This window comes from Oncorhynchus keta, chromosome 24 (genome assembly GCF_023373465.1).
Source record: "Oncorhynchus keta strain PuntledgeMale-10-30-2019 chromosome 24, Oket_V2, whole genome shotgun sequence".
NCBI classification, from domain to species: Eukaryota; Metazoa; Chordata; class Actinopteri; order Salmoniformes; family Salmonidae; genus Oncorhynchus; species Oncorhynchus keta.
The window spans coordinates 10,740,784-10,884,962 of record NC_068444.1 but is presented as its reverse complement, the minus strand read 5'-3'; the positions used below and the strand labels follow the sequence as shown (position 1 = coordinate 10,884,962).

Here is a 144,179-nt window from a genome sequence, read left to right as displayed (position 1 = left end):
GTAGCGCAGAAGAAGGTAACCCAGGGGTTGAGGAGGTTGTTGTCAGCAGAGGGGGGCAGGTACATGGCCTCAGAGAAACAAGTCAACAGCAGCTTCAGCAGCTCCGTCCTGACCAAGACAGTGGAGAGAAAAATATTAAATATACCGTAATTGCTGGACTATTAAGCGCACCCGAATATAAACCGCACCCACTGAATTATTAACAAATATGTATTTTGTACATAAATAAGCCGCACATGTCTATAAGCCGCAGGTGCCTACCGGTACATTGAAACATGTCTATAAGCCGCAGGTGCCTACCGGTACATTGAAACATGTCTATAAGCCGCAGGTGCCTACCGGTACATTGAAACATGTCTATAAGCCGCAGGTGCCTGCCGGTACATTGAAACATGTCTATAAGCCGCAGGTGCCTACCGGTACATTGAAACATGTCTATAAGCCGCAGGTGCCTACCGGTACATTGAAACATGTCTATAAGCCACAGGTGCCTACCGGTACATTGAAACATGTCTATAAGCCACAGGTGCCTACCGGTACATTGAAACATGTCTATAAGCCACAGGTGCCTACCGGTACATTGAAACATGTCTATAAGCCACAGGTGCCTACCGGTACATTGAAACATGTCTATAAGCCGCAGGTGCCTACCGGTACATTGAAACATGTCTATAAGCCGCAGGTGCCTACCGATACATTGAAACATGTCTATAAGCCACAGGTGCCTACCGGTACATTGAAACATGTCTATAAGCCGCAGGTGCCTACCGGTACATTGAAACATGTCTATAAGCCACAGGTGCCTACCGGTACATTGAAACATGTCTATAAGCCACAGGTGCCTACCGGTACATTGAAACATGTCTATAAGCCACAGGTGCCTACCGGTACATTGAAACATGTCTATAAGCCACAGGTGCCTACCGGTACATTGAAACATGTCTATAAGCCACAGGTGCCTACCGGTACATTGAAACATGTCTATAAGCCACAGGTGCCTACCGGTACATTGAAACATGTCTATAAGCCACAGGTGCCTACCGGTACATTGAAACAAATTAACTTTACACAGCCTTTAAACGAATCACGGCTTGTAACAAAAATTAAACAGTAGCCTACCAGTAAAGTCATTGGTCACTATCTTCCTCCTCCTGTGCACTGAAACCACTGAAGTCATCTCCTTCGGTGTCGGAGTTGAATAGCCTCAGAATTGCTTCATCCGATGTTGGATCGTTTTCATTGTCGCTCTCGTCACTTTCATCCGGAGGCAAATACCCCGCTGAGCTCATGCTGCCCCTTCAACACGCAGCAGTCCAGCCTTTCCAAACCCGTTGATGATAGTGGATTTTTTGACAATGCTCCACGCTGTCAGGACCCACTGACCATTAGTTGCTCTTCGCATGCGGCCCGTTTTAGTGAAGGATTTCTCCCCACTTGTCATCCAAGCCTCCCACTGAACACTGAGCGCCACCTTAAATGCACAATTTACACTGATGTCGAGTGGCTACAAATACTTTGGGCCATCTGCTTTTCTTCCCTCTGAAAGGTTTGTTGTCTTTTTGCACTGAGTCAGTTCCTCACGCTGCTGTTTCCAACGTCTTATCATCGACTCATTAAGGCCAAGCTCCCGTGCAGCAGCTCTATTTCCTTTTCCAACAGCCAGATCGATCGCCTTCAACTTGAAAGCGGCATCATATGCATTTCTCCGTGTCTTTGCCATGATGAGGGTGACAAAATGACTACCCGTAATCAGAATGATGGGAAGTTTGAGCGCGCTCGATTTACGGTGCTCAGTTTTTTTGGAGGCATGAATCTTGTGAAACCGGGAAAAATCCATAAATTAGCCGCGTCATTGTATAAACCGCGAGGTTCAAAGTGTGGGAATAAAGTAGTGGTTTATAGTCCGGAAATTACGGTAATCTCTAAAATCAACTCCGAGCCACCTCTAGGCACTTGTGTAGATCTCAGAGGGCTGGATAGGTTTGGGTAACATGGTGAGAGTTTCATCTTGCCCCCGATGAACCAAGTGGAATTGTCGCCATATTGATTATACCTATCCTACACAAGTAGATCTAGTAATTCAGGGATGCCTCCCCCTTCCCCATCTTCCCTGGGGTCTCACCTGTTGAGGTCGTGGGTGTAGTTGAGTGGGGGGGACTGAGCGAACCCCACTCCTGCCTCCCAGATGTACTCACAGCTGTCTATGGACTGTATGTCCTCCGCTGTGTCCTGGGGAAGAGAAGAACACCGAAGTGACCTTCAAGCATAGTCTAGCAGCAATTCCATTTTACTGTTATTGATACACTCCATAAAACGTAGAACAATGACTGTTTGGTTAACTAAACATGGTACAAACCATAGTTCACTGCACAACGGGTCATGTGAAGAATTCATGATTGTCAAAATGGGACAGTGCTGAGGTCACAAAGGAGACAGTGGGCCATGTTTTATTCATATCAGCAGAGGGTAGAGAGCTGTGACAGAGAGCCGTGACAGAGAGAGCCGTGACAGAGAGAGCCGTGACAGAGAGAGCCGTGACAGAGAGAGCCGTGACAGAGAGAGCCGTGACAGAGAGAGCCGTGACAGAGAGAGCCGTGACAGAGAGCTATGACTGTGAAAGAGAGAGCCGTGACAGAGAGCTGTGACTGTGAAAGAGAGAGCTGTGACTGTGAAAGAGAGAGCTGTGACTGTGAAAGAGAGAGCTGTGACTGCGAAAGAGAGCTGTGACTGCGACAGAGAGCTGTGACTGTGACAGAGAGCTGTGACTGTGACAGAGAGCTGTGACTGTGACAGAGAGCTGTGACTGTGAAAGAGAGAGCTGTGACTGTGAAAGAGAGAGCTGTGACTGTGAAAGAGAGAGCTGTGACTGTGAAAGAGAGAGCTGTGACTGTGAAAGAGAGAGCTGTGACTGTGAAAGAGAGAGCTGTGACTGTGAAAGAGAGAGCTGTGACTGTGAAAGAGAGAGCTGTGACTGTGACAGAGAGCTGTGACTGTGACAGAGAGCTGTGACTGTGACAGAGAGCTGTGACTGTGACAGAGAGCCGTGACTGTGAAAGAGAGCTGTGACAGAGAGCTGTGACTGTGACAGAGAGCTGTGACTGTGACAGAGAGCTGTGACTGACAGAGAGCTGTGACTGTGACAGAGAGCTGTGACTGTGACAGAGAGCTGTGACTGTGACAGAGAGCTGTGACTGTGACAGAGAGCTGTGACTGTGACAGAGAGCTGCGACTGTGACAGAGAGCTGCGACTGACAGAGAGCTGCGACTGACAGAGAGCTGCGACTGACAGAGAGCTGCGACTGACAGAGAGCTGCGACTGACAGAGAGCTGCGACTGACAGAGAGCTGCGACTGACAGAGAGCTGCGACTGACAGAGAGCTGCGACTGACAGAGAGCTGCGACTGACAGAGAGCTGCGACAGAGAGAGCTGCGACAGAGAGAGCTGCGACTGACAGAGAGCTGCGACTGACAGAGAGCTGTGACAGAGAGCTGTGACTGTGACAGAGATTTGTGACAGAGAGCTGTGACTGTGACAGAGATTTGTGACAGAGAGCTGTGACTGTGACAGAGAGCTGTGACTGTGACAGAGAGCTGTGACTGTGAAAGAGAGAGCTGTGACTGTGAAAGAGAGAGCTGTGACTGTGAAAGAGAGAGCTGTGACTGTGAAAGAGAGAGCTGTGACTGTGACAGAGAGCTGTGACTGTGACAGAGAGCTGTGACTGTGAAAGAGAGAGCCGTGACAGAGAGCTGTGACTGTGACAGAGAGCTGTGACTGTGACAGAGAGCTGCGACTGTGACAGAGAGCTGCGACTGTGACAGAGAGCTGCGACTGTGACAGAGAGCTGCGACTGTGACAGAGAGCTGCGACTGTGACAGAGAGCTGCGACTGTGACAGAGAGCTGCGACTGACAGAGAGCTGTGACTGACAGAGAGCTGCGACTGACAGAGAGCTGCGACTGACAGAGAGCTGCGACTGACAGAGAGCTGCGACTGACAGAGAGCTGCGACTGACAGAGAGCTGCGACTGACAGAGAGCTGCGACTGACAGAGAGCTGCGACTGACAGAGAGCTGCGACTGACAGAGAGCTGCGACTGACAGAGAGCTGTGACTGACAGAGAGCTGTGACTGACAGAGAGCTGCGACAGAGAGCTGTGACAGAGAGCTGTGACAGAGAGCTGTGACTGTGACAGAGAGCTGCGACTGACAGAGAGCTGTGACTGACAGAGAGCTGCGACTGACAGAGAGCTGTGACTGACAGAGAGCTGCGACTGACAGAGAGCTGCGACTGACAGAGAGCTGTGACAGAGAGCTGTGACTGTGACAGAGAGTTGTGACTGACAGAGAGCTGCGACTGACAGAGAGCTGCGACTGACAGAGAGCTGCGACTGACAGAGAGCTGCGACTGACAGAGAGCTGCGACTGACAGAGAGCTGCGACTGTGAGAGAGCTGCGACTGAGAGAGAGCTGCGACTGACAGAGAGCTGCGACTGACAGAGAGCTGCGACTGACAGAGAGCTGCGACTGACAGAGAGCTGCGACTGACAGAGAGCTGCGACTGACAGAGAGCTGTGACAGAGAGCTGTGACAGAGAGCTGTGACTGTGACAGAGAGCTGCGACTGACAGAGCTGTGACAGAGAGCTGTGACTGACAGAGAGCTGCGAATGACAGAGAGCTGTGACAGAGAGCTGTGACTGACAGAGAGCTGAGACTGACAGAGAGCTGCGACTGACAGAGCTGTGACAGAGAGCTGTGACTGACAGAGAGCTGCGACTGACAGAGAGCTGTGACAGAGAGCTGTGACTGTGACAGAGAGTTGTGACTGACAGAGAGCTGCGACTGACAGAGAGCTGCGACTGACAGAGAGCTGCGACTGACAGAGAGCTGCGACTGACAGAGAAATGTGACAGAGAGCTGTGACTGACAGAGAGCTGCGACTGACAGAGAGCTGTGACAGAGAGCTGTGACTGTGACAGAGAGTTGCGACTGACAGAGAGCTGCGACTGACAGAGAGCTGCGACTGACAGAGAGCTGCGACTGACAGAGAGCTGCGACTGACAGAGAGCTGCGACTGACAGAGAGCTGCGACTGTGAGAGAGCTGTGACAGAGAGCTGTGACTGTGACAGAGAGCTGTGACTGACAGAGAGCTGTGACTGACAGAGAGCTGTGACAGACAGAGAGCTGTGACTGACAGAGAGCTGTGACTGACAGAGAGCTGTGACTGACAGAGAGCTGTGACAGACAGAGAGCTGCGACAGACAGAGAGCTGCGACTGACAGAGAGCTGCGACTGACAGAGAGCTGCGACTGACAGAGAGCTGCGACTGACAGAGAGCTGCGACTGACAGAGAGCTGCGACTGACAGAGAGCTGCGACTGACAGAGAGCTGCGACAGACAGAGAGCTGCGACTGACAGAGAGCTGCGACTGACAGAGAGCTGCGACTGACAGAGAGCTGCGACTGACAGAGAGCTGCGACTGACAGAGAGCTGTGACTGTGACAGAGAGCTGCGACAGAGAGCTGTGACTGTGAGAGAGCTGTGACAGAGAGCTGTGACTGACAGAGAGCTGTGACTGACAGAGAGCTGCGACTGACAGAGAGCTGCGACTGACAGAGAGCTGCGACTGACAGAGAGCTGCGACTGACAGAGAGCTGCGACTGACAGAGAGCTGTGACTGACAGAGAGCTGCGACTGACAGAGAGCTGCGACTGACAGAGAGCTGCGACTGACAGAGAGCTGTGACTGACAGAGAGCTGCGACTGACAGAGAGCTGCGACAGAGAGCTGTGACTGTGACAGAGAGCTGCGACTGACAGAGAGCTGTGACTGACAGAGAGCTGCGACTGACAGAGAGCTGTGACAGAGAGCTGTGACTGACAGAGAGCTGCGATTGACAGAGAGCTGCGACTGACAGAGAGCTGCGACTGACAGAGAGCTGCGACTGACAGAGAGCTGCGACTGACAGAGAGCTGTGACTGACAGAGAGCTGTGACTGACAGAGAGCTGTGACAGACAGAGAGCTGTGACAGAGAGCTGTGACTGTGACAGAGAGTTGTGACTGACAGAGAGCTGCGACTGACACAGAGCTGCGACTGTGAGAGAGCTGTGACAGAGAGCTGTGACTGTGACAGAGAGCTGTGACTGACAGAGAGCTGTGACTGACAGAGAGCTGCGACTGACAGAGAGCTGCGACTGACAGAGAGCTGCGACTGACAGAGAGCTGCGACTGACAGAGAGCTGCGACTGACAGAGAGCTGCGACTGAGAGAGAGCTGCGACTGAGAGAGAGCTGCGACTGAGAGAGAGCTGCGACTGAGAGAGAGCTGCGACTGAGAGAGAGCTGCGACAGAGAGCTGCGACTGTGAGAGAGCTGCGACTGACAGAGAGCTGCGACTGACAGAGAGCTGCGACTGACAGAGAGCTGCGACTGACAGAGAGCTGCGACTGACAGAGAGCTGCGACTGACAGAGAGCTGCGACTGACAGAGAGCTGCGACTGACAGAGAGCTGCGACTGACAGAGAGCTGCGACTGTGAGAGAGCTGCGACTGACAGAGAGCTGCGACTGACAGAGAGCTGCGACTGACAGAGAGCTGCGACTGACAGAGAGCTGCGACTGACACAGAGCTGCGACTGACACAGAGCTGCGACTGACACAGAGCTGCGACTGACACAGAGCTGCGACTGACAGAGCTGCGACTGACAGAGAGCTGCGACTGACAGAGAGCTGCGACTGACAGAGAGCTGCGACTGACAGAGAGCTGCGACAGAGAGCTGTGACTGTGAGAGAGCTGTGACAGAGAGCTGTGACTGTGACAGAGATTTGTGACAGAGAGCTGTGACAGAGAGCTGTGACTGTGACAGAGATTTGTGACAGAGAGCTGTGACTGTGACAGAGATTTGTGACAGAGAGCTGTGACTGTGACAGAGAGCTGTGACTGTGACAGAGAGCTGTGACTGTGACAGAGAGCTGTGACTGTGACTGACAGAGAGCTGTGACTGACAGAGAGCTGTGACTGACAGAGAGCTGTGACTGTGACAGAGAGCTGTGACAGAGAGCTGTGACTGTGACAGAGATTTGTGACAGAGAGCTGTGACTGTGACAGAGAGCTGTGACTGTGACAGAGAGCTGTGACAGAGAGCTGAATCATGAACTAAGATGCAACGGGGCCCGTCGGTCATGAACGGGTGACTGATATAATAATAATAATAATAATAATATATGCCATTTAGCAGACGCTTTTATCCAAAGCGACTTACAGTCATGTGTGCATACATTCTACGTATGGGTGGTCCCGGGAATCGAACCCACTACCCTGGCGTTACAAGCGCCATGCTCTACCAACTGAGCTACAGAAGGACCACTGACGGAGCTCCATTTAGGTAATACACTAGTGGATTAACAGAGACAAACAGCCTGATGGACCAGCCAGTGGGATGGATGCAGGTTCAACCTGTGAGCCTACATTAGTCTATCTAAATGATTTGAAAAGCTAACGATCCAATGGTGAAACTACTCCACTTCATTCAGAGTGTGAATCAAAATCTAAAAATCTTTTCAATTTTTTTTAAAAGGCAATGTATTGGAGGTTGTTTTATATTGGAAGTGCACTCACAATCTAATTGTTATTTGTCCAATGATAAATTCTTTCTTTCAGTTATTTTTTTAAGGAGTGGCTCGGTCCCACTCCTAGTGTCTCGGTCCCACTCCTAGTATCTCGGTCCCACTCCTAGTGGCTCGGCCCCACTCCTAGTGGCTCGGCCCCACTCCTAGTGGCTCGGCCCCACTCCTAGTGGCTAGTGGCTCGGTCCCACTCCTAGTGGCTCGGCCCCACTCCTAGTGGCTAGTGGCTCGGCCCCACTCCTAGTGGCTCGGCCCCACTCCTAGTGGCTAGTGGCTCGGCCCCACTCCTAGTGGCTCGGCCCACTCCGAGTGGCTCGGCCCCACTCCTAGTGGCTCGGCTCCCCTAGTGGCTCGGCCCCACTCCTAGTGGCTAGTGGCTCGGTCCCACTCCTAGTGGCTCGGTCCCACTCCTAGTGGCTAGTGGCTCGGCCCCACTCCTAGTGGCTCGGCCCCACTCCTAGTGGCTCGGCCCCACTCCTAGTGGCTCGGCCCCACTCCTAGTGGCTCGGCCCCACTCCTAGTGGCTCGGCCCCACTCCTAGTGGCTAGTGGCTCGGCCCCACTCCTAGTGGCTAGTGGCTCGGCCCCACTCCTAGTGGCTAGTGGCTCGGCCCCACTCCTAGTGGCTCGTGGCTCGGCCCCACTCCTAGTGGCTCGTGGCTCGGCCCCACTCCTAGTGGCTCGTGGCTCGGCCCCACTCCTAGTGGCTCGTGGCTCGGCCCCACTCCTAGTGGCTCGTGGCTCGGCCCCACTCCTAGTGGCTCGTGGCTCGGCTCCACTCCTAGTGGCTCGGCCCACTCCGAGTGGCTCGGCCCCACTCCTAGTGGCTCGGCCCCACTCCTAGTGGCTCGGCCCCACTCCTAGTGGCTAGTGGCTCGGCCCCACTCCTAGTGGCTAGTGGCTCGGCCCCACTCCTAGTGGCTAGTGGCTCGGCCCCACTCCTAGTGGCTCGGTCCCACTCCTAGTGGCTCGGTCCCACTCCTAGTGGCTCGGTCCCACTCCTAGTGGCTCGGTCCCACTCCTAGTGGCTCGGTCCCACTCCTAGTGGCTCGGTCCCCCTCCTAGTGGCTCAGTCCCACTCCTAGTGGCTCGGTCCCACTCCTAGTGGCTCGGTCCCACTCCTAGTGGCTCGGTCCCACTCCTAGTGGCTCGGTCCCACTCCTAGTGGCTCGGTCCCACTCCTAGTGGCTCGGTCCCACTCCTAGTGGCTCAGTCCCACTCCTAGTGGCTCAGTCCCACTCCTAGTGGCTCAGTCCCACTCCTAGTGGCTCAGTCCCACTCCTAGTGGCTCAGTCCCACTCCTAGTGGCTCAGTCCCACTCCTATTGTGGTTCATTTTTCATAAAGCTTTTATTGAAAAGAGAGATCAGTGTTGAAAAGACGGAGAAGATAGGAGGAGGGTGGGTCGGATTCTAACCCATGCCAACTCTGGCACGTGTGCCGGGGGTCAGCGGTTGTAAGCAACAGACACTGAGGTCACCAATAATGTATTTGTCCTATTGGTTGCCTTGAACATGTAATAAAACAATGACATTTCCCCGAACAAAAAAATGCATCTACCTCCTACAAATATATCCATATATTATAATCCACATAAGAATTCCCAAGAGACGCGCTGTAGCCTGAACGTAGTTTACATAGGTTACTTGAACCGTCTCAGGTCAAATGTAGGTATGGTACTGCATTGTATACAAACACTGCTTCCAGCTGCCCCCCTTTGGCTCCGGTTCTAAAGATTTATTCAGACATTAAAACCCAGGTCAAATTAAGATCCTACATCTGTATATAGTGCACTAATATTGATCAGGGCCCATTTTGATCAGGGCTTTGGTTAAAAGTAGAGCACTTACATAGAGAATAGCGTGCCATTTGGGATGTAACTTTTGTTCACACTTCCTTCCACCTGAGTGGAGCACTCACCTGACTTTACCAATCTACAACACCAGAGAGAGAGAGAGAAAACTGGCAGTCAGGCAGACATTTGAATGCATTGTACTGGAACCTAGCTGCCAGCAGCAGCCTCATTGTTAATCTTCATAGATTACTATATTAAGATAGTGTTCAGTTCACAATGTTGTTCAGTCAGTCTTGCAGGATAGTATTCACTCTCAATAGTTGACTCTAACCATGGAAGTGAGAGACGTTCTGTGTGTGTGTGTGTATCTGTGAGTGAGTGATCAACTGGGGGGGGATTAGAAAGGTCTCCACTTTATTTCACAGCCTGCCTAACACCATTGGGCCCTGTCCAGCCAACAACACCATAGAGGTGTTTGCTCAGTGGATAAGGAGTGTCTAACACCCTCCTCCTTTCTCAGCCCAGTTAACAAACATGGCTGAGGGCCACACCTCACCTCACACGGCTCCCGCTGTGCACTGGAGTCACTCATTAACTCTGAACCACTGCCTGTACAGAGGAGACATTCTGGGACATTGTGTTCACTTACGGACCAATCCTAACTTGGGTTCCGTGCTAATGTGTCCCACATAAACGTCCTTTATGTGCACAGATCTTGAATTACAATTTGGCCCCTCAAAAAAAAAATACAGAACGATAAACTACTTGTCCAGTTGGTATTATCCGTTTCTTCCTCGCTGGTCAAGACAAATTCCTCTCAAGAGTGTTTGTCCGTAGTGGAGGGGGTTACTCACCGAACCTGTCCTCTTGTGGCTCTGGACGGTGAAGTCTGGACAGAAAAGCAGGTCAGATACAGCCAGGAGGAGAGACTCAGCCAGGGGCCTCGCTCCATCATCATCATCACCTTCATCCTGCTGGGAGATAAGACATCATCATCATCATCCTCCTCTTCCTAAGACACAATCCAATTATTTTTCTCCTCCTCTGCACCCCCACCTTCATCCTCGGCCCGTGGTTCCCATGGCACTGTGAGTTCACCTAGGCAGAGAGCTTTCTAAATATCCTCTAGATCTGTGTGGGGGGGGTCTGGCTTGACCTTTTTCAGATGAACTTGTGGACATTTTTTTTTGTCTCGGCGTGCAGTTTGAAGTAAGTTGCTAACTAGCATTTGCGCAGACACTGAACCTATGGGTACCTGCTAGCATGCTAACAGTTACCCATATAACAAAAAAAATTGGGGCTCCCGAGTGGCGCAGCGGTCTAAGGCACTGCATCTCAGCGCAAGAGGTGTCACTACAGTACCTGGTTTGAATCTAGGCTTCATCACATCCGGGCTGTAATTGGGAGTCCCAAAGGGCGGCGCACAATTGGCCCAGCGTCGTCCGGTTTTGGCCGGGGTAGGCCGTCATTGTAAAATAAGATTTTGTTCTTAACGGACTTGCCGAGTTAAATAAATAAATAAATATAATTCCATTCATTGTGCTAACAGAAGTTAGCATTGGCTCACGAAAATACCTTTTAACTTACTTCTTCAGAGACCTAACAGCGGTATCCACGAGTTTATCTGCCTCTGGGGAAAGTAGATAAAGGGCCTCATTGCCAAAATCCCAAAGTATCCCTTCAACCACGTGTTTCTTTCTTTTACTCAATGTACTTTAGGAACCACAACGGAAATACTGTAAGTCTGACTGTGTGTTATCCCCGTCACATGTAAAAAAAACATGTGTTTTCTTTAACTGGCAAATCATCAATCCTGCTAGGAGACAGAGAAAGAGCTCGGTCACAGGGTCACAGGGTCACAGGAAACATGTCATTGAGATACTAATAGTACATGTATATATTATTACTGTAGTATATGATGGGCTCAGTAGAAGTGCATAAAGAATGTGGCAGAAATATATCAACCAGTCCAAATCACAGTGTACTACAGAATGCCTCCTCGTTGATTGCTACAGCAAATTCTGCATTCCCTCCCATTCCCATAATAGTTCACCATTCACCCATCCAGCCTCTCACTTTAATTAAAAGGTTATCCAATACCTCTTCAATTCAACCATTGTCCAGGAGGGATGCATGGGAGGCAAGATGGAGGGGGGCACAATATGAGCACTGTTCAGGCAGGCTGAGGTGCTCGTCAGGCCAGGTAACAGGAGACCCAGCTGGCTCAACAATTAGCAGACATTAAGGGAGAAGGAAATCCCCCACTCAAAGAGCTCTCTCAACCTCAGGATAGTGTTCATTAGGCATGAAAACAGACTGAAACGGGGAGGCACAACATAATCTTGTCCAAAAATCAACAAACATGTTTTTGTGTGTGTGTGTGTTATCAAGATGTTTGAAAAACTGTGTAAGGTGTGCCCTAATGAACACAACCCTGCATGGTCAGATTTTACAACACTGGCAGGTCACAGCTTTGAAAACCTGAATAGACACAGTTCCCACCAGACAACACAGCAGTAGCTGCAGTAGTGGGGTCCAGACAGTACCAGAGTGGAGAACTCACAGATCCAAGTAGAAGATCTGATCCATACAAAGCTGAAAAGGGTGAAAGATCAAACCCGGAGCTGGGAAAGAATAGTATTTCTGTGTCTGTCTGCTCTCCAACCCACGACACAGTGAATCTTGGGTGCTAATTTCCCAGCATGCTTTTCACCATGAGAAAAACAATCCTCTATCCAATGATCTGTAAACAAGTACATCTATCTGTACATAAAGTAATTCAACCAGAATTTAAATTATTTGTTGAGTCAGTGACAGTGCTGGGTAAGGACTATGGTGAATCAGTCATGAACTCACTAGTCTGATCCAATCACATCTCTCGCTCTCTCTGTAGAGACATAGCAGGCATGCTGATGTAAGTTCATAGGGAGAAGAAAACACACACTGATTCTGAGAGACTGAGTTAATTTAATGGATTACATAACAGGCTATCTTTTCAACTCAAGCTGCCAGAAAGCTCGAGAAAGAGGCTAGCAAGTGGAGACAGAGACTAGCATCCTTGGCAGTGTGCATCCCTCTTAATTTGCCAAGGGGAGACGAAAATCAAGGGAACCGAAAAGTGAGTCTCAAACAAACTAATAATAATTAATATGACCTCTGATAAACTGATACACAAATTGCATACATGATGAAATCACAGCCTCAAAAGGTTCAAATGTCCAATGGGCTATAGGGTAACACAGAACACATCTGCACAGCGTTTCTTCTCTCTATTGGAAGGGCACCGTTCTGGTCAACCTCAGCCAAGATGAGGAGACCAGTACACTTACCCCAGCTCTCCCGGCACCAGGCACGGTGGACCAGAAGAAGCCTCTCCAGTCTGCGTCCTCAAAGATATACGGTAGGATACGTGTGAGCAGACGGATGCAGTTCAGGACGATCTGTCTCTCCTTCTCCGAGGGACAACCAGAGTCAGCCCCCTGGACAAGCTTCTCCACTGCCTGGAATGGACACATTACCATGTATAGTTAGCACAACACAACACACAAACTGCTTCATTTCCTGCTTTTATACAAGTGTTTCCATTTGAGGTCTTATTCAGTGGACCCTTGAGGCGCGATACAGGCAGAACATTCAACAACAGTTCAGTCCATCTGCTGCAGTAATAAAGCCTTTACATTCAACTGAACAACAAACACTAGCATTCCTTTCACACCAACTGTATCCAAGGTAACCAATGGACTCTGTTTAAATACAGAAAAGGCTCAAACACACACACACACACACACACACACAGAGTCCCTCTTTCTATTGAAAACCCACAAGAGACATATTCGAAGCAAACCCAGATGGAACACCTGACCTGTACAGCACCACTAAACACACTCAGAATACGCCTGTTACAGTACAGCACCACTAAACACACTCAGAATACGCCTGTTACAGCACCACTAAACACACTCAGAATACGCCTGTTACAGCACCACTAAACACACTCAGAATACGCCTGTTACAGCACCACTAAACACACTCAGAATACGCCTGGTACAGCACCACTAAAAACACTCAGAATACGCCTGTTACAGCACCACTAAACACACTCAGAATACGCCTGTTACAGCACCACTAAACACACTCAGAATACGCCTGTTACAGCACCACTAAAAACACTCAGAATACGCCTGTTACAGCACCACTAAAAACACTCAGAATACGCCTGTTACAGCACCACTAAAAACACTCAGAATACACCTGTTACAGCACCACTAAACACACTCAGAATACGCCTGGTACAGCACCACTAAAAACACTCAGAATACGCCTGTTACAGCACCACTAAACACACTCAGAATACGCCTGTTACAGCACCACTAAACACACTCAGAATACGCCTGTTACAGCACCACTAAACACACTCAGAATACGCCTGTTACAGCACCACTAAAAACACTCAGAATACGCCTGTTACAGCACCACTAAAAACACTCAGAATACACCTGTTACAGCACCACTAAACACACTCAGAATACGCCTGTTACAGCACCACTAAAAACACTCAGAATACGCCTGTTACAGCACCACTAAACACACTCAGAATACGCCTGTTACAGCACCACTAAACACACTCAGAATACGCCTGTTACAGCACCACTAAAAACACTCAGAATACGCCTGTTACAGCACCACTAAACACACTCAGAATACGCCTGTTACAGCACCACTAAAAACACTCAGAATACGCCTGTTACAGCACCACTAAACACACTCAGAATACGCATGGTACAGCACCACTAAAAACACTCAGAATACGCCTGTTACAGTACAGCACCACTAAACACACTCAGAATACACCTGTTACAGCACAGCACCACTAAACACACTCAGAATACGCCTGTTACAGCACAGCACCACTAAACACACTCAGAATACGCCTGTTACAGCACAGCACCACTAAACACACTCAGAATACGCCTGTTACAGCACCACTAAACACACTCAGAATACACCTGTTACAGCACCACTAAACACACTCAGAATACGCCTGTTACAGTACAGCACCACTAAACACACTCAGAATACGCCTGTTACAGTACAGCACCACTAAACACACTCAGAATACGCCTGTTACAGTACAGCACCACTAAACACACTCAGAATACGCCTGTTACAGTACAGCACCACTAAACACACTCAGAATACGCCTGTTACAGTACAGCACCACTAAACACACTCAGAATACGCCTGTTACAGTACAGCACCACTAAACACACTCAGAATACATGCACTGTAATGTTACTGTACAACTTGCATTGTGCTACTTTCTCAACTGTATCCAAGGTAGACAAAAAAAAAGGTTAACTAACCCCTTACATATCCTAGGAAGTAGCCTATATGGTTAAGGCTACATTGAACGTTTTTTTTTTTTTTAAACTTAATTTACTTTTTCTCCCTAATTTTGTGGTATTGAATTGGTAGTTTCAGTCTTGTCCCATCGCTGTAACTCCCGTACGGACTCGGGAGAGACAAAGGTCGAGAGCCGTGCGTCCTCCGAAACACAACCCAGCCACGCCGCACTGCTTCGTGATAAAATACCCACTTCCCCCCTGGAAGCCAACCACACCAATGTGTCGGAGGAAGCACCGTACACCTGGCAACGGTCTCAGCATGCATTGCGCCCGGTCCCCCACAGGAGTTGCTAGTGCGCGATGGGACAAGAACATCCCTGCCGGCCAAACCCCACCCCTAACCCGGACGACGCTGGGCCAATTGTGCGCTGACCCATGGGAATCTGGACTTGAACCAGGATCTCTAGTGGCACTGCGATGCAATGCCTCAGACCACTGCCCCACTCTGAAAGGTTTCTTACAGAAGAAATATGGACCACATATGTATAACCGTGGTAACTATCAAAAGGGAAAGATTATGGGGATAAGTATTAGACTAAAAGGTGAGGACACGACATTTCACCTGACTCAAGACTGAGTCCGAAACATTACACTATTGATTTTATGTGCATTTGACATTTACTGTGCTTCTCGACCACATTTGTTGATAACGAAATCTGAAAATACTCAGAATACTTTCAGGAACATTATAAGAAAATATTCTTGGAAAATGTGGGGTAGGTGCGACGTAAGACGAAAACAATGACAAGGGTTTGAGTAGAGGACTAACTGGTGTTTCCAAGTGGCCACACACACACACACACACACACACACACACACACACCTCTCCAAAAGTGTCCACAGTTCCGAAGTCATTTCAAAGCACTTTTATGACTCATAGAAAGAGTCTTCAACTATAAGGTGATTTTTTTTGAGCTGGCCTAGCTGTGCTGTTGAGGAACTAGAGCGAGCACACTTGTAGCTGTTAAGTTAGGAACATAACCCTGCATCCCCGCTGCAATCCAAAAACGGTCCATTATAAATCGCAATCTGGGTCAGGTGGGCATCATCTGAACGTTTGTTCCATTACAACATGATAAAATACAATCTGACAATGTTAGGCTTTCAGTAGAGAATTCAGAGATGCAGATCGTACTTTAGGTCCGCAAAGAACGGAGTCATTTGTGCATTCAGATGCATGGTCCGTGGCAAATTTTCTTCACAGTAGGACAAAACATTGGCTCATTCTGTTCAGGACAACCCAGGGTATAACACCATGTCATCATGTAACTGTGCATCAAAACACAGAGATCATAAACGTTGACTCTGTACATCACATGAGTTTTATGACGTAGAAATGTGAAGTGCACGTTTGGACTCACAGGTGTTTTTGCTTACTTGTACGACATCAAAGCAGTAATTATTATAATCTTTAACATCTCATCTTTCAAAATACATGAAGATCTAATCAAATCCTCTTAAATGTACAGTATTTCCCTCACTCAGACAACCAAAAAAGGTGCAAGAGTTGTCCAATTAGAGGAAGGGATGGGTCAACTTGTCACGCGAGGTGCTCAATTTCGGAACGTCTGTCAGTCAAAACCCATTCAGAGCTGTGAAGCGGAGACCCTGAGCTCTGACGTCATGTATAGCATGTTACTGTACAGCCACTGAGCTCTGACGTCATGTATAGCATGTTACTGAACAGCCACTGAGCTCTGATGTCATGTATAGCATGTTACTGTACAGCCACTGAGCTCTGACGTCATGTATAGCATGTTACTGTACAGCCACTGAGCTCTGATGTCATGTATAGCATGTTACTGTACAGCCACTGAGCTCTGACGTCATGTATAGCATGTTACTGTACAGCCACTGAGCTCTGACGTCATGTATAGCATGTTACTGAACAGCCACTGAGCTCTGACGTCATGTATAGCATGTTACTGAACAGCCACTGAGCTCTGACGTCATGTATAGCATGTTACTGAACAGCCACTGAGCTCTGACATCATGTATAGCATGTTACTGAACAGCCACTGAGCTCTGACATCATGTATAGCATGTTACTGAACAGCCACTGAGCTCTGACATCATGTATAGCATGTTACTGTACAGCCACTGAGTTTATATTTAGGCGCTTGTCAATGTCCAAAATATGCCATTTTCAACCCGTATATGGGTGTGAGTGTTAAGGGACACACACACACACACACACACACACACACACACACACAAAATTCAAAATCCTATTTTCCCTAACCCATAAACCTATACTAGCTCCTAATCCAAAACTAAATTCTAACCAAAACCCTAAACCCCCTAGAAACAGCATTTGACCTTGTGGGGACTAAAAAAAATGTCCCCAGTTGGTCAAATTTGAGTTTGTTTAGTATTCTTGTGCGATCTTCTGGTCCCCACAAGTATAGTTAAACACATCCACACACACAGGCACACACTCACAGCCTAGATTACCTTGTAACAGAGGGTTGCCAGATTGGAGGGAGATTCTTCTCTGACAGCTCGTATCTCCGCTGCCGGTACCAGAGCAAACACATCCTGGACGGTAGTGGCAGTATCCGCCCAGAACTGGTCCCAGAAGGCATGGTCCGTAGCCTCCACGGGCTGGGGGAGATGAACAGACAGGGATTAGGTACATCCGCCAACAGGAGAGAGCTGCTTGGCTGTAGCCTACAGGAGGAGAGAGAGACCCGCTTGGCTGTAGCCTACAGGAGGAGAGAGAGACCTGCTTGGCTGTAGCCTACAGGAGGAGAGAGAGACCTGCTTGGCTGTAGCCTACAGGAGAGGGAGCTGCTTGGCTGTAGCCTACAGAAGGACAGAGACCTGCTTGGCTGTAGCCTACAGAAGGACAGAGACCTGCTTGGCTGTAGCCTACAGGAGGAGAGAGACGTGCTTGGCTGTAGCCTACAGAAGGACAGAGACCCGCTTGGCTGTAGCCTACAGGAGGAGAGAGAGACCCGCTTGGCTGTAGCCTACAGGAGGAGAGAGAGACCCGCTTGGCTGTAGCCTACAGGAGGAGAGAGAGACCCGCTTGGCTGTAGCCTACAGGAGGAGAGAGAGACCCGCTTGGCTGTAGCCTACAGGAGGAGAGAGCTGCTTGGCTGTAGCCTACAGGAGGAGAGAGAGACCCGCTTGGCTGTAGCCTACAGGAGGAGAGAGCTGCTTGGCTGTAGCCTACAGGAGGAGAGAGCTGCTTGGCTGTAGCCTACAGGAGGAGAGAGCTGCTTGGCTGTAGCCTACAGAAGGAGAGGGCTGCTTGGCTGTAGCCTACAGAAGGAGAGGGCTGCTTGGCTGTAGCCTACAGGAGAGAGAACTGCTTGGCTTTTGCCTACAGAAGGACAGAGACCCGCTTGGCTGTAGCCTACAGAAGGAGAGAGAGACCCGCTTGGCTGTAGCCTACAGGAGGAGAGAGAGACCCGCTTGGCTGTAGCCTACAGAAGGACAGAGACCTGCTTGACTGTAGCCTACAGGAGGATAGAACTGCTTGGCTGTAGCCTACAGGAGGAGAGAGCTGCTTGGCTGTAGCCTACAGAAGGAGAGGGCTGCTTGGCTGTAGCCTACAGAAGGAGAGGGCTGCTTGGCTGTAGCCTACAGGAGAGAGAACTGCTTGGCTTTTGCCTACAGGAGAGAGAGCTGCTTGGCTGTAGCCTACAGGAGGAGAGAGCTGCTTGGCTGTAGACTACAGGAGGAGAGACCTGCTTGGCTGTAGCCTACAGAAGGAGAGGGCTGCTTGGCTGTAGCCTACAGGAGAGAGAACTGCTTGGCTGTAGCCTACAGGAGGAGAGAGAGACCTGCTTGGCTGTAGCCTACAGGAGGAGAGAGAGACCTGCTTGGCTGTAACCTACAGGAGGAGAGAGAGACCTGCTTGGCTGTAGCCTACAGGAGGAGAGAGAGACCTGCTTGGCTGTAGACTACAGGAGGAGAGACCTGCTTGGCTGTAGCCTACAGGAGGAGAGAGAGACCTGCTTGGCTGTAACCTACAGGAGGAGAGAGAGAGCTGCTTGGCTGTAGCCTACAGGAGGAGAGAGAGACCTGCTTGGCTGTAACCTACAGGAGGAGAGAGAGACCTGCTTGGCTGTAACCTACAGGAGGAGAGAGAGACCTGCTTGGCTGTAGCCTACAGGAGGAGAGAGAGACCTGCTTGGCTGTAGCCTACAGGAGGAGAGAGAGACCTGCTTGGCTGTAGCCTACAGGAGGAGAGAGAGACCTGCTTGGCTGTAGCCTACAGGAGGAAAACAGTTAAATATAGACAGAAAGAAACGTCAGGGGCCGGTTCCCCGTATACATAATACTTAACAACTTTTGATGGAGATTCTTTATTGCCTTTTAGTCCAGGATGGATGGATGGTTGGATAGATGGATGGATGGATGGATAGATGGGTGAGTGGGTGGGTGTATGGATGGATGGGTGGGTGTATGGATGGATGGATGGATGGATGGATGGGTGGATGGATGGATGAGTGGGAGGGTGAGTGGGTGGGTGGGTGGATGGTTGGATGGATGCGTGAGTGGGTGGGTGTATGGATGGATGGGTGAATGGATGGATGGATGGATGCGTGAGTGGGTGGGTGTCCGGGAAACCAGCCAAAGAAATAGACATATGATGGAACACATGTTTGTCAGACAATATATGCAGCTACTGGCCTACTTCACATGCTCTTGTCAGACAATATATGCAGCTACTGGCCTACTTCACATGCTCTTGTCAGACAATATATGCAGCTACTGGCCTACTTCACATGTTCTTGTCAGACAATATATTCAGCTACTGGCCTACTTCACATGTTCTTGTCAGACAATATATTCAGCTACTGGCCTACTTCACATGTTCTTGTCAGACAATATATGCAGCTACTGGCCTACTTCACATGCTCTTGTCAGACAATATATTCAGCTACTGGCCTACTTCACATGCTCTTGATTTGCATATTCTATTAGAATACCAGTTGTTCTAAGATCTTTCCAGAACATCCTTGATGACAGAGTAAATATAACCTATACACTGCAGTTCAGACTGATGCTTATTTGCCTAACTTTAATGTATTTCAGCCCACATTAAAATCAGCCACATTGTCTGAATGTTATGATTTATTCAACAACCACATCATCAGAAATGTAGCTGGTAATGTTATCTAGACTACCCTGTTTTTTTTTTGTTTTTTTTCCAACAGCTGAATTGTCGGGTAAACTGTGCAACTGATCAATTCAAGTGCCAGCCACAACAGCAGGCACTGAATGAACTGTAATTCAGACCTGCATCTCATTGTAGCTCTGCATCAGATCTACCTCAGCCTCTTGGTGGGGTTTATATTGGAACTACAGAAGTACGATTGTAATGCAACATTCGATTACAAAATAGAAACATTGTTGCCAAGTTATGAGTCTACAATTCTATAACACAAATTTGCAGTATTTATAACAGTACCCTGCAATTAATCTAATTGTCAGTTCATATAGCCAATTATATATATATATATATATCTTATGTCTATATTTGAATTAAAAGTTCACATTTAGACAAACCAGTAAACCGTGTTTTTAGACAGATGGTAGCTCTTTCCATATTTATCCAGCCTCTCATCCATGTGTCAAATACAAGGCTACCATCTGGCGCACTGGAATTGCTATTTGTATCTTGAAAAACAGAAGTGTTCATAAATATTTAAACTCTGCATTAGCCTACCCAAAAGAGAGTTATTATTTCAACAAACCTGTGTTTTGGTTGTCAGTTGTATCACAGCTTTTCTGAAGTTGAGTTTGGAGTCAACGTTGCCCATTTTCTCCTAGCCACCAACCTGTTCGCTCCGTCTGAATCGCCTGTGTACCGTAACCACCGGTAGGTTGCTCTTGCGTAGTCGTGGATAATCTCACTCATCTGCCACTTCCTTCTCCAGCTACACTTGCGACGCACAGTCAGAAGGCTTTGAGTTGAACAGGATTCAGGCAAGGCGACTTCCGGGATCCAAATGTACATATTTGTTTAATTTACGTCTTAATGGGATTTCACTGATGCAATTCCTTGACTATTTACCTGGACACCTGATGAATCAGTTCAACTAAAACTTGCTATTTGCAACCTGTAACTGTAACAACATGTACTAGGCCTAATAATTGATCATCACCATCTTAATTATAAGACAAGACAATAGTGAGAAATGTCCAGCCATGAATGTTATAATTTATGAAATATGTAGTTTATTTTGTAGTATTTTTTTTTTTCAAATGTATTTACCTTTTCCTATAAAACCGCACAGTGTAGAATAAATATTTAGCAATAGATTTTGATGGACTGATACTTCAAAATACAATCATATTAAATATGATGCAGTAGCCTCCGTTTTTTGATGCCTTGTCATTCATTATCCGTTGGTCATTAGAATTACAACAGTGCCTCTCAGTGTTACACTGGTGCAGTTGTAGCAGGGTGGTGGTGCCTCTCTATTCAGGGAATTATGGTAACCATTTTATTATGAAGCAGAGGCACAACAGCCTAAATCAACCCTGTCCTATCCTAGAACCTGTGCACGCTATTTGGGGAGAATCTCAATTGCAATACCTTGATTATACGTCCTCTCTCCTCGCCTCCTTCTCCAAAAGAGATCTAGACTATTTGCGTTGCCACCCCCATCCCTAACTACCCAATGTTTATTGACTTGATTATTCCTGTCATTCTTAGTTTAGATAAATGGTATAGTCCGTGTGCGTTCTCAATGGACATTCGGGTATTTTCATAAATTATCTCCGGTTTCAGAGCACTCTCGTCTGAGTGGAGAATAATGTATTTACGAGCGCTCAACCCGGTTGAATATTGCCGGTGTCAGTAATCGGCAAAAAAACGTAATTAAATTGTTGCCAGCAGCACAGTTACAGTCATCAACGCTCTGGATAACATGAAAACTGCCTAATCGGCTTTGCTAGGGCGAGTAAAATGGTCAGAATGGTCTCATTTGTGTCTGGAAGTAGCTAGCAAGCTAGCCAACGTTAGTTTAGGTGCTTGACTGCAATTGTTAGGAGCCGAGGACAATCTGACAACCTCTGAATTTCCCTTGCACTCTGGCTCTGAAAGGATACTGTTCATTTACAGTATACTAAAATGAACAAATAGTATATAGTTATAGTATGTAGTATATACTCATTAAGTATGTCATATACAGTATGTTAGAATGGGTATTTGAACACATATTCTGTTTATTATCTAAGCATAGTCACTTTAACTCTACCTACATGTACATATTACCTCAATTACCTTGACTAACCGGTGTCCCCCTACATTGACTTTGTACCAGTCCCCCTGTATATAGCCTCGCTATTGTTATTTAACTGCTGCTGTTTAATTATTTGTAACTTTTATGAAAAATGTTTTACTAATCTATTTCTGAACACTTATTTTTCTTAAAACCGAACTGTTGGTTAAGGGCTTGTAAGAAAGCATGTCACTCACTGTAAGGTCAGATAACACTTAGCTACTACAGAACTAGCTAGCGAGGCAACCAGCCAGTCAATCTACCCAATCACTGTATAGGTAAGGGTAAGTAATCCTTCTCCCCAAAAAAAAAAAAAAGATTTAGATGCAAGTGGCTGTTCCACTGGATGTCATAAGGTGTATGCACCAATTTGTAAGTCGCTCTGGATAAGAGCGTCTGCTAAATGACTTAAATGTAAATGTAAATGTAATGTTTTCAGTGCATGTGACAGATGCAATTTGATTGGATTTGATTTGAAAAGCCAACCAGGGAGTTTGATTAAGTAGAACCGTAGCGTATCGGGTTATGGCCCGTGAACAAGATGGCGCCGACAGACACGGTCGCCCTTTTTCTAGCTCTTAGCCAACTTTGCAGTAACATAAACGCAGATGAAGGAGAAGAGGAAGAAGAAGTGGTCAGACTCAGACGGTGTGCATACCGTCCACCACTTCCGAGTACACTATTCACTAATGCTCAGTCCCTGGGCATAAAGTAGACAAGCTAAGGGCGAGGATCTCCTTCTAGAGAGACATCGGGAACTGTTACATACTCTGTTTTAAGGAATCATGGCTCTCTCCGGATATACTGTCCCCGTCCATTTAGCCAGCATGGTTCTCCGTCCATCGGGCGAACAGGGAAAAAAACTACTCCCCAGGAAAAAGAAAGGCGAAGGGGTTAACAACTCATGGTGTGATTGTGATGAAGTACAGGAACTAAAGTTCCTTTTGTTCTCCCGATCTGGAATACCTCACCATCAAATGCCGATCGCATTTCCTCCCCGGGAGAATATTCTTGCGTCATTGTCACTGCTGTGCATATTCACCCCTAAGCCGACGCTGTAACGGCCCTCAAGGAACTACACTGGACATTAATAAAGAAACTATAATAAAAGCAATCTTAATAAGTAAACGCTACCGAAATGATGTCTACACATCTCATGTGCTACACACGCATCGAACACTCTTGATCATTGTTGATGTCCCTTCCAGGATGGCGACAAGGCCTTCCCCCGCCCTCCCTTTGGCAAATCAGATGACACCTCCGTTCTGCTCCTCCCCACCTATAGACAGAAACGTAAACAGGAAGCACCCGTGGTAAGGACTCTGCAACATTGGTACGATCGATTGGAGTCCATGTGTCAAGATTCTTTATTTTTTCTCATTTTGATCAAGCGACAGGGAAATGTGTAGTAACACTTACTTCTGTCATCATGAAGTGATATGAGTGGCTCGATCAAGGACCCTCATGAACTGCACCACCGAGAGCTGTCGGGCTGTATCCCCTTCTGCCTTTATAGAAAAAAAAACATGATTTCACATGATATTTCCACAAATCATGTGTTTTTTGGAACACTTCACATGTGGATTTTCATGTGATTACAGAACTTTTCACGTGTGGATTCAAATGTTCACATTTCATTTCACAGGTGATTCCCTGCAAACAAAAATGAGTTGGTACACACACAACTCTTTTAATATGCAGATTTCAACTTAAATATTTGATTATTAATTAACTGCGATTTGAACTCACAACCTTGGTTCACAGCACTATGACCTTCCTGCTATGCCATATCTGTGTCAGTTACTGGCATCACCTGCATTCCTACAATTTGGACTTCAAAGTAAATCTCAGCTTTGTTAAAAATACACTCATGAAACACTTATATTTATCATAGTGATTGAGGAGTACCATTAAAACGGAATAATATGCCCCACCAACATTAGAGAACGATACAGAAAAAAACTAAAATTGATTAAATAATTTAAATAAATCAATGATGAGAGAATAGTCAGAGGTCAGCATGTGGGACAAATCGGAGCTCATGGATGATAGCCACGTTTCCCACCAGTAATTACCAGTTGGAGGGCTGTTCGCATCGTTTTTTTCCAGTCGTATGTGGTAAATTCCCAAATTCCCACTTGGCTACGAATGCAGCATTAGGTGCAATCGTTACTGTACTTTGAAATGTGTGTGGTGGTAATGTGGTAGGGGTTTATTAGTATATTTGGGGAGCATGGTCTAAAATATGTTATATTTGTGTCAACCCTCAGTGGAAATGTTATACCAGTTTAAGTTATTTTATTGTTATGTTGATGAAGGTTGAGCACCTGTTTTTGACATTGTCAGTTCTGCAATCTTTTGTGACAATCAAGAACTGCAGTGTTACGAGGTTACTGTATGTTTTCCAGTACCTTAATGACAGCTGGTTTGCTCATTAACTTACTGTCACCTAGTTAGAAGTGGGCTGTTATTAAATTGACAGTAACTTACTGTAGCTGATCCATCGCACTCACTGCCCTGATAGTGTGGTAGGTGTAGATGCCACCATGCTTCTACAGCTGTTTGGGGTTTTAGGCTGGGTTTCTGTACAGCACTTTGAGATATCAGCTGATCTACGAAGGGCTATATAAATACATTTGATTTAGATTTTTTTTTTTGGGGGGGGGGGAATTGAGTATTACAATGACACGGTGACTACCTTTCATTGAAATATTGTCCTTTGATATCACATGTACTTTCGTCAGACTTAATCAAGGCTGCAGAACTGACAGTAAAGAAGTAGAAGATTTATGAACAGACCGCATTAATTGGGATGACATTCCCTTTTTCGGGAGACCAAACAGACCCAGCTGAAAGCCATGCCTCGAATAAGCCACGCCTGCAATCTTCTGATAGGCCGCCTCTGTTACAGTATGCTGCCAATCAGCAAGTGATATGCATGTTGTCAACAGAAGAGTCAGTGAAAGCATAGTAGTTCCACGGGCAAGATTGCTAGTGGTAGCAAGTGTCCTGTAGGTTACTGGAAACATTTTGCCAGAAAGTTATTGTGACCTTTATCTGTCTGATTAGGATGAATAATATCCGACAATACCTTTTTAATTCTATGCGCTATGCATTTTGGTAGAGTCAGAACACTGAAGTGTAAGGAGCCTTTAATGTTTTAAGTGGACTGGATCTTTATAATTACCACCTGGGTCCTATTTCAGTAATAGTGAAATCAGACCTTCTAGTTGGAGTTTTCCCGGATTTAAAGGCTTTAATTACATCAATAAGTTCTTCTTCTGTAATTTGGCGTTCACACGAGTCTTTCTTTACATTGTTAATAGAACAAAAAGTCCTTACAATACATTCTGGTTAGTGGAAATGGAAGAAACTGAAAACGAAAACATATGCTTAAAGTACTTTGCTTCCTCTTTCAAAGTATTGTTTGGTGAATGATGGGTAACTCCATCATCTGTAACAAGTTTCAGTCTTTCTTTTTGGTAGTATTTCTATATTTCCTTTGTTAGTATGAACTATTTCTATAATGAAGATTCTTTCTGTACTGTCAGTCCCTCTATTTCCTTTGTTAGTATGAACTATTTCTATAATGAAGATTCTTTCTGTACTGTCAGTCCCTCTATTTCCTTTGTTAGTATGAACTATTTCTATAATGAAGATTCTTTCTGTACTGTCAGTCCCTCTATTTCCTTTGTTAGTATGAACTATTTCTATCATGAAGATTCTTTCTGTACTGTCAGTCCCTCTATTTCCTTTGTTAGTATGAACTATTTCTATAATGAAGATTCTTTCTGTACTGTCAGTCCCTCTATTTCCTTTGTTAGTATGAACTATTTTGACCTAAATTGCTTTTTGTTTTAAAGATGAGTATTGAACTACTACTTCAAGGTCTCAGAGCAAGTGACGTCACCACCGATTGACAACGCCCCATGGTACGCAAATGAGCCTCAACCAGTACATTGCCCCCACCTATCAAAGTGCAGTGATGATCGTACCTTATATTCAAAATATTTGGTAGAAAAAGTTCCCATTATAGCTACCAAACTGTACCATGTGAGTTCATATGTGTACCCTTGAAGTGTACTTTTGACCTTTGTGTACCCCAGGGAACAACACTAGTCTACCCTAACCACACCTTTATATGTCTGTTAATATATGTTCCAAGCAATTAGTATGAACCTGGTGGCACTGCATGAAAATGGATTCACCGCCCCACCAAGAGGTTCAAAGAATAGCTTAGCAACCAAAAGGTTGTGAGTGTCACGCCCTGACCATAGAGAGCTGTTTATTCTCTATGGTGGTTGGGGTATGACAATGACTAGGGTGGGTTATCTAGGTGTTTAATTTTTCTATGTTGGCCTGGTATGATTCCCAATCAGAGGCAGCTGTTTATCGTTGTCTCTAATTGGGGGGGGGATCATATTTAGGCAGCCATTTCCCCATTGTGTTTGTGGGATCTTGTGTTTGTGTAGCTTCCTGTGAGTAGCACGTTTGGTTTGTGTTGGTGAGTTTTGATTTATTAAAATATGTGGAACTCTATGCAAACGCTGCGCCTTGGTCTATTCATTATGACGATCGTGACAGTGAGTTCAAATCTCAAGGGAGGTTGAATCCCAAATAATCAATACACTGCTGTATATCATCCTTTAACATCTAAGTTTAGCTGTAAAAATACAGTAACTATTTGTAGATGTACCTTATTCTTACCACAACAAGAGAAATCTCCAGGGGACCAAGACACATTCTAATAATGTCCCTGGACCAAACCGGGAACTATACGAAGCCTACAGGGGACCAAGACACATTCTAATAATGTCCCTGGACCAAACCGGGAACTATAAGAAGCCTACAGGGGACCAAGACACATTCTAATAATGTCCCTGGACCAAACCGGGAACTATACGAAGCCTACAGGGGACCAAGACACATTCTAATAATGTCCCTGGACCAAACCGGGAACTATACGAAGCCTACAGGGGACCAAGACACATTCTAATAATGTCCCTGGACCAAACCGGGAACTATAAGAAGCCTACAGGGGACCAAGACACATTATAATAATGTCCCTGGACCAAACCGGGAACTATACGAAGCCTACAGGGGACCAAGACACATTCTAATAATGTCCCTGGACCAAACCGGGAACTATAAGAAGCCTACAGGGGACCAAGACACATTCTAATAATGTCCCTGGACCAAACCGGGAACTATACGAAGCCTACAGGGGACCATGACTGTTTAAATTGAAGTAATGTTCAAAGTAAAATATTCTAAATTAAATTTAAGACCTGGGTTTTCATGTTTAACGGTCGTCGTATGAAGGAGAGGACCAAAGCGCAGCGTGGTAAGTGTTCATCTTGATTTGTAATACGAATAGTGAACACTGAAACAAAAAAACAACAAACGAACAGTCCTGAACGGTGAAATAAAACACCGAAAATAAACACCCACGAAACACAAGTGGGAAAAGGCTACCTAAGTATGATTCTCAATCAGAGACAACTAACGACACCTGCCTCTAACTGAGAACCATACCAGGCCAAACGCAAACACAACATAGAAAACGGAAACATAGACAACCCACCCAACTCACGCCCTGACGATACTAAAACAAAGACATAAATAAAATAACTAAGGTCAGAACGTGACATGTTCAAATCTTGTCACGTGTAGTTTCATGTGTAGTTAACTTTGCATCCCCATGTTGTCACATTCATTTCACATTTGATCAAATTAGATCACACAAGATCTATTGTTCACATTTGATCAAATTAGATCACACAAGATCTATTGTTCACATTTGATCAAATTAGATCACACAAGATCTATTGTTCACATTTGAAATTCATCTGGTTTTTCCCATAAGGGTAGAACAAGAAATGCACCGCCTGCATTAGCAGGTCTCTACCACAGGTGGTGCGGTCAACCCAACGCATCACCGGGGGCACACTACCTGCTCTCCAGGACATCTACAGTACCTGGTGTCACAGGAATGCCCAGAAAGTCATCAAGGACCTCAGCCATCCGAGCAGCTGCCTGTTCACTGCTACCATCTAGAAGGTGGAGACAGTACAGGTGCATCATAGCTGGGACAGAGAGATTGATAAACAGCTTCTATCTCCAGGCCATCAGACTGTTTAACAATCATCACTAGCCGGCCTCCACCCAGTACCCAGCCCTGAACTTAGTCACTGTTCTATCCGGCTACCTGCTGGTACTCTACCCTGCACCTTAGAGACTGCTGCCCTATGGACATAGTCATGGAACACTGGTCACTGTTCTACCTGCTGGTATTCTACACTGCACCTTAGAGACTGCTGCCCTATAGACATAGTCATGGAACACTGGTCACTGTTCTACCTGCTGGTATTCTACCCTGCACCTTAGAGACTGCTGCCCTATGGACATAGTCATGGAACACTGGTCACTTTAATAATGTAAACATACTGTTTTACCCACTTTGTGTTTAGTTGTTTTGGCTCTATACTCCATCACTTTGTGTTTAGTTGTTTTGGCTCTATACTCCATCACTTTGTGTTTAGTTGTTTTGGCTCTATACTCCATCACTTTGTGTTTAGTTGCTTTGGCTCTATACTCCATCACTTTGTGTTTGAAATTATACTATGAGGTTAAAGTGCAGACTGTCGGCTCTAACTTACTACCAGGTTAAAGTGCAGACTGACGGCTTTAACTTACTACCAGGTTAAAGTGCAGACTGCCAGCTTTAACTTACTACCAGGTTGAAGTGCAGACTGCCGGCGTTAACTTACTACCAGGTTAAAGTGCAGACTGTCAGCTTTAACTTACTACCAGGTTAAAGTGCAGACTGCCGGCTTTAACTTACTACCAGGTTAAAGTGCAGACTGTCAGCTTTAACTTACTACCAGGTTAAAGTGCAGACTGTCAGCTTTAACTTACTACCAGGTTAAAGTGCAGACTGCCGGCTTTAACTTACTACCAGGTTGAAGTGCAGACTGCCGGCGTTAACTTACTACCAGGTTAAAGTGCAGACTGCCGGCTTTAACTTACTACCAGGTTAAAGTGCAGACTGCTGGGTTTATTAACTTACTACCAGGTTAAAGTGCAGACTGCTGGGTTTATTAACTTACTACCAGGTTAAAGTGCAGACTGCTGGGTTTATTAACTTACTACCAGGTTAAAGTGCAGACTGCTGGGCGTTAACTTACTACCAGGTTAAAGTGCAGACTGCCGGCTTTAACTTACTACCAGGTTCAAGTGCAATCTGCCAGCTTTAACTTACTACCAGGTTAAAGTGCAGACTGTCAGCTTTAACTTACTACCAGGTTAAAGTGCAGACTGTCAGCTTTAACTTACTACCAGGTTAAAGTGCAGACTGCCGGCTTTAACTTACTACCAGGTTAAAGTGCAGACTGTCAGTTTTTAACTTACTACCAGGTTAAAGTGCAGACTGTCAGCTTTAACTTACTACCAGGTTAAAGTGCAGACTGCCGGCTTTAACTTACTACCAGGTTGAAGTGCAGACTGCCGGCGTTAACTTACTACCAGGTTAAAGTGCAGACTGCCGGCTTTAACTTACTACCAGGTTAAAGTGCAGACTGCTGGGTTTATTAACTTACTACTAGGTTAAAGTGCAGACTGACGGCTTTAACTTACTACCAGGTTAAAGTGCAGACTGCCGGCTTTAACTTACTACCAGGTTAAAGTGCAGACTGCCAGCGTTAACTTACTACCAGGTTAAAGTGCAGACTGCCGGCTTTAACTTACTACCAGGTTCAAGTGCAATCTGCCAGCTTTAACTTACTACCAGGTTAAAGTGCAGACTGTCAGCTTTAACTTACTACCAGGTTAAAGTGCAGACTGCCGGCTTTAACTTACTACCAGGTTAAAGTGCAGACTGCCGGCTTTAACTTACTACCAGGTTAAAGTGCAGACTGCTGGGTTTATTAACTTACTACTAGGTTAAAGTGCAGACTGACGGCTTTAACTTACTACTAGGTTAAAGTGCAGACTGACGGCTTTAACTTACTACCAGGTTAAAGTGCAGACTGTCGGCTTTAACTTACTACCAGGTTAAAGTGCAGACTGCCGGCTTTAACTTACTACCAGGTTAAAGTGCAGACTGCCGGCTTTAACTTACTACCAGGTTAAAGTGCAGACTGCCGGCTTTAACTTACTACCAGGTTCAAGTGCAATCTGCCAGCTTTAACTTACTACCAGGTTAAAGTGCAGACTGTCAGCTTTAACTTACTGTCACGAATATTACCGAAGGTGACTCCCCTTCTTGTTCGGGTGGCGCTCGGCGGTCGTCGTCGCCGGTCTACTAGCTATCGCCGATCCGTTCTGTGTTCGTTTAGTTTTGTCTAATTGGTAGCACCTGTTTCTAGTTTGGTTGTTAGGATAGGGTTATATATAGTCTGTTTAGCCCGCTTCTGTTTCGTGCGGGCTTGTTCGTCTGTTATGTTGGTTGAGTGCATTTTGTTTGCTTTTTGGGTTTCACGCTGTCCGTTTATATTTCTGTTCATTTGTGTTTTCACTTTGTACATGTTGTGTTTCCGGGACATTAAAGCGTGTTGTTTTGCCCACATCTTTGCTCTCTGCGCCTGACTCCACACCTCTTCACTCATTACTGTGACAGAAGCCCGCACCACGATATGGAGTCAGCAGGAGCAGCGACCACTCCTCTTCCCACTATGGAGGAGAGAGTCCAACATCACACATCCATCCTCCATCGCCTAGGATCAGCGATGGATCAGATGATGGAGAGGATGGATCGTTGGGAGAGGAGTGGTTTCCCTACTACTCCACCGACCCTCCCACCAGCAACTCTACCCTCTGTCCCATCTGGATCCGGTTCCAGCGCTCTGCACATGACGCCTCCGAGGAATTACGATGGAACAGCGACAGGGTGCCAGGGATTCCTGCTGCAATTAGACCTCTACCTGTCCACCGTTCGACCGGCCCCCTCAGAGGAGGAGAGAGTAGGGGTCCTCATCACCTGCCTGTCTGGTAGAGCCCTGGAGTGGGCTAATGCGGTCTGGAACGGGCCCGACTCGGTGAGAGACAACTACCCAGAGTTCATCCGCCGTTTCAGGGCCGTGTTCGATCACCCTCCAGAGGGTCGTGCGGCAGGTGAGAGATTGTTCTATCTCTGGAGTTATCTGCAGGAGCAGGGTCCGACCATTACAGGTGTAGCCTGAGAGAGGGTCCGTAGGGAGCTGGCCTGTCGGGATACTACACTTGGCCTGGATGGACTGATAGACCTGTCGATCCGGTTGGACCATCTGCTAGCTGCTCGTGGACGTTCTGAAAGGGTCTTGTCAGTTCTACCTCCTGATCCTCCTGCCCCTATTCCGATGGAGTTAGGAGGTACCGCATCAAGGGAGATCGGAGGAGGAAGCTCCTCCTGTACCAGTTGTGGCCGGAGAGGGCAGGCAGAATACTCATCGGTCACCCCAGGTGAGTAAGCACCACACTCTCCCAGAGTTTCCTGTTGGTCACATGTTTCTATTAATTTGTTTCCTAAATTATTCTCCTTCTCTCCAGCATAAGGCACTGGTAGATTCAGGCGCAGCTGGAAACTTTATAGATCGCGGACTCGCTCAGAGGTTGAGGATTCCGTTAGTAAAAGTAAACCCCCCTTTTCCCGTGCACTCTTTAGACAGTCGACCATTAGGGTCAGGGCTGGTGAAGAGAGCCACAATTTCGTTGGAGATGATTACGCAGGGGAATCACAAGGAGCGAATTAGTTTGTTCCTTATCGATTCACCTGCGTTTCCAGTTGTTCTGGGGATTCCCTGGCTGGCTATTCATAATCCTACGATTTCATGGAAACAGGGAACTCTACAGGGGTGGTCTAAACAACCTTCAACCGTAATTTCCGGTCACAACTTGCAGGCTTGTTTTCGAATTGCTGTGCGTTTTGTTGCCAACCTATTTTGCTGCCTGACAACTTTACGGGTTTCACTTTTTAATTACCGTTCATATATTTATTTATTTTTTCCTCAACTTTTTCACTCCGGACGCTTTATCTGGACACGATTCGTCAGGACCTCCAACAGCCGAAGCTAAGTAGTAACATTAACATGATGCCTTCTAATTGCAGCCGCTGTGCTCGCCTTGCGGCGAGGATAGCTGTACTGCAAGCCCAGCTTCAGACGCAATCGTTAGGCAAGGGTAATTTCAGTGTAGGAAAGGATGAAACAGCGTCTGTGCCACCAGTAAGTACAGATAGTAGTATAAATCCCCTGGCACAGTCCCCGCAGCCGGACAACTTTCTCACGGTTTCTGGAAGGAAATGCTGTAGGAACGCTCAACCGGTGTCGCTCATTCAGCAGACAGAAACTTTCAACCGGTTCTCCCCATTAAGCAGCGGGTCGGTGTCAGAGGCCGAGTCTTCTCTGGTCTCTACTCCTCCCATTACGGGGTCTGAGACGCCGAAGCTTCCCACCATTAGCTCTGACAAATTGAAAACTCTAGTCATTGGCGACTCCATTACCCGCAGTATTAGACTTAAAGCGAATCATCCAGCGATCATACACTGTTTACCCGGGGGCAGGGCTACCGACGTTAAGGCTAATCTGAAGATGGTGCTGGCTAAAGCTAAAACTGGCGAGTGTAGAGAGTATAGAGATATTGTTATCCACGTCGGCACCAACGATGTTAGGATGAAACAGTCAGAGATCACCAAGCGCAACATAGCTTCTGCGTGCATATCAGCTAGAAAGATGTGTCGGCATCGAGTAATTGTCTCTGGCCCCCTCCCAGTTAGGGGAGTGATGAGCTCTACAGCAGAGTCTCACAACTCAATCGCTGGTTAAACTGTTTTCTGCCCCTCCCAAAAGATAGAATTTGTAGATAATTGGCCCTCTTTCTGGGACTCACCCACAAACAGGACCAAACCTGACCTGCTGAGGAGTGACGGACTCCATCCTAGCTGGAGGGGTGCTCTCATCTTATCTGCCAACATAGACAGGGCTCTAACTCCTCTAGCTCCACAATGAAATAGGGTGCAGGCCAGGCAGCAGGCTATTAGCCAGCCTGCCAGCATAGTGGAGTCTGCCACTAGCATAGTCAGTGTAGTCAGCTCAGCTATCACCATTGAGACCGTGTCTGTGCCTCGACCTAGGTTGGGCAAAACTAAACATGGTGGTGTTCGCCTTAGCAATCTCACTAGGATAAAGACCACCTCCATTCCTGTCATTACTGAAAGAGATCATGATACCTCACATCTCAAAATAGGGCTACTTAATGTTAGATCCCTTACTTCAAAGGCAATTATAGTCAATGAACTAATCACTGATCATAATCTTGATGTGATTGGCCTGACTGAAACATGGCTTAAGCCTGATGAATTTACTGTGTTAAATGAGGCCTCACCTCCTGGCTACACTAGTGACCATATCCCTCGTGCATCCCGCAAAGGCGGAGGTGTTGCTAACATTTACGATAGCAAATTTCAATTTACAAAAAAAAAAAATGACGTTTTCGTCTTTTGAGCTTCTAGTCATGAAATCTATGCAGCCTACTCAATCACTTTTTATAGCTACTGTTTACAGGCCTCCTGGGCCATATACAGCGTTTCTCACTGAGTTCCCTGAATTCCTATCAGACCTTGTAGTCATTGCAGATAATATTCTAATCTTTGGTGACTTTAATATTCACATGGAAAAGTCCACAGACCCACTCCAAAAGGCTTTTGGAGCCATCATCGACTCAGTGGGTTTTGTCCAACATGTCTCTGGACCCACTCTGTCACAGTCATACGCTGGACCTAGTTTTGTCCCATGGAATAAATGTTGTGGATCTTAATGTTTTTCCTCATAATCCTGGACTATCGGACCACCATTTTATTACGTTTGCAATTGCAACAAATAATCTGCTCAGACCCCAACCAAGGAAGATCAAAAGTCGTGCTATAAATTCACAGACAACACAAAGATTCCTTGATGCCCTTCCAGACTCCCTCTGCCTACCCAAGGACGCCAGAGGACAAAAATCCGTTAACCACCTAACTGAGGATCTCAATTTAACCTTGCGCAATACCCTAGATGCAGTTGCACCCCTAAAAACTAAAAAAATGTCTCATAAGAAACTAGCTCCCTGGTACACAGAAAATACCCGAGCTCTGAAGCAAGCTTCCAGAAAATTGGAACGGAAATGGCGCCACACCAAACTGGAAGTCTTCCGACTAGCTTGGAAGGACGGTACCGTGCAGTACCGAAGAGCCCTTACTGCTGCTCGATCGTCCTATTTTTCTAACTTAATTGAGGAAAATAAGAACAATCCGAAATTCCTTTTTGATACTGTGGCAAAGCTAACTAAAAAGCAGCATTCCCCAAGAGAGGATGACTTTCACTTTAGCAGTGATAAATTCATGAACTTCTTTGAGGAAAAGATTATGATTATTAGAAAGCAAATTACGGACTCCTCTTTAAACCTGCGTATTCCTCCGAACCTCAGTTGTCCTGAGTCTGCACAACTCTGCCAGGACCTAGGATCAAGAGAGACGCTCAAGTGTTTTAGTACTATATCTCTTGACACAATGATGAAAATAATCATGGCCTCTAAACCTTCAAGCTGTATACTGGACCCTATTCCAACTAAACTACTGAAAGAGCTGCTTCCTGTGCTTGGCCCTCCTATGTTGAACATAATAAACGGCTCTCTATCCACTGGATGTGTACCAAACTCACTAAAAGTGGCAGTAATAAAGCCTCTCTTGAAAAAGCCAAACCTTGACCCAGAAAATATAAAAAACTATCGGCCTATATCGAATCTTCCATTCCTCTCAAAGATTTTAGAGAAGGCTGTTGCGCAGCAACTCACTGCCTTCCTGAAGACAAACAATGTATACGAAATGCTTCAGTCTGGTTTTAGACCCCATCATAGCACTGAGACGGCACTTGTGAAGGTGGTAAATGACATTTTAATGGCATCGGACCGAGGCTCTGCATCTGTCCTCGTGCTCCTAGACCTTAGTGCTGCTTTTGATACCATCGATCACCACATTCTTTTGGAGAGATTGGAAACCCAAATTGGTCTACACGGACATGTTCTGGCCTGGTTTAGGTCTTATCTGTCGGAAAGATATCAGTTTGTCTCTGTGAATGGTTTGTCCTCTGACAAATCAACTGTACATTTCGGTGTTCCTCAAGGTTCTGTTTTAGGACCACTATTGTTTTCACTATATATTTTACCTCTTGGGGATGTTATTCGAAAACATAATGTAAACTTTCACTGCTATGCGGATGACACACAGCTGTACATTTCAATGAAACATGGTGAAGCCCCAAAATTGCCCTCGCTAGAAGCATGTGTTTCAGACATAAGGAAGTGGATGGCTGCAAACTTTCTACTATTAAACTCGGACAAAACAGAGATGCTTGTTCTAGGTCCCAAGAAACAAAGAGATCTTCTGTTGAATCTGACAATTAATCTTAATGGTTGTACAGTCGTCTCAAATAAAACTGTGAAGGACCTCGGCGTTACTCTGGACCCTGATCTCTCTTTTGAAGAACATATCAAGACCATTTCGAGGACAGCTTTTTTCCATCTACGTAACATAGCAAAAATCAGAAACTTTCTGTCCAAAAATGATGCAGAAAAATTAATCCATGCTTTTGTCACTTCTAGGTTAGACTACTGCAATGCTCTATTTTCCGGCTACCCGGATAAAGCACTAAATAAACTTCAGTTAGTGCTAAATACGGCTGCTAGAATCCTGACTAGAACCAAAAAATTTGATCATATTACTCCAGTGCTAGCCTCTCTACACTGGCTTCCTGTCAAAGCAAGGGCTGATTTCAAGGTTTTACTGCTAACCTACAAAGCATTACATGGGCTTGCTCCTACCTACCTCTCTGATTTGGTCCTGCCGTACATACCTACACGTACGCTACGGTCACAAGACGCAGGCCTCCTAATTGTCCCTAGAATTTCTAAGCAAACAGCTGGAGGCAGGGCTTTCTCCTATAGAGCTCCATTTTTATGGAACGGTCTGCCTACCCATGTCAGAGACGCAAACTCGGTCTCAACCTTTAAGTCTTTACTGAAGACTCATCTCTTCAGTGGGTCATATGATTGAGTGTAGTCTGGCCCAGGAGTGGGAAGGTGAACGGAAAGGCTCTGGAGCAACGAACCGCCCTTGCTGTCTCTGCCTGGCCGGTTCCCCTCTTTCCACTGGGATTCTCTGCCTCTAACCCTGTTACGGGGGCTGAGTCACTGGCTTGCTGGGGCTCTCTCGTGCCGTCCCTGGGGGGGGTGCGTCACCTGGGTGGGTTGATTCACTGTTGTGGTCGGCCTGTCTGGGTTGCCCCCCCCCCCCTCCCTTGGGTTACCGTGGCGGAGATCTTTGTGGGCTATACTCGGCCTTACATTTTACATTTACATTTAAGTCATTTAGCAGACGCTCTTATCCAGAGCGACTTACAAATTGGTGCATACACCTTATGACAACCAGTGGAACAGCCACTTGCATCTAAATCTTGTTGGGGGGAGAAGGGGGGTGAGAAGGATTACTTACCCTTACTTACCCTATCCTAGGTATTCCTTGAAGAGGTGGGGTTTCAGGTGTCTCCGGAAGGTGGTGATTGACTCCGCTGTCCTGGCGTCGTGAGGGAGTTTGTTCCACCATTGGGGGCCAGAGCAGCGAACAGTTTTGACTGGGCTGAGCGGGAACTGTACTTCCTCAGTGGTAGGGAGGCGAGCAGGCCAGAGGTGGATGAACGCAGTGCCCTTGTTTGGGTGTAGGGCCTGATCAGAGCCTGGAGGTACTGAGGTGCCGTTCCCCTCACAGCTCCGTAGGCGAGCACCATGGTCTTGTAGCGGATGCGAGCTTCAACTGGAAGCCAGTGGAGAGAGCGGAGGAGCGGGGTGACGTGAGAGAACTTGGGAAGGTTGAACACCAGACGGGCTGCGGCGTTCTGGATGAGTTGTAGGGGTTTAATGGCACAGGCAGGGAGCCCAGCCAACAGCGAGTTGCAGTAATCAAGACGGGAGATGACAAGTGCCTGGATTAGGACCTGCGCCGCTTCCTGTGTGAGGCAGGGTCGTACTCTGCGGATGTTGTAGAGCATGAACCTACAGGAACGGGACACCGCCTTGATGTTAGTTGAGAACGTCAGGGTGTTGTCCAGGATCACGCCAAGGTTCTTAGCGCTCTGGGAGGAGGACACAATGGAGTTGTCAACCGTGATGGCGAGATCATGGAACGGGCAGTCCTTCCCGGGAGGAAGAGGAGCTCCGTCTTGCTGAGGTTCAGCTTGAGGTGGTGATCCGTCATCCACACTGATATGTCTGCCAGACATGCAGAGATGCGATTCGCCACCTGGTCATCAGAAGGGGGAAAGGAGAAGATTAATTGTGTGTCGTCTGCATAGCAATGATAGGAGAGACCATGTGAGGTTATGACAGAGCCAAGTGACTTGGTGTATAGCGAGAATAAGAGAGGGCCTAGAACAGAGCCCTGGGGGACACCAGTGGTGAGAGCGCGTGGTGAGGAGACAGATTCTCGCCACGCCACCTGGTAGGAGCGACCTGTCAGGTAGGACGCAATCCAAGCGTGGGCCGCGCCGGAGATGCCCAACTCGGAGAGGGTGGAGAGGAGGATCTGATGGTTCACAGTATCGAAGGCAGCCGATAGGTCTAGAAGGATGAGAGCAGAGGAGAGAGAGTTAGCTTTAGCAGTGCGGAGCGCCTCCGTGATACAGAGAAGAGCAGTCTCAGTTGAATGACTAGTCTTGAAACCTGACTGATTTGGATCAAGAAGGTCATTCTGAGAGAGATAGCGGTAGAGCTGGCCAAGGACGGCACGCTCAAGAGTTTTGGAGAGAAAAGAGAGAAGGGATACTGGTCTGTAGTTGTTGACATCGGAGGGATCGAGTGTAGGTTTTTTTCAGAAGGGGTGCAACTCTCGCTCTCTTGAAGACGGGAGGGACGTAGCCAGCGGTCAGGGATGAGTTGATGAGCGAGGTGAGGTAAGGGAGAAGGTCTCCGGAAATGGTCTGGAGAAGAGAGGAGGGGATAGGGTCAAGCGGGCAGGTTGTTGGGCGGCCGGCCGTCACAAGACGCGAGATTTCATCTGGAGAGAGAGGGGAGAAAGAGGTCAGAGCATAGGGTAGGGCAGTGTGAGCAGAACCAGCGGTGTCGTTTGACTTAGCAAACGAGGATCGGATGTCATCGACCTTCTTTTCAAAATGGTTGACGAAGTCATCTGCAGAGAGGGAGGAGGGAGGGGGGGAGGATTCAGGAGGGAGGAGAAGGTGGCAAAGAGCTTCCTAGGGTTAGAGGCAGATGCTTGGAATTTAGAATGGTAGAAAGTGGCTTTAGCAGCAGAGACAGAGGAGGAAAATGTAGAGAGGAGGGAGTGAAAGGATGCCAGGTCCGCAGGGAGGCGAGTTTTCCTCCATTTCCGCTCGGCTGCCCGGAGCCCTGTTCTGTGAGCTCGCAATGAGTCGTCGAGCCACGGAGGCGGGAGGGGAGGACCGAGCCGGCCTGGAGGATAGGGGACATAGGGAGTCAAAGGATGCAGTAAGGGAGGAGAGGAGGGTTGAGGAGGCAGAATCAGGAGATAGGTTGGAGAAAGTTTGAGCAGAGGGAAGAGATGATAGGATGGAAGAGGAGAGAGTAGCGGGGGAGAGAGAGCGAAGGTTGGGACGGCGCGATACCATCCGAGTAGGGGCAGTGTGGGAAGTGTTGGATGAGAGCGAGAGGGAAAAGGATACAAGGTAGTGGTCGGAGACTTGGAGGGGAGTTGCAATGAGGTTAGTGGAAGAACAGCATCTAGTAAAGATGAGGTCAAGCGTATTGCCTGCCTTGTGAGTAGGGGGAAGGTGAGAGGGTGAGGTCAAAAGAGGAGAGGAGTGGAAAGAAGGAGGCAGAGGAATGAGTCAAAGGTAGACGTGGGGAGGTTAAAGTCGCCCAGAACTGTGAGAGGTGAGCCGTCCTCAGGAAAGGAGCTTATCAAGGCATCAAGCTCATTGATGAACTCTCCGAGGGAACCTGGAGGGCGATAAATGATAAGGATGTTAAGCTTGAAAGGGCTGGTAACTGTGACAGCATGGAATTCAAAGGAGGCAATAGACAGATGGGTAAGGGGAGAAAGAGAGAAAGACCACTTGGGAGAGATGAGGATCCCGGTGCCACCACCCCGCTGACCAGAAGCTCTCGGGGTGTGCGAGAACACGTGGGCGTGAACTAATCAAGTCGTACAGTTGAGTGAATAGCACTACAGTGATGCTAATCTGTGTGCGTTAGCTAGCGTTGCTAGCTCCTGGGCGAATAGCAGTGAAGGCTACGTTAGGGCGACGAAATACGAAATACGATAATTATGCAATTATCTCTGATACAAGGACGGCTATGTAGCTAGCTAAGAAGAATGGCTAAGATTATGTAGCTAGCTAACAGTAAACTAATCAAGTCGTACAGTTGAGTGAATAGCACTACAGTGATGCTAATCTGTGTGCGTTAGCTAGTGTGCGTTAGCTAGCGTTAGCTAGCTCCTGGGCGAATAGCAGTGAAGGCTACGTTAGGGCGACGAAATACGATAATTATGCAATTATCTCTGATACAAGGACGGCTATGTAGCTAGCTAAGAAGAATTGCTAAGATTAGACAAATCAACCGTTGTACTATAATGAAATGTAATGAAAAAGTTATACAACCTGCAGAGCGAAGTGCGAATGCGACCGCTCGCTCCAACCGGAACCGGAAACAGCCTGGTAAATTGGTGGTTGAAGATATCCCTCTAGTGGTGTGGGGGCTGTGCTTTGGCAAAGTGGGTGGGGTTATATCCTTCCTGTTTGGCCCTGTCCGGGGGTGTCCTCGGATGGGGCCACAGTGTCTCCTGACCCCTCCTGTCTCAGCCTCCAGTATTTATGCTGCAGTAGTTTATGTGTCGGGGGGCTAGGGTCAGTTTGTTATATCTGGAGTACTTCTCCTGTCCTATTCGGTGTCCTGTGTGAATCTAAGTGTGCGTTCTCTAATTCTCTCCTTCTCTCTTTCTTTCTCTCTCTCGGAGGACCTGAGCCCTAGGACCATGCCCCAGGACTACCTGAAATGATGACTCCTTGCTGTCCCCAGTCCACCTGGCCATGCTCCTGCTCCAGTTTCAACTGTTCTGCCTTACTATTATTCAACCATGCTGGTCATTTATGAACATTTGAACATCTTGGCCACGTTCTGTTATAATCTCCACCCGGCACAGCCAGAAGAGGACTGGCCACCCCACATATGCTCTCTCTAATTCTCTCTTTCTTTCTCTCTCTCGGAGGACCTGAGCCCTAGGACCGTGCCCCAGGACTACCTGACATGATGGCTCCTTGCTGTCCCCAGTCCACCTGACTGTGCTGCTGCTCCAGTTTCAACTGTTCTGCCTTATTATTATTCGACCATGCTGGTCATTTATGAACATTTGAACATCTTGGTCATGTTCTGTTATAATCTCTACCCGGCACAGCCAGAAGAGGACTGGCCACCCCACATAGCCCGGTTCCTCTCTAGGTTTCTTCCTAGGTTTTGGCCTTTCTAGGGAGTTTTTCCTAGCCACCGTGCTTTTACACCTGCATTGTTTGCTGTTTGGGGTTTTAGGCTGGGTTTCTGTACAGCACTTTGAGATATCAGCTGATGTACGAAGGGCTATATAAATAAATTTGATTTGATTTGATGAGTGTTCAGGCAGGTGTGTAGGGGTTTCCATCGGTGCTACAACGGTGGAGAGTCCAGACCAGGTTTCCACCGTGCGCATTCCAGCTGAGTATGATGATTTGGCTATCGTTTTCAGTAAAAAGAAAGCGACCCAATTACCACCCCATAGGCAGGGGGATTGCGTGATAAATCTCCAGGTTAACGCTGCACTCCCCAGGAGTCATGTGTATCCTTTGTCTCAGGAGGAGAAGGTGGCTATGGAAAATTATATCACCGAGGCTCTGGGACAGAAGTACATTCGGCCCTCCATGTCACCTGTCTCTTCGAGTTTCTTTTTTGTGAAGAAAAAAGATGGTGGTTTGCGTCCGTGTATTGATTATAGAGGTCTAAATTCCATCACAGTGGGTTTTAGTTACCCACTACCTCTCATTGCTACGGTAGTGGAATCATTTCACGGAGCGCAGTTCTTCACTAAACTGGATCTCAGGAGTACTTATAATTTGGTGCGTATTCGGAAGGGAGATGAGTGGAAAACTGCATTTAGCACTACGTCAGGCCATTATGAGTATCGCGTCATGCCATACGGTTTAAAGAATGCTCCAGCTATATTTCAATCCTTCGTGGATGAAATACTCAGAGACCTGCACGGACAGGGTGTAGTGGTTTATATTGACGATATTTTTATCTACTCCGCTACACGCTCTGCGCATGTATCTCTTGTGCGTAAAGTTCTTAGACGACTGCTGGAGCATGACCTGTATGTGAAGGCGGAGAAATGTGAGTTTTTTAAACAATCAGTTTCCTTCTTGGGTTATCGTATTTCCAGCTCCGGGTTGGTAATGGAGGGTGACCACGTTAAGGCCGTGCGTAATTGGCCGACTCCGACCACGGTAAAGGAGGTGCAGCGGTTCTTGGGATTTGCCCATTACTACCGGAGGTTTATCCTGGGTTTTGGTCAGGTAGCTGCCCCTATTACCTCACTGCTGAAGGGGGGACCGGTGCGTTTGCAGTGGTCAGCAGAGGCGAACGGAGCTTTTCATAAGTTGAAGGCGATGTTTACTAAGGCGCCGGTGTTGGCACATCCGGACCCTTCTTTGGCGTTTATAGTAGAGGTGGACGCATCCGAGGCTGGGGTTGGAGCGGTGCTCTCACAGCGTTCGGGTGTGCCACCGAAGCTCCGCCCCTGTGCCTTTTTTTCTAAGAAACTCGGGCCAGCGGAGCGGAATTATGATGTGGGGGATAGGGAGTTGTTGGCTATGGTTAAGGCCCTGAAGGTGTGGAGACACTGGCTTGAGGGGGCTAAGCACCCTTTCCTTATCTGGACTGACCATCGTAACCTGGAGTATATCCGATCAGCTAGGAGACTGAATCCTCGTCAGGCAAGGTGGGCCATGTTTTTCACCAGATTTCGTTTCACTGTCTCATATAGACCAGGTTCCCTCAACACTAAGGCTGACGCGCTGTCAAGACTCTATGACACTGAGGACAGGTCCATCGATCCAACTCCCATCATTCCGGCAGCTAAGCTGGTGGCACCGGTAGTATGGGATGTGGACGCGGACATCGAGCGGGCACTAAGGGGGGAACCTACGCCTCCACAATGTCCGGAGGGTCGTAGGTACGTGCCGCCGGCTGTTCGTGATCAATTGATTCGATGGGCTCATTGTCTACCCTCGTCGGGTCACCCAGGTGTTTATAGGACAGTGAGAGGTCTTGAGAGGAAGTACTGGTGGCCCACTTTGAGGAGGGATGTGCGATTCTATGTTTCCTCCTGTTCGGTGTGCGCCCAGAGTAAGGCTCCTAGACACCTGCCAAGAGGTAAACAACCTCTTCCCGTTCCACAACGGCCGTGGACCCATCTTTCGGTGGATTTTCTTACTGACCTCCCCCCCTCTCAGGGTAACACTACTATCCTGGTCGTTGTGGATCGGTTCTCTAAGTCCTGCCGTCTTATCCCATTGCCCGGTCTCCCTACGGCCCTACAGACTGCGGAAGCTCTTTTCACCCATGTCTTCCGGCACTACGGGGTGCCCGAGGATATAGTTTCTGATCGGGGCCCCCAATTTATCTCCCGTGTTTGGAGAGCATTTATGGAACGTCTGGGGGTCTCGGTCAGCCTTACCTCAGGGTATCACCCGGGGAGTAATGGTCAGGTGGAGAGAGTTAACCAGGAGGTGGGTAGGTTTCTGCGGTTGTATTGCCAGGACCGGCCAGGCGAGTGGGCGAGATATATTCCCTGGGCAGAAATAGCCCAGAATTCACTAAGCCACTCTTCTACCAACATGTCACCATTTGAGTGCGTGTTGGGGTACCAGCCGGTCCTGGCACCGTGGCATCAGAGCCAGACTGAGGCTCCTGCGGTGGAGGAGTTGGTACAGCGCTCTAAGGAGACCTGGAGGGCAGTCCAGGAGTCATTACGCCAAGCGAGTATAAGGCAGAAGAAGAGCGCTGACCGTCACCGCAGTGAGGCCCCCGTGTTTGCACCTGGGGACAGGGTCTGGCTCTCGACCCGAAATCTGCCTCTCCGCTTGCCCTGCCGGAAGCTGGGTCCGCAGTGTATAGGGCCATTTAAAGTCCTGAGGAGAATAAATGAGGTTTGTTATCGATTATTACTTCCTTCGTATTATCGTATTAACCCCTCATTTCATGTGTCTCTTCTCAGGCCGGTGGTAGCTGGTCCCATGCAGGAAAATGAGGTACCGGAGGTTCCTCCACCCCCTCTGGACATCGAGGGGTCCCCGGCGTACAAGATACGAGCTATTCTGGACTCGAGACGCCGGGTGAGAGGCTTGCAGTACCTCGTCGACTGGGAGGGGTACGGTCCGGAGGAGAGGTGCTGGGTTCCGGCGAGGGATATTCTAGACCCATCCATGTTGAGTGAATTCCATCGCCTCCGTCCGGATCGCCCAGCGCCTCGGCCTCCGGGTCGTCCCCGAGGCCGACGTCGGCGCGCTGCGGGAGCTGCGCGTCAGGAGGGGGGTACTGTCACGAATATTACCGAAGGTGACTCCCCTTCTTGTTCGGGTGGCGCTCGGCAGTCGTCGTCGCCGGTCTACTAGCTATCGCCAATCCGTTCTGTGTTCGTTTAGTTTTGTCTAATTGGTAGCACCTGTTTCTAGTTTGGTTGTTAGGATAGGGTATATATAGTCTGCTTAGCCCGCTTCTGTTTCGTGCGGGCTTGTTCGTCTGTTATGTTGGTTGAGTGCATTTTGTTTGCTTTTTGGGTTTCACGCTGTCCGTTTATATTTCTGTTCATTTGTGTTTTCACTTTGTACATGTTGTGTTTCCGGGACATTAAAGCGTGTTGTTTTGCCCACATCTTTGCTCTCTGCGCCTGACTCCACACCTCTTCACTCATTACTGTGACACTTACTACCAGGTTAAAGTGCAGACTGTCAGCTTTAACTTACTACCAGGTTAAAGTGCAGACTGCCGGCTTTAACTTACTACCAGGTTAAAGTGCAGACTGCCGGCTTTAACTTACTACCAGGTTAAAGTGCAGACTGCTGGGTTTATTAACTTACTACTAGGTTAAAGTGCAGACTGACGGCTTTAACTTACTACCAGGTTAAATTGCAGACTGCCGGCTTTAACTTACTACCAGGTTAAAGTGCAGACTGCCAGCGTTAACTTACTACCAGGTTAAAGTGCAGACTGCCGGCTTTAACTTACTACCAGGTTTAAGTGCAATCTGCCAGCTTTAACTTACTACCAGGTTCAAGTGCAGACTGTCAGCTTTAACTTACTACCAGGTTAAAGTGCAGACTGCCGGCTTTAACTTACTACCAGGTTTAAGTGCAATCTGCCAGCTTTAACTTACTACCAGGTTCAAGTGCAGACTGTCAGCTTTAACTTACTACCAGGTTAAAGTGCAGACTGTCAGCTTTAACTTACTACCAGGTTAAAGTGCAGACTGCCGGCTTTAACTTACTACCAGGTTAAAGTGGAGACTGCTGGCTTTAATTTCTCACGTTGGCTGGATGTCCTTTGGGTAGTGGACCATTGTTGATACACAAGGGACATTTTTGAGCATTAAAAACCCAGCAGCGTTGCAGTTCTTGACACACTCAAACCGGTGCACCTGGCACCTACTACCGTACCCCGATCAAAGGCACTTCAATCACCCTCTGAATGGCACAAATACACATTCCATGTCTCAATTATCTCAAGGCTTACAAATCCTCCTTTAACCCGTCTCCACCCTTTTATTGACACCGATTGTAGGTGATTTAACAGGTAACATCAACAAAGGATCATAGCTTTCACCTGGATTCACCTGGTCAGTCTATGTCATAGAAAGATCAGGTGTCAGGTCCAATGTTTTGTACACTCAGTCTATGTTACCCATCATTTCAGAAAATTACGTATGTAACACCTAAAAGAACACAACCCTATAAATCTACAAAAAACCCTAGACAAGACAAAACACATAAATCACCTGTGTCACGCCCTGGCCTTAGTTATCTTAGTTTTCTTTATTATTTTGGTTAGGCCAGGGTGTGACATGAGTGATTTATGTGTTTTGGCTTGTCTAGGTTTTTTTTTTGTAGATTTATGGGTTTGTGTTCTTTTAGGTGTCTAGGTAAGTCTATGGTTGCCTGGATTGGTTCTCAGTCAGAGGCAGGTGTTTATCGTTGTCTCTGATTGGGAACCATATTTAGGCAGCCATATTCTTTGGGTATTTTGTGGGTGATTGTTTCCTGTCTTTGTGTTTTACTGCAACAGATAGGGCTGTTTTTGGTTTTCACTGTTCTTGTTTTGTACTTGTGTTCATGTTTGAGTTTTCCTATTAAAACCACGGACACTTACCACGCTGCGTATTGGTCCTCCGATCCTTCTCGCCTCTCTTCTTCAGACAAAGAGGAGGAACACTGTGACTGTAATGCAAGATACGCAGTGCTCTTGCAGATCTCATCTGCAACAAATGATAAAGTTGGGTTGAATAACTCTTTCAATATGGTACATTAAAAAAATGATGGATTGTTTGGACATTTTGTGGCCTATAGAAATATGTTTACAATCATGCAGCAACCTCATAAACAACACTAAAGAGTTTAATTTCCTGTGTTTGAATGCCTGCGTTCAACTAGTTTACATATTCTATTCTAAAAAAAAAACGTATTTTGTTTGAGGTTAGCCAGCCTGGATCCAAACAGAATTTTCCCTGATGTCTGTGATGTCGTGGAGAGGAATAAAACAAATGCTCAACATCATTTTGGCTGTGGCCATTGCCAAACTGCCAGTTGCCGAACTGGTATCGGTTAGGTGGTTGTCATGGTTTCACTGGTGTGACTGGTTCTACAGTCACCGGTTGGGAAAACCAAACAGAGTTTTTTTTTCTCTTTTTTTTTCTCGAAAGGAACCTAAAGAAAAACAGACTGATAAGGGATATGTCATTATTCTACTTAATATGGTCTTCAGATATTCAGTCCATAGTGCATAACAGTCATATTCAGTGAACTGATTTACATCTGTTCGTAATCATCAACATGTGTTTTGGCATGTTTCCTGACAGTTGTCGAGTGCTGCTCATTCTGTAAAATCAAACATGAATCATCAATAAGGATTGTGTCTTCCTGTGATAATCCCACGGTGTTTCTTCACACGGTTTAGACATGCCCAACCTGTCAACGAGCTTCCTTCTAACCAATCACATCTGTTCCTCACTCTATATAAGCAGCAGAGAAACATTTTGCCTTTCCGTGAGATCCGAGGACTACTACTGAGAAACACTGCAAGTCCTGAACCACACGATTTCTCCAAACTCTTTGTGCAAGAAGTACAACAGATACTTTACCCAACAGAGAGAGAGATGGGAAGGAGTATTTTGCTGCTGATTTTGACAACCACCCTGGCAGGGGTGTCACAGAGTGAGACGGTAAGGAGTTAAAAAAACTATAGTTGTCTTTTACATTGCAGCACATTTTTTGCCATGTCTATTAGTATTTTAAGATTCATTATCAAAGTTTCAGGAATGATTCCTGTATTTGTCAGAGGAATGTAAAACATGGTTAGTGGTGGAAAAAGTATCCAATCGTCATACTTGAGTAAATATAAAGATACTTTAATAGAAAATGACTCAAGTAAAAGTGAAAGTCACCCAGTAAAATATTACTTGAGTAAAAGTCTAAAAGTATTTGGTTTTAAATAGACTTAAGTATCAAAAGTAAAAGTATAAATAAATCATTTAAAAATCCTTATATAATCCGTCTGGAAACGAGACGGCACCATTTTCTTGTTTTTTTTAAATGTAGGGATAGCCAGGGGCACATTCCAACACTCAGACATAATTTACAAAGGAAGCATGTGTGTTTAGTGAGTCCGTCAGATCAGAGGCAGTAGGGATGACCAGGGATATTGTCTTGACAAGTGTGTGAATTGGACCATTTTCCTGTCCTGCTAAGCATTTCAAAATGTAACGAGTACTTTTGGGTGTCAGGGGAAATGCATGGAGTAAAAAATACATTATTTCACTTTAGGAATTTAGTAAAGTAAAAGTTGTCAAAACAATATAAATAGTAAAGTACGGAAGCCAAAAACAGAATTTAAGTAGTACTTTCAAGTATTTTACTAAAGTACTTTACACCACTGAACATAACCGCGTGTTTGTCTGATGTCCATAACAATACTGCATCCGTGTCGAGCCAATGCTGTATCGTACCACAATGTTTTTTCATAACGGATGTCTGTTCTTCACAGGGCTTGCTGAGACAGAAAAGACAGATTTCTAATTTCCCCTACCGAAAAAGATCAGGTACATCGAGCTCACCCAAGCTCTACGTCAACCAAATATACAACAATCAAATATATCTTTACCACATGTACACAGAGCTATGTATTCACCTGTTACTGTTTCTAGGTGGCCTCTGTCGTCATGGTGGCACCTCTGTCCCTGCCCTGTCTGGAGAACACATGTTCTGCTTATGCACAGTTGGTTACGGTGGCAAACACTGTGAGTTAGGTAAGAAACACTCTTTTACATTTAGACACTTAACAATTACTGTTCCTCTGACACTTTGAATTGATGAGGGGGAAGAAACCGTTTCTTGTTAAGATTGTGACGTGTGTGTGTGTGTGTGTGTGTGTATCTAACTTGTTTGAGCTGTGGAAATAATTTCCTCATGAAGGACAACGAAGGACAACATAATCAATCAGTCAATCGATCAATATGGTTTATTATTTTGTATTTTCCTTCAGATACAGCAGCCGCCTGCTACACGGGAACTGGGATGTACTACAGAGGCAAAGTGTCTCAGTCAGAGAGTGGGCGCAGGTGTGTGGGGTGGGACCTGGACACCAGAAAACGCCTGATGGGGTCAAATGGCACCCTATTCCCTATATAGTGCACTACTTTTGACCAGGGCCCCTATATACTGAGGCACACACCACTACTGCAGGTACTTTTGACCAGGGCCCCCTTTAGGGCATCCCACTCTCAAATGGCACCCTACTTTTGACCAGGGCCCCCTATATACTGTAGGGCACTACTTTTGACCAGGGCCCCCTATATACTGTAGGGCACTACTTTTGACCAGGGCCCCCTATATACTGTAGGGCACTACTTTTGACCAGGGCCCAATATAGGGAATAGGGTGCCATTTGAGATCGGACTGTTCAGATGTTTCCCTCAACAGTTAGTTGTTCGTAAATGCAAATGTGCAGCGCGTTATGAGGAAATCCATTTTTTTTTTACTTCAGGAATCTGGAGTACAAACGTCGTCCGTGGTGTTATGTAATGAAGGGTGTGGAGCAGGTACAGGAATACTGTGATATCCCTCGCTGTGGAGTACCTGTGGAGACAGGTACATTTACCTTATTTTCATTCCCTCTGTCTACTTAACGGTTGTTTTGATTGTTTCATCACTTGTAGGTTTTGATTGTGAGTAACATGTAACCATACTATCACCATGTTATTACAACGTTATTTTTGGGCTGTAGTGTATAGTGGTATCAACTTCACAACATCTTGCAGGTCCACTTGATGATCAGCCCACCGAGCCCACTGAGCCCACCGAGCCCACTGTACCAGACACAGGTGAGATCAATTTGCTTGGTCTTACTACCGTACAAATTTAATACAATTCTAAATATAATATGTAACTATCCTTCTTCCATGCTCATTCTGTTCAATTCATGTAGCAATATGAATATACATTAAATATACATTAAAGCAACTTAACATTTTCCCAATGCTCTTTCAGTCTTGTTTTCATTGCAATTGGTTTGGTTCCCCTGTCACAGCGTCCAGTCTGACAGAGTCCACGTGTGGCCAGCGTACCAGGAAGCAGATGAAGATCGTAGGAGGGACAGTTGCCGCTGTGGAATCCCACCCGTGGATGGCTGCCATATTCTGGAGGAGCCGTCAATCTAAAGAGAACGTGTTCCGCTGTGGGGGAAGTCTGATCTCTCCCTGCTGGGTTCTGTCTGCTGCCCATTGCTTCCCCGACAGGTACTGTAAGAGGCAGCGCTGACATTTCTCAACGGTAACAAGCCAGTGAGGGTGTACAGTACCAGTGTCCTTTATGATAGGACCCGGGCCCCTCGTCAGATGTTGTTTCTGGCTGATAAAATAATATAAGATCGTACTTTAGCGCCCGTTTCCTGGAGTTAAATGACCTGGTGGCCTTATGGGTGGAATGTTATTCATATGTTTCATAACTAATTAACATAATTACTTAACATAATTCATTAGCATAATAAATTAACATAATTACTTACCATAATTAATTAACATGCTTCATTAACACAGTCCATTACCATAGACAATTAAAATAATCAATTAACATAATTACTTAGCATAATTAATTAACATAAATACGTGCCATAATTCATTCACATGATTCATTAACATAATTCATTGTAAATGTTTTACTTTTTACCCCTTTTTCGTGGTATCCAATTGGTAGTTTGTCTTGTCTCATCGACGCAACTGCCGTTCGGACTCGGGAGAGGCAATGGTCGAACACGACCCAACCAAGCCGCACTGCTTCTTGACACAATGCCCGCTTAAACCGAAAGCCAGCCGCACCAATGTGTCGGAGGAAACACCTTGCACCTGGCGACCGTGTCAGCGTGCACTGCTCCCAGCCCACCACAGGAGTCACTAGAATGCGATGGGACAAGAACATCCCTGCCGGCCAAACCCTCCCCTATCCCGGACGACGCTAGGGCCAATTGTGTGCTGCCCCATGGGTCTCCCGGTGGCGGTGTGCTGCGACAGAGCCTGGACTCGAACCAGGATCTCTTGTGGCACTGCAGTGCAGCGCCTCAGACCACGGTGGTGCAGTGCTTATGACTGGTGGTGCAGCGCTTATGACTACTCGGGTGGCCCATTTATTTTTTACGCCCGAAAATCGGGTGTTTCTATGTCCAACTGTTTTGTTATATTTCAGTTTTCTGTGACGTGTGTATATAAAGTGTAATATTAGGATGCAAACTCAACATTAATACATTTCAACTCTATATCTCTACATCTTTATACATGGTAAAGATGTCTTCTTTTTTAAGCCCAAAACCATGTGTGTGAGGTGTGTACATTTTGTTTCAAAGTAGATTTGTTTAAGACTACCAAGAAACCCTGATTTAGCCCAGTGCAGTAAATAGTTCATCCCTTAAAGGGGATATGTGATTGGTGGGCATTCTATGTTCTTTTTCTATGTGTTTGTATTTCTTTGTTTTGGTCGGGTATGGTTCTCAATCAGGGACAGCTGTCGATCGTTGTCTCTGATTGAGAACCACACTTAGGTAGCCTGGTTGTCTCTGATTGGGAACCATACTTAGGTAGCCTGGTTGTCTCTGATTGAGAACCATACTTAGGTAGCCTGGTTGTCTCTGATTGAGAACCATACTTAGGTAGCCTGGTTGTCTCTGATTGAGAACCATACTTAGGTAGCCTGGTTGTCTCTGATTGAGAACCATACTTAGGTAGCCTGGTTGTCTCTGATTGAGAACCATACTTAGGTAGCCTGGTTGTCTCTGATTGGGAACCATACTTAGGTAGCCTGGTTGTCTCTGATTGAGAACCATACTTAGGTAGCCTGGTTGTCTCTGATTGAGAACCATACTTAGGTAGCCTGGTTGTCTCTGATTGAGAACCATACTTAGGTAGCCTGGTTGTCTCTGATTGAGAACCATACTTAGGTAGCCTGGTTGTCTCTGATTGGGAACCATACTTAGGTAGCCTGGTTGTCTCTGATTGGGAACCATACTTATAGGTAGCCTGGTTGTCTCTGATTGGGAACCATACTTAGGTAGCCTGGTTGTCTCTGATTGGGAACCATACTTAGGTAGCCTGGTTGTCTCTGATTGAGAACCATACTTAGGTAGCCTGGTTGTCTCTGATTGAGAACCATACTTAGGTAGCCTGGTTGTCTCTGATTGAGAACCATACTTAGGTAGCCTGGTTGTCTCTGATTGAGAACCATACTTAGGTAGCCTGGTTGTCTCTGATTGAGAACCATACTTAGGTAGCCTGGTTGTCTCTGATTGGGAACCATACTTAGGTAGCCTGGTTGTCTCTGATTGGGAACCATACTTAGGTAGCCTGGTTGTCTCTGATTGGGAACCATACTTAGGTAGCCTGGTTGTCTCTGATTGAGAACCATACTTAGGTAGCCTGGTTGTCTCTGATTGAGAACCATACTTAGGTAGCCTGGTTGTCTCTGATTGAGAACCATACTTAGGTAGCTTTTCCCCACAGGGTTTTTGTGCGTAGTTGTTTTCCGTATCAGTGTTTGCACCTTACGGGACTGTTTCGGTTTGTGCACCAACCAATTCATTCAAACACCAAAGTGCGGGGGTACAGGTTCGTCGAGGTAAATCTCTATATGTAGGAAGGGGTAAAGTGACTATGCGTAGATAATAAACAGCGAGAAGCAGCAGTGTAAAAAAAAAAAAAAAATGTTTGGGTTTCCACACACAGCTCTCAAACTAAAGCCTGCAGCCTCTTCGTCACTCTGGGGAAGAGTGCCATCAATGAGACTGACGACACCAAAGAGCAGACGTTTCAGGTGGAAGAGGTCATCGTGCACGCAGAGTTCGAAAACAGCGAAGGCAACTTCAACAATGACATCGGTACGAATGAACACTGCTTTTATGTCCCATCTGTTTGCGCTGTCTGTGCCAAATCCTCTCACGCCAATGACCAGAAGAGTTGGTACAGACGGCACAAACAGATCTGGTAAATAGGCGATTGAATTCCAATCTGACTGTGGTATTGATTTGTTGCGTTTGTATGTTCTGTGAATGTAAAGTTTTGAAACTTCAGTATACGTGTCATAGTATTTGAGTGTCATGATAACAACGCAGAGTGGTTGATGTTTTTTTCTCATTCAGCTCTACTGAAGTTAAAGGCTGTAGATGGTCAGTGTGCAGTGGAGAGCAGCTCTGTGAGGACTGTCTGCCTGCCCCCGGCACGCCAGGCCCTCGGCGCAGGATCCTCCTGTGAGATAGCTGGCTACGGAAGACAGAAGGAGGGTAAGGAGGATCATCTACAACATACCAGGGCCCGTGTTCATAAAGCATCTCAGAGCAGGAGAAGACAAGTGTATGTGAGAAGACAAGTGTATGTGAGAAGACAAGTGTATGTGAGAAGACAAGTGTATGTGAGAAGACAAGTGTATGTGAGAAGACACGCGCATGTGAGAAGACAAGATGTGCCTTATTTGTACATTAACTTACAGAGAATAGAAATGTGAGTTTATGCTCACAACCCTCTGAGACACACATACACCCCCTGAAGTGCTGGAAGCAATGGGTCGGGCACATTGCACCGCCCCCCTGGAGTAATTATAGGTGGTTAAGTGCCTTGCTCAAGGGCACAATGGAAGGCAATGGTATATCAAATCAAATGTATTTATATAGCCCTTCGTACATCAGCTGATATCTCAAAGTGCTGTACAGAAACCCAGCCTAAAACCCCAAACAGCAAGCAATGCTACGCACCAGCATATATAAGATGATACTACGCACCAGATTTTTCTGAGCTGGGATTTTAACCAGCAAACCTGGTTTCTCCGGTTGTTGACCCGTCTTCTCTGAGCGCTCAGCTACCTGCCACCCCCGAGTAGGAGTGCTGAGCTAGGATCAGGTCCATATAATATTCATTATATGGAGCGGCAGGGTAGCCTAGTGGTTAGAGTGTAGGGACGGCAGCGTAGCCTAGTGGTTAGAGTGTAGAGGCGGCAGCGTAGCCTAGTGGTTAGAGTGTAGAGGCGGCATCGTAGCCTAGTGGTTAGAGTGTAGGGCGGCAGGCTAGTGGTTAGAGTGTAGGGGCAGCGTAGCCTAGTGGTTAGAGTGTAGAGGCGGCAGCGTAGCCTAGTGGTTAGAGTGTAGGGACGGCAGCGTAGCCTAGTGGTTAGAGTGTAGAGGCGGCAGCGTAGCCTAGTGGTTAGAGTGTAGAGGCGGCATCGTAGCCTAGTGGTTAGAGTGTAGGGACGGCAGCGTAGCCTAGTGGTTAGAGCGTTAGGGGCGGCAGGACTAGTGGTTAGAGTAGGGCGGCAGCCTAGTGGTTAAGGTTAGCTAGTGGTTAGAGTGTTCAAAGCGTAGCCTAGTGGTTAGAGCGTTGGACTAGTAACCGGAAGGTTGCGAGTTCAAACCCCCCGAGCTGACAAGGTACAAAGCTGTCGTTCTGCCCCTGAACAGGCAGTTAACCCACTGTTCCCAGGCCGTCATTGAAAATAAGAATATGTTCTTAACTGACTTGCCTGGTTAAATAAAGGTAAAATTAAAAAATATTAAAAATTAAAAATGAAATGCGGAGCTCTGAGTCTGAGACACTTTTTCAATACTATCCCAGACCTCTTATTTTAAATGTATCAATCGCTTGATATGATCCGTTTCCCATGATAAATGGTCTTGTTTTTATTTACCTGTTGAGTGCTTTCTTACGTTGTGTCCCTTCTTCATTAAGGTTTATGGTACAATTCACAGTACCTGAGGGAGGCAACGGTAAACATTTTGTCCCATGACGTCTGCTCAGATAAGGCGTACTACGGAAACCTGATCACAGAAAACATGTTCTGTGCTGGGAGACCGGACTGGAGTCAAGATGCGTGCAAGGTATGATATGCAGAAGTGACATGACATTACAATTCCTCCTCAGCAGTTAATAATAATAATAATAATAATAATAATAATAATAATAATAATAATAATAATAATAATACAATAATAATTAATATTTGGGGGGGAAAAAAACGTCATTCAAAGTAAAAACAGAATGAGATTTAAGACCAATATAAGGATATTCTTTCTCCGTGTGAAATATTCTGTATTACTTGTGAATAATGATGAGTGAGAAAGTTATCATAGATATCATAACCCCCCCAAAATGCTAACCTCCCCTGTTATTGTAATGCTGAGAGGTTAGCATGTCTTGGGGTTATGATATAATATGCTAACCTCCCCTGTTATTGTAATGCTGAGAGGTTAGCATGTCTTGGGGTTATGATATAATATGCTAACCTCCCCTGTTATTGTAATGCTGAGAGGTTAGCATGTCTTGGGGGTATGATATAATATGCTAACCTCCCCTGTTATTGTAATGCTGAGAGGTTAGCATGTCTTGGGGGTATGATATAAAATGCTAACCTCCCCTGTTATTGTAATGCTGAGAGGTTACCATGTCTTGGGGGTATGATATAAAATGCTAACCTCCCCTGTTATTGTAATGCTGAGAGGTTAGCATGTCTTGGGGTTATGATATAAAATGCTAACCTCCCCTGTTATTGTAATGCTGAGAGGTTAGCATGTCTTGGGGGTATGATATAATATGTGAACAGTTCCTATGTTTTTAGATGTAGGTATCAGTATTTTTGTCTCCCCAATACCCCCAACTTCTTATCTTGCCAAATTTTTAAGTAGTTTTGTTTACACACCACCTTGACAGTATCTTTTTTTGTATCTCCTGTTATTGTAATGGTGAGAGGTTAGCATGGGTTAATGATTATCCGTAACCATTGTAGCATAGCATTCACATTAACGTAGAAGTCTTTAGAAGCATATTCTATTCTTATTTACAAAAAAAGTGACTCCAAAATGACACTACATTATTTACCATTTAATTTCTATTGGGCACAAAATAATCTGAAACACAACCAAAACTAACTGCAAATGCATCCAACACATTTGTAGAGTCACGCTTGATGTACTGCAGCCATTGATGCTAGGAATATGGGACAAAAATCCATAACTTTTGACTACTTTACTACACATATAAGTAAATTAGTCCAAATACCTTTGGTTACTTAAAATGGGGGAAATATGTACAAAAAGTGCTGTAATTTCTAAATGAAAATAACCTCAAATTAAAGGTGACACTCAGTCATTGTACCACTTCAAATCCTTGGGTACAGAGCAAAAACAATTAAAAAAATATATGTCTCGCCGTATATTATACAGTATTTCTCTTTCTTTCCCAGGGTGATTCCGGAGGACCCATGGTGTGCGAGGTGGATAATCGAATGTTCCTGTTTGGAATCGTCAGTTGGGGCGAGGGGTGTTCTAGAGCCTTACGACCAGGCGTGTACACAGCAGTGACCAACTACAACAAGTGGATAGAAGGAAAAACGGGCTTATCCTCCATCGCCTCAGGGTCTATGTACCCACAGAAATGACCTCCTCAGGGTCTATGTACCCACATAAATAACCCCCTTAGGGTCTGTCATAGACACTATATCATGTTGTATAATTGTACATATAGGAATATAAGTATTTTAACTACTGAAATGTAAACATATTTTTGTACTTCTGTCTTTTCAAAAAGGGCAACAATAAATAATTTTTATATTACTCACAAATCTAATGTTATTACAAAACGGTTCCAACTTCTAACCTTGAACGTCTACTGTAGCAAATGTGGGGAAGATCTCCTTCCAGTGACTCACCAGTGACAGCTTGTACTATGGTTACAATACTACCTAATAACATACACCCCCTTAATCCACCCACAACACCCACACGATCCTCACCACGCAGGAGCCTCGACCTAGTCATGAATCTGGAATCAGAATGGACCGGTAGTCAACCTTGAACCACAAGGTTTGAGATCTTTTACCCGATGGCCATTTAAACGTAATTAAGGCTAGAGTTTTGCCTTAAATTTGTCACCTGGATGAAAGGAATGCTTCATATCTCCAATTACAGGTCTTGTTAATAACAGATGATTTGTGTGGTTTTGTAGGTGTCAGTCAGTTGACAGCGTTGTCCACCAGCCAGCTCTCTTTCTGTTGAACCAATGTGTCTACTGTATGTGGTAGCTATTAGCCTGTGGCGAGGTTAGTCAGTTAATGGCAAAACATTTAGCCCGTGTTTTTGGAATTCGTCAGTGGTATTAGTGCCTGATGAGAGGCCTATAGTAGTGAACCTGAGTTTTCAAACTCATTCCATTCAACCCATAAAAGGAGACTTGTTGGTGTTGCATTGCAGCTGTTGAAAGACAAATTCCATCTTTTTTTGGCAAGAAATATTATCTGCTTGTAAACACACAATCTTTATTTTAATTTGTCATGGTTTTTCACACAATGAATTACATGAGCTTTATTATTTTGGGTTATTTAGCTAAAACTCTTTTACATTTATTTCATACCTAGTCCATGACTATATTCTAATATTTACGATGCACAATGAGCTCTCTCTCTCTCTCTCTCCCACTTTGTCTCTCCAGATCATTTATAGGTCTGAGTGGTGAGTTACAGAGTGGGGAGAAGGGGGGCTTACCTTGTCTTCAGCCTGGCAGGGAAGTCATGACAACTGTTGTGGGACTTGACACGCACTGCTCTGTGTGTGTGTGTGTGTGTCTGTGCTGGAGAACTTGACGTGCAGTGTAGGGATTAGTGGAAGCCATCTTCACAGGAAGCTAGCAGCACCACGGCAGCTGTCCCTGACCCATCGTGTTATTTTTGTTTTAACAGCTAGCGTTGGGAATATGTTATCGAGGGGAAAGTGTGGGAAAGGAGGGGTGTGGAAAACGCATCAGCCATGGCAGGAATTACATACTCAGAGCTGGGGTCCCCACGGTTACAGTAACCTACGGTGACATCATCCGGTTCCGGGTTTCACCAGAGAATTTGAGACGGAATGAGTAACAAACATTAACCAAATCCAAGACATGCAGTGATACCTACAGAGATATATATCATGCTACCTCTGTACAGTACCAATTATACAAAGGTGATAGTTTAGTGAAGATGGGGGTGGCTAGCTGAGTTAAAACTACACAACTGTTTAACTTAAGAAGCTTGTAAGATTTACATTTGATACAAAACAACATTTTGAAAGTCCTCTCGTAGTCATTTTCCGGTATAATAATGTAGTACAGGTTCTAATTGGTGCATGATAGTGAGTGTCGAATTTCCTCAATTATTTCAACCTATTGTATTTAGTACATTTCACCACCGGGTGGTGTCAGGTGTTAGCTATCCATGGCATTGCAAGGCCTTTGTACAGACAGAGTAGTGTCGAGGCTTCAAAAGAGCTTTTTCTCAAAGCATCGTTTATTATTTATTTATTTTTATTTCACCTTTATTTATCCAGGTTGACCAGTTGAGAACAAGTTCTCATTTACAACTGTGACCTGGCCAAGATAAAGCCAAATCAGTGTGACCACCACCAACAACAACAACAACAGTTACACCTGGAATAAACAAACATACAGTCAATAACACAATAGAAAAGTCTGTATACAGTGTGTGCAAATGAGGTAAGATAAGGGAGGTAAGGTAATACATAGGCCATAGTGGCGAAGTAATTACAATTTAGCAATTAAACACTGCATTCTAAAGAATGCTTTCAGCAATATCAGGACAATTCCCGAGACAGTAAACGACAGCACGGCATCATGGGAGCACAGTATGCATCTGTTTACTTCACTATAGTTATAACAATGAAATGTGCAAACACTTAACACTTACTCATGCCACCAGACATGTTGGAGTAAGAACTAAATACAAACTATCAACAGTTCTGTGTCAGGTCTGTGTGGACAGTGTCTTTCCGTTCTCCTATCAGCTGTAGTGAGTATGTCTCAAATTGCACCCTATAGTCCCACAGGACCGTGGGGTGGCCTGCTGCTTTCCTTTGATTTATATCTCTAGAATGGACTCTTCTTCTCTTTGGTTATCTTACCTGCAGGCATGCCTTCCTAGAGAGAGATGGGCCTCCTGGTGTACTGTCATCTAGGCCTATTCTATAGCGTCTCCATTCTCTATGGGCCTTTTGGATGATCACATTATTATGGATCCATCTAAGTAAGAGTGGTAATCATGGAAAGATACTGCAAACAAAAAATGTGATTTGCAGTTGCTTGCACATCAAATAACTAGTAGAAGACGAAACAACACAAGAATGAACTAGAACTAGAAGTGGCTATGAGGTAAGAAGAACTGAAATGACTACATAGCAGTGATCCCGGAGAGGAACTGAAATGGCTGCATTCAGCTACATAGCAGTGATCCTGGAGAGGAACTGAAATGGCTGCATTCAGCTATATGGCAGTAATCCTGGAGAATAACTGAAATGGCTGCATTCAGCTATATGGCAGTAATCCCGGAGAATAACTGAAATGGCTGCATTCAGCTACATAGCAGTGATCCTGGAGAGGAACTGAAATGGCTGCATTCAGCTATATGGCAGTAATCCCGGAGAAGAACTCAAATGGCTGCATTCAGCTACATGGCAGTAATCCCGGAGAAGAACTGAAATGGCTGCATTCAGCTATATGGCAGTAATCCCGGAGAAGAACTGAAATGGCTGCATTCAGCCACATAGCAGGGATCCTGGAGAGGAACTGAAATGGCTGCATTCAGCTATATGGCAGTAATCCCGGAGAATAACTGAAATGGCTGCATTCAGCTATATGGCAGTAATCCCGGAGAATAACTGAAATGGCTGCATTCAGCTACATAGCAGTGATCCTGGAGAGGAACTGACATGGCTGCATTCAGCTATATGGCAGTAATCCCCGAGAAGAACTGAAATGGCTGCATTCAGCTATATGGCAGTAATCCCCGAGAAGAACTGAAATGGCTGCATTCAGCTATATGGCAGTAATCCCGGAGAATAACTGAAATGGCTGCATTCAGCTATATGGCAGTAATCCCGGAGAATAACTGAAATGGCTGCATTCAGCTACATAGCAGTGATCCTGGAGAGGAACTGAAATGGCTGCATTCAGCTATATGGCAGTAATCCCCGAGAAGAACTGAAATGGCTGCATTCAGCTACATGGCAGTAATCCTGGAGAATAACTGAAATGGCTGCATTCAGCTATATGGCAGTAATCCCGGAGAATAACTGAAATGGCTGCATTCAGCTATATGGCAGTAATCCCCGAGAAGAACTGAAATGGCTGCATTCAGCTATATGGCAGTAATCCTGTAGTGATTATATGGTGTTAGTGCAGTGTTCGAGGGACGCAGTGTACTCTTCAACTCCATGTATTTGACCCTACATGGAACTAACTACTGAATTCTGACTGTGTACTTCACAGACATGTCAGACATCCAAGCCTAAATGAGAGATTCATTAAATATCAAAGATGATTATATTAAAACTTCTGAAATAAGCTTTAAATTCGAGATTTAAATCTTGTATATTTCAGGATCTTTGATGTAATTATCTTTGCTTATAGACGATAAAAGACTGCGAGATAGAATGTTTACATGAGGTCTGAAACAGAACAACTTCCTTGATTCTTTCTTTTTAAGACACTTCCTTTTTAGGAAGTAGGATGCTGCCTTGCAGCCCCCTGGGAATCTGAGGGAATTCCTTCACGGGTTTGGTTGTACGTTGGTTTTTTTCATACTGCAGTATTGTTATTTCAGGTTGTAAAGGGAGGAGATGGAATTTGAGAAATGTGTTATGCTACACACAAGTAGACCAGAACTAGAGTAAATAGTTTTGACCAGAGTTAGTAACACAAATGTGCCCATGCTTGATTTATGTTACACTGTGTTTTAATCCAATCATTTTTCTCCAGTCTAGGTGGTTTGAATGTGTTGTCCTACTAAAGTATGAAAGTGAAAACGACATGATAAATATGTCTGAGGCTGATCTCGATGCCACTAGATACAGAGCTTTAAACACTCACAGGATCGACTGTGAATAGGTGGATGTATAGTGAGGTCAATTGCCACTGGGCTGGCAGTGGGTAGACTCCATAAGTCTTAAACTCTTGAACTTAGGCTCGTAAAATCACACCAGTTTCAGTCTTCAAACAAACATGTCACCCATAAATATTAAATTTAGTTGTAGGCTTCTGGTCCGGTATACTTTGAATAATTACTTGAGCGCTGTAGTCTGTAATAGGTTGTATCATAACTGTAGTGCAAATGGAATATTTATTAAATCAATATCTGTGGATTCTATCCATTTTGAAATTATTTCTTCCAAGCCAAAAACATTTCCCCATTCTATTCTATTCTATTCTATTCTATTCTATTCTATTCTATCATTGTTTATCCTACCGTAATAAATAAGATTTACAGAGGTATAGCCTATATCCAAAAGCAACGCGGCTATATTTCAGTCCCTTCTGCCAACATATTGTCAAACGTGATGCGTCACTACAGTTTACACCGTCTGTCCTTGCTGGTTGGAATTCGCTCCTCTCAACAGAGTCGTATTTCCCTTTTTAGGGCATGAGAATGTTTACGTAATTTGGGGAGAACTCGCATCTCTAGCAAACTCGACTATGTGGAACAGGCGGAGCCTATCGGGAAAGAGTGACATCCGCTTGTGCCAATCGCATTTGCGGTAACATGTGTGCCATTTCTCTTATTGGTCAGGTAGCGGACATAACATTTTGTAGGGTAGGTTGCTCACTCTTCGAGAGCTGCGGTTGGGGATTCTCACATTGATGGTTGCAAGGGGAGTAGTTAGTGTTCCCAGAGAGCGAAACTGTGCTGGGCTAGGAAAGTGTTGGATTAACCTTAGACTTTACGGGGGCACAAACAAGAGAGGGAACTTTTGAAACAGCCAAACGGGACCAGACTTTTTTTCCTCTTGGATAGGAGAGCGGACTCAAGTTTTCATCATGCCGGTTTTTCACACAAAGACGATAGAAAGTATCCTAGAGCCGGTGGCTCAGCAGATATCCCATCTGGTGATAATGCACGAAGAAGGTGAGGTGGACGGGAAAGCTATCCCGGATCTCACGGCTCCCGTGGCTGCGGTTCAGGCAGCTGTCAGCAACCTGGTTCGGGTAAGTGAAACGTCCCAACCGAATATCCCTGACTTCGGGTAGGTTACCTGTCGCACGCCGTCTGTGTAGTGGCTACATTGTGCCAGCCCGCCACGAGTCCTTGTCATTTTATCTCAGAAGTTAGCGCTTCGGTTACTGTTATTTTCCCTGCTCTATCCGCTGGCAACATTCTGCTTTTAGAACGCGAGCGATGTAACTACAATGTATCAAGTTCTGTTGAAGTTTTCCACTCGGGCCAGGGCAGTGACGCCCTTTTCCCCTTGAAAATATGCCCTACCCCCTGGAGCCGAGGGTTGACTGTCATATCTCGACGTATAGGCCTACAATATTCTCATGCCGGACTATTTCAAACAAATATACTTTGTATCTAACTAACAATTGAAACGACACCTATATATTCATCATCAAGTGTCCTTTAGCAATTCATGATCACTATAGCTGTTTTCGTGAATGCCGGTTCTGGACGGTTCTGACTTAGAATATGGACAGTTACAAATACCTAGGTGTCTGGTTATACTAAACTCTTAAATCTAGAATTGGCTTCCTATTTCTCAACAAAGCATCCTTCACTCATACTGCCAAACATACCCTTGTAAAACTGACTATCCTACCGATCCTTGACTTCTGTGATGTCATTTACAAAATAGCCTCCAATACTCTACTCAGCAAATTGGATGTAGTCTACCACAGTGCCATCCGTTTTGTCACCAAAGCACCATATACTACCCACCACTGCAACCTGTATGCTCTCGTTGGCTGGCCCTCACTACATATCCGTCGCCAAACCCACTGGCTCCAGGTCATCTATAAGTCTCTGCTAGGTAAAGCCCCGCCTTATCTCAGCTCACTGGTCACTATAGCAGCACCCACCTGTAGCACGTGCTCCAGCAGATTTATTGCACTGGTCATCCCCAAAGCCAACACTTGTTTTGGCTGCTTTTCCTTCCAGTTCTCTGCTGCCAATGACTGGAAAGAATTGCAAAAATCACTGTAGTTGGGAGACTCATATCTCCCTCCCTCACTAACTTTAAGCATCAGCTGTCAGAGTAGCTTACAGATCATTGCACCTGTACATAGCCCATCTGTAAATAGCCCACCCAACTACCTCATCCCCATAGTGTTATTTTTTGTTCCTTTGGACCCCTGTATCTCTACTTGCACATTCCTCATCTGCACATCTATTCACTACAAGTGTTTATTGATAAATTGTCATTATTTCGCCACTACAGCCTATTTATTGCCTTACCTCCCTAATCTTACCTAATTTGCAGACACACTATACCAACGTTTTTATTTTGTGTTATTGACTGTATGTTTGTTTTACGCCATATGTAACTTTGTGTTTGTGTCGCACTGCTTTGCTTTATCTTGGCCAGGTCGCAGTTGTAAATGAGAACTTGTTCTCAACTGGCCTACCTGGTTAAATAAAGGTGTTCTCAACTGGCCTACCTGGTTAAATAAAGGTGTTCTCAACTGGCCTACCTGGTTAAATAAAGGTGTTCTCAACTGGCCTACCTGGTTAAATAAAGGTGTTCTCAACTGGCCTACCTGGTTAAATAAAGGTGTTCTCAACTAGCCTACCTGGTTAAATAAAGGTGTTCTCAACTGGCCTACCTGGTTAAATAAAGGTGTTCTCAACTGGCCTACCTGGTTAAATAAAGGTGTTCTCAACTAGCCTACCTGGTTAAATAAAGGTGTTCTCAACTGGCCTACCTGGTTAAATAAAGGTGTTCTCAACTGGCCTACCTGGTTAAATAAAGGTGTTCTCAACTGGCCTACCTGGTTAAATAAAGGTGTTCTCAACTGGCCTACCTGGTTAAATAAAGGTGTTCACAACTGGCCTACCTGGTTAAATAAAGGTGTTCACAACTGGCCTACCTGGTTAAATAAAGGTGTTCACAACTGGCCTACCTGGTTAAATAAAGGTGTTCTCAACTGGCTTACCTGGTTAAATAAAGGTGTTCTCAACTGGCTTACCTGGTTAAATAAAGGTGTTCACAACTGGCCTACCTGGTTAAATAAAGGTTTTCTCAACTGGCCTACCTGGTTAAATAAAGGTGTTCTCAACTGGCCTACCTGGTTAAATAAAGGTGTTCTCAACTGGCCTACCTGGTTAAATAAAGGTGTTCTCAACTAGCCTACCTGGTTAAATAAAGGTGTTCTCAACTGGCCTACCTGGTTAAATAAAGGTGAAGTAAAAAAATGCCAACATACAATTTGTGTGGATCCACATGTTTCCTTCCACAAGCTTTTTATTGAGAATTCATGGAAGACGTGAGTTGATCAGGACTGATGAGGACAACCCCATTGTATGACCTTGTATTAAGCATGACATCAAATCAGATGTTATTTGTCTCATGCGCTGAATACAACAGGTGTCGACCTGACCATGAAATGCCGAATACAACAGGTGTCGACCTGACCATGAAATGCCTAATACAACAGGTGTGGACCTGACCATGAAATGCAGAATACAACAGGTGTCGACCCGAACATGAAATGCAGAATACAACAGGTGTCGACCTGACTATGAAATGCCTAATACAACAGGTGTCGACCTGACCATGAAATGCAGAATACAACGGGTGTCGACCTGACTATGAAATGCCTAATACAACAGGTGTCGACCCGACCATGAAATGAACGACCTGACAGAATGAAATGCCTGAATACAAAGGTGTCGACCTGACCTGAATACAATACAGCAGGTGTCGACCTGAATACCATGACCTGAATGAAATGCAGAATACAACAGGTGTCGACCTGACCTGAACATGAAATCGACCTGAATACAATAGGTGTCGACCATGAAAACCTGACCATGAAATCGACCTGACCATGAAATGCCTAATACAACAGGTGTCGACCTGACCATGAAATGCCTAATACAACAGGTGTCGACCTGACCATGAAATGCCTAATACAACAGGTGTCGACCTGACCATGAAATGCAGAATACAACAGGTGTGGACCTGACCATGAAATGCCGAATACAACAGGTGTCGACCTGACCATGAAATGCCGAATACAACAGGTGTGGACCTGACCATGAAATGCAGAATACAACAGGTGTCGACCTGACCATGAAATGCCGAATACAACAGGTGTCGACCTGACCATGAAATGCCGAATACAACAGGTGTCGACCTGACCATGAAATGCCTAATACAACAGGTGTCGACCTGACCATGAAATGCCTAATACAACAGGTGTCGACCTGACCATGAAATGCTGAATACAACAGGTGTCGACCTGACCATGAAATGCTGAATACAACAGGTGTCGACCTGACCATGGAATTTTAAATTTTTTAATTTTTTTTATTTCACCTTTATTTAACCAGGTAGGCTAGTTGAGAACAAGTTCTCATTTGCAACTGCGACCTGGCCAAGATAAAGCATAGCAGTGTGAACAGACAACACAGAGTTACACATGGAGTAAACAATAGCAAGTCAATAACACAGTAGAAAAAATGGGCAGTCTATATACAATGTGTGCAAAAGGCATGAGGAGGTAGGCGAATAATACAATTTTGCAGATTAACACTGGAGTGATAAATGATCAGATGGTCATGTACAGGTAGAGATATTGGTGTGCAAAAGAGCAGGAAAGTAAATAAATAAAAACAGTATGGGAATGAGGTAGGTGAAAATGGGTGAGCTATTTACCTATAGACTATGTACAGCTGCAGCGATCGGTTAGCTGCTCGGATAGCTGATGTTTGAAGTTGGTGAGGGAGATAAATGTCTCCAACTTCAGCGATTTTGCAATTCGTTCCAGTCACAGGCAGCAGAGTACTGGAACGAAAGGCGGCCAAATGAGGTGTTGGCTTTAGGGATGATCAGTGAGATACACCTGCTGGAGCGCGTGCTACGGATGGGTGTTGCCATCGTGACCAGTGAACTGAGATAAGGCGGAGCTTTACCTAGCATGGACTTGTAGATGACCTGGAGCCAGTGGGTCTGGCGACGGATATGTAGTGAGGGCCAGCCGACTAGAGCATACAAGTCGCAGTGGTGGGTGGTATAAGGTGCTTTAGTGACAAAACGGATGGCACTGTGATAGACTGCATCCAGTTTGCTGAGTAGAGTGTTGGACACCATTTTGTAGATGACATCGCCGAAGTCGAGGATCGGTAGGATAGTCAGTTTTACTAGGGTAAGCTTGGCAGCGTGAGTGAAGGAGGCTTTGTTGCGGAATAGAAAGCCGACTCTTGATTTGATTTTTGATTGGAGATGTTTGATGTGAGTCTGGAAGGAGAGTTTGCAGTCTAGCCAGACACCTAGGTACTTATAGATGTCCACATATTCAAGGTCGCAACCATCCAGGGTGGTGATGCTAGTCGGGCATGCAGGTGCAGGCAGCGATCGGTTGAAAAGCATGCATTTGGTTTTACTCGCGTTTAAGAGCAGTTGGAGGCCACGGAAGGAGTGCTGTATGGCATTGAAGCTCGTTTGGAGGTTTGATAGCACAGTGTCCAATGACGGGCCGAAAGTATATAGAATGGTGTCGTCTGCGTAGAGGTGGATCAGGGAATCGCCCGCAGCAAGAGCAACATCATTGATATATACAGAGAAAAGAGTCGGCCCGAGAATTGAACCCTGTGGCACCCCCATAGAGACTGCCAGAGGACCGGACAGCATGCCCTCCGATTTGACACACTGAACTCTGTCTGCAAAGTAATTGGTGAACCAGGCAAGGCAGTCATCCGAAAAACCGAGGCTGTTGAGTCTGCCGATAAGAATATGGTGATTGACAGAGTCGAAAGCCTTGGCGAGGTCGATGAAGACGGCTGCACAGTACTGTCTTTTATCGATGGCGGTTATGATATCGTTTAGTACCTTGAGTGTGGCTGAGGTGCACCCGTGACCGGCTCGGAAACCAGATTGCACAGCGGAGAAGGTACGGTGGGATTCGAGATGGTCAGTGACCTGTTTGTTGACTTGGCTTTCGAAGACCTTAGATAAGCAGGGCAGGATGGATATAGGTCTATAGCAGTTTGGGTCCAGGGTGTCTCCCCCTTTGAAGAGGGGGATGACTGCGGCAGCTTTCCAATCCTTGGGGATCTCAGACGATATGAAAGAGAGTTTGAACAGGCTGGTAATAGGGGTTGCGACAATGGCGGCAGATAGTTTCAGAAATAGCGGGTCCAGATTGTCAAGCCCAGCTGATTTGTACGGGTCCAGGTTTTGCAGCTCTTTCAGAACATCTGCTATCTGGATTTGGGTAAAGGAGAACCTGGAGAGGCTTGGGTGAGGAACTACGGGGCGGAGCTGTTGGCCGAGGTTGGAGTAGCCAGGCGGAAGGCATGGCCAGCCGTTGAGAAGTGCTTATTGAAGTTTTCGATAATCATGGATTTATCGGTGGAGACCGTGTTTCCTAGCCTCAGTGCAGTGGGCAGCTGGGAGGAGGTGCTCTTGTTCTCCATGGACTTCACAGTGTCCCAGAACTTTTTGGAGTTGGAGCTACAGGATGCAAACTTCTGCCTGAAGAAGCTGGCCTTAGCTTTCCTGACTGACTGCGTGTATTGGTTCCTGACTTCCCTGAACAGTTGCATATCACGGGGCTATTCGATGCTATTGCAGTCCGCCACAGGATGTTTTTGTGCTGGTCGAGGGCAGTCAGGTCTGGAGTGAACCAAGGGCTGTATCTGTTCTTGGTTCTGCATTTTTTGAACGGAGCATGCTTATCTAAAATGGTGAGGAAGTTACTTTTAAAGAATGACCATGCATCCTCAACTGACGGGATGAGGTCAATGTCCTTCCAGGATACCCGGGCCAGGTCGATTAGAAAGGCCTGAACATGAATGCCTAATACAACAGGTGTCGACCTGACCATGAAATGCCTAATACAACAGGTGTCGACCCGACCATGAAATGCCGAATACAACAGGTGTCGACCCGACCATGAAATGCCGAATACAACAGGTGTCGACCCGACCATGAAATGCCGAATACAACAGGTGTCGACCCGACCATGAAATGCCGAATACAACAGGTGTCGACCCGACCATGAAATGCAGAATACAACAGGTGTCGACCCGACCATGAAATGCAGAATACAACAGGTGTCGACCCGACCATGAAATGCTTACTTACAAGCACTTAACCAACAATGAAGTTAAAGACATCCTGATATGTCGGCTAATGACGGCCAGAGCATTTATATTTTCTGGATATAGTCCATGTAGCCTATGCAGTTCAATACAATCTTTGTTGTATAGCCTACAGTAAGGGGCGGCAGGTAGCCTAGTGGTTAGTGTTGGGCCAGTAACCGAGCTGACAAGGTAAAAAATCTGTCGTTCTGCCCCTGAACAAGGCCTAGGAACAGTGGGTTAACTGCCATTGTAAATAAGAATTTGACTTGCCTAGATAAAAAAAAACCTCTGTGTGTGTGGTGCTCCTACATAAAGGAGATGACTGACAACTCCATGGCAACCTAGCCTACAGTCAGATAGTAGGCCTGCAGTCGGATAGTTGGCCTGCAGTCGGATAGTAGGCCTACAGTCGGATAGTAGGCCTACAGTCGGATAGTAGGCCTACAGTCGGATAGTTGGCCTGCAGTCGGATAGTTGGCCTGCAGTCGGATAGTTGGCCTGCAGTCGGATAGTTGGCCTGCAGTCGGATAGTTGGCCTGCAGTCGGATAGTTGGCCTGCAGTCGGATAGTTGGCCTGCAGTCGGATAGTTGGCCTGCAGTCGGATAGTTGGCCTGCAGTCGGATAGTTGGCCTGCAGTCGGATAGTTGGCCTGCAGTCGGATAGTAGGCCTACAGTCGGATAGTAGGCCTACAGTCGGATAGTAGGCCTACAGTCGGATAGTAGGCCTACAGTCGGATAGTTGGCCTACAGTCGGATAGTTGGCCTGCAGTCGGATAGTTGGCCTGCAGTCGGATAGTTGGCCTGCAGTCGGATAGTTGGCCTGCAGTCGGATAGTAGGCCTGCAGTCGGATAGTTGGCCTGCAGTCGGATAGTAGGCCTGCAGTCGGATAGTAGGCCTGCAGTCGGATAGTAGGCCTGCAGTCGGATAGTAGGCCTGCAGTCGGATAGTAGGCCTGCAGTCGGATAGTTGGCCTGCAGTCGGATAGTAGGCCTGCAGTCGGATAGTTGGCCTGCAGTCGGATAGTAGGCCTGCAGTCGGATAGTTGGCCTGCAGTCGGATAGTAGGCCTGCAGTCGGATAGTAGGCCTACAGTCGGATAGTTGGCCTGCAGTCGGATAGTTGGCCTGCAGTCGGATAGTAGGCCTGCAGTCGGATAGTAGGCCTACAGTCGGATAGTAGGCCTACAGTCGGATAGTAGGCCTACAGTCGGATAGTAGGCCTACAGTCGGATAGTAGGCCTACAGTCGGATAGTTGGCCTACAGTCGGATAGTTGGCCTACAGTCGGATAGTTGGCCTGCAGTCGGATAGTTGGCCTGCAGTCGGATAGTTGGCCTGCAGTCGGATAGTTGGCCTACAGTCGGATAGTTGGCCTACAGTCGGATAGTTGGCCTGCAGTCGGATACATACATACTCTTTATCATTTAGTATAAATGAAGTCTTCATTATGACCGTTTTTGACTTGAATGAAGTAAACCCCATCTGAAGCCATCTGAAAGGTGGCCTGGTTAGAGTAGAGTGTAAATCAAAGGTAGTGAAAACCACAGTGGTGCTCCGCAAAACCTCTTCATAAAGGAGATGACTGACTGAACCCCATGGCAACCAGCCACATAGGTCTACAGTCTAGGCATGTACTTGTACTAATCTGCCATTTTTAAAAAGCAATTTCTTCCCTAATATCAATCTTCTGAAGTATTAGTGTTTTCGTCTGTAGTCTAAACGTGATGTGACGACACTACACTACCAATGAACAAACTACCAATGTAATTTCCTTTCTTATTAATAACTAAGATCATAGCTGAGATGATTATTTCCTAAGTGAATAAGCGAAAAAAAACGTGTCTTTATCGGTGCCTTTGCAGAACTTGTGGTTTACAAAAAAGGGAAATGACTAAAATAAAAACATCTCCCTAACAGCTCAGATAAGAATGATGTTCCAGGCCATGCAGGGACACTGCCTCTTCACTATTCAATACAATATGTTGATGTTCCAGACCATGCAGGGACACTGCCACTTCACTATTCAATACAATATGTTGATGTTCCAGGCCATGCAGGGACACTGCCACTTCACTATTCAATACAATATGTTGATGTTCCAGGCCATGCAGGGACACTGCCACTTCACTATTCAATACAATATGTTGATGTTCCAGGCCATGCAGGGACACTGTCACTTCACTATTCAATACAATATGTTGATGTTCCAGGCCATGCAGGGACACTGCCTCTTCACTATTCAATACAATATGTTGATGTTCCAGGCCATGCAGGGACACTGCCACTTCACTATTAAATACAATATGTTGATGTTCCAGGCCATGCAGGGACACTGCTACTTCACTATTCAATACAATATGTTGATGTTCCAGGCCATGCAGGGACACTGCTACTTCACTATTCAATACACTATGTTGATGTTCCAGGCCATGCAGGGACACTGTCACTTCACTATTCAATACAATATGTTGATGTTCCAGGCCATGCAGGGACACTGCCACTTCACTATTCAATACAATATGTTGATGTTCCAGGCCATGCAGGGACACTGTCACTTCACTATTCAATACAATATGTTGATGTTCCAGGCCATGCAGGGACACTGCCACTTCACTATTCAATACAAGGTGTTATAGTAGAGTGCTACACAACCAGAAAAAGCTAGGAGTCCCTGGCAGCTGTCTGGAGGATAGATTTGGACAATTGAACTGGCTTTTCTGATCTTCTCCTTACAGCGAATGTATACTCATTGTAGCAGCAGCATTGTTCTTTACTGGTTGGCCCTGGCCTGGCTAGCTGGACTGCCTGGCTGTCTGGACTGGCTAGCTGGACTGCCTGACTAGCTGGACTGCCTGGCTGTCTGGACTGCCTGGCTGGACTGCCTGACTAGCTGGACTGCCTGGCTGTCTGGACTGGCTAGCTGGACTGCCTGGCTGTCTGGACTGCCTGGCTGTCTGGACTGGCTAGCTGGACTGCCTGACTAGCTGGACTGCCTGTCTGTCTGGACTGGCTAGCTGGACTGCCTGGCTGTCTGGACTGGCTAGCTGGACTGCCTGACTAGCTGGACTGCCTGGCTGTCTGGCCTGGCTAGCTGGACTGCCTGACTAGCTGGACTGTGCCTGGCTCTCTGGCCTGGCTAGCTGGACTAGCTGGACTGCCTGGCTGTCTGGCCTGGCTAGCTGGACTGCCTGACTAGCTGGACTGCCTGGCTGTCTGGCCTTGCTAGCTGGACTAGCTGGACTGCCTGGCTGTCTGGCCTTGCTAGCTGGAATGTCTGGCCTGGCTAACTGGACTGTCTGGCCTGGCTAACTGGACTGTCTGGCCTGGCTAGCTTGGCTGACTGTCTGGCCTGGCTAGCTTGGCTGACTGTCTGGCCTGGCTAGCTTGGCTGCCTGGCCTGGTTGGGTAGCCTGGCTGGGTGTGCATCTGGTGTAGGCCCATGGGTTAAACAAGCCAGAGTTACTTCTGTAACCATGCCTTTCTTTTACTGGGAGTCATTTATTGTTATATATTTGGTGGAAGATTTACAATAGGGAGAAAATATCAGTACAACAAACACAAGTATAGTCTTAACTGCTTTTCATCCGTTTTCGCGTGACTTTGTTGGTCCCCGTCAGAATCTCCATTTTTAATCATTGCTGAAAACATGTGTGGTTCTGATTGGCCTTTACCCTGTGGTACACTGTTCACCTGTCCTCGGTGAGTTGTGATAAAAGGTCTGTTTGCTTGTAGAAAGGCTTCCTGATAAAGTCATTGTTATTAAGAAGCGCTGTGAAGGGACCAGACGTTTTACAGTTTTTAAAAGTTATTAAGAAATGAAACGAAACAGGAAGTGGCTCTTTCTTACACAGCAATATGTCCTCGTCTGATGCTCTATAAACTCTGAAATCAAACAGGAAGTGGCTCTTTACTTACACAGCAATATGTCCTCGTCTGATGCTCTATAAACTCTGAAATGAAACAGGAAGTGGCTCTTTACTTACACAGCAATATGTCCTCGTCTGATGCTCTATAAACTCTGAAATGAAACAGGAAGTGGCTCTTTCTTACACAGCAATATGTCCTCGTCTGATGCTCTATAAACTCTGAAATGAAACAGGAAGTGGCTCTTTCTTACACAGCAATATGTCCTCGTCTGATGCTCTATAAACTCTGAAATGAAACAGGAAGTGGCTCTTTACTTACACAGCAATATGTCCTCGTCTGATGCTCTATAAACTCTGAAATGAAACAGGAAGTGGCTCTTTACTTACACAGCAATATGTCCTCGTCTGATGCTCTATAAACTCTGAAATCAAACAGGAAGTGTCTCTTTACTTACACAGCAATATGTCCTCGTCTGATGCTCTATAAACTCTGAAATGAAACAGGAAGTGGCTCTTTACTTACACAGCAATATGTCCTCGTCTGATGCTCTATAAACTCTGAAAGGACACTGGAATGCATGTTTACAGTTTTATTGAAGTTTATTGGTTGTGTACACAGTTTAGCAGATGTTCTAGCAGGTGCTGAGAAATGCTATGTAACAAGCTATTATTATTATTATGACTATTATTGAATTGGTTTCAGTAGTTCTGACCAACACTTCTGTTTTTGGTCAGTCCCTTCATGGTTGTAATGTGAGTAGTAAAGCCTGTTTCTGTCGAATTGATGTCATCAAGAGATCATCATCAGACTTCTCTGTGGTTAGTACGAGCAGGCGGACTAGGCGAGTGATCATATTCACGTTAGCCTTCTCTTGGGGGGTGAAATCAGATAAAATCAATTCCCCAGCTGTGCCATCTGAACAGTGATCACATATTTCCAACTGTGGCACGACGATGAAGGCGTAACTCACACTGTAATATTTTCCTGTTTCCCTAGAAACGGTATCAACACTGCTACTGTTATGTTATTGAAATGCTCCAGCATCGAGTTGAGTGAGTGTGTTTGTAGTGCACTTCATGGTTAAAAAAAAGGGCTCTTGTATCTGAGTTGGAGGCGTATAGATCGTAAAGCCTGTTCTGTCTACTGAATTAGTGCTCTTCTAGAACCATCCAATGAAGCAGACCTGGGTTCAAATACTATTTGATATCTTTAAAATACTTTCAGCGTTTGCTCTAGCCTGGTTGGAGTACCAGATGGGCAAGGGTTTATAGTTTTTGGACTACTCTGTTGGGACATTTTAAGTCAGGCAAGCTCAATCAAGCACAGATAAAATATTTGAAATAGTAGTTGAACCCAGGTCTGCAACCAAACCAAGGGCTGGGTCTCGGCCTCTTTCAGACAGGGTGCTGTAACTCATGTGGCCTAGGCCGCTCAATGAAACCAATGACTACCTCAGACATTCCCAGGGAGAGGCTATACTAAAGAAAGCCATTCTCTTTATTGTCTCGGCTACCCACAAAACCACACATTGCACAGACTTGTAGACCCCTGGCTAATGGCTAGGCTACATCTCAGAGTTTACAATTAAATCTACCATTCACATCCCACCATGCAATCCTTACTAAACTGCAACAACCGGGCAATTATTGGATTTATCCTACTTGAATTCCTCCTTGATTGTTGAATTGTGTTTACAATGATCTGCTGTAGGTTGTTGTCGATCTGCTGGGATCTGCCAGGGAACGTGTTTTCAGCCGTTTGGCTTCCTGGATCTGTCTGAGTGCTGCTGGGGCCTTCAGTCTTTTAATGATCAGTCATCTTGTGAATGTTAAAAAAAAAAGGATGGAAATCTCATTATGCCCAGATACATGGAGATGAAAAGGTCGGTCTTTGTCATGGGCCAAGATGGTTCTCCTCAGCATTAACTCAGCCAGAGGACAGACGTTATCAGCCATTAGTGTCTATGGTTTATTCAGCTGACAGACTGTACATCGGACTATATATAATCTCTATGGTGTCAGTTTGTCTCTGGTTGGTTTCATCTATTCAATTCCAGTCTAATTAGATTGAAAAGGGACCAGCCTTGATGTTTGTGGAGAAGAAATCAGCCTTGATGGCCTGAATCCATCCCTTAGCTTTGGCTTCTACTATAACCAGTGTTATTCAGTCAGGCAAACTATTCAACAGGCATCGTTCTGAGATGACTAAAAGAGAGCTTATCAAATGAGGCCTACTGTACTTTATCATTTCTGCACTTCCCTTTTCTGGTCTTTAAAATGGGGTGAAAGCAGGTCAATGGCAGTTGTAGGGCCTTGGCGTAGACTGGGAAGTGAATATTTGGAGACTGCAATATCATTGAGTCCTGTGTAAAAGGAAGGATGCACTGCTCCTACTTGGCTAGTCTTTTTAAGGAAAGACACGAAGACTATATTATTACTCAGATCAGCTTCTCTCTTTCTCCTCCATCTTTATTTCAGGCCGACACGTAAGCGTCTAGCAGATCATGTTTTTTGGAACCAATACTCAAGTCAAGTGATAATGAAAGACATGGAACACATTGGCTCTCGAGTGGCACAGTGGACTAAAGGCACTGCATCTCAGTGCTAGAGGTGTCACTACAGACCATGGTTCGATCCCAGGCTGTATCACAACTGTAGTACTTGAAATCAAATCAAATGTATTTATATAGCCCTTCGTACATCAGCTGATATCTCAAAGTGCTGTACAGAAACCCAGCCTAAAACCCCAAACAGCAAGCAATGCAGGTGTAGAAAGACATGGAACACATTGGCTCTCGAGTGGCACAGTGGTCTAAAGTCACTGCATCTCAGTGCTAGAGGTGTCACTACAGACCATGGTTCGATCCCAGGCTGTATCACAACCGTAGGGGTGCCGCACATTTTGTCATTGTAAAATAAGAAAGTGTTCTTAACTGCCTAGTTAAATAAATGAGGAAAAAACAACCACACAAGGGGAAGTTCATAGGTCAACTTGTTTGTTAACGACATTTGACAATATTGTAATTTCACAAGAAACCTCAGTTTAACACATGTATGTAGTCAGAAAAAAAGTGCCTCCTCCCTCCACTATTTTTGGAGCAAAAAAAAAAGACAATTGCATCAATATCAAGTCTAACTGGTCTCAATAAATTGTTTTATTTTCTTACTACATCAATTAATTCCAATCTACTTCAGTAATGTGTGATTATGGGGGAATAAATATGTCCAAGTCAAGTGGTTTAAGGCCTTCCAAAATAAACTGCGTCCTGTTATCTGCTTCTCCAGTTTCCTGTCAATTGTCCAAGGAGGGGGAGGCAGGGAGAGGAAAGGAGAGGGAGCGGAGGGGGGAGACAGGGAGCGGAGGGGGGAGACAGGGAGCGGAGGGGGGAGACGGGGGGAGACGGAGAGGAAAGGGGGGGTGAAAGGTTGGTGGGTGGGGTGCAGTTAGCCAAGTCGGAAGGATAATTGGAGGATAATGGCTATGGATCTGAATCCACCACAGCCAGCAGCAGCAGTCCAATGCTCCAGCAGCCGTTAGTACACTGGACGGAGGGACCGAGGGAGCGAAAGAGAGAGACTAACTTAACTAAAACTGATGGGTGGTGATGAGCACTCCCTCGGTCCTCAGCAGTGATACATCTGATGGCCCTAGACCACAACAGCCAGGAGACTGGTGTGTAGTCAGATGTCAAGAAACCACCCGAATATTTGTGTTCCATCGAGTCACCTCAGTTATGTGGTGTACGCACGTCTCAAATGGCACCCTATTCCCTATATAGTACACTACTTTTGATCAGGGCCCATAAGAAGCTGGCCAAAAGTAGTGTACTATGTAGGGAATAGGGTGCCATTTGGCACATTTAGTTGTGGTGTATGGTGAAGATCTAAAGCTCTGTCAAAAGATTACTCTCAAGACTCTGAGCAAATTCAGATCCCTCCCCATTTCCTTCCGTTTTAAGAGACGTTTTGCAACAGAATCGACGTAATGCATACGCCCCCAGGCGCCAGCACGAGGGAGAGGGAGAGGGAGAGGGAAGGCACAAAAAAATGTGGTGCACATATGTCGTGGTAATCAGTCTTGCATGCCTCGCTAATTCACCTCTTCCTCTCTGGTTTTATTTACATTACAGATTTCTCCAGGCCTTTATAGCCTGTCGTCTAGTTAGGCTATAGCCCACAAATACATTTTAGTGGGGTAAGAAAAACACACATGGGATTTTTCTTAGCTTTCACACCCCTAATCTATGTTTACTCAGCTAGCAAGCTGACCATCACTTATCATTACTCCTCTGATACCACCTGATCTAGGCCTGTTTACCATCTCGTAACACAACTACACGGCGAGGCTGTGTTGGAGGATTTAGCCATAACTGTCTTCTGTGTTCTCTGGAGAAGTCTGCAGATTTGGTAAGATCTGACAAGACTTTGTGATGGAAAATGTTATGTTTGTGCTTTTCTAAAAAACAATTTCATGCATGTGACTGAAATAATCTTCACTGTCAGTATCTGCAATTTGGCAGTACGCCCCCAGACCCTTGTTTTGAGAACGAAATATATCTGTTTCAGGGTCTCAGTTTAGAGAGAAGAAGCCTTGTGAGGTATTGGTCTGTCACATGCATAAATCAGTATTGGTATGAATGAATGAAGCAAATGTTAATTATGAATGATGAATAAGCTAAATCATGCAAATATAACTTGTCTGCAATATTTAAGAGAATTAACGGGACTGTCCCTGTAGAGCTCCTGACAGTTCACTATGGTGCATCAATGATTCATTTAAGATTGACTTCAAGTGTCCCGTGTGTAAAATGTGCACCACAATTTCATCAAAAGTCATTGCAATGCTAAATATGCTTTGCTGCCTGTGAACAGGAACACATTTGGATACTACACACTTTTGAATTACAGAGTTATGGGCACATACTTCCGTTCCATAACACGGTTGTTAGATGGCGTTGAGGACACTTAGGTCTAATACAATGTAACCATAGAAAGAACTAGCTCCGCATCTGAAAGCCAGGCTGTCTCTCTCTGTGTCCCAGTCCTCCAGGCTTTGAGAGTCCCTGGGTGCATGTCAACAATGCCTTGTCTGTTCTGTTGGTCCGGGCCACTTTTATCTAGCTCCTTCACAACGCTGCACTGGTCTGTGCTGTTCTGTTGGCAGCTGGAAATAGGAGTGTCAACGTTTCCACCCCAGACCCTGTCTGGCTGGAGGGCCAGCTTGACATCAGGCTGTGTGGTATGTGACAGCATACTGACACAATGACTGTCTGAGCCAGCGAATGGATAAACAAGTTGACATTAACAATTACCTAGTCTGAATATACATTTTTTTCAGTGTGCAGACAGAATCATCTATTTTTGAAATGAAGAATTACCTATCCACCTGTGCTCTTGTCCTTTTTAGTAAAGTTCTATTTAAAAAATAGACGTGCTTCGGTCTTGCATGCCTGCGTGTTGCCTAATCAGTCAGTTTCTGGTTGGGGTTGGAGATCAGAATACAGCTGCCACGCCCTTCAGCTGGAATGAGTGCTGATACATTCTATTTGTTTAGAGTTGTTGGGATCAGGGCTGTTGTTGGTCTACAGAATACATGAAGAGAGGGAGGTGGGAAATTAGGAATAATAAGATTCACTTTATCCTAAGAAGCCATTTTTGCTTTGTAAAACCCCCCCTACTGTGCCTGAAAGTGAACACTATTCTCAGAGAAAACAACAATTTTTGTTTCTGGTCTTTTCAAAGACTTCTTTTCAGCTACTGTGTATTTCCTAAGTCTGGTGTATTCAGGCAACGATCCCCTTCCTATTCTTTCAGAAGTCTATACTGTGTCCATTGAAGTCATCTTGTCTGAACTTGCCCTCACCCTGAACAGGATATCACTGTAAGGAAATGTCTTAAGAAAACAGTGATTGGATACGAGAGATTAGCAAAATACACTGAGCTCATTTCCTCAACAGGTCCGTCATTACAACAACCATACAGGGCCAGGTAGGGCTGCATGATATGGGATTTTTTTTTATAGCAAATATTCAGTGGTGGATAAAGTATCCGAATTGTCATACTTGAGTTGAAGTATCTGTACTGATGGTGCAAAAGCCATGACAGGGAGACAGTGGAGTGGTAACGCGCGTGCAAGCAGTTGCTCCAGACGCCACTTGGGTACACTGCAGCATCAACCGAGAGGCTCTTGCTGCCAAGGGAATGCCTGACAGCTTGATAGATGTTTGGATACTACAGGGAAAATGGTTAACTTTGTTAAAGCAAGGCCCCTGAACTCTCGTGTATTTTCTGCACTATATGGGCAACGGCCATGTAACGCTTTTACAACATACAGAAGTGCGCTGATTATCAAGTGGCAAAGTATTGTCGCGTTTGTTTTTAAATTGAGAGACAAGATTAAAGTTTTCTTTACTGACCATAATTTTCACTTGTCTGATCGCTTGCATGATGATGAGTTTCTCACACGACTGGCCCATCTGGGTGATGTTTTTGCCCGCCCGAATAATCTGAATATAGGATTACAGGGACTCTCTGCAACTATATTCATTGTGTGGGAAAAAAATGTAGGCTATGATTAGGAAATTGGAGCTCTTCTCTGTCTGCATTAACAAGGACAACACACAGGTCTTTCCATCATATTTGTATTTTTTTGTGTGCAAATGAACTCAAGTTTACGGACAATGTTAAATGTGATATAGCGAAGCACCATAGTGAGTTTGGTGCGCAATTACGCAGGTACTTTCCCGAAACGAATGACACAAACAACTGGATTCGTTATCCCTTTCATTCCCTGGCTCCAGTCCACTTACCGATATCTGAACAAGAGAGTCTCATTGAAATTGCAACAAGTGGTTCTGTGAAAATTGAATTTAATCAGAAGCCACTGCCAGATTTCTGGATTGGGCTGCGCTCAGAGTATCCTGCCTTGGCAAATCGCGCTGTTAACCTGTTATTGCTGCAATCCCGATAACGGGATCGATATGACAACGACCAGTGAAAATAGAGGGCGCCAAATTCAAACAGAAATCTCATAATTACAATTCCTAAAACATACATGTTTCATATCATTGTAAAGCTATTCTCGTTGTTAATCCCACCAAAGTGTCCGATTTCAAATAGGTTTTAGGTTTCAAATTTATTTTAGGTCTCTACCAAACCACAATAAGCACAGCCATTTTCCAGCAAAATATAGCATTCACAAAAAACAGAAATAAAGATAAAATTAGTCACTAACCTTGAATTATCTTCATCAGATGACACTCATAGGACTCCAAGTTATACACATGGAATTATAGATATACCTCTCCTTAATGCAACCGCTTTACGGAAACTTTATGGAACGCAAGTGACTACTATGAGGAAAAAGCTCAATCACAAAATGGCTGCTTGATGGACATCTGCTATATTCTGCTCTCATTCACTCCCACAACAACAGAGAAGCCTCATTATAATTTCTATTGATGGTTGACATCTAGTGGAACCCCTAGGCAGTGCAACATCATTCATATCTCAAGGGGATTTCATTGAGGACTCTGGTGAATACATACAAGCTCAGATTTCTGACTTCCTGTTTTGATTTCAACTCGATATGAGTTCTGTTATACTCACAGACATCATTCAAACAGTTTTAGAAACGTCAGTGTTTTCTATCCAATACTAATAATAATATGCAAATATTAGCAACTATGACTGAGGAGCAGGCCGTTTGATATGGGCACCTTTCATCCAAGCTACTCAATACTGCCCCTGCAGCCATAAAAAGTTAAATAAAGAGCAAAATGATTGATTATTATTTGTGCCCTGGTCCTATAAGAGCTCTTTGTCACTTCCCACAAGCCGGGTTATGACCACTCACACTCATTCTTAGGTTTAATAAATGCATTGTGTGTGACAGGCTTACAATGATGGCAAAAAACAACATTTGTGAGTGTGCAGACCCTGGTGCTAGAGGGGGTAGCAGTTGGAGGTTGAATGTTTGAAGGGGTATGGGACAATAAAGTTTGGGAACCACTGGTCTAAATCATTTGATGATGAGATCCAGAGATGAACTATATACACTTGAGTATACCAAATATTAAGAACACCTTCCTAATATCGGGGCATGGACTCTACAAGGTGTCAAAAGCGTTCCACAGGAATGCTGGCCCATGTTGACTCCGATGCTTCCCACAGTTCTGTCAAGTTGGCTGGATGCCCTTTGGCTTGTGGACTATTCTTGATTTATGTGGGAAACTGTTTAGCGTGTGAACCCAGCAGCGTGGCAGTTCTTGACACAAACCTGTGCGTCTGGCACAATCTACCATACCCCGTTCAAAGGCACTTAAATATTTAGTCTTGCCCATTCACCCTCTGAATGGCACACATACACAATCCATGTCTCAATTGTCACCCCCAAAAATAATTCTCTAGTTGGTGATTTTCAAAAGTGGGGGGGTAGATGTTCAGTTTCCTGTCTTTCTGGCCATTTAGTTGAAGTCCACTCAGTGTGTGTCGTACATCTAAAAAGAACTCTCTCCTGCTCCCCTAACCTTTAGTTGAACGGCTCTCTAACTACCCTGGAACGCTGGACAGTTAATTATGGCTTTTGTTCAGAGCCTCTCAAGGCAGGAATGCCAGGTTGGCACATGTTCGCTCCCACCTCACTCCGAGAGAGCTGGCAGTTGCTCCACTTTTAGGCTGGCGTCAACCTTTTTGTTTAATTTACAAACGCTCACTAACATCCCACTGGACCAATGAAATGCGGGAGGACCTGTGCTTCTGTAGTACGACAGCTTTCTGGATTGGCTGTGCCATTACAGTTTAGAGTCATCCTTGAGCTGACACCTCCTCAACAGTACTCTCTACACAATAACTCATAGGGTTAGGAAGGTTTTTTTTGTTCAACTTCATGTCCTGGCTGTGGCCCAGTCTTTCAGCCTCACTCCACTTTTAGTTCTACTTCCACCTCTTTGTGTTGAATTTACGAACGGTGTAGGTGGACGCTGGACCAATGAGAAGACAGTAATGAGGTCAGGGGGATCTGGTTCAGCCCCACTCTGACTCCATGACGTCAGCTCTCTGGAATGGAGGACTGTAACTGAGGTCAGGGGGATCTGGTTCAGCCCCACTCTGACTCCATGACGTCAGCTCTCTGGAATGGAGGACTGTAAATGAGGTCAGGGGGATCTGGTTCAGCCCCACTCTGACTCCATGACGTCAGCTCTCTGGAATGGAGGACTGTAATGAGGTCAGGGGGATCTGGTTCAGCCCCACTCTGACTCCATGACGTCAGCTCTCTGGAATGGAGGACTGTAATGAGGTCAGGGGGATCTGGTTCAGCCCCACTCTGACTCCATGACGTCAGCTCTCTGGAATGGAGGACGGTAATGAGGTCAGGGGATCTGGTTCAGCCCCACTCTGACTCCATGACGTCAGCTCTCTGGAATGGAGGACTGTAATGAGGTCAGGGGGATCTGGTTCAGCCCCACTCTGACTCCATGACGTCAGCTCTCTGGAATGGAGGATGGTAATGAGGTCAGGGGATCTGTTTCAGCCCCACTCTGACTCCATGACGTCAGCTCTCTGGAATGGAGGACTGTAAATGAGGTCAGGTCAGGGGGATCTGGTTCAGCCCCACTCTGACTCCATGACGTCAGCTCTCTGGAATGGAGGACTGTAACTGAGGTCAGGGGATCTGGTTCAGCCCCACTCTGACGTCAGCTCTCTGGAATGGAGGACTGTAAATGAGGTCAGGGGGATCTGGTTCAGCCCCACTCTGACTCCATGACGTCAGCTCTCTGGAATGGAGGACTGTAATGAGGTCAGGGGGATCTGGTTCAGCCCCACTCTGACTCCATGACGTCAGCTCTCTGGAATGGAGGACTGTAATGAGGTCAGGGGGATCTGGTTCAGCCCCACTCTGACTCCATGACGTCAGCTCTCTGGAATGGAGGACTGTAATGAGGTCAGGGGGATCTGGTTCAGCCCCACTCTGACTCCATGACGTCAGCTCTCTGGAATGGAGGACTGTAAAATGAGCTGGTGGAACAGTTGGTTATCCTTGAACTTTAACCTCCCCCACTAATGGCATATTCCTAACAACTAGCTTCAGAAGTTCTTAGTCATAGACCTCCAATAGGCTGGCTGGCATTAGTGGTGAGGTGGCCTTATGAGAGAACTCAACTGAAATTAGTCAAACTTTAAAAAATGTATATCTTAAAAAATATATTTTGTACTCTTATTAAAAAATACAAAAATGCCATAAATATAATTGTACATCCTTTTATGTTATACACGGCAGAAGAAGCTGAACAAGTTTGAGTCGTGTGCTTGTGTAGTTGTGGGCATGTTCACACTAGTTGAATATAATCGTGTGGGTGAAGAGCTGTGAAAAACGGTGTGTGTGTGTGTGTGTGTGTGTGTGTGTGTGTATACACCGTGTATATATAAGAGTGAAGAGGTGTATAACAGGGGTTGGGTCAGTGATCAGTCAGCCAACAAGCTCTATATGAATCAGACATTAACAAGCCTCACCCCCAGTCAGTCTCGGAGCTCAAATGTCTGTCGGCCCGGGGAGAGACTGACACAGAGACAGACCTGGACGTGTTCCCTCCCTGGGTTTCACATGATGAACATAACCGTTAGGAAAGTCTACAAGCGCTTCAGTGATCTACACTACAGCTGTTGCTGTGTCATTGACATTTCTGTTGATATGAATGAGAAGTCTGGATCGTATTGTTTTCTCACAGCTTCATGTTGTGAAGGATGTGTCTGATCGCTGAGGTCACACTGGGGGATATGAGTCATGGTAGATGTGAGAGACCAGCTCTTTTACACGTGTTTGTGTGTTGAGGTTCCCTCCTCCAGTGACCTGTGTGTCAAGGCAATAGTTTATATCATCCTTTAAAGGTGAAATAAAACCATTTAAAATGATTAACAATATGTAGCGATACGTGTTCGTTGTTAAAGAACTAAGGTTAAACACATTTACATATTTCATTGTGCCGCTTTCTCAGACCCAAATGCTCAATGGAGAATCTCCATTAGCTCATTTAAAAGTGATGACTTGGTCTGAGTAGGATATGTTTGTGTCCAGGAACCTGGCCCTACAGGGTGTTGTGATGACTTGGTCTGAGTAGGATATGTTTGTGTCCAGGAACCTGGCCCTACAGGGTGTTGTGATGACTTGGTCTGAGTAGGATATGTTTGTGTCCAGGAACCTGGCCCTACAGGGTGTTGTGATGACTTGGTCTGAGTAGGATATGTTTGTGTCCAGGAACCTGGCCCTACAGGGTGTTGTGATGACTTGGTCTGAGTAGGATATGTTTGTGTCCAGGAACCTGGCCCTACAGGGTGTTGTGATGACTTGGTCTGAGTAGGATATGTTTGTGTCCAGGAACCTGGTGTCCAGGAACCTACAGGGTGTTGTGATGACTTGGTCTGAGTAGGATATGTTTGTGTCCAGGAACCTGGCCCTACAGGGTGTTGTGATGACTTGGTCTGAGTAGGATATGTTTGTGTCCAGGAACCTGGCCCTACAGGGTGTTGTGATGACTTGGTCTGAGTAGGATATGTTTGTGTCCAGGAAGCTGGCCCTACAGGGTGTTGTGATGACTTGGTCTAGGATATGTTTGTGTCCAGGAACCTGGCCCTACAGGGTGTTGTGATGACTTGGTCTGAGAGGATATGTTTGTGTCCAGGAACCTGGCCCTACAGGGTGTTGTGATGACTTGGTCTGAGTAGGATATGTTTGTGTCCAGGAACCTGGCCCTACAGGGTGTTGTGATGACTTGGTCTGAGTAGGATATGTTTGTGTCCAGGAACCTGGCCCTACAGGGTGTTGTGATGACTTGGTCTGAGTAGGATATGTTTGTGTCCAGGAACCTGGCCCTACAGGGTGTTGTGATGACTTGGTCTGAGTAGGATATGTTTGTGTCCAGGAACCTGGCCCTACAGGGTGTTGTGATGACTTGGTCTGAGTAGGATATGTTTGTGTCCAGGAAGCTGGCCCTACAGGGTGTTGTGATGACTTGGTCTGAGTAGGATATGTTTGTGTCCAGGAACCTGGCCCTACAGGGTGTTGTGATGACTTGGTCTGAGTAGGATATGTTTGTGTCCAGGAAGCTGGCCCTACAGGGTGTTTATGTCAGTTAATGTGCCCTTTCTGTTTTCCTGTTGTGTTCTAGGTGGGGAAAGACACTGTCCAGACCACAGAAGACCACATAATGAAGAGAGACATGCCTCCAGCTTTCATCAAGTACGTAGATGAAAGATATCTGCCTTCTCCTTAACTCTCAGCCCTCAAACTTTATTACCTTATTTACCATTTACCAGTCTAACAGTCTTATCCAATTTAGACATTTACAACGATGTCTGAACCTCGTCTTGTGTACTCTTTCTCTCCCTCTAGTCTCTCGCTCGCTCTCACTCTGTCCTGTTCTCTCTTTCTCTCCCCCTAGTCTCTCACTCTCTCTCTCTGTCCTAGTCTCTCACTCTCTCTCTCTGTCCTGTTCTCTCTTTCTCTCCCCCTAGTCTCTCACTCTCTCTCTGTCCTGTTCTCTCTTTCTCTCCCCCTAGTCTCTCTCTCTCTCTCTGTCCTGTTCTCTCTTTCTCTCCCCCTAGTCTCTCACTCTCTCTCGCTGTCCTGTTCTCCCTCCCCCTAGTCTCTCGCTCTCTCTCTCTGTCCTGTTCTCTCTCTCCCCTAGTCTCTCTCTCTCTCTGTCCTGTTCTCTCTTTCTCTCCCCTAGTCTCTTGCTCTCTCTCTGTCCTGTTCTCTCTTTCTCTCCCCTAGTCTCTTGCTCTCTCTCTGTCCTGTTCTCTCTTTCTCTCCCCTAGTCTCTTGCTCTCTCTCTGTCCTGTTCTCTCTCTCTCTCTCTCTCCCCTAGTCTCTCACTCTCTCTCTCTGTCCTGTTCTCTCTTTCTCTCCCCCTAGTCTCTCACTCTCTCTCTGTCCTGTTCTCTCTTTCTCTCCCCCTAGTCTCTCACTCTCTCTCGCTGTCCTGTTCTCTTTCTCCCCCTAGTCTCTCACTCTCTCTCTGTCCTGTTCTCTCTTTCTCTCCCCTAGTCTCTCACTCTCTCCCTGTCCTGTTCTCTCTTTCTCTCCCCCTAGTCGCTCTCTCTGTCCTGTTCTCTCTTTCTCTCCCCTAGTCTCTTTCTCTGTCCTGTTCTCTCTTTCTCTCCCCCTAGTCTCTTTCTCTGTCCTGTTCTCTCTTTCTCTCCCCCTAGTCTCTTTCTCTGTCCTGTTCTCTCTTTCTCTCCCCTAGTCGCTCTCTCTGTCCTGTTCTCTCTTTCTCTCCCCCTAGTCGCTCTCTCTGTCCTGTTCTCTCTTTCTCTCCCCCTAGTCTCTGTCCTGTTCTCCCTCTCTCCCCTAGTCTCTCGCTCTCTCTCTCTGTCCTGTTCTCTCTTTCTCTCCCCCTAGTCTCTCACTCTCTCTCTCTGTCCTGTTCTCCCTCTCCCCTAGTCTCTTACTCTCTCTGTCCTGTTCTCTCTTTCTCTCCCCCTAGTCTCTTTCTCTGTCCTGTTCTCCCTCTCCCCCTAGTCTCTCGCTCTCTCTCTCTGTCCTGTTCTCTCTCTCTCCCCTAGTCTCTCACTCTCTCTCTCTCTGTCCTGTTCTCTCTTTCTCTCCCCCTAGTCTCTCACTCTCTCTCTCTGTCCTGTTCTCTCTTTCTCTCCCCCTAGTCTCTCACTCTCTCTCTCTGTCCTAGTCTCTCACTCTCTCTCTCTGTCCTGTTCTCTCTTTCTCTCCCCCTAGTCTCTCACTCTCTCTCTCTGTCCTAGTCTCTCACTCTCTCTCTCTGTCCTGTTCTCTCTTTCTCTCCCCCTAGTCTCTCACTCTCTCTCTCTGTCCTGTTCTCTCTTTCTCTCCCTCTCTCTCTCTGTCCTGTTCTCTCTGTCCTGTTCTCTCTTTCTCTCTCCCCTAGTCTCTCTCTCTCTCTCTCTGTCCTGTTCTCTCTTTCTCTCTCTCTCTCTCTCTGTCCTGTTCTCTCTTTCTCTCCCCCTAGTCTCTCACTCTCTCTCTCTGTCCTGTTCTCTCTTTCTCTCACTCTCTCTCTCTGTCCTGTTCTCTCTTTCTCTCACTCTCTCTCTCTGTCCTGTTCTCTCTTTCTCTCACTCTCTCTCTCTGTCCTGTTCTCTCTTTCTCTCACTCTCTCTCTCTGTCCTGTTCTCTCTTTCTCTCACTCTCTCTCTCTCTGTCCTGTTCTCTCTGTCCTGTTCTCTCTTTCTCCCCCTAGTCTCTCTCTCTCTCTCTGTCCTGTTCTCTCTTTCTCCCCCTAGTCTCTCTCTCTCTCTCTGTCCTGTTCTCCCTTTCTCTCACTCTCTCTCTCTCTGTCCTGTTCTCTCTTTCTCTCCCCCTAGTCTCTCACTCTCTCTCTCTCCCCCTAGTCTCTCACTCTCTCTCTCTGTCCTGTTCTCTCTTTCTCTCCCCCTAGTCTCTCACTCTCTGTTCTGTTCTCTCTCACACTCCAGTCCATTTCAATTTAAGGACTTTATTGGCATAGGAAACCTGTGTTATCATTGCCAAAGCAAGGGAAGTAGATAATAAACAAAAGTGAAATAAACAATACAAATTAACAGTAAACATTACACTCACAAAAGTTCCAAAAGAATAGACATTTCAAATGTCATATGTGTTTATAAAGTGTTGTAATGATGTGCAAATAGTTAAAGTACAAAAGGGAAGATAAATAAACATAAATATGGGTTGTATTTACAATGGTGTTTGTTCTTCACTGGTTGACCTTTTTCTTGTGGCAACAGGTCACAAATCTTGCTGCTGTGATGGCATGCTGTGGTGTTTCACTCTGTAGATATGGGAGTTTATTTTTAATGTGTGTAATTACTTTTTTGTTTTCTCATGATTTGGTTGGGTCTAATTGTGTTGCTGTCCAGGGGCTCTGTGGGGTGTGTTTGTGAACAGAGCCCCAGGACCAGCTTGCTTAGGGGACTCTTCTCCAGGTTCATCTCTCTATAGATGATGGCTTTGTTATAGAAGGTTGGGGAATCACTTCCTTTTAGGTGGTTGTAGAATTTAACATCTATTTTCAGGATGTTGATAATTAGCGGGTATCGGCCTAATTCTGCTCTGCATTCATTATTTAGTGTTTTACATTGTACACAGAGGATATTTTTGCAGAATTCTGCATGCAGAGTCTCAATTTGGTGTTTATCCCATTTTTGTGAATTCTTGGTTGGTGAGCGGACCCCAGACCTCATAAAGGGCAATGGGTTCTATATCTGATTCAGGTATTAACCAGATCCTAATTGGTATGTCAAATTTGATGTTCCTTTTGATGGCATAGAAGGCCCTTTTTTGCCTTGTCTCTCAGATCGTTCACAGCTTTGTGGAAGTTACCTGTGGCACTGATGTGTAGGCTAAGGTGTATGTATAGTTTTTTGTGTGCTCAAGGGCAACGGTGTCTAGATGGAATTTGTATTTGTAGTCCTGGAGACTGGACCTTTTTTGGAACACCATTATTTTGGTCTTTCTGAGATTTACTGTCAGGACCCAGGTCTGGCAGTATATGTGCAGAAGATCTAGGTGCTGTGGTAGACCCTCCTTGGTTGGGGACAGAAGCATTAGCAAACAGTAGACATTTGACTTCAGATTCTTGTAGGGTGAGGCCGGGTGCTGCAGACTGTTCTCGTGCCCTCGCCAATTCATTTATATGTTGAAGAGGGTGGGGCTTTAGCTGCATCCCTGTCTCAACCCACGGACCTGTGGAAAGAAGTCTTTTTGTTTGCCAATGTTAACCGTACACTTGTTGTGTGTGCATGGATATCTTAATGTTCTATGTTTTTCCCCCAACACCACTTTCCATCAGTTTGTATAGCAGACCATCATGCCAAATTGAGTCAAAGGCTTTTTTGAAATCAACAAAGCATGAGAAGACTTTGCCTTTGTTTTGGTTTGTTTGGTTGTCAATTAGGGTGTGCAGGGTGAATACATGGTCTGTTGTACGGTAATTTGATAAAAAGCCAATTTGACATTTGCTCAGTACATTGTTTTCATTGAGGAAATGTACGAGTCTGCTGTTAATGATATTGCAGAGGATTTTCCCAAGGTTGCTGTTGACGCATATCACATGGTAGTTATTGGGGTCAACTTTGTCTCCACATTTGTGGATTGGGGTGAGCAGTCCTTGGTTGCAAATATTGGGGAGGATGCCAGAGCTAAGGATGATGTTAAAGAGTTTTAGTATAGCCAATTGGAATGTGTTGTCTGTATATTTTATCATTTCATTGAGGATACCATCAACACCACATGCCTTTTTGGGTTGGAGGGTTTATATTTTGTCCTGTAGCTCATTCAACATAATTGGATAATCCAGTGGGTTCAGTTAGTCTTTAATAGTTGATTCTAAGATTTGTATTTGATAATGTATATGTTTTTGGCTGTTTGTTCTTTGTTAAAGAGCCAAAAAGATTGGAGAAGTGGTTTACCCATACATCTCCATCTCTAATTCTTCCTGTTGTTGTTTTAGTGTTTTCACATTTCTCCAGAAGTGGTTAGTCTATGAATTCTTCAATTACATTGAGCTGATTTCTGACGTGCTGTTCCTTCTTTTTCTTGATTATTATAGTGATTCACCTTAGTGAAGGTTTAGGCTCAGCTTTTCTGGGTCTCTTTGTTTTTGGTTGGACAGGTTTCTCAATTTCTTTCTTGGTTTGATGAAGAATGCAAAAATCTATTTGTCATTGTTCATTTTCTCAGGTTGTCTGCTTGAAATGTTTATATTTGATAGGGAAACTGAGAGGTCAAATATACTTTTAAGGTTTTCTACTGCCAAGTTTACACCTTCAGTGGTAGGCTTCTATTTGTCCAGGGAGGGACTCCTCACTAAAGGAGGAAGCAGGAAGGAACAGTGGTAGGCTTCTATTTGTCCAGGGAGGGACTCCTCACTAAAGGAGGAAGCAGGAAGGAACAGTGGTAGGCTTCTATTTGTTCAGGGAGGGACTCCTCACTAAAGCAGGAAGGAACAGTGGTAGGCTTCTATTTGTTCAGGGAGGGACTCCTCACTAAAGGAGGAAGCAGGAAGGAACAGTGGTAGGCTTCTATTTGTCCAGGGAGGGACTCCTCACTAAAGCAGGAAGGAACAGTGGTAGGCTTCTATTTGTCCAGGGAGGGACTCCTCACTAAAGCAGGAAGGAACAGTGGTAGGCTTCTATTTGTTCAGGGAGGGACTCCTCACTAAAGGAGGAAGCAGGAAGGAACAGTGGTAGGCTTCTATTTGTCCAGGGAGGGACTCCTCACTAAAGGAGGAAGGAACAGTGGTAGGCTTCTATTTGTTCAGGGAGGGACTCCTCACTAAAGGAGGAAGCAGGAAGGAAGGTTTCATTTGTGGACTCCTCACTAAAGGAGGAAGGAACAGTGGTTTCTATTTGTTCAGGGAGGGCCTCCTCACTTAAGGAGGAAGCAGGAAGGAACAGTGGTAGGCTTCTATTTGTTCAGGGAGGGACTCCTCACTAAAGCAGGAAGGAACAGTGGTAGGTTTCTATTTGTTCAGGGAGGACCTCCTCACTAAAGCAGGAAGGAACAGTGGTAGGCTTCTATTTGTTCAGGGAGGGACTCCTCACTAAAGCAGGAAGGAACAGTGGTAGGCTTCTATTTGTCCAGGGAGGGACTCCTCACTAAAGGAGGAAGCAGGAAGGAACAGTGGTAGGCTTCTATTTGTCCAGGGAGGGACTCCTCACTAAAGGAGGAAGGAACAGTGGTAGGCTTCTATTTGTTCAGGGAGGGACTCCTCACTAAAGGAGGAAGCAGGAAGGAACAGTGGTAGGTTTCTATTTGTCCAGGGAGGGACTCCTCACTAAAGGAGGAAGGAACAGTGGTAGGTTTCTATTTGTCCAGGGAGGGACTCCTCACTAAAGGAGGAAGGAACAGTGGTAGGTTTCTATTTGTTCAGGGAGGGACTCCTCACTAAAGCAGGAAGGAACAGTGGTAGGCTTCTATTTGTTCAGGGCCTCCTCACTAAAGGAGGAAGCAGGAAGGAACAGTGGTAGGTTTCTATTTGTCCAGGGAGGGACTCCTCACTAAAGCAGGAAGGAACAGTGGTAGGCTTCTATTTGTTCAGGGCCTCCTCACTAAAGGAGGAAGCAGGAAGGAACAGTGGTAGTTTTCTATTTGTCCAGGGAGGGACTCCTCACTAAAGGAGGAAGGAACAGTGGTAGGTTTCTATTTGTTCAGGGAGGGACTCCTCACTAAAGCAGGAAGGAACAGTGGTAGGCTTCTATTTGTTCAGGGCCTCCTCACTAAAGGAGGAAGCAGGAAGGAACAGTGGTAGGTTTCTATTTGTCCAGGGAGGGACTCCTCACTAAAGGAGGAAGGAACAGTGGTAGGCTTCTATTTGTTCAGGGAGGGCCTCCTCACTTAAGGAGGAAGCAGGAAGGAACAGTGGTAGGCTTCTATTTGTTCAGGGAGGGACTCCTCACTAAAGCAGGAAGGAACAGTGGTAGGTTTCTATTTGTTCAGGGAGGGCCGCCTCACTAAAGCAGGAAGGAACAGTGGTAGGTTTCTATTTGTCCAGGGAGGGCTTCCTCACTAAAGCAGGAAGGAACAGTGGTAGGTTTCTATTTGTTCAGGGAGGGCCTCCTCACTAAAGCAGGAAGGAACAGTGGTAGGCTTCTATTTGTCCAGGGAGGGACTCCTCACTAAAGCAGGAAGGAACAGTGGTAGGTTTCCATTTGGTCTTCTTCGTAGACGGCTGCTCTTGGTTAACCTCAACCTGAGGCCCAAGAGAGAAGTATTCAAATTGTATTTCCAGTCATTTTCTCTGGACATATGGATTCAGTCTACATCACGTTGTCATTATAAACAGGAGTGTTACAGTACGTCACTCCCTGAATGAATCAATCAATTTTGCGTTCCTCTTCCTACTCCACTAGAGCTATGAATAATCTCCACCAATCCCGGCCGCTTTGCTCTGACTCTGCCATGCACACTCAACCTTGTCAGCTCAGCTCAGTAGACCCCAGTAATACAGTCCGGGGGGGGTCACGCGACACCCAACAAAGTCATGGATGTAAAGCAATTGGTAGGCGTAGGTCATAGAGGTCATAGAGGTCACGGAGGCGCCCTGAACGCATTAGGCGCCTTGAAGTCACGTTGTCTCCATCCATCAGATACACATGCTGGAATGTGTCTTCTTTAACTATATATATAATTGCGTGCGATTCACTATAATTAGCGCGTGCATTGGTCCTGGACTGGTCCTGTAATATAACATGACTGCGTAGTCTGACTCCACGCTGCTGAAGAACACTGCTGGCTGCACTAACATGTATATAATGTTATACACGACATTATACATGACATTATACATTATACATGACATTATACACAACATTATACACAACATTATACATTATACATGACATTATACATTATACATGACATTATACACGACATTATACATGACATTATACATGACATTATACATTATACATGACATTATACATTATACACAACATTATACATTATACATGACATTATACATTATACACAACATTATACATGACATTATACATTATACATGACATTATACATGACATTATACATTATACACAACATTATACATTATACATGACATTATACATTATACACAACATTATACATTATACATGACATTATACATTATACACAACATTATACATGACATTATACATGACATTATTATACATTATACATGACATTATACATTATACACAACATTATACATTATACACAACATTATACATTATACACAACATTATACATGACATTATACATTATACACAACATTATACATTATACATGACATTATACATTATACATGACATTATACATGACATTATACATGACATTATACATTATACACAACATTATACACAACATTATACATTATACACGACATTATACATTATACACAACATTATACACAACATTATACATGACATTATACATTATACATGACATTCAAACGCCACTCGCTCTGAGACTTGGAGTAGTTGTTCCCCTTGCTCTGCAAGGGCCGCGGCTTTTGTGGAGCGATGGGTAACGATGCTTCGAGGGTGGCTGTTGTCGATGTGTTCATGGTTCGTGCCCAGGTAGGGGCGAGGAGAGGGACGGAAGCTATACTGTTACACTGGCAATACTAAAGTGCCTATAAGAACATAAAATAGTCAAAGGTATATGAAATACAAATCGTATAGAGAAATAGTCCTATAAATAACTACAACTTAAAACGTCTTACCTGGGAATATTGAAGACTCATGTTAAAAGGAACCAGCAGCTTTCATATGTTCTGAGCAAGGAACTTAAACCATAGCTATTTTACATGGCACATACATGACATTATACATTATACACGACATTATACACGACATTATACACGACATTATACATTATACACGACATTATACATGACATTATACACAACATTATACACAACATTATACATTATACATGACATTATACATTATACACAACATTATACATTATACATGACATTATACACGACATTATACATTATACACGACATTATACATTATACATGACATTATACATTATACATTATACACAACATTATACATTATACACAACATTATACATTATACATGACATTATACATTATACATGACATTATACATTATACACGACATTATACATTATACATGACATTATACATGACATTATACATGACATTATACATTATACACTACATTATACATGACATTATAAATTATACACGACATTATACATTATACACAACATTATACATTATACATGACATTATACATTATACATGACATTATACATTATACACAACATTATACACGACATTATACATGACATTATACATTATACACAACATTATACATTATACGACATTATACATTATACATGACATTATACATTATACATGACATTATACATGACATTATACATTATACATTATACATGACATTATACATTATACATGACATTATACATGACATTATACATTATACATTATACACGACATTATACATTATACATGACATTATACATGACATTATACATTATACACGACATTATACATTATACATGACATTATACATTATACATGACATTATACATTATACACGACATTATACATTATACATTATACATTATACATTATACATTATACATTATACATGACATTATACATTATACATTATACACGACATTATACATTATACATGACATTATACATGACATTATACATTATACACGACATTATACATTATACATGACATTATACATATACATGACATTATACATTATACATGACATTATACATTATACACAACATTATACATTATACACAACATTATACATTATACACAACATTATACATTATACATGACATTATACACGACATTATACATTATACATGACATTATACACGACATTATACATTATACATGACATTATACACAACATTATACATTATACATGACATTATACATGACATTATACACGACATTATACATGACATTATACATTATACACGACATTATACATTATACACAACATTATACATTATACACATCATTATAGTTGTGACTTACAGTTGAATGCATATATTAATATGTGACCCCGGTGGGAATTGAACACATGACCCTGGCGTTGCTAACAGCACTACAAACCTGTTTTAATATGCACATACATTACCAGAGGCTTGAAGAGACCAGCGACCGTTCTGCCTTCGCCATGGTGGAAAGTCAAACTGGGCTTGTCTGCCCCTGCCTGCAACACCCAGTGCCTTGTCTTCCAGCACCGTGGACAAACACGGATACTACCAGTTCCCTCTTAAACAGAGAAGAGCGTTTTCCCGCAGGCTTTAGCAGGAAGTCAGGATTCTGTGGGAATGTGTGTCTTATCTTTGGCTTGTTGCCTGTTTCTGTGAGGTTTGATTTTATTTACATACATACATACATACATACATACATACATACATGCAAACATGCAAACATACATACATACATACATACATACATACATACATACATACATACATACATACATACATACATACACTACCTCTATGATATACATACATACATACATACACTACCTCTATGATATACATACATACATACATACACTACCTCTATGATATACATACTTACATACATACATACATACATACATACATACATACATACATACATACATACATACATACATACATACATACACATTAGAGGTCGACCGATTTAATCAGGGCCGTTTTGAAGTTTTCATAACAATCGGAAATCGGAATTTTTGGACACCAATTTGGCCGATTTAATTATTTTTTTATTAATTAAAAAATTACAGCTTTCTTATTTAATTTATTTATTTGTTGAATTTTACCCCCCTTTTCTCCACAATTTTGTAGTATCCAATTGTTAGTGGTTACTATCTTGTCTCATCTCCACAACTCCCATGCGGGCTCGGGAGAGACTAAGGTCGAAAGTCGTGCGTCCTCCGATACACAACCCAACCAAGCCGCACTGCTTCTCAACACAGCGCGCATCCAACCTGGAAGCCAGCCGCACCAATGTGTCGGAGGAAGCACCGTGCACCTGGCGAGCGTAGTTAGCGTTCACTGTGCCCGGCCCGCCACAGGAGTTGCTGGTGCACGATGAGTTAAGGATATCCCTACCGGCCAAACCCTCCCTAACCCAGACGACGCTAGGCAGATTGTGCGTCGCCCCACGGACCACCCGGTCGCGGCCGAGCCTGGGCGCGAACCCAGAGTCTCTGGTGGCACAGCTAACTGCCTTGTTCAGGGGCAGAATGACAGGGATTCATTTTTGCAACCTTCCGGTTACTAGTCCATCACTTTAACCACCTGCCTTGCATTGTGCTCCACGAGGAGCCTGCGTGGCAGGCTGGCTACCTGTTACGCAAGGGCAGCAAGATGCCAAGGTAAGTTGCTAGCTAGCATTAAACTTATCAACAACAATCATCTTCACAATCACTAGTTAACTACACATGGTTGATGATATTACTAGTTTATCTAGCGTGTCCTGCCTGTTAATTTCTCATCGAATCACAGCCTACTTCGCCAAACGGGTGATGATTTAGCACTGTCGTTGCACCGAACTTAACCATAAACCTCTATATCCTTTTCTTTAAAATCAATACACAAGTATATATTTTTAAACCTGCATATTTAGTTAATATTGCCTGCTAACATGAATGTCACTTCTCTTGCGTTCCGTGCAAGCAGTCAGGGTATATGCAGCAGTTTGGGCCACGTGACTCGTTGCGAACTGTGTGAAGTCCATTTATTTCTAAAAAAGACCGTAATTAGTTTGCCAGAATTGTGCATAATTATGACATAACATTGTACAACCTTCAATATAACAGTAATATTTAGACTTAGGGATGCCACCCGTTAGATAAAATACGGAACGGTTCCGTATTTCACTGAAAGAATAAACGTTTTGTTTTTTCGAAATGTTAGTTTCCGGATTTGACCATATTAAATGACCTAAGGCTCGTATTTCTGTGTGTTATTATGTTATAATTAAGTCAGCAGCTCTTCTCTGTGCTTCAAGCATTGAGCTGTTTATGACTTCAAGCCTATCAACTCCCGATATAGTTAGTGGCTAGCTAGTTAGCAGGGTGCGCCGCTAACAGTGTTTCAAACGCCACTCGCTCTGAGACTTGGAGTAGTTGTTCCCCTTGCTCTGCAAGGGCCGCGGCTTTTGTGGAGCGATGGGTAACGATGCTTCGAGGGTGGCTGTTGTCGATGTGTTCATGGTTTGTGCACAGGTAGAGGCGAGGAGAGGGACGGAAGCTATACTGTTACACTGGCAATACTAAAGTGCCTATAAGAACATCAAATAGTCAAAGGTATATGAAATACAAATCGTATCGAGAAATAGTCCTATAAATAATTACAACTTAAAACGTCTTACCTGGGAATATTGAAGACTCATGTTAAAAGGAACCAGCAGCTTTCATATGTTCTCATGTTCTGAGCAAGGAACTTAAACCATAGCTATTTTACATGGCACATATTGCACTTTTACTTTCTTCTCCAACACTTTTTTGCATTATTTAAACCAAATTGAACAGGTTTCATAAAACATTTTTTTAGGCTAAATTGATTTTATTGATGCATTATATTAAGTTAAAATAAGTGTTCATTCAGTATTGTTGTAATTGTCATTTTTACAAATACATAACTAAAATAATTGCTGAGTTAATCGATATCGGCTTTTTTTGGTCCTCCAATCTGTATCAGCGTTGAAAAATCATAATTGGTCGACCTCTAATACACATGTACTGCACACGTGCCCTCCATGCACACGTGCCCTCCATGCACACGTGCCCTCCATGCACACGTGCCCTCCATGCACACGTGCCCTCCATGCACAACGTGCCCTCCATGCACAACGTATGCACAACGTGCCCTCCATGCACACGTGCCCTCCATGCACAACGTGCCCTCCATGCACAACGTATGCACAACGTGCCCTCCATGCACACGTGTGCCCTCCATGCACAACGTATGCACAACGTGCCCTCCATGCACACGTGTGCCCTCCATGCACAACGTGCCCTCCATGCACACATGCACATATACACACATGCCCTCCATGCACACATGCACATATACACACATGCCCTATGCACACATGCACATATACACACATGCACATGCCTACACAGCACACATACATACACAGCTCGTATGAGGATTCAATTATGATATTGAGCTTGCCTGTGTTTCGCTGACTAGTAGGTTTATTACATTTTCAGGTATCTTATCTTCTCTTCAGTAGAAGTACACCACTGAGGCCATGTTCATCAAACAGAGATGTTATATTATAGATATAATGAGAGATGATCAGATATCTTGTAGATATAGTGAGAGATGATCAGGGATGTTATATTATATAGTGAGAGATGATCAGGGATGTTATGTTATAGATATAGTGAGAGATGATCAGGGATGTTGTATTGTAGATGTAGTGAGAGATGATCAGGGATGTTATCTTGTAGATATAGTGAGAGATGATCAGGGATGTTATATTACAGATATAGTGAGAGATGATCTGATATCTTGTAGATATAGTGAGAGATGATCAGATATCTTGTAGATATAGTGAGAGATGATCAGATATCTTGTAGATATAGTGAGAGATGATCAGATATCTTGTAGATATAGTGAGAGATGATCAGATATCTTGTAGATATAGTGAGAGATGATCTGATATCTTGTAGATATAGTGAGAGATGATCTGATATCTTGTAGATATAGTGAGAGATGATCAGATATCTTGTAGATATAGTGAGAGATGATCAGATATCTTGTAGATATAGTGAGAGATGATCAGATATCTTGTAGATATAGTGAGAGATGATCAGATATCTTGTAGATATAGTGAGAGATGATCAGATATCTTGTAGATATAGTGAGAGATGATCAGATATCTTGTAGATATAGTGAGAGATGATCAGATATCTTGTAGATATAGTGAGAGGAGATCAGATATCTTGTAGATATAGTGAGAGATGATCAGATATCTTGTAGATATAGTGAGAGATGATGAGGAATGTTATATTATAGATATAGTGAGAGATGATCAGACACTTGTATCCATGACCATGTTCAACAACAGGAAATGGGCTGAAACCAGGGCTTGATGCCCAACTGGCTCTTAGCTAACTGATGCTAATGATCAGATCTCTAACGCATTTTTCATTTTATTTAGCCTTTTATTTAACTAGGCAAGTCGGTTAAGAACAAATTGTTATTTACAATGACGGCCTACTCCGGACAAACCCCGGACAGACCCCGGACAGACCCCGGACAGACCCCGGACAAACCCCGGACCCTGGGCCAATTGTGCACCGCCCTATGGGAACTCCCAATCACTGCCGGTTGTATTAATGAGCTATGTAACGGTATTGTTTTCCATTGTTCCTCTTTCCCTCTCTCAGGGTGGAGACTGCGTGCACCAAGCTGGTGCAGGCGGCATCCATGTTGAAAGCAGACCCTTACTCCGTCCCTGCTCGAGATTACCTCATCGACGGCTCCCGTGGAATCCTCTCTGGCACCTCTGACCTGCTGCTCACCTTCGACGAGGCTGAGGTACGGTGGAGTGGTAGAGTGAAGTACCGGAGAGTACCGTACAGTAGCGTGGAGTACCGGAGAGTACCGTACAGTAGCGTGGAGAGTAAAGTGGAGTACTGGAGAGTACCTTACAGTAGAGTGCAGTAAAGTGGGGTACCGGAGAGTAGCGTGGAGAGTACAGTGGAATACTGGAGAGTACAGTACAGTAGAGTGGAGAGTACAGTAGAGTGGAGAGTACAGTGGCGTGGAGAGTACAGTGGCGTGGAGAGTACAGTGGCGTGGAGAGTACAGTGGCGTGGAGAGTACAGTAGCGTGGCGTGGAGAGTACAGTGGCGTGGAGAGTACAGTGGCGTGGAGAGTACAGTGGCGTGGAGAGTACAGTGGCGTGGAGAGTACAGTAGAGTACAGTGGCGTGGAGAGTACAGTAGAGTACAGTGGTGTGGAGAGTACAGTGGCGTGGAGAGTACAGTAGTGTGGAGTACTGGAGAGCGCAGCACCATAGGTTATGGAAGGAGTTTCATCACACCCTCAAACTGAACGTCTTGTAAATTACATTAATTACACACAGGCATAACCCTCCTCCCTCAAAACAAATGTGTGTTACAACACAGCACATCTCAGCAGGCTAGAGGTAGTTCCTTAAACCAGGCAGCCGTACCATCACCCTGGGCTCAGGGACAGTAAAACAGTACACAGTGCACAGCCAGAGACTTCGTCCCAAATGCGGACTTTTTCTCTGTTGAGTGCACTGTATAGGGAATAGGGTGCCAATCAGGATACAACCAGGGAAATTGTTTATGCGGCAGCACTGGGATTGGGAGAGGAGCACAGTAACAACACACACGTAAACACACGTACACATGCGTACACGCACACACACGTACACACACACACATACGCAGCTGGTCAGGAGCTGACAGAGCAGGAATGTCAGTGGCACAGTGTTATTATCAGGCCTCATTAACTAGCATTCTGTACCGATGGTGGGGGTTTATTCTACCTTTTTATTGATCTCCTCCAGTTGACCTCCGATGACCTCTTTTTACAAGGGAAGACTTGTTATTTCCTTGTGGTGTTTATGTAGTAACACATTAGCATAATCACTCCATAATAATCCCGTTCAGCGGTAATTCCGACGTCAAACTGAAAGTGTTTTTAGACTGAACAACACATGTAACATGGATCAGGGGATAATGAATTTATTTCAACTGACTGATTCCCTTTATATGAACTGATTCCCTTTATATGAACTGATTCCCTTTATATGAACTGATTCCCTTTATATGAACTGCAACTCGGTATCATTGAAATGTGTGTCACATTTTTGTATTTTTGTTCGGTATAGATCGAGGCAAAAGGTATTGCACACAACCCGCTAAAACATACAGATATCACTAAGAAGCTAGAGCACTATAGATTATTGATCCTGTTTTGTTGCAGGTTCGTAAAATCATCCGTGTGTGTAAAGGTATCCTGGAGTACCTGACCGTGGCAGAGGTGGTGGAATCCATGGAGGATCTGATCACGTACACCAAGAACCTGGGACCTGGTCAGACTCTTTCAACTTCATTTAACACCGTAGTCATTAAGCAGACGCTCTTATCTAGAGCCACTTCCGTTAGTGCTTTCATCATGAAGGTAGACCGGGTGAGACGACCACGTATCACAGTCATAACCACGTAGTTACCTTGGCTACTGAGAAGGACTTGAATAATGCAATGCATATAAACTGTGTGGTTCCAGCCCTGAATGCTGATTGGCTGACAGCCATGGTATATCAGACCGTATACCATGGCTATGACAAAACATTTTGTATTACTGCTCTAATTACGTTGGTAACCAGATTATAACAGCAATAAGGCACCTCGGGGGTTCATGATTATAAGGCCAATATACCAAAGCTAAGGGCTTGTATCCAGGCACTCCGCGTTGCGTCGTGCGTAAGAACGTGGTCCTTCTGTAGCTCAGTTGGTAAGAGCATGGCGCTTGTAACGCCAGGGTAGTGGGTTCGATTCCCGGGACCACCCATACGTCGAATGTATGCACACATGACTGTAAGTCGCTTTGGATAAAAGCGTCTGCTAAATGGCATATATTATATTATTATTATTATTATTATTATTATTATTATTATTATTAGAACAGCCCTTAGCCGTGGTATATTGTCCATATACTACACCCCCTCATGCCTTATTGCTTAAATAACCAATAATATTTGACATTTACCTGACACTTTTTTTTTTATCCGAAGCGATTTACAATGAATGCATAAATGTTTCTATTGGTAGCCACAGTGCGAAAAGATGTGTTGACGTCATGATTTGATGAAATATTTCATGTTCTCTTCATGGATGGCCTGTTGTCAGGAAGTGGAAATGACTTGAGAGAAACGTCTTATGTAACTGGTCCTTCGTGTGGTTGTTCCTGTCCAGGGATGACGAAGATGGCCAAGATGATTGACGAGAGACAGCAGGAGCTGACCCATCAAGAGCACCGCGTGATGCTAGTCAAGTCTATGAACACTGTCAAGGAGTTGCTGCCTGTCCTCATCTCAGGTGACGACTTCCTTCTCCTCTTCTGTTCCCTTCTCTCTAAAGATCATTCATATTTCTATTATTTATGACTGTAGAGGGGTAGATGGACCGGAAAGGTTGAGATGGGGCGAGAACCCCCATTACCACTAGTTAGATTCTGACACGGGACCGTTTCTCTAACAGAATAATACTGGATCTTCACAGTTATCTAGACATCTAACAAGTCTGGAAGAAAAAAAATCCCCTTTTTTATGTGCTTTTTTTTGCTGGTGATCACTTTTGTTGTGTTCTTACTACAGGTATCAAGATCTTTGTGACGACCAAGACGTCCGGCAGCCAGGGAGTAGAGGAGTCTCTGAAGAACAGGAACTTCACCTTCGAGAAGATGAGCGCTGAGATCAACGAGATCATCAGGGTGCTGCAGCTCACTTCCTGGGACGAAGACGCCTGGGCCAATAAGGTACGGAGCTAGCTAGAACCACACCCCCTCAGGGTTGTCTCTGGCCGGTGTAGGGAGAGGTTTCCCCTAGATGCTGATCTTGGGTCAGTTTTGCAACATTAGCGGTTAATGTTAGGATTGGAGGGGGGGAAGATGCTGATCTTGGATATGTACCCGGGGCATCTCGTCTTTGCCCGTCTCTCTCCCACTCACACACCTCGACCCTCGGGAGCTGCTCGTCTCAGACAAGAAGGAGGGTAAATGGTTTGACCAATGCTCATTAGACCTCTACAGCTTCTACTTCTACAGGATCTGTATTGCGAGTCTGCTGAACACCCACGTGGGCTCACATGCGCTGTATACCGTACCTCACATACACATAAACACTCCCAGAATGCTGCGGGAGAAGAGCGCACAACAGCCTGTCCCCTGTAACCCCACTCTCCTCTGTCCCCCGTCACCCACCCCACTCTCCCCCGTCACCCACCCCACTCTCCTCTGTCCCCTGTAAACCCCACTCTCCTCTCACCCCGCTCTCCCTCTCACCCCGCTCTCCCTCTCACCCCGCTCTCCCTCTCACCCCGCTCTCCCTCTCACCCCGCTCTCCCTCTCACCCCGCTCTCCCTCTCACCCCGCTCTCCCTCTCACCCCGCTCTCCCTCTCACCCCGCTCTCCCTCTCACCCCGCTCTCCCTCTCACCCCGCTCTCCCTCTCACCCCGCTCTCCTCTCACCCCCTCTCCCTCTCACCCCGCTCTCCCTCTCACCCCGCTCTCCCTCTCACCCCGCTCTCCCTCTCACCCCGCTCTCCCTCTCACCCCGCTCTCCCTCTCACCCCGCTCTCCCTCTCACCCCCGCGCTCCCTCTCACCCCGCGCTCCTCTCACCCCCGCTCTCCCTCTCACCCAGCTCCCTCTCACCCCGCGCTCCCTCTCACCCCCGCTCCCGTCTCCCCCGCTCTCCCCGCTCTCCCTCCCTCCCCGCGTCTCCCCCGCTCTCCCTCCCTCCCCGCGTCTCCCCCGCTCTCCCTCCCTCCCCGCGTCACCCCGCTCTCCCTCCCTCCCCGCGTCACCCCCGCTCTCCCTCCCTCCCCCGCGTCACACCCCGCTCTCCCTCCCTCCCCGCGTCACCCCCCGCTCTCCCTCCCTCCCCCGCGTCACCCCCGCTCTCCCTCCCTCCCCCCGCGTCACCCCCCGCTCTCCCTCCCTCCCCGCGTCACCCCCGCTCTCCCTCCCTCCCCGCGTCACCCCCGCTCTCCTCCCTCCCCGCGTCACCCCCGCTCTCCCTCCCTCCCCGAAGTCACCCCCGCTCTCCCTCCCTCCCTCTCCGCGTCACCCCCGCTCTCCCTCCCTCCCCTCTCCCCGTCACCCCCGCTCTCCCGCGTCACCCCCGCTCTCCCTCCCTCCCTCTCCGCGTCACCCCCGCTCTCCCTCCCCCTCCCCTCTCCGCGTCACCCCCGCTCTCCCTCACTCTCCCGCGTCACCCCCGCTCTCCCTCACTCTCCCGCGTCACCCCCGCTCTCCCTCACTCTCCAGCGTCACCCCGCTCTCCCTCACTCTCCCGCGTCACCCCCGCTCTCCCTCACTCTCCCGCGTCACCCCGCTCTCCCTCACTCTCCCGCGTCACCCCCGCTCTCCCTCACTCTCCCGCGTCACCCCCGCTCTCCCTCACTCTCCCGCGTCACCCCGCTCTCCCTCACTCTCCCGCGTCACCCCCGCTCTCCCTCACTCTCCCGCGTCACCCCCGCTCTCCCTCACTCTCCGCGTCACCCCCCGCCCTCCTCCCTCTCCCGCGTCACCCCCGCCCTCCCTCCCTCTCCCCGTCACCCCCCCTCTCCCCCGCTCTCCCTCCCTCTCCCCCCGTCACCCCCGCTCTCCCTCCCTCACCCGCGTCACCCCCGCTCTCCGCGTCACCCCGCTCTCCCTCCCTCTCCCCCGTCACCCCCCTCTCCCCCCGCTCTCCCTCCCTCTCCCCCGTCACCCCCGCTCTCCCTCCCTCACCCCTCACCCCGCTCTCCCGCGTCACCCCCGCTCTCCCTCCCTCTCCCGCGTCACCCCCGCTCTCCCTCCCTCTCCCGCGTCACCCCGCTCTCCTCCCTCTCCCGCGTCACCCCGCTCTCCCTCCCTCTCCCCGCGTCACCCCCGCTCTCCCTCCCTCTCCCCGCGTCACCCCCGCTCTCCCTCCCTCTCCCCGCGTCACCCCGCTCTCCCTCCCTCTCCGCGTCACCCCGCTCTCCCTCCCTCTACCCAGTCACCCCCGCTCTCCCTCCCTCTCCCGCGTCAACCCCCCTCTCTCCCTTCCTCTCCCCGTCAACCCCCCTCTCCCTCCCTCTCCCTCGTCTCCCTCCCTCTCCCTCCCTCTCCCGCGTCACCCCCGCTCTCCCTCCCTCCTCTCCCGCGTCACCCCCCGCTCTCCCTCCCTCTCCCGCGTCACCCCCCGCTCTCCCTCCCTCTCCCCGTCACCCCGCTCTCCCTCCCTCTCCCGCGTCACCCCAGCTCTCCCTCCCCTCTCCCCCCGTCACCCCCGCTCTCCCTCCCTCTCCCGCGTCACCCCCGCTCTCCCTCCCTCTCCCGCGTCTCCCTCCCTCTCCCTCGTCACCCCCGCTCTCCCTCCCTCTCCCGCGTCACCCCCGCTCTCCCTCCCTCTCCCGCGTCACCACCGCTCTCCCTCCCTCTCCCGCGTCTCCCTCCCTCTCCCGCGTCACCACCGCTCTCCCTCCCTCTCCCGCGTCTCCCTCCCTTTCCCGTGTCACCCCCGCTCTCCCTCCCTCTCCCGCGTCACCCCCCGCTCTCCCTCCCTCTCCCGCGTCACCCCCGCTCTCCCTCCCTCTTCCGCGGCACCCCCGCTCTCCCTCCCTCTCCCGCGGCACCCCCGCTCTCCCTCCCTCTCCCGCGTCACCCCCGCTCTCCCTCCCTCTCCCGCTCTCCCTCCCTCTCCCGCGTCACCACCGCTCTCCCTCCCTCTCCGCGTCTCCCTCCCTCTCCCGCGTCACCCCCGCTCTCCCTCCCTCTCCGCGTCACCCCGCTCTCCCTCCCTCTCCCGCGTCACCACCGCTCTCCCTCCCTCTCCGTCTCCCTCCCTCTCCTCGTCACCCCCGCTCTCCCTCCCTCTCCTCGTCACCCCCGCTCTCCCTCCCTCTCCGCGTCACCACCGCTCTCCCTCCCTCTCCGCGTCTCCCTCCCTCTCCCTCGTCACCCCCGCTCTCCCTCCCTCTCCTCGTCACCCCGCTCTCCCTCCCTCTCCCGCGTCACCACCGCTCTCCCTCCCTCTCCCTCGTCTCCCTCCCTCTCCCTCCGTCACCCCGCTCACCCCGCTCTCCTCTCCCTCTCCCGCGTCACCCCCGCTCTCCCTCCCTCTCCCCCGTCACCCCCCGCTCTCCCTCCTCTCCCCGCGTCACCCCCGCTCTCCTCCCTCTCCCCGTCACCCCGCTCTCCCTCCCTCTCCCCGTCACCCCGCTCTCCCTCCCTCTCCCCGTCACCCCCGCTCTCCCTCCCCTCCCCCCGTCACCCCCGCTCTCCCTCCCTCTCCCCCGTCACCCCCGCTCTCCCTCCCTCTCCCCCGTCACCCCGCTCTCCCTCCCTCTCCCCCGTCACCCCCGCTCTCCCTCCCTCTCCCCCGTCACCCCCGCTCTCCCTCCCTCTCCCCCGTCACCCCCGCTCTCCCTCCCTCTCCCCCGTCACCCCCGCTCTCCCTCCCCTCCCCCGCTCTCCCCTCGTCACCCCCGCTCTCCCTCCGTCACCCCCGCTCTCCCTCCCTCTCCCGCGTCACCACCGCTCTCCCTCCCTCTCCGCGTCTCCCTCCCTCTCCCGCGTCACCCCCGCTCTCCTCCTCTCCCGCGTCACCCCCGCTCTCCCTCCCTCTCCCGCGTCACCCCCGCTCTCCCTCCCTCTCCCGCGTCACCCCCGCTCTCCCTCCCTCTCCCGCTCCCTCCCTCTCCCCGCGTCACCACCGCTCTCCCTCCCTCTCCCGCGTCTCCCTCCCTCTCCCGTGTCTCCCTCCCTCTCCCCTCGTCACCCCCGCTCTCCCTCCCTCTCCCGCGTCACCCCGCTCTCCCTCCCTCTCCCCGCGTCCCCCCCGCTCCCCCTCCCTCTTCCGCGTCACCCCCGCTCTCCCTCCCTCTCCCGCGTCACCCCGCTCTCCCTCCCTCTCCCGCGTCACCCCCGCTCTCCCTCCCTCTCCGCGTCACCCCGCTCTCCCTCCCTCTCCCGCTCTCCCTCCCTCTCCCGCGTCACCACCGCTCTCCCTCCCTCTCCCGCGTCTCCCTCCCTCTCCCGCGTCTCCCTCCCTCTCCCTCGTCACCCCCGCTCTCCCTCCCTCTCCCTCGTCACCCCCGCTCTCCCTCCCTCTCCCGCGTCACCACCGCTCTCCTCTCTGATGTACTTCTTCTTTACTAGGCTCCTTACTCTTTTTCTGTTGCCTCTTATTTTTCCGTTGATATGTCTGGTTAAACATTTCTATATGTTTTGTTCTTCCTTTCTTTTGACCATTCTCTCCCCCTCCCCCCCTCCCTGTAGAAGGTAAGCCCACATCTTTCGACCCCTATCGAGCTTGTGTGGTTGTGCATTCAGCAGCAGCATGTCTGGTATCTCTCTCTGTGTTGTTGATGAAGATGACAGTCTTGTTCCGTGTGTTTTTGTGTAGTAGATCACTGCTGTAGTAGTTCTAGGAATGTTACTATATTAGATGCACTAGCTATGTGAGTGAATAAATGTTTTTCTTTAATATTTAGTAATTTCAAGTTTGACATAACATACCATAAACAGCTGATCTGAGTGGTGTTTTCCTGTTTTATAGATGTTGGTAATAGGATGGTCTTCTCCTGTGCTATAGATGCCGGTAATAGGATGGTCTTCTCCTGTACTATAGATGTTGGTAATAGGATGGTATTCTCCTGTACTATAGATGTTGGTAATAGGATGGTCTTCTCCTGTACTATAGATGTTGGTAATAGGATGGTCTTCTCCTGTACTATAGATGTTGGTAATAGGATGGTCTTCTCCTGTGCTATAGATGCCGGTAATAGGATGGTCTTCTCCTGTACTATAGATGTTGGTAATAGGATGGTCTTCTCCTGTACTATAGATGTTGGTAATAGGATGGTCTTCTCCTGTACTATAGATGTTGGTAATAGGATGGTCTTCTCCTGTGCTATAGATGCCGGTAATAGGATGGTCTTCTCCTGTACTATAGATGTTGGTAATAGGATGGTCTTCTCCTGTGCTATAGATGCCGGTAATAGGATGGTCTTCTCCTGTACTATAGATGTTGGTAATAGGATGGTCTTCTCCTGTACTATAGATGTTGGTAATAGGATGGTCTTCTCCTGTGCTATAGATGTTGGTAATAGGATGGTCTTCTCCTGTGCTATAGATGCCGGTAATAGGATGGTCTTCTCCTGTACTATAGATGTTGGTAATAGGATGGTCTTCTCCTGTGCTATAGATGCCGGTAATAGGATGGTCTTCTCCTGTACTATAGATGTTGGTAATAGGATGGTCTTCTCCTGTTTTATAGATGTTGGTAATAGGATGGTCTTCTCCTGTACTATAGATGTTGGTAATAGGATGGTCTTCTCCTGTACTATAGATGTTGGTAATAGGATGGTCTTCTCCTGTACTATAGATGTTGGTAATAGGATGGTCTTCTCCTGTATTATAGATGTTGGTAATAGGATGGTCTTCTCCTGTACTATAGATGTTGGTAATAGGATGGTCTTCTCCTGTATTATAGATGTTGGTAATAGCATGGTCTTCTCCTGTACTATAGATGTTGGTAATAGGATGGTCTTCTCCTGTACTATAGATGTTGGTAATAGGATGGTCTTCTCCTGTATTATAGATGTTGGTAATAGCATGGTCTTCTCCTGTACTATAGATGTTGGTAATAGGATGGTCTTCTCCTCTGCTATAGATGTCGGTAATAGGATGGTCTTCTCCTGTGCTATAGATGTTGGTAATAGGATGGTCTTCTCCTGTGCTATAGATGTTGGTAATAGGATGGTCTTCTCCTGTACTATAGATGTTGGTAATAGGATGGTCTTCTCCTGTGCTATAGATGTTGGTAATAGGATGGTCTTCTCCTGTACTATAGATGTTGGTAATAGGATGGTCTTCTCCTGTACTATAGATGTTGGTAATAGGATGGTCTTCTCCTGTACTATAGATGTTGGTAATAGGATGGTCTTCTCCTGTACTATAGATGTTGGTAATAGGATGGTCTTCTCCTGTACTATAGATGTTGGTAATAGGATGGTCTTCTCCTGTACTATAGATGTTGGTAATAGGATGGTCTTCTCCTGTGCTATAGATGTTGGTAATAGGATGTTCTTTAGCTCTTCTATTGATCCAGAGTACTGCTGAGTCATGTGCTATGGATTTGTCTCTCCTCTCTGTCATATTGCTTTCCAGTAAGATGAGGTGGCCAGTTTCCAGAATACAGGTTAAGCCTATTCCTGTACTTAAAAGTACTTTCAAAGGATATTCTCTATTGAGCATGCTTCTTAGTCCAGGCTTATTCTGGGCTCATCCAGTGTCCGGGAAACTGGTCCCAGGGGCAATGGGAATGAGTCATGATCTCTACAGTAGTAGTGTATATATTTCACAATAGATTTTTACCCATGGGACAAAGGCACTCAAATTGTCAAGTGGTCAGAGTAATTGACTGATTCTAGTACTGAGATATTGTCAGTGTGTAAAAACAGTGTTTTTTTGCTCGCAGATTTAACTTGGTGCCATATATACACTCTGATGTCGTCTCACCTTACATGATCCTCAAACCTCATAATCCCCAACGCAAAAGCTGGATAGATGGAGTTTTCTGTTAGTTTAGTGTGTGTGTCTTCTTGTGTTTTTAAAAGCATTGGTTACTCTTTTCTGTCCCCACCTCTCAAACCACCAGCCCAATTCTCAGCCTGTCTTCATCACTTGATGAAGTAAACCTTGTTTGTGTCCCAAATGGCACCCTATTCCCTGTGCAGTGCACTACTTCTGACTGGGTCCTGGTTGAAAGTAGTGCACTATATAGGGTGACAGGGTTACGTTTGGGACTTGACTTCACGCTGCTGTTCACTTCCAGGCTGATGGCAGCAACACACAGTAATTTCCTAAGTTTGACTTTGCTCAATCTTCCGTTTCAATACTGTGGTAAATCCCACCAATAGGCCGTTTATCATTGTCATCGTTTTCTTTGACAAAAAAACTTTAGAAAGGAGGAATTATCTTGGAGGTTTATTATGAGGTATTATTATTATAATATAATTTATTATTTTGTATTATGATTTATTATTATGATTTATGTTTTATTATTATTATTATTATGATTTATTATAATTATATTATTATTATTATGATTTATTATAATTATAATATTATTATTATTATGATTTATTATAATTATAATATTATTATTATTATGATTTATTATAATTATATTATTATTATTATTATGATTTATTATAATTATATTATTATTATTATGATTTATTATAATTATAATATTATTATTATTATGATTTATTATAATTATAATATTATTATTATTATGATTTATTATAATTATAATATTATTATTATTTTGATTTATTATAATTATAATATTATTATTATTATGATTTATTATAATTATAATATAATGTATTATTATTATGATTTATTATAATATAATGTATTATTATTATGATTTATTATAATTATAATATAATTATATAATTTATTATTATTATGATGTATTATTATTATTATGTATTATTATTATTATATAATTTATTATTATTATGATGCATTAGTATTATTTATCACTATTAGTTATTATTATGATTTATGATTATTATTTATTAGTATTTAGAATATTTTTATTATAATTTATTATTTATGTATTAGTATTTATTTATGTATTAGTATTTAGAATGTATTTATTAGTATTTATTATTTATGTATTAGTATTTAGAATGTATGTATTAGTATTTAGAATGTATGTATTAGTATTTAGAATTTATGTATTAGTATTTAGAATTTATGTATTAGTATTTAGAATGTATGTATTAGTATTTAGAATTTATTTATTAGTATTTATAATTTATGTATTAGTATTTAGATTTTTTTTATTAGTATTTAGAATTTATGTATTAGTATTTAGAATTTATAATGTATTTATTAGTATTATTATTACGTAACATGCAAAGCAGATATTTTCCAACGTGTTGTAATGTTTACATAGGTTTCTAGGGCTGTTTGCTGCTGCAGAGTTGTCCCTTGGTTGAGTTAAACTTATTATTTCAGTGATGTGGACATGCAGAATGGAATAGATCTTTTCTCGTCCCCTGAAGGACAAAGGCTGTAAACTCACATGACTCTAGTAGCGCGTACAACCGTCACTTGTCTGTCTGGATAGATGTCCTCCGAGGAGTGTAAACTCATAAACCGCCTAAAGTCATTCAAAGGCTACAGTGTCCTTGTATATCCTATCATGCAAACTCCTGGAAAACCCTGTGTCTCTCACTCTGCCACATGTTGTGTGTAACAGCTCTGTCCCAACACTTGGCTGATGAATAGACTCATTGTCAAGCCGTCTCCTGTGTGTTGTGTTCCCAGCCCCTCCAGATTGAGACACAATGGGACAGTCACAGTAGATGGGCTTTTTATGATGTGAAACAACACCCGTATTGACACTGACTTCCAAATGGCACCCTATTCGCTTTATAGTGCACTACTTCTGACAATAACCTATAGGGCTACTGGTCAAAAGTAGTGCACTATGTAAAAGTAGGGAATAGGGTGCCATTTGGAACGCACATACAGGACTGAAAAGTGATTTGATTTTAAAACAGCATGTGCATTTTTACAGGTGTGTGTTACTGACTGCGAGAGGTTAATGAATAACAGCAATGCTGTACTTCTGAGGTACAGATAATATATGGTGTGTGTGTGACAGCTTTTTGCAGAGTTGTTGTGTGTGTGCTGTAATGGTTGTGAATTTCATGTCTTATCTAACGTCATGATCCATGTGTTCATCTGCGTGAACGCTGAGCTCATGTTCATCAGTCATCATCACATTTAATGAATTCCCCAAGCAGGCAAATACTAGCATGAGACTGGTCAAACTCCAAACACATGCTGCGAGATCTGGCTCCTTGACAGACATGCCATTACCTTACTCTGAAGACACAAATTAAACTACAGAAGTTACCTTAAAAAGGAATCCTCATTAGGCAAATCTTTGCCTCAGTTTTAGACACAATTATTTGTATATGACAATCCCTGTATATGTTGTAGTAAAAAGTCCAAATGTCCCTAATTTCAGTCTTTTTCAATTATGTTTTTTTGGGGGGAAGGTTCTAGACCGAAAGTTCTTAGTTATTCTGCATGTTGTCTCCTCTGACCCTGTTGTTGATCCTAAAGGATACAGAGGCCATGAAGAGAGCTCTGGCGCTCATCGACTCTAAGATGACCCAGGCCAAGAGCTGGCTGAGGGACCCCGACGCCCAACCAGGTAACATGTCCTCCCAATGGCTCCATATACCAGGGTTCATTAGGGCAGTGGTCGCAAACCTCTCCTCACTATTTTTGTGTAGCCCCGAACTAGCTCACCCGATTCAAGTAAAGGGCTTGGTGATTAGTTGATTAGCTGAGTCAGCTGTGCTAGTTCTGGAGTAGTATGAACACAGGAAACGGCTGGGGTTCCCTGAGGAGAGGTTTGAATACCCCTGCATTTGGGGACACCGTAGAAAGAATAAAAAAAATCTATGAAAAACAAAACAATGGTGAACGTGTGAATAAAGACGTCAGAATTCAGTCTTTGTTTAAGCTTCTATCCACTGAGTTTGGAAAGTACGGCGCGTAATATGGTTCAATGTGCCAATAAAAATCAGCACAATCTACTTTTCAAAGGTAAAATTGGGATCATATATACTGTGTTAATGACCATATAAAATGTCACGGAGCGTAATGTACAATAGGGAGAACCAAGGCAAAGGGAATGTATGGTAAGTACGTGTAGGGCCGCCATCTTTATACACCACTGCTGTTGGTTTTATTGGAGTCAAAGTAGTCGCTCTGCGTCTTCAGTCCGTTTTATTCTGTTTGCTGCCAATTGAACAGGACTCGGTTATCCTTTTTCTCTAGGTGTTTGTAACATTTGTCTTGTGTGCTCAATGTGATCAGGGGATGCGGGAGAACAGGCCATCCGTCAGATCCTGGATGAGGCTGGGAAGGTGGGAGAGCTGTGTGCTGGGAAGGAGCGGAGAGATATCCTGGGAACATCCAAGACCCTGGGGCAAATCACTGACCAGGTGTCTGAGATGAGGGCCAGGTACAGTACATGTACAGTCGTACTATATGCCATTACGCTGACGCTTTTAACCAAAGTGGCTTACAGTCATCATGCGTGCAAACATTTTATTTATGGGTGGACCCGGGAATCGAATCCACAATCCTGGCATTAGCAAGTGCCATGCTTTACCAACTAAACATGTACAGTATATACAGGCAACTGCCAAAATAATGGAAACACTTGAGAAAATGAGGGATACGAAGTATATTGAAAACAGTTGTGGTTCCTGAGTTAATTAAGCACTTAACATCCCATCATGCTTAGGGTCATGTATAAAAATGCTCGGCGGGCCATTATTTTGGCTACCGTGGCTATTCCCCCATAGGATGACAACGCCCCCTTCCACAGGGCACGAGTGGTCACTGAATGGTTTGATGAACATGAAAATGATGTAAACTATATACCATGGCCCTCTGTCACCAGACCTCAAAACAGTTGACCACTTGTGGGAGATTCTGGAGTGGCGTCTGAGATGGCGTTTTCCACCATCAACAAAACACCAAATTATGGAATTTACTGTGGAAAGAATGGTGTCTTTCAGACTCTTTATTTTGGTGTTTCCTTTATTTTGGCAGCTACCTGTATGTGTTAAGAACATTGGTACAGTGTTACTGAATGACCATCTATAGAATGGGAAGGTCATCTATAGAATGGGAAGGTCATCTATAGAATGGGAAGGTCATCTATAGAATGGGAAGGTCATCTATAGAATGGGAAGGTCATCTATAGAATGGGAAGGTCATCTATAGAATGGGAGGGAAGGTCATCTATAGAATGGGAGGGAAGGTCATCTATAGAATGGGAGGGAAGGTCATCTATAGAATGGGAGGGAAGGTCATCTATAGAATGGGAGGGAAGGTCATCTATAGAATGGGAGGGAAGGTCATCTATAGAATGGGAGGGAAGGTCATCTATAGAATGGGAGGGAAGGTCATCTATAGAATGGGAGGGAAGGTCATCTATAGAATGGGAATGAAGGCCATCTATAGAATGGGAATGAAGGCCATCTATAGAATGGGAATGAAGGCCATCTATAGAATGGGAATGTCGGCCATCTATAGAATGGGAATGTCGGCCATCTATAGAATGGGAATGTCGGTCATCTATAGAATGGGAATGAAGGTCATCTATAGAATGGGAATGTAGGTCATCTATAGAATGGGAATGAAGGTCATCTATAGAATGGGAATGTAGGTCATCTATAGAATGGGAATGTAGGTCATCTATAGAATGGGAATGTAGGTCATCTATAGAATGGGAATGTAGGTCATCTATAGAATGGGAATGTAGGTCATCTATAGAATGGGAATGTAGGTCATCTATAGAATGGGAATGTAGGTCATCTATAGAATGGGAATGAAGGTCATCTATAGAATGGGAATGTAGGTCATCTATAGAATGGGAATGTAGGTCATCTATAGAATGGGAATGTAGGTCATCTATAGAATGGGAATGTAGGTCATCTATAGAATGGGAATGAAGGTCATCTATAGAATGGAAAGAGGGGGGGGAAAGAGGCTATAGAATGGGGGGAAAGAGGCGGGGGGGAAAGAGGCGGGGGAAAGAGGCGGGGGAAAGAGGCGGGGATTCAGTAGGGAATTCCAACCATGCTGTGATTCCTGAAAAACCTTTGAACTTCTGGAAAGTTTTAAGAATTTTACAACCGTCTTATGTTCTGTGTTGTCTTTCTCTCGATCTATAGGGGTCAGGGGGCATCTCCTGCAGCCAAGCAGAAGGCCCAGCAGGTCTCCCAGGGCCTGGATGTTCTCGCGGGGAAAGTGGAGAATGCAGGCCGGAAACTGGAGGCCATGACCAACTCCAAACAGGTCATCGCCAAGAGGATTGACGCTGCTCAGGTGACTCTCTTGATTGCTAGATTTTTTTGGGGGTTAAAAATTGCATAATGGAAAGGAGGATAGCACATTGTCTTCCATGGTCTTGAGCCTGTTGTGTTATGTTGACCCCTAACCCTGTGCCCCTGCAGAACTGGCTGGCAGACCCTAACGGTGGTCCTGAGGGAGAGGAAAACATTAGAGCCCTCCTGTCTGAGGCCAAGAAGATCGCTGACATGTGTGAAGACCCCAAGGAGAGAGATGACATCCTGAGGTCCATCGGAGAGATGGCTGCTCTCACTGCCAAGCTCTCTGAGCTCCGGAGACAGTAAGCAATCCATTTTATATACAATTGTATTTTCTAGGGTATTTGTCATGTGCTTTGTAAACAACAGGTGTAGACTAACAGTGAAATGCTTACATACTGCTTACTTTTCCAACAATGCAGAGTTACAGGTAAAAAATAAAAATAGAAAAGTGACATGTGGAATAAATACACACTGAATAACGAATAATAATAACAAGTGAAAATAACATGGTTATAAACAGGAAGTATCAGGTAATAACATGGCTATATACAGGAAGTATCAGGTAATAACATGGCTATATACAGGAAGTATCAGGTAATAACATGGTTATATACAGGAAGTATCAGGTAATAACATGGCTATATACAGGAAGTACCAGGTAATACCATGGTTATATACAGGAAGTATCAGGTAATAACATGGCTATATACAGGAAGTACCAGGTAATAACATGGTTATATACAGGAAGTATCAGGTAATAACATGGCTATATACAGGAAGTACCAGTACTGAGTCTATGTGCAGGGGTACCAGGTAATACCATGGTTATATACAGGAAGTACCAGGTAATAACATGGCTATATACAGGAAGTACCAGGTAATAACATGGTTATATACAGGAAGTATCAGGTAATAAATAACATGGCTATATACAGGAAGTATCAGGTAATAACATGGTTATAAACAGGAAGTATCAGGTAATAACATGGTTATATACAGGAAGTATCAGGTAATAACATGGCTATATACAGGAAGTACCAGGTAATAACATGGTTATAAACAGGAAGTATCAGGTAATAACATGGTTATATACAGGAAGTACCAGGTAATAACATGGCTATATACAGGAAGTATCAGGTAATAACATGGCTATATACAGGAAGTATCAGGTAATAACATGGCTATATACAGGAAGTACCAGTACTGAGTCTATGTGCAGGGGTACCAGGTAATACCATGGTTATATACAGGAAGTACCAGGTAATAACATGGCTATATACAGGAAGTACCAGGTAATAACATGGTTATATACAGGAAGTATCAGGTAATAAATAACATGGCTATATACAGGAAGTACCACTACTGAGTCTATGTGCAGGGGTACCAGGTAATAACATTGTTATATACAGGAAGTACCAGGTAATAACATGGTTATATACAGGAAGTACCAGGTAATAACATGGCTATATACAGGAAGTACCAGGTAATACCATGGTTATATACAGGAAGTATCAGGTAATAACATGGCTATATACAGGAAGTACCAGGTAATAACATGGTTATATACAGGAAGTATCAGGTAATAACATGGTTATATACAGGAAGTATCAGGTAATAAATAACATGGCTATATACAGGAAGTACCACTACTGAGTCTATGTGCAGGGGTACCAGGTAATAACATGGTTATATACAGGAAGTACCAGGTAATAACATGGTTATATACAGGAAGTACCAGGTAATAACATTGTTATATACAGGAAGTACCAGGTAATAACTTGGTTATATACAGGAAGTACCAGGTAATAACTTGGTTATATACAGGAAGTACCAGGTAGTAACATGGTTATATACAGGGAGTACCAGGTAGTAACATGGCTATATACAGGGAGTACCAGTACTGAGTCAATGTGCAGGGGTACCAGGTAATAACATGGCTATATACCGGAAGTACCAGTACTGAGTCAATGTGCAGGGGTACCAGGTAATAACATGGCTATATAAAGGGAGTACCAGGTAATAACATGGCTATATACCGGAAGTACCAGTACTGAGTCAATGTGCAGGGGTACCAGGTAATAACATGGTTATATACAGGAAGTACCAGTACTGAGTCAATGTGCAGGGGTACCAGGTAATTGAGGTAGCTACACTACATGACCAAAAGTATGTGGACACCTCATGGGCATTAATATGGAGTTTGTCCACCCTTTGCTGCTATAACAGCCTCTACTCTTCTGGGAAGGCTTTCCACTAGATGTTGGAACATTGCTGCTGGGACTTGCTACTTGCTTCCATTCAGCCACAAGCATTATTGAGGTCGGGCACTGATGTTGGCCAATTAGGCCTGGCTTGCAGTCGGCTTTCCAATTCATCCCAAATGTGTTAAATGGGGTTGAGATCAGGGCCCTGTGCAGGCCAGTCAAGTTTTTCCACACCGATCTCAAACCATTTCTGGATGGACCCTACTTTATGGACAATTTTTGGGGCCTTCCTCTGACACTGCCTTGTATAGAGGTCCTGGTTGGCCGGGAGCTTGGCCCCAGGGATCGGCCGTACTCACCACCCTAGCAAAGAATCCAGGGCTTCTTTTTCTGTAAATATCTTAAAAGAAAATCTTTTGACTATCAATTCTCTGATCATTCAAAAGGGTTTCCCCTACCAGCATCCTGCCTAATATCATGGTGAATAGCCTTAGAAGTCCTTTCAAATTGATAGGCCGCTGATAGGCTGGTGATTAAATGCATAAATTATGGAATGTTTTTCCTGTAATGCAGCCAGTGTCTGAATGAATTTGTCATTGTACAGAGGAAGTAGAAGCCTTTTAAGAATTTGACAGTTTTCCAGAATGTAATGGGAACCCGGATAAAATCTGAAAGAGCGATTACATACATCAAATGTAGCCTTTCTGATTTATTTTACAGTGATTCCTCAGTTACTTAATCTTATGACTCCCCATCCCGGATCCGGGATCGTGACTACTGCTCAAGCTCATTACCATAACGCAACGTTAACGATTTCTGAAAATCGCAAATGAAATGAAATAAATATGCCTGTTCTCAAGCTTAGCCTTTTCTTAACCACACTGTCATCTCAGATTTTCAAAATATGCTTTTGAACCATAGAAAATCAATCATTTCTTTAAGTGTTGATGGCTAGCTTAGCATTTAGCGTAGCATTTAGCACGCCAGCATATTCACAAAAACCAGCAAAGGAATCAAATACAATTATTTACCTTTGAAGAACTTCAGATGTTTCAATGAGGAGACTCTCAGTTACATAGCAGATGTCCAGTTTTTCCTGAAAGATTCTTTGTGTAGGACAAATCGCTCCGTTTTGTTACTACACATTTGGCTACCAAACGAACTGAAAATTCAGTCACCTAAACGTCGAACGTTTTTCCGAATTAACTCCATAATATCGACCGAAACATGGCAAACGTTGTTTGAATCAATCCTCAAGGTGTTTTGTCAAATATCTCTTCATTGATATGCCGTTCGTGGAAGCATGGTTTTTCTCAGAATCCCATGGAAAAATACCAGCAGCTGAGTTTTGCGCACCAATTTCCACGCAGGACACCGTGCGGACACTTGGCAAATGTAGTCTCTTATGGTCAATCTTCCAATGATATGCCTGCAAATACGTCACAATGCTCCAGACCCCTTGGGGAAACGATAGAAAGGGTAGGCTCATTCCTGGCGCATTCAAAGCCATATAAGGAGATAATGCAAAACGTAGCTTCAGAAATCCTGTTCATTTCCTGGTTGCAGAAACATCTTGGTTTTGCCTGAAGCTTTTGTTCTAGGGCACTCACAGTGAACATCTTTGCAGTTCTGGAAACGTCAGTGTTTTCTTTCCAAAGCTATCAATTCCATGCATAGTCGAGCATCTTTTCGTGACAAAATATTGCGCTTAAAACGAGCACGTCTTTTTATCCAAAAATGAAATACTGCCCCTAGAGTCTTAAGAGGTTTTAATAAAAGCTTGCCAGTCTGGGCCCAAGCCTGTGTTCCTGGCCTTGACCCAATCATCATCTCTTTTATGAATGACTTCTGATAATTGAGGTGTGTACCAGGCATTAGATCTACCTTTAACCCTCAATTCTATAAAGGGAGCATGACTATCCACAATAGTATTGAAGACATCTACAAAGAGGCGCAAAGCTGAATCGGGTTCAGCGACGGCTAAAATACAATCAAGGTCACTAAAATAAAGATAATGTAAAAAACAAACATGATCACTGAAGTTTTTAAAGTTCCCTTTTGTGATGTCATGAGGCTTAGATTTTTGTATTCTCACATCTCTAACACAAACACCTTGGAAATGGTCACTATTGTCTTAGGAGAAGATGACAGTAGAAACATATCTCTCTGGTGTATTCATTAGAATAAGATCAATCAGAGTTGACTTTGAAGGATCTATAGAGTTGGGCGGTGTAGACTTAGTCACCATCTGGGTTGGGTTTAGATCATTACATCATCATGTCTTTTAGATTGTCTGACTCCTGCATTTCCCAATCATAATTGAGGTTACCCAGGATAATAACTTCTGATTTATGTCAAAGACCACAAACTAGTTAACTCATCGAGTGCATAAAGGTTAGCCAAGGGAGGAAGGTAGAGACCCTTATAACAGTTATAAATACCCCCCAGACAAAGGCTTAAAGATTGTAGCTGGGAAATGGATATCATTTAGGAGACTATATATATATATATTTATTTATTTATTTTTAAATAAAAATGTCCAATCCACCAACCCTTCGCTCTCTACCCTGTCTGTCAGCTCTGAATGGCCACCCCACCACCTCTACCCTGTCTGTCAGCTCTGAATGGCCACCCCACCACCTCTACCCTGTCTGTCAGCTCTGAATGGCCACCCCACCACCTCTACCCTGTCTGTCAGCTCTGAATGGCCACTCCACCACCTCTACCCTGTCTGTCAGCTCTGAATGGCCACTCCACCACCTCTACCCTGTCTGTCAGCTCTGCATGGCCACTCCACCACCTCTACCCTGTCTGTCAGCTCCTAATGGCCACCCCACCACCTCTACCCTGTCTGTCAGCTCTGAATGGCCACTCCACCACCTCTACCCTGTCTGTCAGCTCTGAATGGCCACCCCACCACCTCTACCCTGTCTGTCAGCTCTGAATGGCCTGTACCCTGTCTGTCAGCTCTGAATGGCCACCCCACCACCTCTACCCTGTCTGTCAGCTCTGAATGGCCACCCCACCACCTCTACCCTGTCTGTCAGCTCTGAATGGCCACCCCACCACCTCTACCCTGTCTGTCAGCTCTGAATGGCCACCCCACCACCTCTACCCTGTCTGTCAGCTCTGAATGGCCACCCCACCACCTCTACCCTGTCTGTCAGCTCTGAATGGCCACCCCACCTCTACCCTGTCTGTCAGCTCTGAATGCCACCCCACCACCTCTACCCTGTCTGTCAGCTCTGAATGGCCACCCCACCACCTCTACTCTGTCTGTCAGCTCTGAATGGCCACCCCACCACCTCTACCCTGTCTGTCAGTTCTGAATGGCCACCCCACCACCTCTACCCTGTCTGTCAGTTCTGAATGGCCACCCCACCACCTCTACCCTGTCTGTCAGCTCTGAATGGCCACCCCACCACCCTACCCTGTCTGTCAGCTCTGAATGGCCACCCCACCACCTCTACCCTGTCTGTCAGCTCTGAATGGCCACCCCACCACCTCTACCCTGTCTGTCAGCTCTGAATGGCCACCCCACCACCTCTACCCTGTCTGTCAGCTCTGAATGGCCACCCCACCACCTCTACCCTGTCTGTCAGCTCTGAATGGCCACCCCACCACCTCTACCCTGTCTGTCAGCTCTGAATGGCCACCCCACCACCTCTACCCTGTCTGTCAGCTCTGAATGGCCACCCCACCACCTCTACCCTGTCTGTCAGCTCTGAATGGCCACCCCACCACCTCTACCCTGTCTGTCAGCTCTGAATGGCCACCCCACCACCTCTACCCTGTCTGTCAGCTCTGAATGGCCACCCCACCACCTCTACCCTGTCTGTCAGCTCTGAATGGCCACCCCACCACCTCTACCCTGTCTGTCAGCTCTGAATGGCCACCCCACCACCTCTACCCTGTCTGTCAGCTCTGAACACATTATAATCCTCCATATTATTAGAGTTCTAAATGTCCCCAGAGATCCAAGTTTCAGTCAATCCCAGAATGTCCGGATTCGTCTGCATAGCCCAGATCTTAATGGAACCCAGTTTAGGAAGAAAGTTCCTCATATTCAGATGCATCAATCCAAGTCCTTTACGATTTTTAAAGTCACATAGAAACTTCAAGCTATGTTCAATAGGGCGGTTGAAGAACCTGTCTGATGGTTGATATGGATGTAGTTAGTATGGCCATAAGATTGCACAGAACTGCACCATTTGATCTATCCCTAATAGTAAAAGAGGAAGGAGTAGAAACGTGAATTACTTTTCTTGTGGCGGCAGCCAATGTCAATATGAGTGACTCTCACATTAACCAATGATGAAATGTTATAAACTGACTTGCATGGCCTTTGGTTGCTGATGTGCAACAGCCCAAGCCCTCTATGTGATATGAAAACCGAGGGGGTATTAAAGTTTATGAAATTCACATTTGAACTAATAGTACTGGTTGAGCAGACCACAGTGGGCTTCTCTTCTGAGCTAACAATAGCAGATCTAAGAGTGGAGTTCAAACTAATAGGTACAAAGATTACAACTGACAACACTCCCTGGCAGAATGGACAACTATACGACAAGACAATACAGCTTAAAAAGGATCGTACGTATTACCTGAGCGCGGGGGCTTTGTCTGTCTGAGTCAATATCTTAATGTTTAATGAAGAATGTTGTAAACACTCAAGTTAAATATTGAGTTCTGCAGGGTTGGGTCCTTGGGCCAATATTGTGCTTTCTGTCTGCCATCTGTAGGCCATGTAATTCCTTAGAGCAGCTTTTCAGCAGGGACCCCCAAATCTAATGACAACCTTAAAATCAGTACATTTTAGATAAAACATTTTTTTAAAGAATCTAATAAATACAATTTTATATTTAAAATTACCTTTCTGAAAAACGTTTGTATATTGGTCCCATAAAATAATCTGTACTCCTAATTTTTTTATTTTATTATTTTTGTCAATTTTGCATTTTCCCTTAGTGGGGTCACGACCCGACTTTGAATGCCACTGCCTTAGAGATTAAGTGAATGTTATCACATCGTTTTCTTGCTGACCAACACCTACATGCATCATTCTATTAAATGTAGCTTTCCCTAGAATAACTAGCTATGATGCTTTAGAGAGAAACTATGGACATTTCATTTAGCTTTCCCTAGTATAACTAGCTTTGATGCTTTAGAGAGAAACTATGGACATTTCATTTAGCTTTCCCTAGAATAACTACCTATGATGCTTTAGAGAGAAACTATGGACATTTCATTTAGCTTTCCCTAGTATAACTAGCTTTGATGCTTTAGAGAGAGACTATGGACTTTTCATATCCAGTATGTCATTATTGTCTCCCATCACAGGGGTAAAGGTGATACTCCGGAGGCCAGGGCATTGGCGAAGCAGATAGCCACAGCCCTACAGAACCTGCAGTCTAAGACCAGCAAGGCTGTTGCCAACAGCAGGCCTGCCAAGGCTGCTGTCCACCTGGAGGGGAAGATTGAGCAGGCCCAGAGCTGGATGGAGAACCCCACCATGGATGACGGGGGAGTGGGTGAGACTGAATGTCCTCTTCTCTTTCTCATTCTTTCCTTAACCTTCATCTCTTTCTCTAACTCCCTCCCTCTTGCTTTCTTCCCCTCCATCTCTCTCTCTCTTTCCCCCTCTACAGTGAACATCAGTCCAGACTCTGTGTACATGTCTGCTGTGTTGTTTTTCTCTGTGCGGTACATTCCTATGCTCTCTCCCAACCTCATTATCTCCTTGGCTTGTCGGCTCGGAAGCCTGGATATTCTCATCTGTTGTTAACACTTAGACTCTGGGCTGTATTACATAACCTCCTGGAGAATGTTCAGAGTAAACTTAATCACAACTATATAGAATAACATACAACAATTAAGCAATAAGGCCCGAGGGGGTGTGGTATATGGCCAATATATCACTGCTAAGGGCTGTTAGGCACGACGCAACGAGGTGCCTTATTACTATTATAAACTGGTTACCAAAATAATTAGAGCAGTAAAAATACATGTTTTGTCATACCCGTGGTATGCGGTCAGATATACCATGTATTTCAGCTAGTCAGCATTCAGGGCTCGAACCACCCAGTTTATGATATAGTGTCATAGAGCCACGCGGAGTGCCATAGAGCCACGCGGAGTGCCATAGAGCCACGCGGAGTGCCATAGAGCCACGCGGAGTGCCATAGAGCCACGCGGAGTGCCATAGAGCCACGCGGAGTGCCATAGAGCCACGCGGAGTGCCATAGAGCCACGCGGAGTGCCATAGAGCCACGCGGAGTGCCATAGAGCCACGCGGAGTGCCATAGAGCCACGCGGAGTGCCATAGAGCCACGCGGAGTGCCATAGAGCCACGCGGAGTGCCATAGAGCCACGCGGAGTGCCACAGAGCCACGCGGAGTGCCACAGAGCCACGCGGAGTGCCACAGAGCCACGCGGAGTGCCACAGAGCCACGCGGAGTGCCACAGAGCCACGCGGAGTGCCACAGAGCCACGCGGAGTGCCACAGAGCCACGCGGAGTGCCACAGAGCCACGCGGAGTGCCACAGAGCCACGCGGAGTGCCACAGAGCCACGCGGAGTGCCACAGAGCCACGCGGAGTGCCATAGAGCCACTCCATAGGGCGATGCGGAGTGAAGGATGTGTGGGTGGTCCTACTACTGACTTAACCCTCTGGCCCAAATCGGTAGAGACCCACCTATGATCCAAAGCCTTGTTTTCTGTGTGCTGGTGTGTCTATTCTGTGTATGTTTCTGCGAGTGTCTGACTGTGTCTCTCCCTAGGCCAGGCAGCTATCCGGGGGCTGGTGGCGGAGGGCCGTCGTCTGGCTAACGCTCTGCCAGGTCCCTACAGACAGGAGCTGGTAGGGAAGTGTGAGCAGGTGGAACAGCTGATGGCCCAGCTAGCCGACCTGGCCGCCAGGGGTGATGGGGAGTCCCCGCAGGCGCGTGCCGTGGCTCAACATCTCCAGGAGAGCCTGAAAGTAAGACTGCTCACATTCACTCTCACCTACCGTCGCTTCCAAGTCATTATCCACACTAGTCCAGGCTGTATCACATCCGGCCAAGTCATTATCCACACTAGTCCAGGCTGTATCACATCCGGCCAAGTCATTATCCACACTAGTCCAGGCTGTATCACATCCGGCCAAGTCATTATCCACACTAGTCCAGGCTATATCACATCCGGCCAAGTCATTAGCCACACTAGTCCGGGCTGAGGGTTGGGATGGGATGAGCTGAGGGAAGCTGAGGGTAGGGATGGGCTGAGGGAAGCTGAGGGTTGGGATGGGCTGAGGGAAGCTGAGGGTTGGGATGGGCTGAGGGAAGCTGAGGGTTGGGATGGGCTGAGGGAAGCTGAGGGTTGGGATGGGCTGAGGGAAGCTGAGGGTTGGGATGGGCTGAGGGAAGCTCCCCTGCTGTCTGGAGCTCACTCTGACACAGGAAATGGTGAAATGCTCCCCCTGCTGTCTGGAGCTCACTCTGACACAGGCATGGTGAAATGCTCCCCCTGCTGGCTGGAGACAACAGCTTCAGTCTAATGCTCTCAAGCCACTATAACTATGATACCTTAAAGTAGCCCAATACAATGTGTTTAAAAGTTATTCATGAAGAGAGAAAGAGACTTTAAAATCAATGGTTCAACAATAGCTTGTAGAACTGCACCAGTTTTTCATTGATTTGAGGTAAGCCACTTGTTAAAAGAGACCATGAGAGTTTATCGTTAATGGGTAATATTTCTAAAGCTGGTCTTTTGCTAACTAACTCGTGTGTGTGTGTGTGTGTGTGTGTGTGGTCTTCTCAGAACCTCAAAGGAACGATGCAGGAAGCGATGACACAGGAGGTGTCCGACATCTTTAGCGACACGACCACTCCCATCAAACTGCTGGCTGTGGCCGCCACCGCCCCACCCAACGCCCCCAACAGGGACCAGGTGAGTGATATCTCCCTCTCTTTCTGCTTCTCTCTGTCTATCTCCCTGCCTCCATCATGGCTCATTCGTTACCTTCTACCTATTTAGTTTATTTTATTTTTACAGGGACAGTGCACATTAATCAACGTTTGAGTAAAAGTGCCGGTTTTAGCCATCCAGCTAATTTTCAACCGCAGTCCCTGGGCAGGTTATTAAAAACAATTACAATATAGACAATTGCACCATAGAACAAGCAAAACATAGCAACATAGGACAAGCAAGACGTAGCATACAGACAGAGCAACATAGGACGACAAGCAAGACGTAGGACGACAAGCAAGACGTAGCATACAGACAGAGCAACATAGGACGACAAGCAAGACGTAGCATACAGACAGAGCAACATAGGACAAGCAAGACGTAGCATACAGACAGAGCAACATAGGACAAGCAAGACGTAGCATACAGACAGAGCAACATAGGACAAGCAAGACGTAGCATACAGACAGAGCAACATAGGACAAGCAAGACGTAGCATACAGACAGAGCAACATAGGACAAGCAAGACGTAGCATACAGACAGAGCAACATAGGACAAGCAAGACGTAGCATACAGACAGAGCAACATAGGACAAGCAAGACGTAGCATACAGACAGAGCAACATAGGACAAGCAAGACGTAGCATACAGACAGAGCAACATAGGACAAGCAAGACGTAGCATACAGACAGAGCAACATAGGACAAGCAAGGCGTAGCATACAGACAGAGCAACATAGGACAAGCAAGACGTAGCATACAGACAGAGCAACATAGGACAAGCAAGACGTAGCATACAGACAGAGCAACATAGGACAAGCAAGACGTAGCATACAGACTGAGCAACATAGGACAAGCAAGACGTAGCATACAGACTGAGCAACATAGGACAAGCAAGACGTAGCATACAGACAGAGCAACATAGGACAAGCAAGACGTAGCATACAGACAGAGCAACATAGGACAAGCAAGACGTAGCATACAGACAGAGCAACATAGGACGACAAGCAAGACGTAGGACGACAAGCAAGACGTAGGACAAGCAAGACGTAGCATACAGACAGAGCAACGTAGGACGACAAGCAAGACGTAGCATACAGACAGAGCAACGTAGGACGACAAGCAAGACAAAATTCATAAAAGCAACAGTGTTTCCACACCTCACAAGCTACAGACAACATGAGCAGAGAGGTGTATATAGACCTATATATTACATCATAGAATGTGATTATATTCTGGGACATAAGGTGTCTCTAGATAAGTCTCTGGCTTTGACTATCCTGACCAATTTGGCAGATTCATATCATCATACATTAAGCTCAAAAAAATAACATATGGATTACTCATTGATTAGTTTCCAATCATTTATGTGGTACTTGTCAATCAATAATATTTAGACTACATTTCCTGAGAGAAATGTTACTATAAGTAATCGTGTAAGATAATAAAAAAATAAAAAAACAGTTTGGACCATCTACACAATTGGTCTATATTATATTAAAGGTGTATTTTGGCCATTTATCTACTTCCCCAGAGTCAGAGGATCTTGTGATCTTTACTGATCTTTACTGTATTTATGTCTCTGTGTCCAGTATGAATGAAGTTAAGAGGTAGTTTTGTCGGCCAAGCTAAATAGCGTTAGCACAATGACTGGTAGTCTATGGGTATCTGCTAGCAATGCTACTCTGGTAAAGTAGATACTCCCGAAGTATCCTTTTAAGTTTGTATCATTCCGTGATATGTAACTGTTATATTAGGTGTTTGATGAGAGGGCGGCCAACTTTGAAAACCACGCCAACAAGCTGGCTGCCACGGCAGAGAAGGCTGCCGCTGTAGGAGCCGCTAACAAGAGCACTGTGGAGGGGATCCAAGCTGCCGTCAAATCTACAAGAGATATTACACCACAGGTGAGTGAGGGCGTGAGAGTGAGTATCCCAAAGTGTCAATTGGTCAGGAGGATGATGGAATGATGTCCCCAACTCACGGGAACGTTCTGTTCTAGGTGGTCTCTGCTGCCCGTATCCTCCTGAGAAACCCAGGCAACCAGGCTGCGTTGGAGCACTTTGAGACCATGAACAACCAGTGGATTGACAACGTGGAGAAAATGACAGGTAGTGTCAGACCATCTATCATTTTATTATATATCACGATGAAGTGGGCGTTGTGTGAACATGTAAATGTGTTCACTTCCTTATAAGCACTAAGAATGATGTCTCCTCTGTCTCTAGGTTTGGTGGACGAGGCTATAGACACCAAGTCTCTGTTGGATGCCTCTGAGGAGGCCATTAAGAAAGACTTGGAGAAATGTCGCGCTGCCATGGCTAACCACCAGCCCCAGATGTTAGTGGTAGGGGCCACCAGCATCGCCCGTCGGGCCAACCGGATCCTCCTGGTAGCCAAACGGGAGGTAAAGATATGTTTTATTTACACATGTATTTTTATAAAGCCCTTTTTACATCAGCAGTTGTCACAAAGAGCTTTACAGATACCCAGTCTGAAACCACAGAGCTTTACAGATACCCAGTCTGAAACCACAGAGCTTTACAGATACCCAGTCTGAAACCACAGAGCTTTACAGATACCCAGTCTGAAACCACAGAGCTTTACAGATACCCAGTCTGAAACCACAGAGCTTTACAGATACCCAGTCTGAAACCACAGAGCTTTACAGATACCCAGTCTGAAACCACAGAGCTTTACAGATACCCAGTCTGAAACCACAGAGCTTTACAGATACCCAGTCTGAAACCACAGAGCTTTACAGATACCCAGTCTGAAACCACAGAGCTTTACAGATACCCAGTCTGAAACCACAAAGAGCTTTACAGATACCCAGTCTGAAACCACAGAGCTTTACAGATACCCAGTCTGAAACCACAGAGCTTTACAGATACCCAGTCTGAAACCACAGAGCTTTACAGATACCCAGTCTGAAACCACAGAGCTTTACAGATACCCAGTCTGAAACCACAGAGCTTTACAGATTCCCAGTCTGAAACCACAGAGCTTTACAGATACCCAGTCTGAAACCACAGAGCTTTACAGATACCCAGTCTGAAACCACAGAGCTTTACAGATACCCAGCCTGAAACCACAAAGAGCTTTACAGATACCCAGTCTGAAACCACAGAGCTTTACAGATACCCAGTCTGAAACCACAGAGCTTTACAGATACCCAGTCTGAAACCACAGAGCTTTACAGATACCCAGCCTGAAACCACAAAGAGCTTTACAGATACCCAGCCTGAAACCACAAAGAGCTTTACAGATACCCAGCCTGAAACCACAAAGAGCTTTACACATACCCAGTCTGAAACCACAAAGAGCTTTACAGATACCCAGTCTGAAACCACAGAGCTTTACAGATACCCAGTCTGAAACCACAAAGAGCTTTACAGATACCCAGCCTGAAACCACAAAGAGCTTTACAGATACCCAGCCTGAAACCACAAAGAGCTTTACAGATACCCAGCCTGAAACCACAAAGAGCTTTACAGATACCCAGCCTGAAACCACAAAGAGCTTTACACATACCCAGCCTGAAACCACAAAGAGCTTTACACATACCCAGTCTGAAACCACAAAGAGCTTTACACATACCCAGTCTGAAACCACAGAGCTTTACACATACCCAGTCTGAAACCACAGAGCTTTACACATACCCAGTCTGAAACCACAGAGCTTTACACATACCCAGTCTGAAACCACAGAGCTTTACACATACCCAGTCTGAAACCACAAAGAGCAAGGAATGCAGTGGCAGAAGCATACAGACACGTGTGCCATGATGGCGCCTTTTTAGCAGTTTACAATACTGACAACTGAATTACAAAGAACTAGTACATGATTTAAAGAGGGAAACATTAATAGCATCGTCTCCGCAGGTGGAGAACTCTGAGGATCCTAGATTCAGGGAGATAGTGAAGGCTGCGTCCGATGAGCTGAGCCGGACCATATCTCCCATGGTGATGAACGCCAAGGCTGTGGCTGGGAACATCACCGATCCAAGTACGTTTCAAGGCAGTTTCCCTACATTTAGGATATGTTTGATCGTTATACTGTGTACTCTGCTATATTAGCTATCCATCTATAACTATCTAGCATGACGTAATACAAAATATGAAGCCTCATTCTGTCAATTTTGTGAATCTTTGATAGTCCAAAGTTAAGTTCAGTCAATGGTGTTATGGTGTAGGGGTCTGTGAATGTTTTACTGCTGCTACACCAGCAGCTTTTGGGGCCTTTGTCTAGTCTCCTATTTATAAGGCCTAACGATCTATCTGATTCTTCCTCTGTGGTGTCCAGGTCTGCAGAAGGGCTTCCTGGATTCAGGCCATAGGATCCTGGGGGCCGTTGCCAAGGTGAGAGATGCGTTCCAGCCACAGGAACCAGACTTCCCCCCACCACCACCTGATCTGGACCAGCTGCACGTAAGTCAATCAATCAAAAATAAATTATACAACTTTTTTCAGCAGTTGTTACAAAAAGCTTTTACAGTCCTAGACTGTCAACACCAGGGTTTTGTTCAGTGGGGTAACAATGTGGTTTCAGAACGTTCTGATATATTTAGTTTTTTTTTTTTTTTTAGAACAGAAATGATCTTCCACAGAGAATTAACACTTCTGTCTGCAACATGCCAGGTCAGCGACGAGCCCGCCCCACCAAAACCACCTCTCCCCGAGGGTGAGGTTCCTCCCCCCAGACCCCCTCCCCCAGAGGAGAAGGACGAGGACTTCCCAGAGCAAGAGGTGGGAGAGATGGTGAGCGAGCCCATGATGATGGCCGCCAGACAGCTCCACGAGGAAGCCCGCAAGTGGTCCAGCAAGGTGAGATAGAAGCACTTACACGTTCAGGTTTAATGTCAAGTATAGTTTATTGCCAGTACAGAACATAGCAATTTCTCTGCGACCAGAAAGCAACAGTAGAGCCGCTCAGAGTTGCCATTATTCAGTGCCATCAAGGAAATGTGACATGTAACATACTGTGTTGTAGCATACTGTGTTGTAGCGTACTGTGTTGTAGCGTACTGTGTTGTAGCGTACTGTGTTGTAGCGTACTGTGTTGTAGCGTACTGTGTTGTAGCGTACTGTGTTGTAGCGTACTGTGTTGTAGCGTACTGTGTTGTAGCGTACTGTGTTGTAGCGTACTGTGTTGTAGCATACTGTGTTGTCAGATGTCCAATTTCATGCTTTTCTTGATTGTGATCTCTTTCAGGGTAACGACATCATCGGTGCAGCCAAGAGAATGGCCCTGCTCATGGCTGAGATGTCCCGTCTGGTGCGCGGTGCCGGCGGGAACAAGCGTGCCCTCATTCAGTGTGCCAAAGACATCGCAAAAGCCTCAGACGAGGTCACAAAGTTGGCCAAGGAGGTGGCCAAGCAGTGCACAGACAAACGCATCCGGACCAACCTGCTCCAGGTCAGTGGACTGGCTGATCCCTGGTCATGTCTTCTTAAAAAAAAATACAACTATGATGTCTCCGATGCAATACATGTGGTTTTATCTGGTCCAGTCTTCTGCCAAATCCCTCCTTGTTTCCTCAATTCCTCTCGAAACTCATTGGAGGAGGCTGGTCCAAGGGAGGGACCTAAGGATCTTCTCCTCCAATGCAGTTTGAGAAGAACTGAGCAAGCCAGGAGGGAGGAAGCAAGGATTTGACAACCGCTAGAAACATTTTCAGACTGCTTTCGTCAGGGTTTTCTTGTGCAGCGTCTGCTCTGGCATGTTCAGAGACCACACAAAAGACAACCTTATATTCATGTAGGAGTGGTAGGACTACAGCTAGAATTTCGAATTTCCTACATGTCCTTGTGATTTGAATTAGGGTCGATCGTTTGAATTAGGGTCGATCGTTTGAATTAGGGTCGATCGTGTGAATTAGGGTCGATCGTGTGAATTAGGGTCGATCGTGTGAATTAGGGTCGATCGTGTGAATTAGGGTCGATCGTGTGAATTAGGGTCGATCGTTTGAATTAGGGTCGATCGTCTGAATTAGGGTCGGTCGTTTGAATGAAATGGATCTTGTTGAGACCTGTGTAAAATGCACTTTAAATCAACTTGAACTTGGAGGAACTTCTCTGTGTTCCAGGTGTGTGAGCGCATCCCTACCATCAGCACACAGCTGAAGATCCTCTCCACAGTCAAGGCCACCATGTTGGGTCGTACCAACATCAGCGAGGAGGAGTCCGAGCAGGTCAGTACACTTGGACATCACTGGATAACACTCATCAACCGAAGTTACCTTTTTGCTTTGTAATTACGTCGTAATGAGGTTGAGTGGTTTCTGTTATTAAACAAGTGGAATAAGGAACAGTCCCTATTCCACTTGTTTAATAACGGGGGAAAAACACAACTTGAAAAGCAAATGCTCGAGTAGTAATTAACAGTAATGTTACTAGTGTAGTACAGTTTTATACTAGAACAGCTTAATGATCAATTTGACCATTTTTCTTCCTCCTCTCCCAGGCCACAGAGATGTTGGTTCACAATGCCCAGAACCTGATGCAGTCTGTGAAGGAGACGGTTAGAGAGGCCGAGGCTGCCTCCATCAAGATCCGGACGGATGCCGGTTTCACCCTGCACTGGATCCGAAAGACCCCCTGGTACCAGTAAGAAGAGACGGGCCCGACTGTTGGTTAAATTTTGCGTTCCGCAAATGCCACTCTATTCCCTATGTAGTGCACTACTTCTGACCAGGATCTGTACGTCTCTGGCTAAAAGGTGGTGCAGTAATACTGTGTGAGGAATGTGGTGCCATTGGGGACACAGTTATTCTGTTCCTCTGCCCAAAGCCCAGCCTGGTCAGAAGAAGACAACAGCCAGACTCTCTGAGCAGTAGATTTGATGAACACATACATACTAATTCCAAGCTACAATGAATGAAAACGGCCGCTTTTTAAAAAGCCCAGCCTGGTTAGGGTGAAAACCTTGAGTTAATACTGAAAACACTATTTATCAGTCGGTGTCAATCCCATACTTGTCTGTAAACAGTGACCGTTTTGTTCAAAAATAAAGTAGGGGACTATCCAATGCAACTATAACATGATTCAGAATGATTCTTACTTGCAATTTTCTTTTCTAATTGTATGTATAAAAAAAAAAAAAAAAAAATATATATATATATATATATATAAAAATAAAAAAAAGAAATGAAATGTGTTTTAAGATCTTATGAGAAATCCCAGGTATATATATTTTGGATTAGAGGTTTCTTTTCGTATAGAGTAAGGTTAAAGGTGTACTAGTCTCAGTTATACATACAATGGTGAGAAAAGGGCCTTGAAGTTAAAATTAGAATATTAAGATGTTTTTCCTTGGAAGGCCTTTTTATATATATATATATATATCTTTATACTGGTTCTTAATTTCACTATCTGCCACGTGTAGTCGTTCACCTTCGCTAGGACAAAGCACATCTGCTCCAACTCAATGGGAGTTCAATGATATCATTAAAATCTGTTCTACACAAATATAATCGACTATTCAGTGGTATTACACTATGTTATAGAAACTTTAAAAAAGAAACACTGTTCCTTGTTCTACATTTTTATTAAATGGTGTGGTGGTTTTTGGTAGCTTTTTTTTTCTTCAGTACTGCCAAAGAGTTTATTCTAGCCTGGTCCCAGATCTGTTTGTGGTCTTTGCATCTACTTCATTGTGCCATGACAATGAGTGACAGGGAGTCGGTGTGATAGCACTAAACAGCCTGGCACTCATGCTAGGTTTGTTCCACCATTAACTTTTTCTGTCTTGGGGTTTTGTTATATCTGCAATATTGGAAAACATAATGATGAGCTCTTCAGACACATTGGGTAGAGACTGCCTTATTCACTTAGAACACAAATATCTGTTAAGATACTGGCATTCAGCTCTATACGTTTCTGGCTTGATTGTTTTTGCTCACATTGTTGCATTGAGATTACATGTAGGCCTTAGGTCTGGTGCTCTCTTCTTTGTACTTCTCAGTGAAACTATAGCAAGCCAGTCTCCATGTTTGTGCCTGACTAGAGGCCAGCTATAGTGTAATGTTTAAACTGTGTCTTGACCTAATTTGGTGAAGGATTAATGAATGATGCATCAAATGCTTTGAAGATAAAGAGTCTGGAGTGATAGTCTGGGGGGGATAGAGAGTCTGGGTCTGGAGGATGAAGAGGGAACATATTTAACAAAAATTCAAGTGTTTTATTTTGAGGGGGGGGGGGGTTCTAGGACTAGGCTTAATCCAGGAGAGCACCACTGTGTGTAAGTTTAATACGTCACGTGAAACTGGTGATGAGATATCAGCCTTCTCTTCCTCTCGTATCTTCAAGCTACACTAAACATTACACAGCTGGTACAAAACGGTTGCCGTTTTGAAATGTTTTCTCTTGTGTCTGAATAATCCCAGAGCAGTTTGAATGTGTACGATTGAGACCCTACAAAACCATCTGATGTGCCCTGTAATAAAAAGACTGATTGCAATAAATGTTGGTTTTTTTTTTTCGTTTACAGAAAATTGTTTTACGTTTACTACGAAGTAGATACTACTCAAGGCATCAGCCTTTTGTTCAGAAACATTTTTGTGATATAAGATGGGTACAGCCTAAAGGCAAGGATCACGTTTCATTCAGTTTCTAAGATTTAAAAAGTTATTGTATTTATTTAACCTTTTATTAAACTAGGAAAGTCAGTTAAGAACTAATTCTTAATTTAAAATGGCGGCCTATCCCGGGCGACGCTGGACCAATTGTGCGCCGCCCTATGGGACTCCTGATCTCCGCCCGATACAACCCGGGATCGAACCAGGGTCTGTAGTGGCGCCTCTAGCCTTAGACCGCAGCGCCACTCGAGAGCCTTCAAATTATACAAGAATCAAGTCCTGCTGCTTTTGGTTCACATTATTTTGTAATAAAGCATTTAATAAGAATGAACTGCAAATCTTCTTATAACCCAGTAGTGACCTGTTTATAACCCAGTAGTGACCTGTTTATAACCCAGTAGTGACCTGTTTATAACCCAGTAGTGACCTGTTTATAACCCAGTAGTGACCTGTTTATAACCCAGTAGTGACCTGTTTATAACCCAGTAGTGACCTGTTTATAACCCAGTAGTGACCTGTTTATAACACAGTAGTGACCTGTTTATAACACAGTACTGTTTATAACCCAGTAGTGACCTGTTTATAACACAGTAGTGGCCTGTTTATAACACAGTAGTGGCCTGTTTATAACACAGTAGTGGCCTGTTTATAACACAGTAGTGGCCTGTTTATAACACAGTAGTGGCCTGTTTATAACACAGTAGTGACCTGTTTATAACACAGTAGTGACCTGTTTATAACACAGTAGTGACCTGTTTATAACACAGTAGTGACCTGTTTATACCACAGTAGTGACCTGTTTATAACCCAGTAGTGACCTGTTTATAACCCAGTAGTGACCTGTTTATAACCCAGTAGTGACCTGTTTATAACCCAGTAGTGACCTGTTTATAACCCAGTAGTGACCTGTTTATAACACAGTAGTGACCTGTTTATAACCCAGTAGTGACCTGTTTATAACCCAGTAGTGACCTGTTTATAACACAGTATTGACCTGTTTATAACCCAGTAGTGACCTGTTTATAACACAGTACTGTTTATAACCCAGTAGTGACCTGTTTATAACACAGTACTTGTTATAACCCAGTTGTGAGTCAACATCCTATTCAGTCAACTAGCCTTCATTCAGTCAGCATCCTATTCAGTCAACTAGCCTTCACTCAGTCAACATCCTATTCAGTCAACTAGCCTTCACTCAGTCAGCATCCTATTCAGTCAACTAGCCTTCACTCAGTCAGCATCCTATTCAGTCAACTAGCCTTCACTCAGTCAGCATCCTATTCAGTCAGCATCCTATTCAGTCAACTAGCCTTCACTCAGTCAGCATCCTATTCAGTCAACTAGCCTTCATTCATACCACTTTATTCATAGTGCTGCAAAAGCAGCGTGGCAGAATGAGCACTAATCTCCAAACAGCTGACTGTGGGCGGCACCCTATTCTCTCAACGGCTGGTGCTCATATGGATGTATTATAATATATAATAATAATATATGCCATTTAGCAGACGCTTTTATCCAAAGCGACTTACAGTCATGTGTGCATACATTCTACGTATGGGTGGTCCCGGGGGATTGAACCCACTACCCTGGCGTTACAAGCGCCATGCTCTACCAACTGAGCTACAGAAGGACCACATGATTGTAAACATTATGTGGTGCAGGTGAGATAGTGCTCATATGGATGTCTTATGTGGTGCAGGTGAGATAGTGCTCATATGGATGTCTTATGTGGTGCAGGTGAGATAGTGCTCATATGGATGTCTTATGTGGTGCAGGTGAGATAGTGCTCATATGGATGTCTTATGTGGTGCAGGTGAGATAGTGCTCATATGGATGTATTATGTGGCAGGTGAGATAGTGCTATTATGGATGGATGTATTATGTGGTGCAGGTGAGATAGTGCTCATATGGATGTCTTATGTGGTGCAGGTGAGATAGTGCTCATATGGATCTCTTATGTGGTGCAGGTGAGAGTCATGGATCTGTTTCAGTCAGTCGTCCTGATGAGCCCTGCTGGCAACAGCAGCATGGTGCTAGTTAAATAAAACCTGTCAAATAAAGTTGTTTATTTTGCTGAGCGACGACATTATTGGTCACCTTCTGTATTTGTACACAGTCTCCAGTTTGTTCCATCCCACAGGATTGTAATTTTCAGTAGGATAGTAAAAATACACGAGACATAACTTGTAATATTGGTAGTAACAATTCTGGATGCTACTGTGATCAGTGGTTTTAAAAATACCTTGAAGTACTACTTAAGTCCTTTTTTGGGGGGGGTATCTGTACTTTACTACTTTATATATTTTTGCAACTTTTACTGTTTTTTAAATGTATTTTATGTATTTGTATTTTTTTTAAACATTTGTATATATATATTTTTTTTACCTTTATTTAACCAGGCAAGTCAGTTAAGAACAAATTCTTATTTTCAATGACGGCCTGGGAACAGTGGGTAAACTGCCTGTTCAGGGGCAGAACGACAGATTTGTACCTTGTCAGGGGATTAGAACTTGCTACCTTTCGGTTACGAGTCCAACGCTCTAACCACTAGGCTACCCTGCCGCCCATTTTACTCCCATACATTTTCCCTGATACTCAAAAGTACATTTTGAATACACAGACAGGACTTACCATGTTATCATATTCCTACTGCTTCTGCTCGGACGGACTCACTGAACACACATATTGGTTTTGGAAATGATGTCTGAGTGTTGGAGTGTGCCCCTGCCGATCCCGTAAATAAATACAAATTGTGCCATTTAGGTTGGCTTAATAAAAGGAATGTGATGTGTACGGCATTTACTTTGAACTTTTACTCAAGTATGACAATAGAGTGCCTTTTTTTGTTTAAAACTAAGTACTTTCGCTCAAGTAGTATTTTACTGGGTGACTTTCACTTGAATAATTGTTTTGATTTTTAAGGTATCTTTTACTCAAGTATGACAATTCAGTAGTTTTACCCACCACTGACCGTGATAGTCTACACTTTTCAAGGGGGAGAGTTTGTGCTGCAAGCCGACAACCCTGGGCACAGTGTCCTTCACTCCCATATGCTAGATAGCTGTCACCCAGGCCTGATATTGGGGTACACTAAAGCACATTTTATTGTAATAATTTTTACCAAACATGTACGGCATTCACGTCCGTAAAAAAATGAATAATTACGGATTCTGAACACGACCAAGTCAAAAGGGCTCATCAGGACGACAGACTAAACCGAATCTGTTCTTCTCCACTCGACTCTCGCTGCATGACAAACATAAAGGAGGCTGGTGTGATGAGCTATAGGAGGATGGGCTCATTGTAATGGGATGAGTGGAACAGAGTCAAATGTACTTTCCATATGTTTGTGTTTGCTACCACTCCATTTATTCCTCCTCTCACCAGCCACCTCTGTTTTTTTAAACCTAACCTTAACCACACTGCTAACCTTTTTTTTTTTAGATAAAGATTATTTATGGGTTGAGCGTAATAGAAATATCTAAACATTCTTTTAACTCCAAAGCGTTTCTATTATCTAGAGTCCTGCTGGTAACTCTAAACTGGTTAGGACAGCTCATGAGGTGAACTAAATATCTGTCGACTCGTGACTTCAAGAGACTTCATGCATAGCTTTTATTTTTAACCATAAGTGTAGGAGTAAGCTGTCTCTATACTCAGCACCTAGGATCAATTTTCGACAGCGAGACGCCCTGATGCCGTTCAGTCAGAATAATGCTTACCCATCCAAACACGATCCGTCTACATTGATCTCTTCCAATGCTGTTTAATCGTCGACGGAATATAAACGTTGCAACCAAAAATCCCTGACTGCCTTGTCCTCTAGTCCAGGACAATCCTAATGTCGTACCTAGTTATTTCCGTTGACTGTACAAATGAATGAGAGGAAGAGGTGGTTGAGAGAAGGAGGAGGTGGTTGAGAAGTGGTGGTGGTGGTGGTTGAGAGAGGAGGTGGTGGTGGTGGTTGAGAGGAGGAGGTGGTTGAGAGGAGGTGGTGGTGGTTGAGAGGAGGTGGTGGTGGTGGTTGAGAGGAGGAGGAAGAGGTGGCGGTGGTTGAGAGGAGGTGGTGGAGGTTGAGAGGAGTAGGAGGAGGAGGTGGTGGTGGTTGAGAGGGGAGGTGGTGGTGGTTGAGGTGGTGTTTGAGAGGAGGAGGTGGTGGTGCTTGAGAGGAGGAGGTGGTGGTGATTGAGAGGAGAAGGAGGTGGTGGTGGTTGAGAGGAGGAGGAGGAGGAGGAGATGGTGGTGGTGGTGGTGGTGGTTGAGAGGAGGTGGTGGTGGTGGTTGAGAGGAGGTGGTGGTGGTTGAGAGAGGAGGAGGTGGTGGTGCTTGAGAGGAGGAGGAGGTGGTGGTGGTTGAGAGGAGGAGGTGGTGGTGATTGAGAGGAGAAGGATGTGGTGGTGGTTGAGAGGAGGAGGAGGAGGTGGTGGTGGTTGAGAGAGGAGGTGGTGGTTGAGAGGAGGTTGTGGTGGTTGAGAGAGGAGGTGGTGGTGGTGGTTGAGAGAGGAGGTGGTGGTGGTTGAGAGGAGGTGGTGGTGGTTGAGAGGAGGAGGTGGTGGTTGAGAGGAGGAGGAAGAGGTGGCGGTGGTTGAGAGGAGGTGGAGGTTGAGAGGAGGAGGAGGAGGTGGTGGTGGTGGTTGAGAGAGGAGGTGGTGGTTGAGAGAGGTGGTGGTGGTGGTGGTTGAGAGGAGGTGGTGTTTGAGAGGAGGAGGTGGTGGTGGTTGAGAGGAGGAGGAGGAGGAGGAGGAGGACGAGGTGGTGGTGGTTGAGAGGAGGTGGTGGTGGTGGTGGTTGAGAGGAGGTGGTGTGGGAGAGGAGGAGGTGGTGGTGGTTGAGAGGAGGAGGTGGTGGTGATTGAGAGGAGAAGGAGGTGGTGGTGGTTGAGAGGAGGGGGAGGAGGTGGTGGTGGGGGTTGAGAGGAGGTGGTGGTGGTTGAGAGAGGAGGAGGTGGTGGTGATAGAGAGGAGGAGGAGGTGGTGGTTGAGAGGAGGAAGTGGTGGTTGAGAGGAGGAGGAAGAGGTGGCGGTGGTTGAGAGGAGGTGGTGGAGGTTGAGAGGAGGAGGAGGAGGAGGTGGTGGTGGTGGTTGAGAGAGGAGGTGGTGGTGGTTGAGAGGAGGAGGTGGTGGTGCTTGAGAGGAGGAGGAGGTGGTGGTGCTTGAGAGGAGGAGAGGAGGAGGAGGTGGTGGTGGTTGAGAGGAGGAGGTGGTGGTGATTGAGAGGAGAAGGATGTGGAGGTGGTGGTGGTTGAGAGAGGAGGTGGTGGTTGAGAGGAGGTTGTGGTGGTTGAGAGGGAGGAGGTGGTGGTGGTTGAGAGAGGAGGAGGAGGTGGTTGAGAGGAGGTGGTGGTGGTTGAGAGGAGGAGGTGGTGGTTGAGAGGAGGAGGTGGTGGTTGAGAGGAGGAAGTGGTGGTTGAGCGGAGGAGGAAGAGGTGGCGGTCGTTGAGAGGAGGTGGTGGAGGTTGAGAGGAGGAGGAGGTGGTGGTGGTTGAGAGAGGAGGTGGTGTTTGAGAGGAGGAGGTGGTGGTGCTTGAGAGGAGGAGGAGGTGGTGGTGGTTGAGAGGAGGAGGAGATGGCGGTGGTTGAGAGGAGGTGGTGGAGGTTGAGAGGAGGAGGAGGAGGTGGTGGTGGTGGTTGAGAGAGGAGGTGGTGGTGGTGGTTGAGAGGAGGTGGTGTTTGAGAGGAGGAGGTGGTGGTGCTTGAGAGGAGGAGGTGGTGGTGGTTGAGAGGAGGTGGTGGTGATTGAGAGGAGGAGGTGGTGGTGGTGTTTGAGAGGAGGAGGAGAAGGAGGTGGTGGTGGTTGAGAGGAGGAGGTGGTGGTGATCGAGAGGAGGAGGAGGAGGAGTTGGTGGTGGTTGAGAGAGGAGGTGGTGGTGGTGATTGAGAGAAGGTGGTGGTGGTGGTTGAGAGAAGGAGGTGGTGGTGGTTGAGAGGAGGAGGGGGTGGTGGTGGTGATTGAGAGAAGGTGGTGGTGGTGGTTGAGGAGGAGGAGGTGGTGGTTGAGAGGAGGAGGAGGTGGGGGTGGTGGTGGTAGAGAGGAGGTGGTGGTGGTGATTGAGAGGAGGTGGGGGTGGTGGTGGTGGTGGTGATTGAGAGGAGGAGGAGGTGGTGGTGGTTGAGAGAAGGTGGTGGTGGTTGAGAGGAGGAGGAGGTGGTGGTTGAGAGGAGGAGGAGGTGGGGGTGGTGGTGGTAGAGAGGAGGTGGTGGTGGTGATTGAGAGGAGGTGGTGGTGGTGGTTGAGAGGAGGAGGAGGTGGGGGTGGTGGTGGTTGAGAGGAGGAGGAGGAGGTGGGGGTGGTGGTGGTTGAGATAAGGTGGTGGTGGTTGAGGGGAGGAGGTGGGGGTGGTGGTGGTTGAGATAAGGTGGTGGTGGTTGAGAGGAGGAGGAGGTGGTGGTGGTGGTAGAGAGGAGGTGGTGGTGGTGGTTGAGAGAAGGTGGTGGTGGTGGTTGAGAGAAGGAGGAGGTGGTGGTGGTTGAGAGGAGGAGGAGGTGGGGGTGGTAGTGGTGGTTGAGAAGAGGTGGTGGTGGTTGAGAGAGGAGGTGGTGGTTGAGAGAGGAGGTGGTGGTGGTGGTGGTTGAGAGGAGGAGGAGGTGGGGGTGGTGGTGGTGGTTGAGAGAAGGTGATGGTGGTTGAGAGGAGGAGGAGGTGGGGGTGGTGGTGGTAGAGAAGAGGTGGTGGTGGGGGTTGAGAGAAGGTGGTGGTAATTGAGAGAAGGTGGTTGTGGTGATTGAGAGATGAGGTGGTGGTGGTTGAAAAGAGGTGGTGGTGGTTGAGAGAGGAGGTGGTGGTGGTTGAGATAGGAGGAGGAGGTGGGGGTGGTGGTTGAGAAGAGGTGGTGGTGGTTGAGAGAGGAGGTGGTGGTTGAGAGGAGGAGGTGGTGGTGGTGGTTGAGAGGAGGAGGAGGTGGTGGTGGTTGAGAAGAGGTGGTGGTGGTTGAGAGAGGAGGTGATGGTTGAGAGAGGAGGTGGTGGTGATGGTTGAGAGGAGGAGGTGGTGGTGGTTGAGAAGAGGTGGTGGTGGTGGTGGTTGAGAGGTGGTGGTGGTTGAGAGGAGGAGGTGGTGGTGGTGGTTGAGAGGAGGTGGTGGTGGTGGTTGAGAGGAGGTGGTGGTGGTGGTTGAGAGGAGGTGGTGGTGGTTGAGAGGTGGTGGTGGTTGAGAGGAGGTGGTGGTTGAGAGGAGGAGGTGGTGGTGCTTGAGAGGATGAGGAGGTGGTGGTGGTTGAGAGGAGGAGGAGGTGGTGGTGATAGAGAGGAGGAGGAGGTGGTGGTGTTTGAGAGGAGGAGGAGGAGGTGGTGGTGGTGGAGAGGAGGAGGTGGTGGTGATAGAGAGGAGGAGGTGGTGGTGGTTGAGAGGAGGAGGAGGAGGAGGAGGTGGTGGTGATAGAGAGGAGGAGGTGGTGGTGGTGATAGAGAGGAGGAGGTGGTGGTGATAGAGAGGAGGAGGAGGTGGTGGTGGTTGAGAGGAGGAGGAGGAGGAGGTGGTGGTGGTTGAGAGGAGGAGGAGGTGGTGGTGATAGAGAGGAGGAGGAGGTGGTGGTGGTGGTTGAGAGGAGGTGGTGGTGGTGGTTGAGAGAGGAGGTGGTGGTGGTTGAGAGAGGAGGTGGTGGTGGTTGAGAGGAGGAGGAGGTGGGGGTGGTGGTGGTGGTTGAGAAGAGGTGGTGGTGGTTGAGAGAGGAGGTGGTGGTGGTGGTTGAGAGGAGGAGGAGGTGGTGGTGGTTGAGAGGAGGAGGAGGAGGAGGAGGTGGTGGTGGTTGAGAGGAGGAGGAGGTGGTGGTGATAGAGAGAAGGAGGAGGTGGTGGTGGTTGAGAGGAGGAGGAGGTGGGGGTGGTGGTGGTGGTTGAGAAGAGGTGGTGGTGGTTGAGAGAGGAGGTGGTGGTTGAGAGAGGAGGTGGTGGTGGTGGTTGAGAGGAGGAGGTGGTGGTTGAGAGGAGGAGGAGGAGGAGGAGGAGGAGGTGGGGGTGGTGGTGGTAGAGAGGAGGTGGTGGTGGTGGTTGAGAGAAGGTGGTGGTGGAGGTTGAGAGAAGGTGGTTGTGGTGATTGAGAGAGGAGGTGGTGGTGGTTGAGAAGAGGTGGTGGTGGTTGAGAGAGGAGGTGGTGGTGGTTGAGATAGGAGGAGGAGGAGGTGGGGGTGGTGGTTGAGAAGAGGTGGTGGTGGTTGAGAGAGGAGGTGGTGGTGGTGGTTGAGAGGAGGTGGTGGTGGTTGAGAGAGGAGGAGGTGGTGGTTGAGAGAGGAGGTGGTGGTGGTTGAGAGGAGGAGGTGGTGGTGGTTGAGAGGAGGAGGTGGTGGTGGTTGAGAGGAGGTGGTGGTGGTGGTGGTTGAGAGAGGAGGTGGTGGTGGTTGAGAGGAGGAGGTGGTGGTGCTTGAGAGGATGAGGAGGTGGTGGTGGTTGAGAAGAGTTGGTGGTGGTTGAGAAGAGGTGGTGGTGGTTGAGAGAGGAGGTGGTGGTTGAGAGGAGGAGGAGGTGGTGGTGGTTGAGAGGAGGAGGTGGTGGTGGTTGAGAGAGGAGGTGGTGGTGGTGGTTGAGAGGAGGAGGTGGTGGTGGTTGAGAGGAGGAGGTGGTGGTGGTTGAGAGGAGGAGGTGGTGGTGGTTGAGAGGAGGAGGTGGTGGTGCTTGAGAGGATGAGGAGGTGGTGGTGGTTGAGAGAGGAGGTGGTGGTTGAGAGAGGAGGAGGTGGTGGTGGTTGAGAGGAGGAGGTGGTGGTGGTTGAGAGAGGAGGTGGTGGTGGTGGTTGAGAGGAGGAGGTGGTGGTGGTGGTTGAGAGGAGGTGGTGGTGGTGGTGGTGGTTGAGAGAGGAGGTGGTGGTGGTTGAGAGGAGGTGGTGGTTGAGAGGAGGAGGTGGTGGTGGTTGAGAGGAGGTGGTGGTTGAGAGGAGGAGGTGGTGGTGCTTGAGAGGATGAGGAGGTGGTGGTGGTTGAGAGGAGGAGGTGGTGGTGATAGAGAGGAGGAGGAGGTGGTGGTGGTTGAGAGGAGGAGGTGGTGGTGGTTGAGAGGAGGAGGAGGAGGTGGTGGTGGTTGAGAGGAGGAGGAGGAGGAGGTGGTGGTGATAGAGAGGAGGAGGAGGTGGTGGTGGTTGAGAGGAGGAGGAGGAGGTGGTGGTGGTTGAGAGGAGGAGGTGGTGGTGATAGAGAGGAGGAGGTGGTGGTGGTTTAGAGGAGGAGGTGGTGGTGTTTGAGAGGAGGAGGAGGTGGTGGTGGTTGAGAGGAGGCGGTGGTGGTGATAGAGAGGAGGAGTAGGTGGTGGTGGTTGAGAGGAGGAGGAGGAGGAGGAGGAGGAGGTGGTGGTGGTTGAGAGGAGGAGGAGGAAGATAGGTGGTGGTGGTTGAGAAGAGGTGGTGGAATAATTATAATTATTAGAATTATTATGAAATAATTTTATTTGATAGAATTAAGAGAACAGTGTTATTCATGCACTTGTTTTAATTTCATTTGAGTTTAAACAAATCTTTTAATGTAGTTACATGTAAACAGAATCTGATCAATATATTGGGGGAGTTATGTTACCTGTACAACAGTGCCACCATGTGGCTTGAAATGGAACCTCATGGTCACATGACGCTGTATGGTACAGTGCACGATAAACAGAATATTTACGCTACCCACTCTCTCCTGCAGGTGGCAAGAGCAGCGTTTTCTTTACCAGGATTCAACATGACAACGTTAGAAAAGACACCTCAAATCTGCAAAAGATTACAATACGAGAAAACGGCATCTACTTTTCATAGTTATGATAAATATACTTTTTAGAGTGGCAGTCATTTGTATCATTATGACTAAGGCATAAGGAGTGTATTGTTGTCTCGGAAATATTCTCAGGCATATATTAAACCATATGTCATATAAACATCAAATTACACTTTTATTAGTCTGTTAGAGATAACATAATGGAACTATGTAATCTAGCCTCTACACAGAGTAATTCAACAGCCTCCTGTTAAATATTGTCATATTAAACCTGAAATTAGGCAATTAAATGACCCTGTTAGATGACTGAATGAAGCCCTTTTCTTCAATAAGGGCCCCCAGATAAATATTCAACAGCTTCCTGTGTGAACTTCGCATACAACCTGTTCACCATTAGTTTATCATGACCCCTGCGTCTGTCCAATCCAACAATAATAAATAGTTTAGTTTCTCATCTTGACGCTGATGGTAATGACTCCTTTCAGAGCTTGTTTTGCTCACAGCAATTAAGTTCAATCAGCGCTCCGCTCATCCCTCGTTCGGGTTTTCTTTTTGTCCTCTGTGCTAAATGCAGATTAGCGGCGTCACAATGGAAACCAGAACCAGAGTAGCCTGCTCACCCGGGACCAGAGTAGCCTGCTCAGGCAGTAAACCCACTGTTCCCCGGGGCCTGAAGACATGAATGTTGATTAAGGCAGCCCCCCGCACCTCTCTGATTCAGAGGGGTTTTGTTAAATGCGAAAAACACATTTAATTTGAATGCATTCAGTTGTACAACTGACTAGGTATCCCCCTTTCCCTTTCCTCACTCGGGACCAGAGTAGCCTGCTCACCCGGGACCAGAGTAGCCTGCTCACCCGGGACCAGAGTAGCCTGCTCACCCGGGACCAGAGTAGCCTGCTCACCCGGGACCAGAGTAGCCTGCTCACCCGGGACCAGAGTAGCCTGCTCACCCGGGACCAGAGTAGCCTGCTCACCCGGGACCAGAGTAGCCTGCTCACTCGGGACCAGAGTAGCCTGCTCACTCGGGACCAGAGTAGCCTGCTCACCCGGGACCAGAGTAGCCTGCTCACCCGGGACCAGAGTAGCCTGCTCACCCGGGACCAGAGTAGCCTGCTCACCCGGGACCAGAGTAGCCTGCTCACCCGGGACCAGAGTAGCCTGCTCACCCGGGACCAGAGTAGCCTGCTCACCCGGGACCAGAGTAGCCTGCTCACCCGGGACCAGAGTAGCCTGCTCACCCGGGACAAGAGTAGCCTGCTCACCCGGGACCAGAGTAGCCTGCTCACCCGGGACCAGAGTAGCATTGTCACCTGGGACCAGAGTAGCCTGCTCACCAGGGACCAGAGTAGGCTGCACACCCAGGACCAGAGTCTCTGTCTCTCTTTCTCTCTCTATACCTCCCTCCCTCCCTCCCTCCCTCCCTCCCTCCCTCCCTCCCTCCCTCCCTCCCTCCCTCCCTCCCTCCCTCCCTCCCCCTCCCTCCCTCCCTCCCTCCCTCCCTCCCTCTCTATCCATCCCCCTCTCTATCCATCTCTCTCCCTCCCTCCCTCCCTCCCTCCCTCCCTCCCTCCCTCCCTCCCTCCCTCCCTCCCTCCCTCCCTCCCTCCCTCCCTCCCTCCCCTCTCTCTATCCATCCCCCTCTCTATCCATCTCTCTCTCTCTCTCTCTCTCTATCCCTCCCTCCCTCTCTCTATCCATCCCCCTCTCTATCCCTCTCTCTTTATCCCTCTCTCTCTCTCTCTCTCTCTCTCTCTCTCTCTCTCTCTCTCTCTCTCCCCCTCTCTATCTCTCCCTCCCTCTCTCTATCCCTCCCTCTCTCTCTATCCCCTCTCTCTCTATCCCTCCCTCCCTCTCTCTATCCATCCCCCCTCTATCCCTATCTCTCTCTCTCTCTCTCTCTCTCTCTCTCTCTCTCTCTCTCTCTCTCTCTCTCCCCTCTCTCTCCCTCCCTCCCTCTCTCTCCCCCCCTCCCTCTCTCTCTCTCTCTCTCTCTCTCTCTCCTCTCTCTCTCTCTCTCTCTCTCTCTCCTCTCTCTCTCTCTCTCTCTCTCTCTCTCTCTCTCTCTCTCTCTCTCTCTCTCTCTCTCTCTCTCTCTCTCTCTCCCCTTTCTATTCACCCCTCCTTACATCTCTGTTGCTCGACCTTCCTCCCGCTTCTCTTGTCTCTTTTTCTGACAAAAGCAGGGTTGTGAGTGTTGGTAGCTCCCAATGGATCCACCTGGTGTGTCAGGCAGGGAAGAGAGCAAACGACTGTGTGTGTGTGTGTGTGTGTCTGCATGTTGCATGTCTGTGTGTGCATGCAAGCGTGCATGCCAGGTTCCATGTGCTATCCATCCTGACACTTCACTGACTGCACTAATGTACACACACTAAATCCCCCTCTACACACACACTAAATCCCGCTCTACACACACACTACAACCCCCTCTACACACACACTACAACCCCCTCTACACACACACTACAACCCCCCCTACACACCCACTACAACCCTTCTAGGTTCAGGGGATGATGGACAACCCCTCTTCAGGGGAACACTACAGGGACCTGCTGTCCACTTCAGGGGAAGATGGACAGGGACTCTGCTGTTCTAGGTTCAGGGGGATGATGGACAGGGACTGCTGTCCTAGCTTCAGGGGGAAGATGGGCAGGGACTCTGATGTCCTAGCGTCAGGGGGAAGATGGACAGGGACTCTGCTGTCCTAGCTTCAGGGGGAAGATGGACAGGGACTCTGCTGTCCTAGCTTCAGGGGAAGATGGACAGGGACTCTGCTGTCCTAGCTTCAGGGGGAAGATGGACAGGGACTCTGCTGTCCTAGCTTCAGGAGAAGATGGACAGGGACTCTGCTGTCCTAGCTTCAGGAGAAGATGTACAGGGACTCTGCTGTCCTAGCATCAGGGGGAAGATGGACAGGGACTCTGCTGTCCTAGCTTCAGGAGAAGATGGACAGGGACTCTGCTGTCCTAGCATCAGGGGGAAGATGCACAGGGACTCTGCTGTTCTAGCTTCAGGGGAAGATGGACAGGGACTCTGCTGTCCTAGCATCAGGGGGAAGATGGACAGGGACTCTGCTGTCCTAGCTTCAGGAGAAGATGGACAGGGACTCTGCTGTCCTAGCATCAGGGGGAAGATGGACAGGGACTCTGCTGTCCTAGCTTCAGGAGAAGATGGACAGGGACTCTGCTGTCCGAGCATCAGGGGGAAGATGCACAGGGACTCTGCTGTTCTAGCTTCAGGGGGAAGCTGCTGCACTTCCTGTGTGAGGTACTCTACGGCTGTTGTAGAGCATGAACCTGCAGGAGCGAGTCACTGCTATGATGATAGCAGAGAACGACAGGATGTTGTCCAGGGTCATGCCAAGGTTCTTTGCACTCTGGGAGGGAGACACCGTGGAGTTGTCAAACCTGATGGAGAGGTCTTGGCAGGCCTTCTCCGGGAGGAAGAGCAGCGCCGTCTTGTCGAGATTGAGCTTGAGGTGGTGGGCTGACGTCCAAGCTGAGATGCCAGGCACACAGAGATGTGTTTTAGAAGAGGGGAGGGAGTAATTGAGTGTCATCCATATAGCAGTTATCGGAGAGATCGTGTGAGGATATGATGGAGCCAAGGGGACTTGGTGTGTAGAGAGAAGAGGAGAGAGCTTAGAACCGAGCCCTGGGGGACACCAGTAGTGAGACAGATACCCAGTCCCGAGAAGGTGGAGAGGATGATCT

At 46.2% G+C, this 144,179-nt stretch overlaps 3 protein-coding genes and 1 long non-coding RNA gene across 8 annotated transcripts in view; 2 read left to right on the top strand and 2 right to left on the bottom strand.

Annotated features, from left to right (window-relative positions):
* LOC118373174 (protein HID1-like) overlaps positions 1–20,772 on the bottom strand; it is a 39,562-nt gene extending 18,790 nt beyond the window's left edge. The window contains exons 1-6 of one of the 2 annotated variants that reach the window (XM_052477666.1): positions 20,530–20,772; positions 17,273–17,422; positions 12,743–12,913; positions 10,268–10,384; positions 2,123–2,229; positions 1–108 (exon numbers count right to left, since the gene is read on the bottom strand). The exon at positions 1–108 is cut by the window's left edge and continues 9 nt beyond it. In XM_052477666.1, coding sequence (XP_052333626.1) covers positions 1–108; positions 2,123–2,229; positions 10,268–10,384; positions 12,743–12,913; positions 17,273–17,422; positions 20,530–20,595 — 719 coding nt within the window. In that variant the 5' untranslated portion in view covers positions 20,596–20,772. Of the gene's footprint in view, positions 109–2,122; positions 2,230–10,267; positions 10,388–12,742; positions 12,914–17,272; positions 17,423–20,529 lie in introns of both variants that reach the window. The other variant, XM_052477665.1, reaches the window with a different exon arrangement.
* A 25,602-nt stretch (positions 20,773–46,374) lies between these two features.
* On the top strand, positions 46,375–55,476 carry plaub (plasminogen activator, urokinase b). Its single transcript, XM_052477660.1, has 11 exons — positions 46,375–46,564; positions 47,386–47,440; positions 47,546–47,647; positions 47,884–48,009; positions 48,360–48,488; positions 48,659–48,721; positions 48,928–49,135; positions 51,608–51,759; positions 52,021–52,161; positions 53,597–53,745; positions 55,107–55,476. Exons 1-11 carry the CDS (start codon positions 46,499–46,501, stop codon positions 55,299–55,301), a joined length of 1,386 nt encoding a protein of 461 aa, XP_052333620.1. The 5' UTR covers positions 46,375–46,498; the 3' UTR covers positions 55,302–55,476.
* A 5,019-nt stretch (positions 55,477–60,495) lies between these two features.
* On the top strand, positions 60,496–130,676 carry LOC118377848 (vinculin-like). 2 transcript variants are annotated; one of them, XM_052477664.1, is made up of 22 exons: positions 60,496–60,886; positions 83,013–83,083; positions 96,773–96,923; positions 98,346–98,454; positions 99,338–99,460; positions 99,739–99,899; positions 109,271–109,361; positions 110,033–110,180; positions 111,904–112,057; positions 112,186–112,361; positions 119,607–119,797; positions 121,046–121,245; positions 122,067–122,195; positions 123,970–124,119; positions 124,215–124,323; positions 124,441–124,619; positions 126,097–126,220; positions 126,518–126,642; positions 126,853–127,038; positions 127,427–127,630; positions 128,301–128,405; positions 128,678–130,676. In XM_052477664.1, the coding sequence occupies exons 1-22, from the start codon at positions 60,719–60,721 to the stop codon at positions 128,822–128,824; spliced, it is 3,201 nt and encodes a 1,066-aa protein (XP_052333624.1). In that variant the 5' UTR covers positions 60,496–60,718; the 3' UTR covers positions 128,825–130,676. The 2 variants fall into 2 exon arrangements, with proteins under 2 accessions (XP_052333624.1, XP_052333623.1); XM_052477663.1 differs by having other exon boundaries at positions 109,268–109,361.
* Positions 82,077–82,878, bottom strand: LOC127911360 (uncharacterized). Of its 3 annotated transcripts, none has more exons than XR_008077946.1 (3): positions 82,591–82,878; positions 82,296–82,415; positions 82,077–82,226 (listed from the first exon to the last, which is right to left on the bottom strand). It is a non-coding gene; the product is annotated as an uncharacterized LOC127911360 (long non-coding RNA). The 3 variants fall into 3 exon arrangements; XR_008077947.1 differs by having other exon boundaries at positions 82,651–82,878; XR_008077948.1 differs by having other exon boundaries at positions 82,531–82,677.
* Positions 130,677–144,179: the final 13,503 nt, after the last annotated feature.

What these genes read in the sequence shown, in the direction of transcription:
- LOC118377848 (XM_052477663.1), top strand. Translation starts at nt 60,719, where the DNA reads ATGCCGGTTTTTCACACAAAGACGATAGAAAGTATCCTAGAGCCGGTG. An exon ending in AGAGGATTGACGCTGCTCAG is followed by an intron (nt 112,058 to 112,185) that starts GTGACTCTCTTG and finishes GTGCCCCTGCAG; the next exon opens with AACTGGCTGGCAGACCCTAA. An exon ending in ATCTCCAGGAGAGCCTGAAA is followed by an intron (nt 121,246 to 122,066) that starts GTAAGACTGCTC and finishes TGGTCTTCTCAG; the next exon opens with AACCTCAAAGGAACGATGCA.
- plaub (XM_052477660.1), top strand. Translation starts at nt 46,499, where the DNA reads ATGGGAAGGAGTATTTTGCTGCTGATTTTGACAACCACCCTGGCAGGG. An exon ending in GGGTGTCACAGAGTGAGACG is followed by an intron (nt 46,565 to 47,385) that starts GTAAGGAGTTAA and finishes TGTTCTTCACAG; the next exon opens with GGCTTGCTGAGACAGAAAAG. An exon ending in GGAGTCAAGATGCGTGCAAG is followed by an intron (nt 53,746 to 55,106) that starts GTATGATATGCA and finishes TTTCTTTCCCAG; the next exon opens with GGTGATTCCGGAGGACCCAT.